We start from the raw sequence: 117,260 nt of genomic DNA on the forward strand, positions 1-117,260 counted from the left end.
ACAGAACCATCTGTTTAATACTTCAAGAGAGCCTAGGCGTCAACATTTGTTTACCTACTATAGGCGATAAGAGGATTGCAATTTGGGAATATGCTATGAGTTATTTGATAGCATAGATACACCTGGAGTGTTATAGTCCTCAAGGGGAACAGTTAGCTTCAGTATGTTTTATCAAGGGTGAACACTTGGTTGTGTTTAGCCAGGGCGAAGCTATTTTGTTCTGTGCTCAGATGAGGGAAATGCCAGGAGCTCAACAGAACTGTGGCTCTCTTGATCCAGCTCCTTCCATAGGGAAGCCAGGCTACACATATATGTCAGTTGCTGGCTGTGGTAACTATCTGAGATTTTGGCTGCCAGCCCATGAGAATTCCTGGTTTAAAAGAATCCCTGCCATTCAGAGCAGTGTCCTATCGGAGTTTGATGCTAAGCAAGTAACAATCATGAAAGAAAACAAAAGCTGCAAGTTTCCAAATTTCCAAACCTCCAGAATGGATTCTAATCCAGCTAACAGGGTGTATCAGTGGAGGATTCAGTACAAAAGGCAATGTACAGCCAAAACTCCTGATGTAGGCAGAAATTTTGCCCTTGACAGTACTGTGAGGCAGGCCCACAAAACTACGTCTTACCTTCCTGATGCACACAAGCCATACTGCCTCATCCCTGTTATGGCTGGGTTAGCAAAGAGCACTCACACAAACTCTACAGTCTCCTGCCTCTGGAACAATACAAAAGCAAAACATCACAGGGGGTGAAAAGAGGTTGCAGAAACATCTAGCTGTCAGTCTAGGGCAGTCTGCAACTGCTTGTTTTTGACGTGGCTCTGTTCAGAGAGAGTGCTGTGATGATTCCTTTCTGGGTCAAGCGCAGGTCCTCATTATGGAAAAAACAAGTGTTTCTAAGCAGAAAACTCTCAGCTGAGTGTGTTCAGGGATTGTTGCATTCTGGCAAGGGCATCATTTCTCAGTGTTTACAAAATCTCATGAAAATGGCGTCTGTTGGAAGGGTATGGCTAACATCACGGTAGTGGTGCTACCCTATTTATGTAATGTTCTCAGAGAAAATTGTGTATTTACCAGAGTGGTGCTGGTTCCTAACCCTACATTCAGATGTTTTCCTAACAATCTTATGTTCTCTAACATTAATAAAAATAATATGGTGTAATTGGCCATTACTGCTTAAACCCCCCAATATTATGAGCTGCTCTACCGTATTTTAATGTTTGACTCATGGCCAGCTTCTGCCATGCATACTCATTGGTTAGCACTTCAGGGATGCACTAACACCTTGCTGATTAGTGACCAGATGGTTTAGCCTTCAAGGAATTCTGTGTCTGCGTACACCTCATTTACTTTCAGAGGTCAGCAGACTGCAGGGGTGTGCCCCCAGTTTACGAGAAAAAGACTGAAATGACAAACTTGCTTGTACTAAGCCACAGTCTCCACGATAAAGAAATGCAGAAATGTAATAAAGGGTAAATGTAAACATTACAACGGAATAAAGCACAACCTGGCTTATTGCATTTATTCACAGGAACTTCTACAGGGTTTTTATTCTGTATGGGGCTTGCACTGAGGGTTACAAAGCCCAAGGTGAGACATTCTCTAACTAGCATGGAAATGTGAGGCAGCACTGCAGTTTTCTGCCTGGGTACTCATAGCAGCAGGCATGCCCACAGAATTATCTGTTTTTTCCCTGCTGTGTATTTTCCCTGAGTCAGGGTTCGAGGAAAGTAACCAGACAGACTTGCACAGGCTGTGAGGGAAAAGGAGAAGCAGAAGGGCTAGCAGGTCAAGGGACTGAAAATGGGAAGAGGGAATATTATCTCAGCCTGTAAGCAGGACTCACACAAGCTGAACATCTGCTCTGTTCACAGTGAGTGCGATTATCTAACATCATTATAGCAGCCTAGGCTGTACAGTTTAGGTTGCTAATTGCATGTTGTAGATGATGATCACAAAACTATTTCCATACAGCTCCTATAGCCCACAGTTATATACTTACAGACATTATAGAATGTACTGTAGTTCAGGCTGCCATTCATTTTCCATTATAGCATATAGCATTCTGCCACTCATACTATTTCCAAGCTGTTCCTTTCTGGGCCAGAAGTCTCCATTTCGAACATCAGACCCAGGATGAATTGTTTAGGAATGCTTCAGTCACAAACTCCAAGAACAAAATCAGTTTAAAGTGACACAGGCTGCTGGTTTTAAATAAATTCTTTCAACTGCTTTAATAAAAACAAGCATTTTCAGGTTTCATGCAAAGGTGACATTTAGCTGGTCTCTGAATGGAAGAAAATATCACTGTGAAAATGTGTGTCTTTGCCCTATGGAAACTGATTTCTCACAGAACACCCAGTACCAGTGGGCTGTGCTGAGTTCAAAAGGTTTAACTTCATAGTGGGAAGTACCTTTTGTGTGAGCCTAGTACTCACACAACATGCTGAGAAAGTGGAAGACTTTAGTATGAGGCCTTTGCCAGCATGAAGAGGTTTAGAAAAAAGAAGTATCAGGCTAACGTACAGGGTCAAAAAGGACAAATATTCTCAATCCTGCCCTATCTCTGCTACTGAAACCTGGCTCCCAAAGTAGCTTCTCTGCATGTTGCCCTGCATACCACATAAAAGACATGAATTTATCCAGCTTGCATACTGAATTTTTTAAATGCATAGTCCTTTAATGTACTTAAAACATAATTATACCTCCAATGACAATTTCTCATGGCTAATATGGGCTGTCCAGATGTGCAACTCTAAGTGATCCTCTTGGGCTTTGTAGCTCCAACACACATACCAGAGGAATTGAAACAACATTTTAAATTTCACTCCCTCTAATGCAATAGCCAGGAATTTAACAGGTTTATTTATTACATGAAATGGTACTTGGTGTGGCCCAACACACCTGGTTATGTTTCTGCAAGAGTATCCCTTTGACAGCTTTCCAGAGCAGAGGGTGCAGGCTCAGGTCCTGTAGCACTGCTCCCATTCCCAAAACATGACACCCCATTTCCTGCCCTGGCTTGGTTGGCAGCAGCATCTGCTCCCAGCAGAAGCCCTGGAAAACTTTCCTTCTGTCCTTCCTTCCTCAGCCATCACCTTCACCAGGTACAGCAGTCTCCAGCATGGTAGCGGCTAATGCAGCCAGGGGCTGAATGCCAGGCTGGCTGGAGGCACCCAGGCTCGGTGGTTAACAGCAGCCACCTTTCTTTGCTGGTGAATGAAGAAAGAGGGAAATGGAAGGGATAAGAGACACCAACCCACAAACTGCTAGGGGGGATGAAGGAGGCACAACTCCCTGCACATTCACACAACACCGTCCCTCACACTGTCTCTTGCTGATAAACCCAGGCGGCAATAGTGACGGTGGGCGGGCAGGACTGGTCCCGTCCGGGTGCCTTACATAAGGGCTGAAGAGGGGCGAGCACCTCTGTGGCGGCACCGACACCACATCCTGGTACCGCCACCACGTCCCGGTACCGCAACGCCCTGTGGTTCGTGACGGGGGTGCGGGAGTGCACGAGGCACAGACGGCGGCTCCCCCGGGCTCAGGCGTTTCTGTGCGTCCGTCCGCGGGCTTTTAACCGCTTCCAGGTGGCTTGGTGTTTTAAGTGCTCTTAATCAAAGCGTGCCGAGCCCTACCAGAGTGGAGTGATCTCAGCGCTTTACCTGTGGGAGCCCACAGCCCTCGTGAGCGTCAACCTTTGGGCTGTGGCTTGTGGCAGGCAAACACCTTCAGTTGTTACTGCACTGCTCCTTAGTGTCCCTGGCACTATACGCGATCTGTCCCATGGGTATGGAGGGTAGTAAGGAGAGGGGAGGTGTTTCACATATGCTGAGATGTGAGGGGAGGTGCTTTTCAATTCTCTGGGTTTCTTTGGAAGTACTCTTGTTTCTCACAGGTAACTCTGATATATTCAGGACCAGCTATGAGTCTGCTTCCAAGCACTTCAGTCCAGCTGATGTGGAGGCGATCTGGCTGCAAGGTCCTTTCTGGTGCAAAGAGTGGCACTGGTAGGGCCACAGTCAAAGAGACAGCGAGGGCAGGTGAGCCAGGCTGTAATGAGGGGCCTGAGGGGCCATAATGGAGAAGGTGGAAGGAAGTAGGTTTGGTTTTTCAGTGAAAACGCAAAGACACAGTTCCCTGGGATGAGGGGTCAGGTGTGTTATTTTACAGGGCTGTTAGCATGGGTTAGAGGTTTAAGCATAAGCAGTGCAATGAAAACTAGAATAATGAAACCAAGTTAGTGGAAAGTGTTTCTCAAGTGCATGTTCACTGAAAATGTGTTATAGTGGCATCTAAGGATGCTGGTGATGGATCAAGCCCACTTAGGACTGATTTGGTACAAGCAGCAGCTTGGATGAATTTGGACTGTTTTGAAGAATTTACAAATGTATCTTATGATGAAAGAAAACAATTGCCTGTGCTAAGATGAGCTTGGAGAGTTTGAAAGAAACAACATAGTTGTGCTCGATCGTGATGATAATCTGCAGTTTGTGCACTTTAACTGATTATATGCAACCATTTTTTGTTGCTCACTGTAACTAAGGAGATGGTATGAACTGGAACTAGCTACTGTTGAAGGATAAAACTAATCTCTTTCAGAGTTGACAAAATAATTCCTGTTGTGAAAGAGTGATAGGAGTTTTGGCATGTAGAATAAAAAGGAGGAGCTTGTGGTTTTTTGCTCTCTTTGCATGCTTAGGCTTCATAACTATATTATGAAGGAAAGTGGTGACTCAGTTAAATGAAACTAATTCAAAATTATTAGCACCAAAGAGCCTTTGGGCTGAAGATCCCCATCAGTGTCAGGATGTGATTGATTTTCAGGTTCCCAATACTGTTATTACATGTAATAGACTTACGTAATTATTGCTTTGTCTGATGACTGGATGTGCCTGCCATGTTTTGCAAGCTGTCAGGTTGACTGGATCTGCATAGGTTTTGGTCACCATGTCTAATGGCAGGAGCTCAAAGAACATCTATGGGCACAGATTGGTTGTCTGATACCTTTTGTGGGTATTGCTGTACATATGAAGCTAAAATGACTTAACAATATGTTCCTGATCCCGTCCTTGAAGATGTGGCTCTGAAACTCAGCATCAGTTTTTGGGTCTCTATCTTCTCATTGAATCTCTTCAAGTACATCATGACAAGAATACAAGGAATTCTGATTCAGCAGAAGAATGACCAAGCTATGCTGGCTTTACCTTCAAGCACTGTAAATCTCTGTAATATGTCGTCTCATCTCTGTAAATAATGACGTCTTGATGACAATTTTTTTAGTTCAGCTTTTCTCTGAATTGGTGTCTCATGGTATTGCAGATTTGGGCTCTCTTGTTTGTCTGTGAACTGCACTTCCTGTTTGATGCAGTCTTCTCCCAACCACTCTGACAATTCCCGTGTATTAAGTTCAAATAATTTCAATATTTACCATGGAAAATAAATGTAAATCAATTTCTTAGCCTGTAGGTCACACCAAAACTGTCTTCTCTCTGCTCTCCTTAGCAGCAAGAAAAGAGTTCATACTCAAAGCTCTTAAAACCCACCTCTTCTCACAGAATGTTTTCTGCTGTAGACTATACATAACAGACTATCAACAGCCTTCCAGTATCTGAAGGGGGCTTATAAGGATGCTGGGGAGGGTCTCTTCATTAAGGACTGTAGTGATAGGACAAGGGGCAGTGGGTTTAAACTTGAACAGGGGAATTTTAGGTTAGGTATAAGGAGGAAGTTCTTTACTGTGAGGGTGGTGAGGCACTGGAATGGGTTGCCCAAAGAAGTGGTAAATGCTCCATCCCTGACGGTGTTCAAGGTCAGGTTGGACAGAGCCTTGGGTGACATGGTCTAGGGTAGGTGTCCCTGCCCATGGCAGGGGGGTTGGAACTAGATGATCTTAAGGTCCTTTCCAACCCTAACTATTCTATGATTCTATGAGAATGTTTCTGATCAGCTTGAAGGCCAGATTCCAGGTGTTTGATTTGTACCTGCATGCATAACTTGTGCTGTGCCCTGTTATTTGGGAGGTATTTCTAAAACACCTGTAAACACACATCCTGAACTGCTGTAAGGTCTGTAATTAAAGCCCTCCTTTGCAATGAAGCTTGCAGTCACTGTGAGAACGTTCAAAGAAGTGAGCATTGGACACTGCCCCTTCTGGTTGCCTGTCTTTTCTCCCACTCATGAAATCTGTTTTCCCTTGGATAAAGACCGTCTTTCATTCTGATCTGTATATATTCAGTGCTTGTCTGTGCATGGTCCCTTCCATGTATGGTGCATGTGTAACACAAACATTTGTTAGGGTTATCTGTATGGTTATCCCAGATCTGGGAGTTTCCCACCACTGCCTGCAGTTGTGCACTTAAGTAACCCAGGTAACTCTGTCAGTGCAGGGAGAACTGGAGAGTTTCAGAAGAACCTTGAGGTTTGTTGCTTGTATCAGCAGCATGCCCAGTTGTGGTGGGTTAATCATGGCTAGGTGCTCACAAAAGCCACTCTATCATTGCCCTCTTCCACTGACAGGGCATTAGAAAGTACAATGAAAGGGTCATGGGCTGAAATAAGGACAAGGAGAGATCACTCAGCAATTACCGTCATCAGCAAAACAGACTTGACTTGGGGAAATGGGTTTAATTTATTATCAATCAAATCGGAGTAGGATAATGAGAAATAAAACCAAATATTAAAAGCACACCCACCCAGACCCACCCCCATTCCCAGTTTTAACTCTGTTTCTGAACTCTACCTCTTCCCCCAGCTGCACAGGGGGATGGGGAATGGTGGTTATGGTCAGTTCATCATACATTGTCTCTGCTGCTTCTTTCTTCCTCACACCCTTCCATGCTCCAGTCCCTCCCACAGGATACAGTCCTCCACAAACTCCAACATGAGTCCTTCCCACAGGCTACAGTTCTTCATAAACTGCTCCAGTGTGGGTCCCCAGCAGGGCCACAAGTCCTGCAGCAAACCTGCTCCAATGCGGGCTCCTCTCTCCATGAGACCACAGGTCCTGCCAAAGAAAAAGTATTCCCCACCCAAAAATCAAAATATCATCATAACATTGGACAGAAGTGGGCAACATACACAGGCAATCCACCTCTCGTTCCTTCACCACAATTACAACAGAAATTCCTCAGATGATCTTAAGCTCCTTTTCAACCCTAACTATTCTATGATTCTATATTTTGACTGTTATCTCTCCCAGTCACTATCCCAATCTGAAAATCCTCAAGCTCCACACTGGGCACCAAAAAGTACTGTGGTGGGTTGACCTTGGCTGGACATCTGGTGCCCACCGAGTAGCTCTATCACTCCCCTCCCCAACACTACAAGATGGGGAGAAAATAAAAGCACAGCCCTGTTGAGGGCTGCTATGGGGAGAAATAATTCCATCTCAGCAGAAAGCAGAAATCTCACAGCTTTCCTATTATATCCACACCTGGTGTCCTAAACTGTCCATGTGAAGTCTCTGGACAGACCTCATTGGTCTTTTTGATGTGTCTTCTCTGGCTGATGGTACAGCTGGAACAGTGCTTTTTAGGGGGAGTTTGTTCCCGAGAGCAGCCCAAGGCTGGTGGACCCGGGACTGCTATGGGTTGCTATGGCCCTAACCAGCTCCCTGCTTCCAGTTCGTCAGCAGGAGACATGGGAGCCCTGAGAAATCCGCAGACCTAACTTCAGCAGCATTGATGAAAAGCCACTGCTCACCTCTTGGCAGCAGGGGAATGGGACTGTTAGGTGTGCAGAGCTCAGTAATGTTCTGCTGCTGGGAAGCTCCCATGGCATTGCAGTGATCACCTGACCAGTACTGCTACTGCTGCTAGCAGGCTGCACGCTTCCCGCAATCTGGAATTCAATCATGAAAGGCTTTTTGTTTTATTTGGTTTGTGTCAAAAACTAACCCCAAAGAAGGGCTGCAAATTGCACATCGCTGCCTGGCCCTCCCTCTTTGCTGATGAGAGCAGTTGGTAATGAATGATGAGCTGTGTTTCTGGAATCCACCAGGTGGCACGGTTCAGCTGGTTTGCAGAAGTAAGGAATGAGCTGAGGTCTTTCGAGGAGAAATAGTGATGGAAATGATCAACTAGGTGACCTGTTTGTCAGTCTGTTGTTTACTCTTAGAAAGATTGTTAATATTAAAGACTTCTGAGGCCTTGAGGTGTTCTGTTTCATCATTTTGCTGTTTTGTTTATAATGGTATTTTCTTATGGACATGGAAATATCTAGTAGTTTAACATCTGTGTGGTTTGAAGTGATTTAATTTCACTGGATGATGTTTTCTGTCATTAATAACATCACCATCAGCATGCTGTTTTGTTTAATTTTTGCTGTCAATAGCTGTCTTACTATTCTTAAGTGTGTGGCTGAGGCTTTCAAAAGTTAATGCATTGCAACACTCTTACAATGTTTATGAGTCTACAGCATTGGAGTTAAAGGTTTTATGTGCCTGAATAACATGCTCTTGATTTGCTAAGTTTGGCTGCTCTGTGAAGTCCTGTGTGTGATCCTAGTTCCATGTTCTACGTACTTTTCCACCTCCTTTTCTTATATATCACTTCCTTACCTCCTCCCTTCTTTTAGATATTTTTGCTTTCATGTATATCACTGTACATTATACCCCTATACCTGTCATTGCTGCTTTTGCTAAGTATTCAGGAGGGTGTGCTTATGGAGAAGTGCAGTTGCTGTCTTTCTATCTTGATGCACTGGTTTTGGTTGGAACAGAATTAATTTTCTTCATAACAGCTCCTATGGTGCTGTGGTTTGGACTTGTGACCAAAGCAACGCTGAGAACCTGTGTGTCCTGGGTTCAGCAGTAGCAGTCATTTTTCTCCTTCTTAGTAGCTGGTGCAGCGCTGTGATTTTGACTTTCAGCCTGGGAACAATGCTGATAACACCAATGTTTTTAGTTGTTGCTCAGTAATGTTTAGTCTGACCAAGGCCTTTCTCAGTCTCATGCTCTGCCAGAGAGGAGGGGAAGCTGGGAGGAAGCAGCTGGGAGGACAGCTGACCCAAACTAGCCAAAGAGGTATTCCATACCACAGCATGTCATGCCCAGTATAGCAACTGGGGGCAGTTACCTGGAAGGGCTAGATCACTGCTCGGGTCAGGCTGGGTATTGGTCGGCAGGTGGTGAGCAGTTGTATTCTTTTCCCTTGTTATTTCCCTTATTATTACTGGTGGTAGCAGCAGTGGTTTGTGTTATACCTTAGTTACTGGACTGTTCTTATCTCAGCCCATGGGAATTACATTCCTTTGATTCTCCTCCCCATCCCTCCGGGAGCAGGGGGAGGAAAGGGTGGGGAGTGAGACAGCAGGCTGCGTGGCTGAGTTGTCCACTGAGCTTAAACCACTACACCATGGTTTAGTTATTTTTGAACAGTGGCTGCACAGCATCAAGAACTTTTCTGCTCCTCACCCCACCCGACCAGCAAGTGGATTAGGGATGGACAAGAAGCTGGGAGGGGACATAGACAGGACAGCTGACCCCAACTGACCAAAGGGCTACTCCAGACCATATGTGCTTAGCAATAGCAGCTGAGGGAAGAAGGAGGAAGGGGGAGCAGTGTTTGGCTTTCCAAATCACTGTTGCATATGATGAAGCTCAGCTTTCCTGGGGATTGCAGAACACCTGCCTGACAACGAAAATTAGTAATTGAATTCCTCATTTTGCATTGTTTGCACACACGCCTCTGCTTCACTTATTAAACTGTCTTTATCTCAACCCACAAGTTTTGTCTGTTTTACCCTTCTGATTCTCTCCACAATCTCACTGGAAGGGGAGAGAGTGAGTGGTTGTATGGGGCTTAACTGCCTACTAAGGTTAACCCACAACAATTGCATGGAGAACTGTCATCATTTTAAGTAGTGACTTGGCTCTTGAACACAGTATTTTGATTCCAGTAATAGTATTTTGAGTGCATCAAAAATTCTGAAGATTTTTTATGGTTAGAGATACCATATTGACTAAATTTCTGCTCATTGGTTTCAGCTCCCTAGTGTGACACGACCATTACACTTCAGTTCTTTAATGAAGGTGAATTAGATCAGTCCTTAAGTAGAAATAAATACTTTCCATCTGTCTATAACTATGTAATCCCATGGCTACAGTAAGACTGGTGATTATCTGTGTTACCTCTTTTTCTAGCTGCAGTCAGACAGCCTGGGAAAAGGGGTGAGTCTGACCTCTGAAGGCTCCTTCATGTTCTGCTTTCTGTCATTTGGTGAAACAAAACTTGATGCCAGTAATTTTCTTCCCTAAAAGCAGCACAATTACCACATTTCCACTTTTCAGCAGGATGCAAACCTCTAGTTTCTCTAGTCATGAAAAAGTATGAGGGCACTGCAGAACTTGTTCGCGACCCTGAGGACAGAGCATTTTTATAGGAAGCATTCAGTTAGACAAGCTGTACAAGGAGTCCACAGGAGCATCCTTCTTTGTAAGTGCTTATTCAGAAGCCATACAGGGTGACAACAAAATGCTTTGTCTGCAGCTTGACAAGCTGTATCCAGACTTAACTTGCTCTCCCTGATCATCTGAACAGTGATCCTGTTGTAGTATACACCAAAGATTTTTTCCGTCTTCCACAGAAAGACACGTTGAAGTTCAGTGCTGTATTGGAGTTATTTGACATGCCCCGGGAACTAGAAAGTTCTCCTAATACGTTAAAGTAGATGTAGTCATTAAGATTAGGTCTCATTTTGAAAAAAGCTTTGCTACCATGACTTTAATAGCGGGCAGGCCTGTGTGTCCTTTTTCTGAACCAATGTGACAGTCTTAGGCAGATAAGTGCTGATTTGCATCCTTTTCACTCTCTGAAATCACTTGTAATATTGACCATTTGCCCAGAAAACTTCAGCTTTTCTGTACCAGTAGATAATGGTGGTAACTTTAAAACTAGAAAGCTCTTGGAGAGGTCTCAAATTAGAAAGATCAGAGCAGCTTTTGGACAGAAATGAACATTAAAAGGAGAAAATTCTGGCCTAACTCAAATAAGGAGCTGAAATCCAGGGGCTTGAGAAAAAAAATCATGTGGTTTTTCTCTTCAGGCAAGCAGAATTATATGCATGGAATAATGCCTTACAATTTTCTCAGCTTCTTCTCTTACCTCATTTGCTTGTATAATGAGTATTTAAAGAAGCAACTTGGAAAGACAGGAGGCCCTTTAATGATTATTTGTTGTTTTGCATGGGAACACATCCTCTGCATAATTATTTTAAAACTGCCTTTTCCTGGGATACGTCATAGGACTATCTGTGGAGAGTCTTTGAGGCTAAGTGCTATCTAAGAGAAGAGTAGGAGTTGACATGCCTTTTGTATGCTGATAAATACCACTGTGCTGCTACTGGGTAGAATACAAATCTGTAAAAAGCAAGAGAATTGCCTTAACAAACAGTAAAAGGTTTTTGATGTTTAGAGAGAGGAAATATTTCTAGCTTTAGTGGTTTAGAAAATTATAACTTTGCTCTGTGTCAAGCTTTTCAATTTCTTTTTTTTATTCTATTGCACCCACATTCCTTTCCAAAGTAGTTAAAATCACTGCAAAGCTGTTGTGGCATGGAGTGGTTAACAAGGACTTGGCAGTTAATGCAGCATGAAAGGGTGTGCAGAAGGCACCCAACACTCTGAGGCAGCTGGAGTGGGCACCTGAAAGGGTGCTTTTCCTGCCATGGTTGGAGCAACTGCCCTGGCAATGTGGAATCCTGGCCCAAGCAGAGCTCCAGAGGAATTATGTGGTAGATGCTGGGCAGCAGGGAGTGACTGGTGCTTCTTCCTGAGCCTGGGGCAGAGCATGGTGATGGCCTCATCTGCTGGGTGCTGCTGCCATCGAAGTGTGAGGCTGCCAGGTGAAGTGGCAGCAGGAGATGAGCAGGCTGCATAGCCATAGGGACCAGAAATAGGAGATTGACAGGATCTTTGCAGAGAGTAGAAGAGCACAAACCCCACATTGCACAGAAGAAGGGACAGATAGAAGCTATGCTCATATAAGTGGAGGATAGAGACTCCCAAGATGAGGAGGAATGGAAGCTTGGGACTGTTGGCAACAGAAGGCAGGTTCATTCTCTGCCTGCAGACGTGCATTTACAAGATAGGTATAGTGCCATGGTAACAGATGAGGAAGAGCAAGTTCTGTCAGGGTAGGTATTGGAGACAGATGAGCTTGAATCACTGGTTGTCAGCACTGGGAGGAAGTGATGGGTGATTAAGGCTGGAGGCTCTCTCCCGTGGGGGATGGAGGCACCCATCTGCAGTCTTGGCTTGATGTCTTGGGCTGCTTATCTCTTTCTGGGCAGTCAGATCTAGGGTACTGTGGAGAGTCTGATGAGGCTTCTCTGGACCTGAGACTAGGACCTCTTCTTGCCCAGCATGGGCATCCATGTCATTGTGAGGGGTGACCTTAAGTTCATCAAGAGTTCTTAGAGAGAGTGAAGGGCATGAGAGCCCAAGTAGTGCTCTCCTAAATCGTTCCAGTGAAAGAGAAAGGCTTGGGTAGGAGCATATGCACCCTGCAGGTTAACGCCTGAGTGTCACTTTGGCCTTTGTCATTTTGTCTTTGGCCTTTATGATATCTTTGACGTTCTTCTTCCTGAGAAGCAGCGACAAAGTGGAGCCAAAAGTATCTTTGGCAATCAGCTTAAGTTTGCCTTTGAGACGGGCTTTAAACTGGTTTCAGTGAAGGATGGTGACCAAACCCACAAGAGTAGTGGAGTCATGGGGAAAGTGAGTATGTTTCTAGCATTTCTAGCACAATGGAGAAGGCTCTCACAGCTTTCCTGTGAAAGTAACATGACTGAAGCCCATCTCAGGTGCCTGTACATGAATACGCATAGCATAGGAAACCCATGCATAGTTGCAGAGCTGTGATCTCACTGCAATTAGAGAGATAGGGTTACCACGGAATGGTTTTATACAGACCCTTTTAGAAATGCAAGCTGGGAACACAAGGAGGAGGAGTTGTGCTCAATGCAAAGGAGTGGCTTGAATGCATGGAGCTTTGCTCTGAAATGTATGAGCCAGTTGAGAGTTTATGGGTAAGGCACAGAGGTCAGATCAATGTGGATGATGTTATGGTGGGTGTCTACTGCAGACTTCCTGGTGAAGTAGATGGAGCCTTTTTTAGAGGTCTAGGGAAACCCTGTGATCACAGGTCCTGGTACTCAAGGAACACTTGAACCACCCCAACACCTGTGGCAAAACAGAAAGGCATAAACAATCCAGGAGATTTCTGGAGAGCATCGAGGACAATGTTTTGTTATGAGTGTTTAACAAGACAGCTACAGATGATCTCTGCTGGGCCTGCTATAAATAGCAGTCTTCAATAGCTGGTGGAAGTGCCCATGAGATTGTGGAATTTAAGATCGAGACAGACAAGAAGGATAAGCAGTAATTTAGTCTTTGGTTTTAGGAAAGCAGATTTTGTCTTTTTTTTTTTTTTTTATGGACCTGGTTGGCAGGATCCCACAGGAGACAGCCATGGAGAGCAAAACGACTTGGGAAAAAGGTGGCTATCTTCCAGGGAAACCTCCTCAAAGCAGGAGGTGCTTCCTGTTACCCAGAAAAAGGGAAACCACTCATCTCCAGAAAAGGCAAGCAGGATTTAGGGAAGTACAGGCTGGTCAGCCTCACCTTGCTCTCCAGGAAAACTATGGAGCAAATCCCCGTGGAACACAGGAACGTGATTGAGAACAAAAGTGTAGATTTATCAAGGGCAAACCTGTCCTGACCATCCTGGTCTCTGCCATTGGTGAGATGACTGACTATGGACAAGAGGAGAGCAGTGCTTGCCACTTCTTCACTTTGCCAAGGCTTTTACATGGTCTGCTGTAGTATCCTTGTAGCCAGTTTGGAGAGATGTGATTTGAACTGGTGGATGACAAGCTGAGTGGAAAACTATGTGGAACATACGGCTCAGAAAGTGGCAATCAGCAGTACAGAGCTGATCTGTTAACAATATTTTAGTGTCATCCCTGATGCGTCAATGCAGGATCAAAAGCTGTTGAATGTCTCTTAACAACTTGGGTGATGGAGTGAAGCACAGTGTTTGCCAGAATGCAGATGATCTTGGATCAGGGTGGAAGCTGGAGAGTCAGGCTGCTGCTCAGAAGGATTTGACAGGTGAGGAACTGGGCTGATGTGAACCTCATGAAGTTCACCAGGAGCAGATGCACAGGCCTGCCCTGGGGTGGAGTAACCCTACAGAGCAGTACAGGCTGGGATGGGCTGGCTGGAGAGCAGCTTTGCAGAGAAGGACCTAGAGTTGTGGCAGGGGAGGCCAACCACACCTCAGGCTCTGTGAAAATGACTGTGGCCAGCAGGCTGAGGGAAGGGCATCTTCCTCTCTGTTAAGCCTTTGTGAGCCCGCAGCAGGAGTCCTGTGCCCAGTCTGGGGTTACCCAGAATGAGGAAGTCATTGATGTCCTGGAGCAAGTCCAACTGCCAGGGTGACTAGGGATATGGATGTGTGATGCGCAAGGAGAGGCTGAGAGGGCTGGTTTTGCTCAGTGTTAAGAGAAGGTTGAGATGTGTCTTGCTATAGTCTACAGGTGTGAGATGGGACAGTGTAGAGAAGGCATTCTCATGCTTCTCTTGGACGTCTGCAGTGAAAGAACAAGAGGCAGCAGGCACATGTTGTAACAGGGAAAAATTCTGGCTAGATAATAGGATTTGTTTGTTTTATCATGAGGATGGTCAAACACTGGAGGCACATGACTGCGTATTTTAAGGACTAGAATTAGAACTCCCAGTTGTCCGTGTTAACCTAAGTTGTTTACTTATGTTCTGGAGATAAAATTTTTTCATACTGTTTGAATACCTTTTTGCCTAGAGAGGTCTTAAGAGTGAAGAGTCCTGAAGGGTCCTTCACTGTCCCTGCTGGCTCTAACATTATTTTTTGCTACTTTAGAATATTTTCTTGCGTATTCTGGATATATCTGACACCAAGAAAATCTGGAAGTTTGCTGAAATATTCAAAATTGAACATAAATGAGATGTGTGGGTAAGTCTGCATTTTTCAATCCTGTGTCTGTCTTCAGAGTGCATAGCCTATGAATTTGTCCAACAGGTAGCTTGCATTTCACAATTTTGCCCACAGTTGTCTGCTTAATTTGCTCTAAATGTGTTTGCGTTGGTCTCCATGTCTGTTTACTCTTGTCCATTCTCAATTCATATACAGAGAAATGCTACAAAAAAAGAGAGAAAGGCAGATTTTTTAGCTGCATATTTTGAAGTTCTTAGCACACATTTTCTGCTAGACTCTCATTACCATTGTTAGGTTTTATACTCAACCTTTTTTCTGTCTTGCCTCCTTAAGTCTTATTTACTTTGGAAACTAACATCTTAGACACGTCTTTTGCTTAGCTGACATGGTACATACAGCTTACTTTTTTCTGCAAGTCTGACTGCATTGAAGTGGCAATTAATTCAAATATAAAGGCACAGATTCATTTGCTTGTGCTAACTTTCTTCTGTTTCTCATTGTCAGAATTTAAAGTGAATTTTATTTTGCCTTCAAATTTCCACTGCCTGCAGAAGTACAAAAACTTCCACTTTGCAAAATGTATTCACCTGAAGTTAGTTTAACCCTCCTGTGGGTCTTTCAGGCAGAAATCCAGCAATGCACAAAGGTGCAGCTCTTCCAGAAGCAGAGTGAAACAAATGTTTTGGTTTAGTTTTAAACACTGAGGAAATTAATTGTTGAGGAACTGTGCTAGTGCACCACTTGAATTAGATTTTATCACACAAGTAGAAGCATCAAGTTCTTCTTTCCCAGCTATGAATCAGCCCCACTAGGGAGATGAAGCTGCACAGAGGAGGCTGAATAATGATTATAGTGAACTAGGGGAATTCCTGTGTTATCTTTTATGAATGCTACATGTAGATCTCCTTTGTTCATTTGTGTATCACTTATTGCATGACTGTATGAGAAGTCAATGAGGTGATCACACATTTGAGCAGATAAGGTGAAACAGGTAAGTTATCTTCTTGTCCAACTTCTGCAGAGTTCAGGCAGGGGCTGGTTGTTCCCTCAGACTGGCTCTCTCTAGGCAGCAATAAGGATTAACTTTGAAGCTTTTAGAATCAAGAGGGACTTGGTTGAGCTGGAACAGGCTGTCTGTGCAAGAGAAAGCATCTGTGCATGCAGGTCAGACACACATGAATGCTCTCAATGGTGCAGGAGTTTTCAAAGTCAGAGATAGGGTAATAAATCGTATCTGCTGGAGATAGTAGGAGAAAGCTGCATGGAGAAAATGCCTCTCAGAGTAGATGCTGTGTTAAGTAATTTTCATAAGAGCTAGGTACCTTTGGGCATGCTTTACTTTGGAGAAGTTATTTCTGTATTGGTAACTATCCATGGTTATAGGTTCCCAGAGAAAAGCTTGGCTAAATTAGATATGGCTGGTATATCAGTTGGCTGTAAACTAGAATGTGGGCTGAGAGAACAAACTAAATTGCTCTCTCTGCCTTTTTCCCCAGAAAAGCTAGAGCCTGAAGGGTGACATGGGCTCAAGATCCTGGTTTGAAAATCTGTAGTTGTCCCCCTCAGCAGCAGTGTGGAAGCAGTAAGTCATGACTGCTTGATTTCTGCAGAAATAAGATGGAATAGTATGTTTATTTTCTTTTTCATATCTTCACATGCAATGTGATCCTTCCACCTTTCTTTCACTGTTGTTTTTTTTCCTATCTGGATCTTAGCTCTGGTCAAGTAAAGGAGTGTGTGGGTTGTAATTGTCTAAGAACTATAACATGCTTTAAATGCAGCGCATAATCTTTGAATTCTGTATCTGATTACTATTCATATAAGCTGTAGAACTGCACATCTGAAATGCTGAGGAGCTTTTAAACCAAATCTATGAATATTTTCCTCTTGGCTGACTCCTTACTCTGTTTTCAAGCATAATGGAAGTTAGAGTTCAGTTCTAATTGGTCATCTGGCTCGTGAAACATACTTTATATCCTGATCTTTTCTTGGATGTATATGAGGTAAGTGAATGCATAATTCCTCAGGTAGATAAGATGAATATGTTCAAAACCAATATTGGTTGGATTAGAAGGTGAACTTCCCTTAATGTGGAGCACCACTGGCTAGCTAATTGAGGGCAGCTCACTGAAATAGAAGGGGCAGAGTCCTCTCTGGTGTTGTCAGAATATGCAAGTGGGTGAAGGTCATGAAAATGCAAAGTGCATGGTGACAGTTCAGGCTCTGTATGGTTTGTCTAATAATCAAGTTCAAACTTCATCGAGCAGGCAGCAGCAGCCGTATCTGTGCTGGTGCCTAGCACACTTAAAACGGGGTTCAGATACAAGCACCACGTGACTTGTTGTGGTTCTGTTATTGCTGTCACATAAAATGTCTTACCTTTTATCCTTGCTAAATCCCCAAGAGCTGTTGCTCTGATTGCTTCAGCTCAGTGAAGGTGTAGAGAGCACAACAGCTGTGCAGCACTTACACTGTAATGTGGGGGCAGTAGCAAGACACGTGTCTGAAATGGCACGTTGCTGGTTGAATCACACCGTCAGTATGAAACTGAGCGACTGTCTTGGGGTAATGTGGGCACACTTCATGGGGAGCTGCCAATCATGATGAGCAGGATTTATATGTGTATCTTTTAGGTAGCATGTTGTTGCCCTTACATTTCCTCCCACAGGCTGGCCTTGTACTCAGAAGCTGGGCAGTGACAATCATTTCTTTTGATGAGACTTGCAGACTTCTGAGCCAGCACTTCCTTTTTTTTTAAGTAAAATTTAATTTTCCTTGTTTTATTAAAACTCCCAACAAAGACTTTCCAAACTGGCAATATTCAGTCATTCTGGAAAAAACCTGTCAGCATTGGTAGGCAAGTTCAGCATGTTCTTATTGAAGCACTAGACATTTAACTGAAACAATCCTTGTTTTATAGCCTGCCTCACTTTACTTTTACTCAACACATCTTATTGCTTGACATGGAAAAATGGCATATATGTTATATTTTTATTGCTACTGACCAGCCAAGGGAATGCTAAAACACGCTCAGACATACATAAGTAATGCTCCCAGTATGCGTCTTTTCTATAGTCTAATGTGCTCTTGTGTTTTAATAATACAGCCATATATATTTGCTCTCTGGGCAAGAAGAGATAGGCCAGAGGAAATAAAATGCTTTTTTACAACAGTAGCAGTACAGGCCATCTACAGCAAATTGCCTAACCTTTATGGATATTTGTCAGTCTGTTCCCTACAAGTAAGCCATATCTAACTGGTGTTTCACAGAAGGCAGAGCAGCGTGGTGGGCTGTGTGTTCCGAGCCACTTGGAAGTCAGGCAGCTTGGATATCAGCTGTCATTCTGCCATAAGGTCACTGCCTGACCTTTGGCAAGACAACCTTACCTGTGAAAAGGAAACTATGATACCAATTTTCTTTCCAAAGAGCTTTGAGACTTATGGATAAGAAGTGCTACATGAAAGGATAACGTTAAATGTAATTGCATATCCACTAGCTGTACTAGGCTTCAGCCGAGGTTCCCAGGACACAGAGGAACCCTTACTGAGCTGAGCTTTGTAATTCAAGGGAGATGTAAACCTTTGTTTTGTTCCTCATGTTCATTAGCTCTTCCTGTACACTCTGTTATTGCCAGTGTGGTAGAATTGGCCCTCAGAGACAGCAAGCTAAAATCTTCATTCCTGATCTTGTACTCAGCAGGCAGATCCAGGGATGTCTCTTGCTTGCAACTGCGTAAACTGCAGGCTTGACAAGATAACCAGGTCAAGGAGGACTGTCAGTGTGTTCTTTTTTTAAAAGCCTTGAACATAAGAAAAGGAAGGCAATTTAAATGATTTTTACCAGATGAATGAGCCATTGAAATCTGTATAATAAAAGAAGAGGGTTTTTTTCTGTTCCCACTTTTTTCACAGTTGAAATAACACTGTTCCTAATAATACTCTAAAACTCAGGCAGATGGGAAACGTCACTGAGTGTAGTGCTGGCTGCCTGACTTATCTGAATGTTAGCAGATTAAAAACCTCACCAACGATTTACTACTAATTGCCAAATAGGACATCAAGCAAAAATTATTCTAGAATCCACCAAGGTACTTGGGTCTGCAATAATTGCATCATCAATTAATTTGATATTATAAACAGGTAGTGGCTTTGCAAAATTGCTTCTGCTGAAACCATAATTTTCTTTACAAATCAATTCTGAAGTACAGGTTTTGGGGTCACTTTAAACCTGTAAAGCAGCAAGGAGTATGTATTCATATACCATCACTATACATGATATCCTGTTCCAAGTCTGAAATATGAATCCTCAGGAGTCTTCCAGGTTTTGTAACTCAGCTTTAGCCTGCTACCACCAGCATTTTGGAACTCTGCTTTCCCAATGTTTATATTTTCTCTTAGGGTTATTCTGTGTTTTGCTTAGTTTTGTGTTCTAGTACAGAATGGTCTGTAGTTCTCTGTGGGACAGACCAGTCTTTAATATACTGTAGACTTCCGTACCTTGCATGGGGATAGCTTTCACTTTGGTTGTACTGTGGTAGAGATGGTGGGATCCGCAGAGAAGTAACTGTTGGAGTAGTGTTCAGAGCTATCCTCCTGCAAAACCCAACCACTGTGTTTTCCATAGAGTCCCCTCAGCTTCTGCTTCAGGTGATGCAAAAGGAGCATACTTTTATTTAGGAGTTTGTGCAGCTGACAAGCTGACTTTTGAAGTGTTTTGTTTTAAACAACTTTGCACACAAATAGAATGTTTATCTCCATAACAGCTCCCCGTTTTCTATGCTTGCGTCATCAAAGTTTCACTATGTGATTGTGAAGGCACTGAATTACTGCTCATATAGGTTGACAAAGGAGTTCACTGTGTGGCGTTAGAAACAAGAGTCGTTAATTGGACCACAATATGACATTTCTCAAAGAAATTGAGAAGATCTCGGAGCAAGCAGAGCAATTACAAAACAGACCACAAGGGAATGTGTGCAATTCCTTTAGCGAGTAAACATGAAACTTAAAGAAACATTCATGTGATCAGCACTTGAGCAGGAGTGTGTATGAACAAAGTGTGTTCTCATTAAGTGCCATGCTCCTTGCTCTTACTGGAATTACCATGTGTAACGTGCAGACTGACAACCCACGGTGTCTAACCTACTGTATGATAGAGCTGATTGAATGAAGTTGCTCTATCCTTATAGGAAGGTTTTGATTATACCGTGTTTATTATATATGATTTCCTATTATGTGAGCTCAGCTTCAAGATGTGCAACTTACAGGAATTTTTCCAAAGAAAAGCAAATGTTGAGAGGATGTTTACCTTTAAAAGAAATTGTGCATCAGTCCCAGGAGCCTCTTTAACTGGAGAAAACACTGCCAGCAAGTTCTGTGTCAAACCTCATAATGTGGAACTGGGCTATAGCTTGTCCAGTAGGTTTCTCTAGTCAACTTCTCACCTAGCAGAGTTCAGCGAGGGCAAGATGAAATCCTGTACGTGGGGGTGATAGACTGGATGGTTACTCAGTCTTTTCTGCCTTCCTGCTACTTCTGAGCAAGCTCCCAGATTCATTTTGCTGGACTCCTTTGTGGAACAGCTTTTAAAGGGATGTTTTATACCATTTCACTGCAAAATTATTTTTTCCCCTCTACTACACCAGTGGGAGTCAAGCTTTCAGGCCATGTAGACAATATATCTTCCAATGGCTGCAAAAAAAAAAAATGATGTACAAGCATCTAGCCTCTGTCACACAGTCACAGATGCAGGTAGTATAGCTGTATGTCCAGCACTGCCATGTAGGTGTACTCATAGCTCCCTGCCTGCTGGGTCTGAGATGTGTGTCAGAGAGAGCCTGCTGCTCAAGTTCCCACAGTGTGAGTAATTCAAAACAGCCTGCTCTTTCCTGCAGGCACTCAGACCTGTGCAAAAAATGGGCTATAGTCCAGGAGAACTGTTCAGACAGAAGCATCCTGCTCCCAGGTGCCACATGTCTGCTGTAGATACAGCTGCTGCGAAACAGACGCTGGGAAATGTGGTGGCCTCAAGGCTGAGCATCTCCATCCACAGAGTATCTGCTTGAGACAAGGACACGCGTTCCTCAGAAACCCTCAGGAGTAGTGGCAGTTTTTGTTTTCTGGTAAAAAACAAAAGGTCTTCCTTTGTTTCTGACAGAATTCCTGAAGTCCTCTCAGAAGAGGGGCAGGATCACCAAGATATCCCAGTGCTTAATGTTTTCGGTGCAAGGCACATCACTGTTGGTCGTCACCTTTCCCTTCATGTGCACCTTTGTGTTCTCTCTTGGTCTTTTAAACAAAAAAAAACAAAACCAAACCAAACCTGTACAGTTTGAACACAGAGATAATTAAGCATTAATCACACTTGATATGCTTTACCATCTTTAATTCGGCTCTGCAGGAGGAGGTTTCTCCTTTGACAGACATAAGTGATTTTTGTGTCAAGGAAATGTACTTGAATGCTGAAGTGTTCATTTTGGAAAGGCAGATGTCCAGTGTGTTGATATTAATTTTGAGTTATTAGCAAAAGGATAAATAATTTGTATGATACCTTAATTTCCTTAAGTGGGGGGAGAAGGAAATGAAGTTTCTTCTACCAAATCAGTCTTGGTTTTCCTTGCAAAATTGTTTTTTTTACCAAAAATAAGGAATTTTTCCTTTTTCATTTTTTTATACTGTAAATGCAATTCCTGCTTTTATAAGCAGGACTGTGTCAGGCAATGCATACATCTGTAGCTTCCCATTTCACTTAGAAGTTAATTTCTGTATTACTACATGCTCCAGTACAGCTGTGTTTGGCAAAGCACATGACATGAGGTATGTGGCAGTGCCAGGCCTCTGCACTGGCTATGCTTAGCATTCTTCCTATTGGTTTGAATGTAACTGCCATACTATGTGCCAGCTTTTGCATGAATAAAGATGTGGAGGTTTCAATTGATGATGTATCCCAATTGACTATATAACTCTTCTTAATAAGGTACATCTATTCTACTAATATCGTACTAAACTTCTCGTCCAAGCTGTTTTACCTGACAAACCAGCCCAATCAAACAAGAACATGCAATATCCAAGTGTAGTGGTTAAAGTACTAAGGAGTTTGTGTTCAAACAATTAAAACAAGGACAATATTTGGTGAAATATTTTGTACTGGGTGAAATTAAATGCTTCAGACTTAATGCCTGCCTAATGATGTGTCCCAGCTGTGTCCTATGAGATACTAGCACTTACCATAGGAAGCCAGGTTGGACGAAGCCTTGGGTGAGATGGTTTAGTGTGAGGTGTCCCTGCCCATGGCAGGGGGTTTGGAACTAGATGATCTTAAGGTCCTTTCCAACCCTAACTATTCTATGATTCTATGATTCTATGAAGCTGAGATCAAAACTGGTCTTTTTGCCCTCTGTCTCAAAGCAAATTAGCATGTGGTTTTGTGGGGCAAAATGATGAAGTGCTCTGACTCTGTGGTATTTATTGAATTGTTAATAAGCTTAAGGAAGAGAGGAGATGCTAGTTTTGCAGTTGTTTTGTGGTTTTAAATAAGCACATGAACTTCTGACAAGCTGTAGTTGCTATAAGCGGGATTTTTGGCGTTGAACATTTGTCTCATCCAGCTGGAAAACAAAACAGAACTCAGTTGTAAATGAGGCAATGTTAGTGCATTCATCTTTGCATCCCTTCAGAATTAACAAATCAACACAAAGCCCCTTAAAAGTGTAGATTAATCTGTGGGACAGTAAAAGCAAGCGTCGTCATAGCTGGCGCATTGCAGCTCTGCCAGTAGGAGATGTAGCTTATTTAACCAAGACATGATGTTACTTCGCACTTGAAGAATCTGTAGCAAATTGGAATTTAATCCATGCTTTCAGCTTGTACTGAAGGAATTGGTGTATTTGGGGTTTTCACATGGAGCCAGTCTCCTGTAACAGTCAGCAGTAGCTCTTGTCCTCATGATGTCACCCTTCAGTCCCCCACCACTACCAGGGGAGACGTATGGGCTCTCATTATTCACCAGCAACTGCTTTTGCTTGCATTTTCTGCTGAAGACAGGCTGCATTCACTCATCTGCTGCACATTCGCTTTGCTTCATTTGCCAGGGGCTTAATATATTGTGTGTATATGGATGTCCCTCTGATTACACAGAGGAAATGAAGATCACTGTGACTGACGGGGAAACTGAACAGTTTGTGCACTAAGCATATAACGCATTTGATTTTGGTAGCATATTTATAAACAGGCTGCATTTTAACTGGGTGATCTCACTGCCTCTGCAGAAAAGAGGTTATAAAGACACATGCTGAAGTCTTCATGTCTAGTGGAAAACATGGCCTTGGTAGCTCATGGAAAATAGTATGTTTATCACTGACATAAATTGTTGAACTGGAGCCATTTGTGAAGAGAAGAGAGGGATTATTGTACTTGAAGCAGAAACAATAGATTAAATAGGGCAAATTCATTTGGAATTAAACAGTTTTTAAAATACAGTTTTTAAAATACAGTTTAAAGGGAAGAAAGCAAAAAATATCCCTGAAGAGAGAAAAGAAAAATCCCTGTGTTACACTTCAGCGGGTGAAACATCACTAGGTGTGTCTGACTCACGTACACTCGTGTTGAACAATGTTTTGAATAACAAACTTTGCTGGTCATGGTAACAACTGTAATGGGATATATTTGTGTGGTACGTATAAACCTAAGCTGAATGAACGCTATAATGGGGATGGACCCAATAAGTTTCCCCAGGTAATCATAGCTCAGCCTTGGGCACACAACATTATTATTCCGCCCTCCAACCGCTGCCAAGGACTCCTTTACCTTCTCTAATTGTCATGCTGGGGATTTAAGAGACATTTTTTGTGTGCAGCACAAATCAAAAGTGCCAGCGTACTCCAAGTTATTTCACAGTGAGAAGGCAAAAATGGGTGAGTCTTAAGTGAACATGCAAGGCCCTGAGAAACACAAGTGTGAAGCACAATTTGCTTCTCTTGTTTATGACTTGGCATAGACACACGTATGTATGTCACACAGGGAGGAGAAATGCATTCCCTGTTTCTTCACCGCCATCGCCTCCACCCAAGGACATCTGTACCTGAGGCATTTTGCCTTCAAAGTCATGGCTGAATGTAGTGAGCAGTTTGCTCCATAAGTACAGCAAACATAAAAGTCTATAAAATAACTGATGGGCCTTTTGGTAAATGTGCAGCAACGTGGACCCCTGCAAGTTGAGTTGGCATATTGCAAATAAAGCAGCGACAAAAATCATCATCAAATTCAGATCAAGTGTCAGAAATAAAGAGACTTTGGGGCTTAGGTTGTTGCAGAGGGTGAGGAGAGAAGAAAGTTTTTTTAAAACCAAAAGTTAGTGTTGGTGCCTGTCTGTCTTTTAGGTACTTACATTCTGACAACTGCTCTGCTGCCCCTCCTGGAACAAGCAGCTGATTTCAGACTGGTGAGTATTCGATGCTGTTGAAAAGCGGTGGTTTACTGTTCTTACCTTCTGGTTTGTGACAGCATTTCTTTGACTTCACTGGCAATACAGGAATAGTTATAATCTCTAGAATCCTCTTGGATTTTGCTAAAGGCCACCTCCTTCTCCAAGGCAAAAGCTCCTGCCTGCTCCTCTCAACCCTTCATTGGAAATCAGTGAACAGTTCCTTTGGAAACTTCCCCTTTTACTTTCCCTGGGGCAAGTTACCTCCTGCAGTGTAGTGCAAAATACCTGTAACAGGAGCACAGAACCTCAGAGATCTTGGTGTAAAATAGGACAGCAGGTATATGTTTGAAATGAAGTTTCCCAAGTTTCACACAGCCTCCTATTTTCTAATTACCTTCTATAAATGCTAAACTTATCAACTACAAATAGTTCAATTCTACTGTTTTCTTTCTCCCGATTACTTTCGGAAGGGAAGAAGCACAAAGTTGCCTGAAGGAATCAACCCCACTTTGAATGAAAATTGCTTTCTAAAAAAACATTCTGTTTTTTTTCACCTCACCTCCAGGTAAGCCCCACACATGAGTACAAGCAGGGTGCAAAGAGTATGCTGAAGAATCCTGCTCCCTAGGTGCTTCCAAATACGGCCTGAAGACCCCATTGCATGCCTGAGTGCAATTGTGGGGAATTCCTGGTTCTGTTTTTCATTCATTTGCTTTTCATTCCTTTGATTACAGATAACTGTCTCTTCTGGGGCCATGCTTGTTCAACATACCGTGCTAAACATACCTGACTTGTAGTCAGGAAATAGGACATCTGATGGAACTATGATGTATGCACAAACCAAGGTACAGTTCATGCTTTTAAAACAAATCCCAGCACATTTGCTAGATGGCTTATACCATCTGCTTGGCAAAAAAGCCAGGTGTTCACCGCTGCTTGCACATTGCACCCAACCTATACAGAAACACACAAACAATACTGTTCAGGAGTGGGATGGCATGGACTTACAAACATATACCATCTTGCCTGGAGAACATGGCTAGACTTTCATTTGATTTAAGATAACTCTCAAGGGGGAAAACTGTCCCTTGCTGACAAACCCTTTTCTTCCTGCTCAGTTCTTCCCTACAGTCTGCAGCAGCAGACATGGTCAGTAAAAGCACTGTAACCACTTTAAAAATAAGCTTGTGGCCAGGATATGGATTGCAATGACCATGGTGGTCTCTGACAAAATTGTCCCATAGATCCAGTCAGGATGAGCAAGGCTGTATTTCTGCTATGCACAAATGCCCTGGCGTTTACAGCACATTTGATGTAGTTTATCTCCCTGGGAACTAATTTGGTGGACAGGCTGTTGAGCTTGATGCTAGTCTGGCTATTTTTGCTCTGTCCTGGAGATAGCAAGTTGTCTTGACAGAACAATGGGGAAAAGCTCACAGAAATATCCGTTTCTCTGTTATGCACCCCAGCTGGGCAGACACTCCAGATAGTATCTGCTTAAGACTGACTATAATTCTTTCTTTTCAGGATTAGTCTAAAGGCAAAGAGAAATAAAACTTTCTAAGTGGATGTCTCCAACAGATGCAGTGATTTCTTGGCTCCAAATTGGTGCTTAAAGTAGTTTTTTACCCCCTTGGTAGCTCTGCTCTGCACAGCGTCTGCTATTTTTGTATATCCAGAGAATAATGATGGGCAATGAATGTTCCAGCCCTGATCAAATGCACGGCACAGCCACAATGCTTTAAGCTAACCTTTAAGTTACGTTTTTAGAGGGACTGTTAAACACACAGATAGAGCTTCTGCCTCTGTAAGTACCAACCTGCAGACATTGGGAGTTCGTGAGCACATACAGGAAAACGGAGCACGCACTGTTGTGCAAGCTCTGTTCCTCTCCCCTTCCTCTAAACGTTTACTGCCGTTGGGAAGCAGCATGTTTGGCCAGGGAGCCCTTTGTCTGAGCTGCAGCTGTTCCTCAGTGACCATGGCTTGGCAGGCAGGCATCAGTTATCCAGTATGCATGTTGCATTCCACAATACCTTACCAGCCCCTAACACCCAAGCTTGGGATGCAGACTAGCAATCCAGTCTCTAGGTCTTTTCTAGGGATACAATTTCCCACATTTGCTTCTGATGCCAGAAGCATTTACCCCATCTACTTTACACTTGAAAGCTGCCCTTTCCAGCTAAATGTATTTGTCTTTAAAATACATTTATTGTTGCATAGACTTTATGCATTTCAAGCCTAATGAAGTTATCCCGCCTTAAAGTTCAAGGACTCTGCAACCCCCAAAAATAAACAGCCATGAGGGATGGGCCTTCAGTCATCACCTGTTTGACAAAATAAAGGGAAACCAGAGTTTAAACATGAATTATGTAATTGGTTTAGGCACTGATGACTGCACAGTTTTAAAATACAGTTCTGCAACTGATTTCATAAAAATGGTGAGAAAATAAGAGCTAAAAATCCTGTTAGGATACCTGAGTTTGGGTATTTCTGTTTCTCCCACATCTGACATCTTTGCACAGTCCAACTATTTCTATTAGAATATGAAGAATATCCTGTGCACAGAGGCCCAGGGAGCTGTTGTGTGGATGGCAGTATCATCTGAAGCAATGAGTTTACTGAGAGGATTGTTCTTCCAAGGTAAGGCAGCAGTGTCTTACTTTGCATAGCAGTGGAGATCCCTAAGTTGCCTGAACTGTAGGATCCCCCTCTGGTTTGGCAGGGGATGAAGGCCAGACCAGGCAAGTGTTGTTCAAAAGTATTTCTCAAGATCGTTCCAAGCTTAAAAGTTCAAGTGAGCATTGTGCAACCAGAGAACAACTGTGTTAAATCCCTGGCTTTTTTTTCCCTCTAAAGTAGCTGATAAAGACTTAAAAGCTTTTCTTTAGGGAGGGCTGGGCATTTTTTAATGAAAATAGCTGTAAGCAGGACTGTGCCAAGAGAAGGTGAATCACAGCTGTCAAATACCGTCTTTTAGGATGCTGAGAAATTAGCATCCTTCTCACAGAGCACTGGGAATTGGCTTTGCTTTGATAGGCTTTTCTTGCCATTCCATGATAGTTAAAACTGCCAGTTGCCCTTTCTCTAACACTGGGATATTGTGCACAGTGGCATTTTTGGCACTATAAGCATAGCGAATTGAAAAATAGGACAGAGCCTTTCTTTTCTCCCAGACAAATGACGGGCATCTTAGTAGGAGCAGCTGGAAGCATAGATGTCTTAATGGCGATGAGGGTCAGTGCAGAAGGAGAAGGGTAAAGCTCAGGGTAATTGCTTACACAAGCCCAGTACTTTTGTTGGATGTGGCCTCCAAATACTGATACGTCGATTTTCTAGGTGGAACATGGCGGAAGTTCAAACTTTTCTGGATTTGGGTTGACTTTGTCCCTTCTGTCCCCTCCCAGACAGTCACACAGGGTTGGTTGACAGGTATTTGACCAGACTTCTTTTATGTTATCATCTAGGATATGCAGAAACCCCACATCCGAGCTCGTCAGTCTTCTTTGTAGGACCAGACTTTGCATTTTTTGTACTCCTGTCACCTTCTGGTCCTAATGCTTCTGCTCAGTTGTTCTTTCTCTAAGACCATAATTCCACCAGGCTCTTCCCTTTAGCCTTTGTCTACCCCCAGCTTTAGTAAACAGGGGACACACCTTGGCTCTTTAGCTATAGCTAAGACTTTTGAGAGCTTTGGTCTTGGCATAACTACTCTTAAGGCTGCAAGAGAAATCCTGTGTCTGTGTCCTGTGCTTATCACACAGTTTCACAGTATGCTAGAGATTGGAAGGGACCTCGAAAGATCATCTAGTCCAATCCCCCTGCCGGAGCAGGAACACCTAGATAATGTTACACACGAATGTGTCCAGGCGGGTTTTGAATGTCTCCAGGGAAGGAGACTCCACAACCTCCCTGGGCAGCCTGTTCCAGTGTTCCGTCACCCTCACTGAGAAGAAGTTTCTTCTCAAGTTTAAGTGGAACCTCTTGTGTTCCAGTTTGTACCCATTACCCCTTGTCCTATCATTGTTTGCCACTGAGTAGAGCCTGGCTCCATCCTTGTGACACTCCCCCTTTAGATATTTATATACACTAATAAGGTCACCCCTCAGTCTCCTCTTCTCCAAGCTATAGAGACCCAGCTCCCTCAGTCTTTCCTCATAAGGGAGATGCTCCACTCCCTTAATCATCTTAGTTGCCCTGCGCTGGACTCTCTCCAGCAGCTTCCTGTCCTTCTTGAACTGAGGGGCCCAGAACTGGACACACTATTCCAGATGTGGTCTCACCAGGGCAGAGTAGAGGGGAAGGAGGACCTCTCTCGACCTACTAACCACCCCCCTTCTAATACACCCCAGGATGCCATTGGCCTTCTTAGCCACAAGGCCACAGTGTTGGCTCATGGTCATCCTCTCATCCACTAGGACCCCCAGGTCCCTCTCCCCTACACTGCTCTCTAACAGGTCGTTTCCCAACCTATACTGGAACCTGGGGTTGTTCCTGCCCAGATGCAGGACTCTACACTTTCCCTTGTTATATTTCATCCAGTTATTCCCTGCCCAACTCTCCAGCCTGTCCAGGTCTCGCTGGATGGCAGCACAGCCTTCTGGCGTGTCAGCCACTCCTCCCAGCTTAGTGTCATCAGCAAACTTGCTGATAGTACACTCAATTCCCTCATCTAAATCATTGATGAATATATTAAATAATACCGGTCCCAGTACTGACCCTTGAGGCACTCCACTAGTTACAGGCCTCCAACTAGACTCAGCCCCATAGACTACAACTCTCTGGCTTCTCTCCTTCAGCCAGTTCGCAGTCCACCTCACTACCTGATCATCCAGACCACACTTCCTCAATTTAGCTGTGAGGATGCTGTGGGAGACTGTGTCAAATGCTTTGCTGAAGTCAAGGTAGACCACATCCACCGCTCTGCCATCATCCATCCACCCTGTTATTTCCTCATAAAAGGCTAAGAGATTGGTCAAACATGATTTCCCCCTGGTGAAGCCATGTTGACTGCCCCTCATAACCCTCTTATCCTTGATATGCCTTAAGATGGCACCAAGAATAAGGTGTTCCATCACTTTCCCAGGGATGGAGGTGAGGCTGACCGGTCTATAGTTACCCGGGTCCTCCTTCTTGCCCTTTTTGAAGACTGGAGTGACATTTGCTTTCCTCCAGTCCTCAGGCACCTCTCCTGTTTCCCAAGACTTGGTAAAGATGATGGAGAGTGGTCTAGCAATGACTTCCGCCAGTTCCCTCAGCACCCGCGGGTGCATCCCATCTGGACCCATGGATTTATGGATGTCCAGATTGCTCAACTGGTCTCTAACCCATTCCTCATCGACTAAGGCAAACCGCTCCGTCGACCTGACTTCATCTGAGGTATCAGAGGTACAGGGCTCTTCAGGACTGCCTGCAGCAGAGTAGACAGAGACAAAGAAGGCATTCAGTAACTCTGCCATCTCTGTATCTTCTGTCACCAGTGCACCCATCCCGTTCATCAGTGGGCCTGCATTGCCTCTGGTGTTAGTTTTGTCTGCCATGTATTTGAAAAAGCTCTTATCAAATAGTGATGAAGTCAGTTATTTCTCTCTCTCCTACTTCCCTTTGGAAACCACAGCTTAGTATGAAGCCTCTTCAGGCCCTTTCAGTAAAGGGCTTTTTGTGCAGGAGCACTTGCCGCAGACCCTCATCTAGTCCCTTTGCTCATCTGGCCCTAGACAGACTTTTGCTGAACCAGTCACACCTTCCCTCCATTTCCTTTTGTTCCCTTCGAGTGCACAACAAAGTCAACTTTTTTATTTTAAAATAAAATTTAAAATAAATTAAAAAAAAACTTAATTTAATTAAAAATTAAAATATTTTTAAATAAATGAAATGAAGTGAGACTTCTACAACCAGGATTCACTGCATTTGTCAACATAAATAGGAAGTGTTTGACACAATCCAGCTTTGCAAACATGAGAAGCATCTTCTCCATGATGATGAACTTGGCTTTCACACATAATTCCCAAACTTTAGCACAGGCTACTGGAAGCACTATGGCTAGGAAGGAAGCAGTTCGGGTTCAGTGATGGAAAAGGAATTGTTCCTTTTCGTATTTCTCTCTCTCCTCAGTTTTCCATGAGCAGAGATTATGTGGTGTGTGCAGCCAGTTACAACATTTGCTCTTAAGAGAGCAAACATCTCTGCTCCCCTGGGAAGTCTGATAGGTTTTCAGAGAAATCTGCTGCCCAGTATTGCAACAGCTCGTTCTTCTGGTCTCAGCCTCTTACTGCAGAAGTTGGATTTACTAAACCGACTAACAGTGCTGCTCTGACTGTAGTTGCACAGACATCTGAGAGCATTGTCACAAAGTTCCCAGGCTCTAGATTCCATGTCCTTAGAGAAAAATCCCTTGTAATGGATGGTGATATAGCTATATTTCCAGAGTGAGTGAAGAGTATGAGATTTGGAAAACCAAACAAAGCGTCAAATTGAGAAAATATGGTCAGACATCTTTATGTTGAATACATGTTACTTCTGGTGATTGCGCAATTAGCTGAAGTTCTTTAGCATTTAGAATTTAGCCATTACTTTTAAGCATGAAAATAAGCATTATAAGACTGAAAATAATCCAAACTAAAAGGTCCCAGTTGGGGAATTTTTGTAACACTAGAAACATTATTCAGGAAGCAAGGAAAAATCCTGTCTCATGCTGCAAAAGCAACCTCTGCCTGTAGCAATAATTTCAAGTTACTGGTCTGCAGGAGTTGCACTAGTGACACAGAGCAGGAGGCATAAATTCGTAGTAAGGCCTTCCTTTATCTGTACTGCCCCGAGCTACAACTGAGCTCTTGCTCCCCAGTCTAAGTCACACCGTGCTAAAGGACAAGAACTCTATTCCCAGAATACAATTTAAATTAACTTGATTTCTGTTTCAGAAGATATGTTTAACTAACAGTGTTTTCAGATCCCTAGAGTGTACGTTTCCTAGCTTTAACACTGTGAGGTATATTTGGGTGGTATAGTGTCTTGAGGAATACACCTCCTTTGTGATAGAAGAGGTAGTTAAATGTATCCATAAAGGCTTTTATTTTTTGTCTTCCAGCCAGGCAACCAGTCCCTACGCACTTACCCCTGGCAAGCACCCACAGTCCACTCGAGGACAAGGAGAAGCTAATGGAGATGCTGGAACAGCTCTCCCAGGAAGTTTAAATCCACTCGTGCAAGAACTTAGTGTCATTGCCAACACAGTGTAACTGCAAAGCTGCTAACTGCACAGTACTGCAGTGTGCTTGCTGTTGAGGGGAAGAAGGATGCCATCAGAATGTTAAAAAGAAATTGGGTTCAGGTGTTCTCATCATGGGGGAGACTGGTGCAGAGTCTTTCCCATTGTGACTATGCACCTGCTGTCTCAAGACACAGTAAACTTGTGTTCTTTGAGTTGGAAGAAAAATGAGGAGGCATTAAAGTAAAATCAAGGCTTGGGGAAGTTACCCCAAAACATTTAAAACATTCAGAGAAATACGAAGGAGCATTCCCTCAGTGGCCCTCAGGAAAGAAGTAGTAAATGTTTTAAACTATGTTTGACTACTGTACTTGACAGGCTGGTGGCTTCTTTCACTGTGTGAGGGTGACTGGGATCAAACCTGCAACTGGGAGCAGAAACTCACCCTTGCATCACCTGCTTACTTTAAAGGGAAGGATTCCTCATGGCATTCAGTTTCTATAAATCAATGCTGGTATGCAGAAGTGACCTGCTTCCTCATGTTTAAACAGCAAGAATTTAGGAACGCTGCCAAATGCCTTCCACATTACTTTATGGAGTCAGGGGTGAATATCATCCTGTTTGTGTCAAGACACCACGAAGTAGGAGGTTTCAACACATACCACAACCAGACATGGCAGGATCCAGCGGGGAAATGGCTGCATGGCAGTAGGCATGACAAGAAATAACATGCTAAGCCATCCGTGCTTGCTATTTCTGTGAGAGTTCAAAGGGAATTCCTTGATCATTACGAATGGATTAAGAGGGGGAACACTGGGGGCACAGATTTTAGAGAAGTCCACCTCCTGATGAGAGGGCTGTATTTCCAGACACAGAGGATGGGATTTGCCTTACCTGGGCTGTGAACATTTGAATTACTCATTGGGATTCTCAGTGTAAATCAGTTGAGAGAAAACAGGCTTTTTCAGAGCAATATACTTGATCTAGTCTAAGAAAAACACCTGTATTCCTACATCTTTCTACCGGTGGTGAAGACAATCAGCTCAGACTAAGACATTCAGTGGGATTAATTTTGCCTTACATATTTCAAATTCACTACAAAGCCAAGACTATTAATGACAATAGCGGTAACACGTTTTCTCCTGAAATTAGTGTGTTTGATAGCAAACTGCATACAGCACCCAACCAAGCTGCACACCTAGCTGCAGACCAGTGTGCTGGGTCAAAAGTCCTAGGCATAACACAGGCATTCCTGGGCTCTCTGCAGCGAATAGTAGCTAAAGGCCATGCTGATGGGCAGAGGAGAGCGCATGATGTCTGCCTTACATAATTTAGGAAAATCTTTGGGATTTTTTGGGAAACCGAAAGATTTTCTGCTGGCTGCTGGCATTTACTCATTATTAAAAGACATTCTATGAAGTGTCAGTTCGTTAGAAAAAACCCTGCTTTTCAGCCTATTGTCATTCTCCTTGGAAATAAAGGCTTTGCTGTCAGAGAGGCCCTGAAATAAGTTTTCCCATGATAAGCATTGCTGAGGCAAGTCAGGCTGTGACAACTCTACTAAAGAGGCTGGATCAGGATTCAAATTGTTGCTTCATTTTAGAAACTTAACTCCTTCTTGCACTACAGTGAAAAAAAAAAACAACAGCAAGGCTTATACAGACATTTATTTCCTATAAGTCTGGTATTAACATTTTATATGGTTCAAACTTCTAAATATAGTTACTGAAAACAAGAGCATAGCTGGAAGATTGTACAGTAACTACAGTTCACAACCCAGTAGCTGCAAGACTAATAAAAACACTTGTGTTATTGAGTATTTAAGTCAAGTAGCTACTCAGCTCTGCAGTATAAAAGTTTAATGACTGGTATTTAAATAGTTCATAAAAATGACCCCAAAGTGCACAATATATATATAGCACATACATTTTAGTCCACAGTCTCTACTGCTGCAATTCAATAGCCTGTAGTTGTCTTTTTAGTCACAGTTTGAAAATGAAGCCAAAGGTATCAAAACTGCTTTAATCAAAGTTTGGTCACAGTGTAAAATAGCCAGATACTATGGTTTGAGAGCACTTGTGACTTAAAAAGAATTAAAACACAGGGCAGAAATTAGAAACAAAATCCAGAGTCTCCCACACTTTGATATTATGGTCTCAAAGTCACTTTATTTCAGCCCTTTTCCAGAAAAGTAAATGTGGCATAGGGCTGAAAAGACAGCGAGATGCTTTGTGTTAATGCCATTCAGAACAACTCGTACCTCCACACAAGCAAATACTTTTAGAGCCACCTATAAAATTTTAGGGGACACAGAAAAATGGCATCCGGTGACAGATGAGCAGGAATAGAAGATGGTGCAAATTCTTGCTAAGCAGTGCACATTGTGGGCTTGAATACACAACTGGTTTATAGGAGCACGAGAAATCTAGAGAGGGACTTTTTGTTAGGGCTTTAGGGATAGGATGAGGAGGAATGATTTTAAACTGAAAGAGGTGAGATTCAGATTAGGTATTAGGAAGGAATTCTTCCCTGTGAGGCTGGTGAGACACAGGCACAGGCTGCCCAGAGAAGCTGTGACTGCCTCAGCCCTGGCAGTGTTCAAGGCCAGGTTGAACAGGGCTTGGATCAACCTGCTCTAGCGGAAAGTGTCCCTGCCCACGGCAGGGGGTTGGAACTAAATTGTCTTTATGGCCCATTCCAACCCAAACCATTCTATGACTATGAAAAGGCAGGGCTCAGCCCAGCAGCAGTGCAGTGGGGCTGGCTGCAGTAGTGCAAGGGCCACTGAGTTTTAGGAGGTCAGTATAACAGAGAGTGGACAATTTTGTAAACTGCATTTCCTCTTCTCCCAACTTTCCTTTCTGGACCGTGTTTATTCTTTGTAGAAAACCTCACCATTTAATCAACCTGTAGGTGAGTAAGCACATAATTTATTAGTTGATTAAAACACATAAACAGTTGTTTGTCATCTGCTTTTGAATAAGAGGACATCCCCATACATATGTCGCTATTCTGGAGTAAACTGCAAATACCAATTGTATGCATTTGCACTGACACACCCACCAGCTTCTGTGCTACCCCAGCTCTCCACACTTACACTGTTCCCCTCAGTGGGAACAGAATGGAAGCAGGGATACCCTTTCCTCTTAAACAAGACTCGGGTGGGATGTTGAACATATGCTGCCTGGGCTCAGAGAGGGGAGTTTTGCAGTAGACTTCAACGTAGACAGACTTAAGTCAGTGCTGGAAAACTCAGTGTAAGCAATTTATTTGCTGGGACCAAGCCCTGGGCCAGACATTTCAATTCTCAATTCAATCTCTATTTTTGGAAAGACAGAGCATATTTTTAAAACTGGAGCAGCAGGAGCAGTGCTAGTTTTCATTAACCAATATTTAACTCGGAGGGTGGAGAGCAAACATGGAGTTACTCTTTCAGAGAATAACCCTGTGGTTATTGACTCTAGTGGAGAAGGGCAGCTATAAACTAGTCTAATCCCTAAATTCCTTTCACCTGTGCCCTTCTTCCATTCCCGCTGCGTGTTGCTCTCACATGCTGCCTGCAAAATTAAACCCCACTTCTCCTGACACCAGATCCTAGTTATCTAAAATTAGTGATGGTCAACATCCACCCACTGCCTTTTTAAACAAGCTGTTACCACTCTGACTGACAGCAGGAAGCTTCACATCCCCCCTGGATCAGCTCAGTGTGTTTTCCCCTTTGTCTATCAGGCTTACATCGCTTGTTTGGTTGTGAGAGGCAGTCCTGGGTGTGCTTAGCCAGACTCAGTGACTGATTACAGGAGATAATTTTGTAATGCAAATAAGACAACTTGAAAACTCTGTATTGTCATCCTAGGATCAGACAGTGAGAGAAAGACAGCGTTCAAAAGGCAAGGAGCCTGTTGAGGGAGCAAGCGTAACAAAAAAGAACCACTTTTGGGAATAAAAGTGACCAAATCCAAGAGCTTCAATTTGTGAAGTAGGTCAGTATTTACCTTCCTCTCTCTAGAGGAAGCCTTCAGATAAATGCTAGGAAAAATGATGTGTTCTTGTGAAGGAAACTTGTTATCTCTCACAGCAAAAGCTCACGCACAAGCCTTACAAAGATACACAGTGCCATCTGGGCCACAGGTCTTCAGCAGGTTTTCATCCTGCCGTCACAAGGAACAACTCAAATCTTTGCTATGACAGCAGTACCAGTGGTATTTCACAGCTAAGAGCACTGCCAGAACAAAGAGAGAGTGATAAAACCTGCTGCAGTGCTGCAAACTTCAGAGAGGGAGCTCCCAGGAAGCGGTGTTTTCCTTGACGGTCAAAAACCATCTTCTTGAGCATCTTGCCTTTACTTTCCAGTTGAGAATCTGCAATCCACAGGGAGCCTTAGAGCAATACAGAAAATCCTGGAATTCCTTCGCTGGCCAAACATGCTGCTTCCCTCAGCTGCTCACCTGCTGCTGGGTGGTTGAAGTTAGAATTCATCATGGCAAAGGAATGACACCATTTGCTCGTACAACAGTGGTCAGTTTTATGACAACTCACAAAACACGGAGGTGATTGGGTCCAGGCAAAAATCAGTAACCCCAACTCCTCATTACAAATCAACACACACAGAGAAGGAAAGTAATAGCCAGCAGCTGAAAGAAATTAATTTGGTGGGATTAAAATATCACAATTTATTTATTTACTTTGGAGACACTTATTTACACACTGGAACAGAACTGGAAAGCATTACAATACAGTTAGAAGAAAAGATGGTCAAATTGCAGAGCTGTATTCCTAGAAAACACTGACATGAACAAAAGCCAGCAAGATTTTTTCCATGTAAATACCCTCTATTCTGAAAGACAACAAACCCCTCGTTACTGGTCGGTATGGTGCACATAACTTGCCAAGTAGAGTGAGAAACAATGCTCAGCCCTTAGAAAACTAAACCACTCCTGAAATTAGTGAAAAAGGTGAATCATGTACCCATTTTTATCTGAAACTTTCTTGATTACTTGGTGGTGACAACTTCACAGAATTTTCTTGGGACAGGACAAAGTAGAAGAGTTAATGATGGGTCTTTCACGTCTGAAGGAAGCCCTGGCCCATGTGTCCTGGGTTCAGCAGTAGCAGTCATTTTTCTCCTTCTTGGTAGCTGGTGCAGTGCAGTGTTTTGACTTTCAGCTCGGGAACAGAGCTGATAACAATGATGTTTTGGTTTGGCCAAGGACTTTGTGAGCCTCATGCTCTGCCAGGGAGGAGGGGAAGCTGGGAGGAAGCAGAGACAGGACACCTGACCCAAACTGACCAAAGAGGTATTCCATACCACAGCACGTCATGCCCAGGATGTAACTGGGAGTTAGCCGGAAGGGCTGGGAGACTGCAGGGTTGGAGGAGGTATCGGGCAGAGCTTGGTCAGGCTTGGGGGGAGAGTTATCAGTCGGCTGGTGGTGAGGTGTTGTATTCTCTTCCCTTGTTATTTCCTTTATCATTATTATTACTGGTGGTAGCAGTAGTGATTTGTGTTATACCTTAGTTACTAAACTGTTCTTATCTCAGCCAGTGGGAGTTGCATTCTTTTCCATTCTCCTCTCCGTCCCTCCGGGAGTAGGGGGAGGGAAAGAAGGGGGGAGTGAGTGAACGAGCTGCATGGCTGGGTTTAAACAACACCCATGGTAAAATGTTTATATTTCATTAGCATCTCCAAAAATGCTGAATTCAGTGAACAGAGATGAAAAGAAATGTGTAAGGTAACCTGGAAAGTACAAAAGTGATAAACCCTTCAATAAATTCAGATATTTAATGTCTAGGGAGCCAGTAACTGGAGAGAGGCAAAACCTCAGTCATCACAGGGTCTGACATCTCTTCTGCACCATCTCAGTACCTACTTGTCTCTTCCCCATTCTTTCAACGTCAAAGTGTTTATGCATTTAATGCATTTCTTACAGCACCACTTGAGATAGATACATACTATCAGGCAATTAAACCAGAGGACAAGAAACTGAAGTCAGATCTTCATAGACTCAATCTACCACCCCAACCCCAGAACAATTCTACACTCCTCATGGCTCCTGGTTCCTGAATAGGCTGCTGGTCAGCTCATGGTCTTAGATGAACTTAGACTGACAACACAAGGGTGGTTTTTTCTTGGCCCGGTGGGCCCATGACACTTCAGGCCATGAGGGCAGAGATGCAATATACAGATGGGCTCATGACTTAACAATGGACACTATTGCCCAGGTTATTCATGACTGTGAAACGTGCTGCAATTAAACAAGCTAAACAGTTAAAGCCTCTTTGGTACGGAGGACGATGGCTGAAGTACAAATATGGGGAGGCCTGGCAAATTGATTATACCACACTTCCACCAACCCGCAAATTCAAGCGCCATGTGCTTACCATGGTGGAAGCAACCACCGGATGGCTGGAACACACACAGTACCCCACATCACTGCCCGGAACACTATCCTGGGCCTTGAGAAACAGATTTTGTGGCGACACGGCACCCCAGAGAGAATGGAGTCAGACAATGGGACTCATTTCCGGAATAACCTTATAGATAGTTGGACCAAAGAGCATGGCATTGAGTGGGTATATCACATCCCCTACCATGCACCAGCCTCTGGGAAAATCGAACGGTACAATGGGCTATTAAAAACTACACTGAGAGCAATGAGGTGGGGGACTTTCAAATACTGAGATCCACACTTAGCAAAGGCCACCTGGTTGGTCAACCCCAGAGGATCTGCCAACAGGGCTGGCCCAGCCCAGTCAGAACTTTTACATATTGTAGAGGGGGACAAAATTCCTGTGGTGCACATAAGGAATTTGCTGGGGAAGACAGTCTGGGTAATTCCTGCTTCAGGTAAAGGCAAACCCACTCGTGAGATTGCTTTTGCTCAGGGACCCAGATATACTTGCTGGGTAATGTAGGAAGATGGGGAAGTCCGATGTGTACCTCAAGGGGATTTGATTTTAGGGGAAAACAGCCAATGAACTTAGTTGGATGCCATTGCCTGCTATGTAGCACTTTTATAGCCCACCAAGTAGATGTCTTTAGCTCACCAGCGCCTGGCCCTGACTTCCCTCCGACCATCATCCCAACAAAAAATAAACTTTGACAAAACCAGATGAGCTCAGCAGTGACCAGACGAGTTCCGTGGTGTCATCAGCAGGCAACAATCCAACACTGCACATTGTCTCTCGTGCTCTGAAAGACTGTTACAAGAGATGGAGCCTGACATCATTGACCGAATGAATTCAGCAGCTTTACAGGGATTGGTGCATTCACTAAGGAATGATATCTCTCTCTCTTTGTGTGTGGGGGTGTATAAGTATATATATTTGAGACAAGAGTGACGGTATATTGAAAAACATGTTCCAGTACCTCCATCATTTTAGGGGCCCTTTGCTGGACTCTCTCCAGTAGCTTCACCTCCCTCTTGTATTGGGAAGCCCAGAACTGGACACAGTTGGAAAAAAAAGTGGCATATTCTTCTCTAACAGCAATTTCCTCAACTGGCATAAAACAAACTTCTCACTTCTACGCTTTTTTAGGATCATGCACAATCCTTCTTGTGTGTCCAGACATCCACCTCCTTACTATCAGCCAACCCCTCTCAGGCAAAGCAGTTATAACTTCTGGTGCAATAAGAGTCAATGTGCTGACATTCAGGTGATGGCCTCAAGTTCAAGAGGACCAGGTAGGGAGGTCACTTGGACTGCAGTGTAAAGAGTGCTAACAGCTGAGCACAATAATGTCACCATTCAGGATTATTCTCTGTTACACTGTCTGGCTTTTAGCCCTATACAGTACCTTGTTTCAGCCCTGTCTAACCACGATGTTAGTCTCCTGCAGATGGAAGGATCATCAGTGCTGTCATTCCAAGCAGTTGCCCACATACTTTTCCTTTTACTAAGTATTTTCAGCTTAAAAAGACTGAAGTTTGGCTCAGGTTGATCTTCCTTCAGCCACCTGGAACACAAGTGGCTCAAGTCAGCTGCTCAGGCACTGTGTATGTGATCAGTGCCTGTTCCATCACCTGCCTAAGTGCTACAGGTACTGCTCATTTTAAAACCAGGAATGGCTGAAGAATACTGTTTTTCCCCAAGCAAACACCAGCTAAGAGAGAAGAGAAAGTATTTTTTTCTGAAGTGAAGAGCATACAAAGGCCAACCTTCTTTGCACACCCCTTGGCACAGCTGGAGATATCACTGAAAGCCTGCTCCTGCACTTCAGCAACCCCAGGGAATGGGGACTTTGCTTCACTTGAGTGTGGGTGGGTGTCTGTATGGGTTGCTGCATAGTTTACATCTGTACCAAAAGAATCTCCCCTCCCGGCCCCAATAATGCAATTCATAAAAATAGCTGAGATTTGTTATTCAGCAACTGAAATGAAAAGGACCAGACAACAGGGATCCATTTTTGTGTGGCTCTAGAAGACAAAAGAAACAGATTGTTATCCTAACACGGCAGAACAGGAAGGAAAGTGGTTTAACTCTTCCAGAGTCAAATGCTTCTTGTTTCACTTGGGAAGTAAAGAGACACCTATTTTCTCTTCATATCTCTACATTATAGCTGTTAAAGTCATAGCAAAGGGACAAATTTCCCTTTTCATCTCAGCCGCACTTTCAGTTTATATAGTTTTCTAAGTTAAGAACAGTTTGATCCAAGACTGCGAGATAAGGGGGTGCTCAGCTTAAACTCAGATAACCCTGTAGGTAGCTTAGTCAGAAGGAACAGCAAGGGGAATTTTGCAAAATGGATATTTATACCCAACATCCACCCATAAGTAATACAGATACCATGACACCTTGGAAGAGAACGGGGGGGAGGTGGCCAAGAGTTTACTGCAGAGCTGTCCAAACATACCTCACTCCCCAATTCAGTCTCCTTTGGAGTCAGCTCCTCAGCTTTGTTCAAGTGTTACATGTTCAGAAAGACTAGGTGTTGACCCAGGGGCAGATCCCTCAGCTTGCTGAGTCCATGCTCCATCAGTGTAAGTACAATTCATGCTGGAGTTCCAAGTGTGTTGCAGCTGCTGTGTCTCTTCAGGAACAGAGTGCTGAATAGTGATTTCAATTCACTTCAGTGCTCCCATGTTTCTACCACCATGAGAGATGCTGTCTGCACAGCATAGTCCAGTAATGTGTCATACATATTCTCCAGCTGGAATGAAATACTGGTAGGCAACTTGCTCATCTTGCATAGCTTCGTCAGCCAACCACACTTCAGACATCAGAAAACATGCATAAGGTGTAACGAAAAGGCTTCCAAGGGGAAACAAGCACCTAGCTTCCAGGAAAGGAAGTGGGAGGACTTAGAAAACAATTAACATTCAAGCTGGAAAAATAATCTTTTTAGTGCTGTGTGAATTACAGTTGAAAATATTCTTTTAAATATTCTGCCTAGAGGGATACCAACAAGCTGTATGACTACAAAAGCCAAGGTGACAGCATTTCAGAGAATATGACTGAAAAATGCTTAAGCACAGTTTATAGGATGTTTAAGAAGAGAATTTCCCCTTAAAATACGTAGCAGCCCTGTGGCACGCACAAGAAAGTTCACTCACCCTTCACTGCAGCAGCTCACTGGTCTACAATTAATGCCATGGATTGTGTTAACATTTTTGTCTCCTCAAAAGTGAATTACTGCTGGGCAAACAAAGGAGAAGCTTTATTTTCTTTCACCTTCAACCAAGGGAAAATACCAGTCATCTCTAGGTAGCAATGTGCTCCGTAGTGATAAACATCATGGCCTCACCACTTCATAGGGAGGAAGTAAAGCCCAAAATGGGGCAAGACTGAGCACTACTGATGTGCTGTGTCTCAGCATCTACAGACCATGAGTCCTGCTTACATAGGACATACAGGAAAGTCCTGGGTCTAGTCTCCAGTTGTATACTCTACACCAGTTTCTTCAGGCGTGTCAGCAACAGCATGCTGAAAAGTGAAATGGGTTAAAGGAAGAGAAAGTTGATTCTTCAGAGAAGATCCCTTTGTAAAAAAGAGCTTTTTTGTTTATTCATCTTGACAACATCCTTCTAAAAAAAGGTAATTTTGGTCAATCCAGGTTTTAAAATACTTTTTATTTTTAAAAGAAACTGTAAAATATGACAATAGGACAAAGGGCATCATTCATCAATATCAGTTTCTGCTCTATAGAGGAAATTAATAAAAAACATCAGCATTTTAAAAAATAAATATGACTAACTGTATGGAAAACAGAAGAATCAAATTCATCTTCAATAACACAGACAGGTATAAATGCCGAAAGTTTGCTGTGCAAGGTAGAGGTAGAGGTAAACCAGACTTTTCAGACCTAGGCCAGTTTTAAACCTGCCCCCCTCCATGCACACACTCCCAAAAGTTCATGTTGCTAATAATTTGAATCAGCCTGTCAGCCTCATCAGACTCAAGCAGGCCTGTGTGCTCCCTGTAATGCTCTGAGCCAGAGAAGTATTTCAGTTTTTGTAGAAATTAGTTGCTAAGCAACCTGCCCCTTGGTTTTGCAACTTGTGCAGCAAGGGACGAGGCAGAAAGATGGACTTTAGCTACTAGAAACCAATGAAACACTCTCTGGATGATGCCCACTAGGACAAGTAGATGGTAGAGCCCTTTTAGGAATTGCAATAGTCCATCAGCTCCTTGGTGATGCACCCAGAGAACATGCAATGCTGCACCTCGAAGTTCTCCACTGCAGAGAGCATGGTCAGCAGGAACATCCCAAATCAACAGGTACTTGCTGTGGGGAGAGCTGGATGCCTTATACAGTAAGTTGCTAGCAATCCCTCACATGGTAAGACACACCCTAAGAACCCTCTGTACAAAGCAGCAAGTATCTCGACATAGTAAAATATAAAACACTAAAAATTGCACTGCACACAGATTTCCCAAACAAACTCAAGACAACGGAAATAAGATCGTACAAACCATTAGTTAAAAAAATACTTTCTTGTATATTTTGAGAGTAAGTGGAAAGAGTCTTCGTGCAAATGTTCAGCCTTGATCAAGCAGAGGACATAAAATTCTTGTAAACACATTAGTTGCCTTCTCATCTGCTGTGTATGCCCAGCGTTATCTATCTTCTGCAGGATGATTAGGGTTAGGATATCTGTTTCTTCTGTAAATATCACCTCTCAAGTTCCACCGATGTACCATCAAGACACTACTGGTGTCATATCCCACAACTGTTAATACAGTAAAATATAACAACATAGTGAATAATGGTAAAACATTGTAAGATACAGTATAAATGTAATCCTTTTTGTGTTGGTTTGATTGATAGAGGTTCTATAACTAGAGGTGGATGCAGCAAGTCTGAAGAAGTTTGTTTTCCAGCACTCTGTCAGACTGGTGGAGGTTGACCAAATCACATTTTATACGTCACTATGCTTTACCCTTATGAGCCGGATTCATAGCTGGCCTTAAGAGAAACCAAAACCCCCACACTATATTGCTAACTTGAATGATTAGTGTAGACATAACACAATGCAATTGTTAGGGGTTTTTAATTATTCAAGCTTTGTTATAAACTTATGCATTATTTTAGCTCTTTCTTTATCCAGCCACCCAAACTGAGGTTCACCATGTTGAAATACAGTTTGTCTTCCCAGAGGAAAAGTTACAATGAACACCTGTCCCAGCTCCTTCAGACAATAACTTCATAGACCAAGACTTCGTTAGTCCTTATTGGGCAGAAGTCCATTAGCAAGAAGTGTCTGGATAGAAGAAAGTGGGTAGAACATACCTGCAGCCACACAGGAGAGGAAGGAGAAATGAAATACAGGAGCTAGAGCCACCTGCTTGCTCTTACCTTAATAACCTTGTCTGTACCCGAAGTCAACAACCATCCCCTGGTTGCATCAAAGTGTACGTGAACGATGTTGTGCTTACTGTCATGGAAAGTAGCTGTGGGCGCCCGCCTGAAGAAAGGAATCAAAGAATCAGAAAAGACTGTGACTGCAGGATTTTCCCCCAAAATGTTCTCTATCGAGGAAATAAATATTTGAATGCTGCTTTAAGTCATTAATTCAGCAATCTCTCCTTAAGTGCCATTTTAAGACCTTTCTGGCATGAGAGCTCTCTATCCCTCCCAGCTTGGTGGTCACCAGGGACTGCTCTGCCTCACTGCTCCCTCTCAGACCACATCTGCCTGGGCCCTCCTGGAGGCAGGAGTTTTGGCTTACTTCAGTGCAAGCCAGCCCAGTGTCCACACTTACTCTTCATCCGTTATGGACTCATGACAGCTATCACAGACTCTCACTTCAAACTCAAACCCCATCAGCGGGATGGAGGAGCGCTTGGAGCTGCATTTGCCACACACAGCTTTGCCACACTTCCGGCAGTGATGCTGTAAGAGACAACACACAGAAAGCCATCTTCAGCCACAAATCCGTATTACTCCTCAGGTCCTGCTGGCTCTATCATCTTGCTCCATCAATACCCAGCTAAGGCTGTAGCAAACAGGAAAGTGACTTCCAGGGAAGATGAAGGAAAACAGGCTCCTCCTGTTCGGCACACAGCAGCTGATCACTAGCATGGACACAGGGAAGTGGCAGATAAAGCACTACCCAAGCTATGTGGACTCTACCTCTCTCCCAAGCTCCAGGCTGATACCATACACCACCTAGTAAATCAACCCTGCCTCCACCACTTGGCATGTGTGGATGTAGCTGGGCTCCTACATCGAGTGTGACCAATGTTACAGGGGGGCTTTCAACAGGGTAGAATGCAGAAGAAGGAAGTCCAAGCTGTCCTCCTTTGGTAAGCACAACTAGAGACAAGGAGGACAGGGCAAAGAGCCCTGCTATGCACCCAGATGTGTCCCAGCCAGCTGGGCACCTGCCACAGGACTGGGAGCTGTAATTACCCTGACACCAAAAGTGCCACTTTGGGGGATTATGGGGGTGACAACACCACTCAGCAGCATGTGACACATTAAAACATCTCCAGGTTGAGGCAGGACAGGGATATACCAGCACAGTGTCATTCTGGAGTCTCATCCCAGTCTCTAAGTACCAACATCTACCATCTAATCACCTTGGTCAACTCCTTTGGCCATTTTCAGCCCCAGAAGCACTTGTGTTTCTGTATTTTGATGCTACCCACCTCACGTTTTCTCATGCACTGGCTGTGTAGGATGACAAGGCTGCCTCATCAGCCAAAGGATAGACAGGCTCTGCTGTGATGAGCATTACATAAAGAGAAGATGCAGCTCACTTGTGCCCCAGGCACTTGACTTCTCCAAGCTTCATGAGAACATCCCTTGCAGCATTTTTACACCCCTCTACCAAAAGCCTGCAATCCGCAGCCATCTCCTACTGGGCAGGAAAACGCAGCAGCATGTTCCAAGCAGACCAATAAGCCTTTTCTAACACAGCCTGAGCAGTTACAGATGTTTACCCAGCCTCACTGAAAACAGCTTTTGTTCCAGCACAGTCTCCAAAAATCAGCTGCAAATTTCTTTCTACAACCCATTCAACTAACAATAAGCGAAATCCCACATGGCTAAAGCCATGGAAGGGCCAAAACCAATTTACACAGCTCAAGGCCTATTACATGTGATTATTATAGGGACTGGATAAGAAAAAGAAAGAAGAAAAAAAGGAGAAAAAAGAAGTGTCATAAATCAAGCCTCAACAGCAGAAGAATAAGGTGCAAGTTCTCAAGGCTGTAGGGGAAAAAGGTTACCACGATCTATTATGACAAAGCAACCTAACTGCACTACGTTAACACACAAAAGAATGCATACAAACCTGCCTGAGGCCTATTTTCTTACTGTCCCACATTTGCTTGAAGTTCCAGAAGAAAGGCTGATCACATTTTTGACAAGAGTCACTATCCAGCCACTCCGGGGTCTGCAACACACACACATAAAGACAAAATGGGATTGATCAACAAACAAAAAATCTTCCTATGGATCCTAGAAACAGGACAAAAATTATATGTTGGGGTGCAGTGACTTGGCCAACAAAACTTGATTAAAAATCCCCATTCTCACAAGATGCCATCTTAATTGTTCCCTGGGATGTCTTTTTTGGCTCAGCTCTGACCTGTGAAGGATGCAGGAAGAACACTTCTCACCCGAATCATGAAGCAGGGTTTGATTATAAGACCATAAAAATAACCCAGCAACAGACAAGCTTCCCTCACCTCTCCAAATCTGGAATTAAGCATATAAAAATATTCTGTCCTGTCTGGACAGCATTTACCATCTGCTATTGCCTCTGGTAGGATCTGAGGACAATTAGTATTTCCAATAGCTCATCTGGAGGGAAGTGGAAGGTATATGAAATGCTGATTTGGTTTGGGTTTTTTATTTAGTATTTCTTTCTTTAATACTGTAAGAGGCATTCTTGCTGTCAGAGGTATCTATGATACAAATCACACATAAGGGTAAGAAAGACGAGATTCACCTGAACAAGTCTAAACCCTAAACCAGCTCTTTTCCCCACTTTTACACAAAGATGAAGAAGAGAGGTTTTCCATTTTCTAACACAGTGTGTAGTTTTGCACTCACATTGTGAATTAAGAGGGTATGAAGATTTAAAGAACGAAAATATTAAAGGCACTTCTTTCTCCTGCGGCCAGGCTTTGCTGTGCAGAGTCGTATAGACCAGACACCCTTCAGGGAAGCAAGTCTTACCAGATCCTGAAAGAGCTCAGGAGATGCCTGAAGTGGCAGGGGAGTACATAGAAGGGACAGTCGATCTCCTCCCCTACATTTGGGTCCCCCAACACTTGTCTTGCACTGAGCTGCTTGGGGAACATGGTGTGTCTCCCCACAGTGTTTAGGAAACCCTCTGGGAGATGCGAGACTTGGGAAGATTCTTGGTTCTTGACCCCTCTGCAGCTGGTGGGCTGTCAGTCTGTGTCCTAACCTGACCTAGCAAGAGTCATACTCCTTCCCTGCAGATGACTTCTGCTCCTTTCTCTGCTCTGCCACGACATGAGCTCATCCCAAAGCCAGTGCTGGCAAGTGGGTCCATCTTGTCCCCTCAGTGGGGCAGCCCCAGCCAGACCATGACAGCCCTGCCAGCACTGTCTCAGCACCACTGCAACACACTCCCACCAGTCCCACCAACCCCAGGAGATTAAATGAACACTAAATAATGTTTAAAACTTTGTGAGGAAGTCTTATAAGCAAACTGCAGTTGTCTTACCAGAGCCACTGGCTCCCCATGTGCTACAATTTAAAATGGCAAGAAACATAGCTGAGATTAAGAATTGAAAATAATACAAAAGCCAGACAAAGATAAGGTAAGGCTGGTGTAGACCCTCAGCTCTAAGAACAGCTTTGACCCCTAGCCATAAAGCAACCATCTGCATCATCTTCTTCTGCCATTTACTCTAAAGGCAGTTCATTCTGCTGGCAAATAATTGTCTTTTCTACCCACAGCAGTCTTTCCATTTAATGCCTACAGACTTACATTGTGTGTTACAGTTTTCATCTCTTACACATAACATTATAGATGAAGACATTTTGCTTGTGACAAGTAACCACTTTGTAGTCAAATAGAAACACAGCTTCTAGCATCCTTCAGATGTTGTCTTCTTACAGCTTTTTAAAAACAGAGAAGGAAATAAAGAATCAAGGGCTAAAATGGTTTCACTCACTCTAATGCAGTCTCAGAGATATGAGAAAATCTGATAACATCAAAGTGAGTACTGGGCATGCATCACATGGAGAAAACCCTTAAACAAGGGCAAAAATATCAAAGCCAAATTCCAGAACAAAATGCTCTGGGACCCCAAGCCAAGGTCGGTATTAAAATCTCAAAGGTTCATGTTTTGGGGATGGTTCAGCACCATGAGCACCCTATTGTGCTACTGATAAAATGAACAAGCCTACACAGCCACAGTCAGAGAAAGCAGCGCACCCATTAGCACTTGCTGCTAAGCCCCCATTTAGCTAATGGTATGTTTCCTCCACTTTTTAAACCAGCCTTCTCACAGCATTGTTGCCTGGTTTGTGACAAGCCAGTCCTTTAACCTTACCGTAGCCTTTCAAAGGCAGCAAATAAATAAAAAGTTTGTATTTCTGGATGTTTGAGTTGCAGCAAAAAGGAAACATCTGTTGGGAAAGAGGAAGCCACACTGCTTTCGTTTCACTTTGGGAGCTGATGACATAATTGGCCATTAGATTAGCATTGAAGACAGCCAACTGGAATGCTAATTCACATTAAAAAGGGAGCTCAGTTCCTCCCTATGCCTATTTCAGCAGGTTTCTTTAAAATCCAATTTTCCACTTAGCTTTTCTTCCTGCTCAAGGGAGTCACACATGACTCAGGGAGGACAAGCCTCTTGAGAACCAGCAAAGCTGGTGTAACCCATGAGGCCAAAAGCCTTGCTCAAACCCACCTGCTGCAGGTACTCAGGGTGCCTCCCTACCCCCTGCAGGAACACGGCAGAGGTTTGCTGTGAGTCATGTCACCAGGATTTGCCACACTGACGCCTGACTTACTCAGCACAGTGTTCCTTCTCTCCCCCTTCCTGAGTCAGGTCTCTGAAATCACCAAACGGAGGCTGCTCCAGCAGTGCTGAAGACCTGGAGTGCACATTTGCCCCCACTTACATTCACTGACTGCACAGCACAAAAGGAATTAGGAAGGTGTGGGTGAAATCCTACTGTCTGGATCAGCAAAGTTGCTTACCCTACTTCTACATGGTTACACCAGAGGGAAGTAAGATCAAGCAGTGGGTGAGATTGAAGTCCTAGTTAAATATCTTTTTAGCAAGTATAGGAAAAAGCCTGAGTTGCAGAGATGACAAAGAATTTTCTTGTTATGTTTTCTTAAACCCCCCTAATAATTATCAATCCATTCATTTACTGCTGAACTGATAATATTTCTCATGATGTGCTGAAAAACAAAGCAGAACATCTCACAATACCCTCCCCTTAGAGGTTGTCTTTCAGAGCAGCCTACTTCACACACATTTTCTGCCAGACAATTTCCCCTGTACCATATTATCAAAGGCACAGCGTAATTGCTGTAATAACAACTGTAGCATGTCCAAAAAACATTTTTAAAGCCTGGAATAATCTTCTTCAGATTGAAAGTTGCACATTTTAGAAAGGCCCCTTCTTCCCAAGATTGTTTCACACTAAATTGACAAGAACCAAGCACCTACCTCCTGCCTCTCAACATCCATGTTCCAGACAACAATTCCCCCATCTGCACCACAGGAGATGAGCTGCCGAGTGTGGTGAGCATAGGAGAGAGACTGAACTTTATCACTGAAAAAGAAACAAGACAGTTACTGATCAGCCATCTATGCCTAGCACACAAGTAAGTGTATAATATACAATAAACCAGTACAAACCAGTTGTTTGTCCATATGTTCCCCGCTCCCCACTGTACACAGCAGCCATGGGACGCAAACCAGCCATTGCTGTCTAGCTGGGACCAAAACCACAGTGTTGCTCATCTGGGCAGCATCCACAAAAGCAAAAAGATAACTGCCCTGATAAGTGCTTTGGCTGCTCCTGAGATGGAAAGTCCCAGCTGCACTGGGAAGCCTGACCTGCTCTCCGAAGGCACATCTGGATGCATAAACACAGCCCCAGTAAGGCCCCTTCTCTGTCAGACAGTAACAACTTTGTTTTTGTAAATCTCTGCAACACCTAGGAATGAAGCACCGAGAAGCTACTGAAGATTTTCTTTTTGCATTAACAAGCAAAGAGTATTTAAAAAAATAATAAAGGAATGACCAAATTGTTCCTAGGCCTTCTCAAGGCAAGGTAGAAGATTTAGGTGCTTCTGCTTCTTCTTTTAAGGAAAAAGCAACATGGGAGAAATAATTCAGCTTAAACCCCCAAAGCTGGGTTCAGTCCTTCTTAAAAGAAAGAAACCCAGGTCTTTTCTCAAGCTATTTATAACCTAGGAAACAAAGACCATACAACACTATGATAGAAAAAAACAATTACAAAGAGACAGTAACTGAGTGTACAGTGACTGGAAATAACCACAACATTTCGTTTTCTTTGCTACCACCACTGGCATTGTCTACTCAAAGGACTTCAATGCTAGTTCATTTGCTTGTGCATGTGGCTGCTCCTCCAAAGGAGAATGTGTTTATGGAACAGTTTGGTACAGCACAGCCTGCCTTCACAGTGCCCTCCTGCCGATGGCAGCAGCAACATCAGGTGTAATATTTCTTAGTCCCTGTTGTCCTTGCAACCAGGTCTCTGTGCTGTACAATGCCAGCCAACAGCCATGTCACAGACTAAGATCCAGAGACTAGCCTTGTATTAGGAGAACTAATTTCCACAGCAATAAATCTAGCAGCACTGCATTAGCAAGCACCATTGGTAGGGTACAAGGGTGATCAGAAAATTTCAGCAAAGGCTCTGCAGTGCTCTGAAATTCCAGTGGCATGAAATCGCTCAGCAGAGTGAAGTATCTCTCAAAAGAAACGTATGAGTATGCAAGAAACTGTTAGACGAAAACCACAAGATTTTTTTCTCTCCAGACCTAAGCCTGCACACAAGCCCCACATATATGCACTCCCTATACACTGAAACAACCCCGTTGCATTGCTAGTGTTAAAAGGCTAGCAGATCATTGCAACTAGAGCCATTCTGATCTCTACTCAATGCCCAGCACACGCCTATTCTTCAAAGACATCTTGCTATCCTATGCAAGTATGAGCTCTCTAAGTGCAAAGATGAAGCCTCTTTGCATTGAGGAGATAGTGAAGGCTCCTATGGGTAAAGCAGATTACTTAGAAGTCATGCTGTAGGTAAAGTGGCATACAGAAAGTCAGCGTGGAGGAAAAAAGGACTAATTATCCAAGCCTGATGCTCCCTCTAGAGGAAGGAAAGACCTTAGCACCTAAACCCCGAGAATTCTCTGCAGCTGCTCTCCTTTCAGGACCCTCTTTACAACAAAGACGCAGGCTCTGGCATAACACATTCAGAACATTCAGGACTGTAGATATTGTGTTTTACTTCACCACCCTTTGCAGCCTCTCAAACCAGCCTGTGGGCACAGTGCTGGAAAACTTACTATAAGCAACTTATTCCTGTTGCATATGGACCACAGGGAGTCACACATAAAAGCTTGAGGCTTGTGAAGGACTTTGGGCTGTTTGTTTCCAGGTGTTGCTTCTGCCTTTAGCTTTTCTCCCACAAAAGCAGGAGGAAGGTCTTTGAACGTACTTATGTCCCTGAAGTTCGATGGCTGTTCCTTTTCTTCCTCCAATATCCCACATTATAATGGAATGATCAGAACTGCCAGAGAACAAAACTCGCTGTATTGGGTCCCAACAAAGAGCAGTGACACCACCTGAAACAGGAGATGCATACAACGGTCATTTCAGTGGAAGACAGGACTGTAGATATGTATGTATATATACACATATATAAAGATACAACAAAATATATGGAGTGATTAAAATGCAGGTCTCTTTAGCAAAGGCTAAATGCAGCCACTGTGCTTGCCAGTTGAAAACCTGCTGAAGCCCCATTTTGCTCTTCTGTGGGCAGAGGGCTATGCTGCCACTTGCATGGATGAATCCACTGAGCAGCATAGTGTAGCAGAAAGATGGTCACAGTGTGACTTTACAGCTTTTCATCTCCATCATTTTCAGATTACAAAAGAGAAGCAAGTGTGCAATACTATGGACAACTTCACGTTATCCTAGGACACGGATTGAACTACTTTGTGCTACTTCATGATTGAGCTATTAGCTTTCAATCAGAGAGAGATATGGAGAGAAAATACTGAGGAATGACTACCTTTTCTTCTGTTAGATGGCAGGATCACATCCCAGGGTTGCTGTTTTTAAAGTGGGATTGTCATCAGTCGCAGCAGTGAAACAAGCAACATCCAAGATGTGTATATTCCACTTGGGCAAGTGTCTATCAAAACTGTTTTTCTTTGAGAAGCACCTTCCCCCCCACTCCCCCCTCCATTAACATAACTAATTCTAGTCTCACCCTGCTTTAACTAACAGCTACTGATTCTGATGTTTTCTGCCTTAGAAGTTTTCTGATCAGAGGTATGATCACTCCGTTTTTGAACAATAAACCTCCCTGAGCTGTAGTGACAATTTAAGGTCTATCTTCCTTCAATGCTATGCACTAACAAAAGCCATCCTAGTGTTTCCTAGGAGTGTCAAACCACCATGATGCTAATAAGCACAGATGAAGAACCAAACTGGGTCTCCTCCTGAGGCCTTACCTGTGTGTCCCTTAAATGTTGTAACAAGGCTGCAGGACTCTTGCTCTAGTTTGAGTATGGTCACTTGCCCAGAATGATCACCTACAAACACGTGCCGGGTTTCCACATCAAATCTGGTGGACAAATGTTGAGGCAAAAATATTGCTTATACAAGCTTTGCATTCCTTTCATGACTCATTAATTCTTTTAACACAAGTATACTGCAACTTTGTGAACAGTCCTTCAGTCTCAAGGAGGTATTCAGAGCGTACTTTTAGGCATCCAGCTCATACCTCTTTATATTAATAATGTAGTCTCTCTTAGTAAAGCAAAGAGTGAGGAAAATGAGACTATTTCAAAGGACACAATTTGTGGTTTGTTATGAAACACCTTTGAAGTAGCCCTTCCCCATTAACAGAGGAGTTATAGCACTGACTTTATGCACATGAGACACTGGGGGAAAATCCCACATTCCTGGCTCTGCCAAACTTTTTGTAATATTTGTCAATGATTCTCTCCTCACCTGCCCTCCACCAGCATCATCTCATGACCCAAATTAAAGTGTCCTCCAAAAATTTGAATCACTTGGAATGGTGCATGTTCTGAAGAGATTAAAGAAATATATGACAAATTCCTTTATCACACTCTCAAAAGTATTTAACATTCAATTAAAAATTAAGTTCAGTCTTCATGCCATTTAGACTGGCCAAATGACCAGATTATATAAAGTAAGCCCATGTTCAGACAGTAATTATGATTCAGCCTCACTTCCCATGAGCTTGCAAAGCACACATCATCCATATCTACTTTTTTCCCCTGCCCAAGGCAGGGGATTGGAACTACATGATCTTAAGGTCCTTTCCAGCCCTAGCTATTCTATACCACGTACATTGTGGGGCACTAAAAAGTCTGTTTATTCTAACCCCTGGTTTCAGCCTGAGAACTCCCACTTTTCCACTTCCCTTTCATTTTCAATAAAGCCGAATTAATATTTCTTTTATTGTCAGGCAGCTGGGGCAGCTGTAGATGCAAAAGCCACTTGAGTGCCATTTCTGGAGCCATTTAGTCTTTAGTTAAGCCAAATTCCCAATACATAGTGGGCTGTTCCAAAGTGAAGGACAAGTACTCATTATTTTATATTAAAGTAATTTAATTTTTACCATGCACACACAGGCACACTGACCTGATCAGTGACCTACTTTGGTACCATCAATTCTTAGAAGAAAGCATGTTTAAATGAAGCCCTGTCCATATTTATTACAATAGCAGACCACAAAAGGCTGCAGACTGCCCATTGTTTTGCTCAAAAATGCTTAGACCTAAATATGCCACCACAAATTAAAGAGACAGAGCAAGGAGAACAGTTATTAAAATTGGCTTTAAATAACAGTTTCTCTCACAAAGTACAGAACCTATACAGGGCACAGAATTTGGAGCACAACTAGAAAATGATTGTTTGAGTGCCAAAGAGCAGAAATAAAGCTGAAAGCTCAGCAAAGGATACTGCAGGCCACAGGCGCCTGCGCTGGTGCGGTACCCTCCCAGGCGCTGGCCGCTCTCTGAACAGTGCCATGTGAAGTGTTTGTCTTGTCCGGTGCTTAACACCCACTCCATCTCCAGGACAAACAGAATCATCATGACCCTGCTTTGATGAGCTGGAAATTAAGCAGACAGACGTACAATTGCATTGTGGACAAGAACATGGGGGCAGAAGACCACAGCAAACACCAGATGCACCCAACTCCTCAAATCCGTAATCACCCACTCACACTTCCCTATAGAAGAAGTTGGTGTTTGACAATCCCATTGACATGAGCTACCATGCAAGCTTGTAAGGTCCCTGCTCTGCATGTTCAGTGTTTGCATGAAAAAGAGCAGAGGGAAGACTTAACTCCTTCTATGCCTATTGCAGCCATGTGTCTTCTACAGTAGCACAAGTATTCCTTCCATCATTGTATCATCATCAACAAAGCTGCCATTGTGCAAAAGACTCTGGGCTCTACATAAACCTCTTTTGAGGTCTGGTGGATCTGGGCTGCAGATTGCGGTACCACAGCAGAATGATGAGTTACAGCACAGGCACAACCCTGCACCAAAGGCAAGTTTCATGTAAACCAGCTAAAAAGGAAATTGGAATAAGATAAAGTAAAAAAAAAAAAAAACAAACCAGAAATCCCTAAAAACATCACAGCTGGGTAAGATGAACAATACAGCTGAAGGAATAAATCCTTACTGCTACCTAAATAAAGCCAGCAAAAGCTTTTCATTAAAACAAGGGAACCCAGGCTTATACAGATGGGTTTTTTAATGAATGACCAGTGGGCTTGGTTGTGAAGTGCTGACTGAGATGACTTTTTAATAAAAAAAGTGCCTGGAAAGACATGCAAAGTTATTCTCAGGTGTAATTTAGCAGCAAATGCCACACTCTTCAATCTGCAGCCCTAGTGGTTTATTAGTGTTCTGAGACCCAGCAACGTGTCATGCAAAGCAGGGTGCTTGTATTTGTTCCTGTAAAAGCTGACACACTGGAAAGATTAAATATCTTTGGAAGCTTAAAACCCAGCCTGAAACCTCCATTTGAAATGCAGAGAAATTCTTCAGAATGGAATGAGAAGATGGTATGAGCTGCCTGCACTATACAAATATACAGCACAGATGAGAGCTGTGCTCAAACGCTATGAAGGGGAGCAAGTTGCAGCAAAGAACAGAAGGCTTGCACAAGCCAACATCTGCTCCTGATCCACGCTGCTTTTTAGACCCAGATTCCCTGAGGAGAAAAGTCAATAGATGCATTTATACAAGTTGCCATAACTGTGACTGGCAGCTAGACCAGTTTACAGCGTTACACATGAACGGTGCCCTGATGCTTTCACCCTTGCCCAGAGAAGAGCTCAGATTTTGGCTCTTGTTTCCACACACTTTTAAACTCCAAGTTTGTAATCAAGGCAGACAGATGGGACCACCCAGGAGCCACTTGAGCTCTTCAACAGATCCTCTCTCCTCTCCACCCTCCAGGTATCTCTAGGAAGAAATTCAGTGACCCCACAGGTGACTAATGCTTGTCTCTACCTATCCGTTGGTCTCTTCACCTGCACTAGCTGGTGGAGTGGTGCACTGCAGAAAGGGCCATAATGGGACGCATGCTTTTGCAATCATCTGATGGGCTCATATACAGGCCCCAGTGGCTTGTGTACACCAGGAGTGCTACACACGGACCTAGGCACTTCTGCAGGACTTGCAAACCTGGCTGAGATCAGACCGTTCAAGGCCTGTCCAGGAACGTTTTCTCAACACGTGGCAAATGCTACTGCTAGTGTTGGCTCCTCGTGGTTTGAACTGGCTGTAGGGATACCTGCCACCACCTAAGTCTCCTCAATCTCCTCCCGAAACTTCTTCTAAAAGGCAGAGCTTGTACCTTTTACTAGAAGTGGTGCCCATGGATGGTGAGACAGTGCTCTCTGGCAGGTATGGAATAGACATTAATGAAATAAGTACATTCCAAGAGGTCGGAGAGATGTACATGATAAGGCTTTGCTTACCCTCTCTCCCCCAAAAGAGCTTTCAGCTGAGGCCGCTGAAGGGAGGAAAGGGTTTCTTCAACCCCCATAGCCTCACAGGTATGTGAGAGACACACGCACACACATCAGTTTGGGGATCCCAGCAGCCTGGAATCACCACACTCTTTCCACTCCCAAAACCAGTTTCTGCATCTTACAGTTTCCATCAGCTTGAACAAGGAAATTACCAAACATCAAACTCTGGGAGCAAGGGAGTAAAATGGGACAGGGCTCCATGTCCCTGAGGGACACATCATCAGTGAGCATCACGCACACTGGATTAAAGAGCCCAAAGGCAGACACTGTTTACTGTCAGCAGTCACTGTGGTTTGGGCTACAACTGAAATGGTATTCAATTTCTATTCTGGGCACAGTATTGCTCACTTCCCCCAAAATAAGTTAACAACTTTCAGATAACACATCATCTGAGAATCCTGACACAAAATGACCAGAAATTAAAAACTTTTCCATGCTGAGATGGGCAATCTAGGAAGGAGGCCACTGCAGTTGGGACTGTGGTCACACTGTGATCTCTTCTGATCTCCTTCTCCTTCACCTCTCTTCTAATCCCCTGTTGTCCAGCGTTTGGGGGATGCCATGTGAACGCATAGAGCTCTTCCACAGGACAACCCATGGAGGTTCTCCATGGCATCTTCCTATGCAAAGGATTCTGCAGCAGCAGCACATCTGGCACACTGCAACAAAAGGCCAGAAGAGCCTTCATTTTCCTTTATCTTTTCTTTTAATTTTATGAGGGGTTCTCCCCAGGTCTTGGGTGGGTGGCCACAGTCAAATGGCCATTCTGCCATCCTGCCAAGATATATGCTGTATGTTCCCCCCATCAAAATTTTCAGCCTTTTCCCTCAAGAGCTTGGCAAGAAAACTGGTCTCATACATATGTTGTTCTGCATATACAGCAGATTTCAGCTCACTCTTCCTCAGATGTGATTAGCCTGCAAGATTGAATCCAAGCAGGCAAACATATGACCTAATAACAAAGGGGGTGACAGAACAGTCATAGGACTTTTCAGTGCAACAACCCTTAAATATAAAATCTAAGTGTGTGAAACTTTGGTGATTGTGGGGCAATCACAAAATTGGATACTAAAGACTTGTACCGTCAGACTGAAGCAATCATATTTAAGATTCACATATATATTTTATCATCACTGGATGTTCTACTTCAGGTTTTACAAGCTAAGAAAAAAATAAAGGCATTCTATCTCAATTTTACAGTACAGCAGACATTCATTAAACAGCTGAAGTAAAACTCAAAGGCCAGTGCACGTTAGCTGTGCTCTGCAAAAATCAAGATTCTCTTCAGGCCTTAAAATCTAAATGTTACAAAGTGATCTCCAGAGACTCCATTTAGAGATTTGAATTATCCTCTCAACCTTTCAAGGTGTAAGACTCAAATACATGAGTACATATATATTTTAAAATGTATGTGAGAAATCTCAAGCCAACATATCAGATGCCTCTATACGGAAACATAATGCTTAGGATATGTGATATGATACCAGATAATACCATGTCACCTCCTAGTCTAACAGCAGATGAGAGATAAAAAGAAATTCTTACATGTTTTAGTTAATTTTGTAAGAATACCTGTCCCAAGAAGAGTGTCCTTTAGAGGTTTGACAAGCATAACTAACTAGGTTTCTTAAAACATCACATTAGTGAATACCAGAATATAGTTAAAAAAGGCATGGATTAGCATTTCTTGACCTTTTACTATGGCAGGTACTCACTGATAATCCTGAGATTACTGAAGCCAACAGTTACTGGAATATAACTAGACTAATCCCAAAAGCTACAGTCCTGAATGCCTCAGCCCTAAAAGATGGGTTAGTTTCCTACAGTGTTTCATTAGATACACTGGATCACTAAAGATTAAAAATTAATACTCCTCTTCCCCAAATGCAGCCTGGATTTTGGCCAGTTTGTTGTCTAGAATGATATTTCAAAGGAACATTTAAAGGGAAAAACAGAACACGAAACAGCTCTTTGAAAGTCTTGTAACCTCAGAACAAAGCACATTATAAATCTGTTGATAAAACCAGCATTTACATTAGTCAAAAAAATAAAATCAATCACGGCAATTCACCTCTCCATTCCCACTCTTTACAAGAACAATTAACAAAAATTAATGATAACACAAACCAATTAACGTGGATCATGGTTCTTACCCTGGTAACTTTTCACTAGTGTCATCTTGTTGTAATCTTCTGATAAAATGAATTCCTGAGGGAGGGAAAAGAAAAACCTAGTGAAACAGTGTTTGGAAATTGAAAGGTTTGAGAGTGGTTTAATTTGATTTCGTTACCAAGGTAAACTCTCCCTTCTTTGCAACCACAGTGCTGTCTACACTTTTGCTAATTTTGAGTACCTCCCTCTGAAAAACTGAACTTTGTAAAGCTGCCTGCGAAACAACATCATGAGTGCTTTCTGAACAGAATGGTGGAGATAAAAGATGAACTACTGAAAAAAGGAGTCAAAAAAGCTGACAGTAATTCCTGGCTATGAGCCAAGGTACTAGGAAATGAGAGACCTGAGGTCTGGCTTTTAGCAAATACCTATTACTCAGGACTGCCTGGGCAGAAACCTGCATGTGCATATACACATGTACCCATGGGTATGCATACATTACACCCCCACCTGAACACTCAGGAAACTCAGTCTAAGCATGTAAGAGTCCCTTGAAATCACACAGTCCAAACTATGTACCAATAATCATGGAATGTTTTTTGTTGGAAGGTCCTTTAAAGGTAATCTAGTTCCAACCCCCCGTCCATGGGTAGGGACACCATCCACTAGACCAGGTTGCTCAAGCCCCATCCAGCCTGGTCTTAAACACTTCCAGGGATGGGGCATCCGCAGCTTCCCTAAGCAACCTGCACAAGGGTCTCACCACCCTCATAGTGAAGAATTTCTTCCTAATACCTAACCAAAATCTGTCTATAATGCATACTGGGAAAACATTTTAGGTTTCTGCTCAAAAGTCTCTCAGTGCTTCAGATAAATAGAAACTCAGACTTTCTCTCCCCTTGGTTTTATTCAACTATTGGTTAGTATTTATACTGGTGCCTCAGAACCAAACTCTCTTACTTTGCTACTGGTTCACTGTGGCTAACAAACAGATGTGCATGGGATGAAGGGTGGCTTTCCATACAATGTAGCTACCCAGGGAGAGACGGGAGGTGTGACCTAGCTGGGCTCATTCCTGTGGCCAGGAAAGAACACATCTATGGGGACTAGCTCTGAGCCTGCTGCCTTTGTGCTGCTGTTTAACCACCAATATGGCTTTGCACAAGGAGATGATGAAAACAGCAGCTAAGAGTCTGCATGGCAGCCTTGGCTCTGAGAAAAACCCCATGTGGTTAAACTGACTGAGCACCTGGGTGTCCCTGACACTTGTTTTGAAGAGGAGAGTTGCTCAAAGCTGGGGAAAAAAAAGTGGCCACAACAAAACTCCTGCAACATCTCTCTGGAGGAAACACAGAAGCAAACGGTAGGCTCTGTGGCACCACCACATGAATTAGCTTTCAAACTGCTGTCAGGTATCTACAATCTGTACACAACATACTCAGAGAAACACCAAGAAAAAACGAGGTATGTAAAAACACATCACATTAATAATTTATAGCTACCTACACAAAAGCTCCCTGAGCTAATCTACCAAGGGGACTGAAGAAGTGAAACCTAATTCAATCTGAAACAGGGTAAAAAAAGAAAGAAACATTATAAACACAAAATAAGCTAATTTTTAAGGATACAGTTGTGAAATGTTTGGCTGTAAGCACTGCCAAAAACACTGTGCAACAGTAGAGAAGACGGGATTTCACGAGCCTACAGACTCTATGGCAAACCGAACATTTAAGGCAAAAGAGCATGAGAAAACATTCCAACCTCCAAAAAGCCAGCATTTACCCACAGTTTCCAAACAGGACTTAAAAATAAAGTCACTCAGCATTTTCTGTGGGGTCACTGTAGGGTAATCTGCATGGCTTTCAAGCACTAGGACTACCCTAACACATCACAGCTACTGCTTGGCACCAAGGTGCAGAGGCCACAGTACTAATCTGCAGAACATCTATAGGTCCCAGCTTCCAGGAGAACAACTGTGAGTGATATGAGGCAGCTATGCATTCTGCCATTTCCAGGTTTCTGTTTATAAAGTAGTTATAACTGTGTTCTCTTGCTCTACTTCATCTTCTTTTCCTTAATCTGTTCTGCCTCCCATTAGCTTTCCCCCTGGCAGCTGAGGACTACAACAGGGAGTGTTATTTAAACAGCAGTAACAAATCAATTAAGTCAGCTGAATTTCTATACCAGGGTCACCTTAACTCTATAAACCACCAAATGTTAAAAATCTGCTATACCTCCTTAGGTACTTACAGGAGAAGTGCCTTTCACTAACCACTCCCTAAAGAACGCTAAACCACCATATGAAATGCTTTACTGCAAAGCCTACTTCAAGCAAGAACATTTGCTATCAATGTCGATTTTCTACTATTGTTACTTAAAAAGAAATGGCTTCAACTACTGTAACACATGGTGGGATAATATGTCTACCTTTCCTACCAACTTGGCTGTCCTCAGCTTTGACTGTGGTGGCACACAGATGCTGGTGGGATGAAGAATGTGGTCTGCATTCTCATTTTTCTTTGCATTTTTCCCCTCGATAAATCTGATGTGGACTGTTTGTTCCATGATCGGAGCAGTCCCATAGTTCAATTGGAATACTGAAAAGGCTTTTGAGTCTCCATTATAATACAGTGAATCAAACACAGCTGCAGTTTGTAAGGTTTACCCAAGTACTGATTAGCTCTGTATGCTTTAATACAAACCACAGCTATACACTATTAATACACAGCTCCATCCAAAGTGATAAATGAATACAGTACAAACCAAATACAGTTCCAATTAACCTGAACACCGGATAGAATTTTTTCCTTCTTCCCCCCTCCCAGACTTCTTGCTTCTCATTTTCTTCTTTGAAAGCATATCATAATTTGCAATGCATTTTCTTATTTTGCATTTTCTAATCTTTCTCCAGGTCTTTTACTCCCTGCTCCCCATTACACTATTATCATGTGTTCTTCGATTGCACTCATTTCCCTCTCCCTTTCAAGGCTGAACATATTAATTGCATCAATAGACAGGTATTTTACCACAGGGCACCTTGCTCAAGAAATTCATGCCCTATTGCACATACATTGTGTCATATGCACTACAAAAACACCAACTACATCTCTTTAACATTTTAGCAGCAGAAACTGGTTTTCAATCCTTCCGTACATAGATGTTTTGCTCCTCACAGAGCTGCTGACACTCAATTCTCATTAGGCAGCTTTTTGGCTCTTCTTAATCAGCTAGAAAGGCTGGGGTGACCCACACAGCTTAGTCAGTGCTTGTTAACAGAAGGAAGAAAGATTTCCTAGTCATGTGTGAGTCCTTTTGCGCAGGAGGGGTTGAGATCTATCAGAGTGCACAGGATGGTAAAACCAAAACCCCTCCTTGTAGGGCTTAAAAACATTTTTTTTTTTTTCTGGGAAGATCACTCTTTGCTCTTCAGAGGGTTTTTTTTGAGCTACTTTACTATCTTTTTTTACTGTACTGAAACCGTTAGTGATCAGTTTTGGCTGTTTCAGGTAAGCTTATTATTGCAATAATAAGACTTGGTACCATGAAAGCCTTCACAAAGCAGAAGGAAGTCTTAAGCATCTGCAAAGACTGTCCAATGTAGTGCCCACTGTTGTGTAGTCTCAACTATACCTTCATGGAGCACACCTTCCTCACAGTGAAACATATACATCCACCACAAACTTCTCTTGAGCCTAAGACCTCTGTAAATCCTCATCCTGGAAATATCAGTATCCTATTTCAAATTACTCTTGTTAAGGCAAACAAAACACATGCTCAAGTCTGTGCCATTTCAGGGTCATGGGGCTGCTAGACATGGCACGGGGTCTAAGGAAGAGCCACACCTTCCCAGAGCTGCAGGTGGATGACAACTGATGTATCCCCAAATAGCACTAGAGACCTCTGCTTAGACAACTGAACACATTTCTGAAAGTTAATAATCTTAATAAATTAGTTGTGTTACACATTCACAGCCTAGTTCCCAACTCAGGGAATTTAAACTCTGATAGGTGATGCCATTTTGACAGCACACTATGGATCTCCTTAAAGGCTTGACCACATCCCATTAACACAAGTGACTGATAGCACTGCCATGTCTCCCAGAGAACAAGAAGCTTGCTTCAGAAATGGAAGAGAATGAAGACTCTTAAATCTACTGTCAGACACTGTATCTACTGCAAAGAAAGCTCTATAAAATTATTACTTTTTTTTTCACTTTTGAAAGTACAAAAACAGAGAGGACAATAACTATCACGTAGTTTTCCGGAAGGAAAACTTCCCACAGTGGTGGAGGGTAAGGGTGCACATTGACAGGTAGGTCCTGACTCAGTCTCAGATATTCAAAATGCTGTTTATGGCCAAACCTGTAGATATCTGCAAGATCAGATTATGTGGAAGATGACTTACCCGAATAAGTACCATCCCTAAGGAAGAATTTTGAAGGGGTTATTCTGGTGCCCTTTGGTCCTTGTGACCCTGCTCAAAGTGTCTTAACACCTTCATCTAGACACGAGCATGGCCAGCTAAAAGGATCAATTTAATCAGCTACCTGAAAACCATAACCCTCTTTAAATCTAACCAGAAATGGGGAGATTTATGCTATTTTAAAACAGTTTCTAGGATAAGCAACATGGTTGTCTCCAAAGCTAATTCACCTCTTCTTTACTGGCTGCAGAACCTAATGATTAACTATATCTAGGAAGCTAACTTTCAGATGAATAAAATTAGGTGAGGAACCTCATCTTGGCTGTGGGAGTTTCCTGCCTATTGCAAGTAACAGACCTTTCCTCTGTTGCTTCTTGTTGTGGTATTCTTGAGAGATTTGCACCTTTAAAACATGTTTTTCTCCACATCTGAGCAAGGAATTTATGACCATGACAAAGTCTTTTGGCTTCCAAAAGGGACTTCAGGCACTCCCTAATACACATAGCAACAGAAACAACATTCCTCTCAAAAAAAAACCCAAACCCCCAAAACAAAATAAACAAAACAACAACAACAAAAAAAAAACACTTTTTTTTTCTCTTTAAGTACCACTGCTTTTCAAGTAAGATGTTAGACAACCCTTCACTAAGAGAATGGTGAAACATGTGTGCAGCCTTCATATTCAGAAGTTACAAAGGGTCGAAAACAATCTTTTCATCTCTGTAGAAACAAAAATTGTCAACCTGTTTCACAAGGAAAGGTTGCCATACAAGCTCACCTCATGGTGGCTTTGCTGGAAGATCTATCTGTCTGTGACTATAGCATTGCTGCCCATCCTTCTTAAAATGCACCATACACATTCCTGATGTAACTAAATTCCACACAGTTTACAAAAATTTCATGCAAAAGAAAAAAGGCAGCTCCGCTTCCTTATCTCCATTTACACCTGAAAGTAAAAGCAGTACTTCTGGGCACTACCAAAAGGTTAGTTTGAGATTATGTGGCCCACTCAAGAGTATTGTATCAGCTTACAGCCCTTGCCAGCAGTCCTTTCCTTCTACACAAAGTGAAGATGTAGAATGATTTTCAGCAATTTTTTTGGGCCCTGCACTCAGCATACCAAAAGATGTTGCGCATTTGCAGAAGTACTAATATGGAATAGCTGACTAATTCCCAAATATTTCAAGTTACTCAAGTAAATTCCATGTACTTTCCCTTCAAGGGCCACACAATCAACAATAAGTACCCTGAGGTCACCTTGTTGAAGTAAATTCTCTTATTTTGTGGTCACTGTGCCCTGCTTGTATACTCCTGTGCTAAACTAATCATCATAGCTGTGCCCAGGGAGGAAAATTTATTCTTCCTTCAGAGGGTAGTTGTAACCCACTTCAAGTACCTGGGGATTTTTTTCTAACACCCCAATACTGCTGGGACTTGAATAGGGGGTTACCTGTGCCATTCTTCCATTCCTACTTCCACTACTTCTTGTAGCACATGACAGTTGAGGCTTCTCTTACAAGCCTTAGGTTTGATATGGATGGTAACATTTCATCATTTGTGAAAGTTTGTGGAGTGCATCTTCTGCACAATCCTTTACCACACAACTGCCTGCAGCTACAAGGGACTAAATCAAGCAACACAGACAATCCCTTCCCCCCTCTTTACCTTCTTTAGCTTCAGAATAGGAAAATATTTGACTCCATTCAGACTCAAGCACCCTCTGACTCTTCAATGCAAAATGTTCCCAGACAAAGGACACATCTCTTCCATCATGCCAAAGAATTTAAATACCTAATTTACAGTGCCTTCACATTCCTCAAAGGCCTAATGAAAACGAAAGTGCCTAGTAGGACTGGCAAATTACAGCTATTTGAAAAAGTGGGAAGGAAGGAATTGCAGAGGTGCAGGGAATTCTCTTGCAGCTGTCCCATTTCCTAGGTACAAAAGAAGAAATCTTCTACAGGCACAAAAAAAAAAAAAAAGACAAATCTCTGCTACAAGCCATTAATAGCTTTATAGGTCAAAACCTTCACATCTTTGATACGGCTTACAGGCAACAGCTAATAGGGTCACACACCCTTTCCCAAACACCATCTTTGTCTTTAGTGTAGACAGCTGCCCTTACATCAACCTGCAATGCTCATTCAGTTATAAAGTACGTAAGGCAGAGAGAACAGCAGTAAAAATCTGAAATGATGGTAAAATGATCTTAAACAGTAAGAGAAGTCTATTGATAAGGCATAGGCAAAAAATACCTCTCTGATTCATGACCCTTCTACAAAGTGATATAGCTCTTTACTCATCACCCCACAAGAAAAATACAATGAATAAGGTCAACTGCTACCCTCTGCCCCAGATCTACAAACCACTCTTGCTTTAATCCCATTTCCTTTCCACACACACATCTCAGATGTTAACAAACCAAATCTCTCAGAAGCAGCACTGCATTAGGAGCAACTCCTCTGAAGGAAGTGAGAGGAAAACAAAGTCTGAACTCTGAAATTTGAAAAAGCAGCTAGATATGGAGCAGAAACCCGCTTTCTGCCTTTCAGAAGATGATTTTTTTCCCCTCATAATTGCTGCTTTCAGAACACTGGTACGGAATAATTAACAAGGCACTCAAATTTAATAAAGCAACAGCTGCTTTTCTGCATTGTTAATTTTAAAAGGAATATGCAAATTAAGACAGTCTGTTGAGTTGCCTAATAAGTATTGTAAACCCCACTCAGTCTCTCTGTGGAAGTTGGAATTACATTTGTAATAATCTGCCATTTTCTACACTACAGGTTCAGTTCCACTAGCAGTTAAGTTTCTCTCCCAAACACTAGCAAAAATATCCTCACCACAACATCACACAAATACTTCTCAAAAGGGAAGCATTTCAACCAGAAATCTTTGGATGTACTTACTGAGATTGTACCATTGTCTAGACCTATGGACAGCCTTCTGGTTTCCGGGTTAAAAGACATGCATGAACATGGAGCTGAAAAAAATGAACATGTTGATGAAGTTAACAAAACTGATTCTCAGTTTCTTGAAGCTCTGGAAAGCCTAAAACTAGCAAACATGCTTTATGATGCTGTTCAGCATTTTGCTTCTGATAGACAAGCAAAGTGTTCTTGCAATTCATTTAACCGTATCTTATTAGGACATGGAACAACAGCTATTTCTTGCTCCAGCTCCTTCATTTTTTTCTTACTAGTTATCTGAGAACAGGCATGTCATTCAAGAGCAGTGGTGGCGTTTTGATATAAGAAGCACCTGACATGTCAGTATAAATCTGAGAGATTACTTAGCTGAATAATTTAGTTTTTTACATTTGCCTGAAGCTCACTGACAATAGAACACTGTATTATGTCACTGTATTATTGCAGCCTATACCTGCAGTATGAAAGTTAACCTGTCAGTGTTAACCCAACATATCAGCCAAATTAAGGACTCTGAGACCAACTGTCCCCTACTCCATTTCACCACAGACAATGCTATGATGGTATCACATATTCTGGCCAAAGTAAAAGATTGTGACAAAAACTAGCCATTGTTTTATTATATCACTATTACTGTAATAAACACCATGCTATGCTCTTCAATCGCACACAGATCAGTTGTACTAAGCTTCCTAGAGGATCTGGCAGGGTTCGCATCAAGGATAGAACCAGAATTTTCTTGCAAGAATTCAAGAGCTATGCTTGGTTTCACTGAGAAATTGTGAAGTTGCATTCTGAAGGCAGGGATTGTTTTTACTACCCAACACAGCAGCATGCAGGTGCAAGTCCTCCTGTCCCAACAGAAACCTTCAGGAATTATTTTTCAGCAGCAATTGCCAACTGCAGCCAGGGGCAGGCATTCTTGCTCCTTTGTTAGTGACAAGAGACCTTTTAAAATCATATTCTTGTGATAAATAGAGAGTATAGTCACATGTGCTTTTAGTTCTGCTTTCCCCCGCCATCCGCCTTGGTTTCTACTCTCCACTGCGATTACACAGTGGTTTTGTTACTAACAAGCCTGGAGTCCTCTTTTTTTGCAATACTTTGTATCTGGTATATTCACAATTTGTGTAATGTCTCACCTAGGATTAAACAGTCCACAGCTCAGCAAATCTTCCTCAATAGTTTAGTTGGCAACAAAGCTATATGAAGAAGAAGAAAGTCTATGTTGACTGGTTAACAAAACTTTTTCTACCTTCAGTATTATCTCTCCCTTAAAATATTTCCCAAATTACAACCAACTGCAAGCACAAAGCCTGCCAGATCCACACACAGTCAAGCATCTCAATTTATTTCTTTCCTGCAAGGGCTGACAGAATTAAATCAAAGAAAAGGCTTCAGTTCAAGGAAACTGCCCGAAAGGAAACACCTAAGTTAGGGCTACCAAAATTGCTCCTTCCCGTAACTCTCCCTCAGAAAAGGCAAACTCGAATTCTCCCTTCATATCATAGTGCATTACTATTATATTGAGACTTCTTCACTGTAGCTGAATGAGACAGTTGTAGGAAAAACAGACAGATAAAAAAAAAAATCTAAGCAGAGTAAAAATCAAATCCTTTTAAAGGCACTTAATGACAGAACAGCCATATTCCACACATCACCTCTCAAATTCTAGACACTGTGCATACACTGAAAGAGTTACTAGAAACTCTGCAGGCAATAAACAGCTCACAGAGAAGTTCTCAGGTGAACTGGCTATCTGAAGTATGCTTTTCCAAAATAGATTGAAACACTTCAGACACAAAAGGTACAAGCAGCTGCCTTGACACAGTCTACCAAAAAAACAGTCACTTTTAAATTCCAGACCTGTGTGTACACAGTCATAGCAGTGTAAAGATATTTATTTTGCTATAGACATCTTCCTAAGGGAATTCTTCAGTAACACATGCTCTTAGAAGAATCATTATGTCAGCACTAAAATTACATCCAGACTAGCTACACTAATGTGATTAAACCAATGCCAGTTGTAACAAGACTGCAGCAACTTACACTTCAGTGAAAATCAGATACTTAAGCACTTAGGTTCATTAAGAAGAAGGGGGAAAAAAGGAAAAAGTACCCCTGAAATAACCCCAAGAACCCCAACTCTAAGCTTCTGAGATGTTTAAGATTCTTTTAAAATAACAGCCCGGAAAAATAACAGCCCTCTACTTCAGCACCTAGCTATAATTTGGATTTCACACTGGAACAAGATTAATCTGAACTACTGCAGAGGACAGGCAGGATATTCCTGATGCAGAAGTCTGGCTGCAGTCTTTGTCTTAAATATAGAGCAAATAAACACTGATTTTAGCCTTTGGACAATGAATTACTGAGGAAAAGCCCAATTACATACTTCATGTTCTCAGCAGTGTTTTACCTCTATTAGAGGCTGACAGAAGCAGAAGAGAAATACAAACTTTGTACTGACAGTTTCAGCCTCCCCCTGCCCCTCTGAAGTGCCTAAGTGGCATAGGTTAAGACCAAAGAAGCATGCTTTGTGCTGCAGGCTTTTTATCCCCCTTCTCAAAACAAAGTATTAGCTATGAAAGCCATTATAAGACTGTGTATTATCTGCCTTAAAGACTGGATACTCCAGTACTGTTCCTCCCTACAATAAATCCTTTACTCTGTTCACATCTGTGAGAGGTTTTGGGTGACTGGGTCTTTTTGGTTTGGTTTGGTTTGGTTTTTTTTTGGCTTACTTCTTTTGACTACAAATCCTTTCTGTGTCTCCTGTCACATATCCAACCATGGTTACCCATCTATTACCTGTTACGCCTGCGTAACCAAGGGTCCACACCTAACCATGAGGAGGGTTTACATGCTCATCAGAGATCTGTTGTTAATACACTGTTAAGATAATGCTGGCACAAAGACAATGTGTTAGCCAGGTTACCAGTTTACCTAGTTTGCCTTACTGACAATGTAACATTGCATACAGCACCCATTTCTTTTTCATGCTAGAGATAATAGAAAATGTAGCCATCCTGTCCAAAATTTTCCAACCACAGAAACACCCATAGGTAAGGCATAAAACTTTGCAATTGGGAAAATCCCAGCTCTAAACAACAGTCCCTCCTCAAAAGTGATCTACAATCCTGATGTTTTTTCTGTGTATTTAATGGGTTTCACATTCAGAATGCACTGATGGCCTCATCCAAGTGCAGAGCTTGACCAAAGCACATGGCTGTCCCAGCCCAACTCCTCATCCTCATCCTCCTCACCTCCCAAAATAGCCAGGGTGCAAACTCAGTTATTAAGGCTACCTGATATTAAACCATAAAACAGTGTAGGTTATGTACCACCAGTAACCACTGACCAGTCATGGACTAGCATGACCACCACAAGTCATGATCTAGTCATAGTCATGGACTAGCATAACCACCACAAGTCATGGTCTAGTCATGGTCATGGACTAGCATGACCACCACGAGTCACGCTAACAGGGTACCTATAGGTGGGACTGCCACTCACAGCTTGCTAAGCAGCACAAAGGCACCATCATGCCTACTACATTTTTACACAGAGAACCTCTGTGCTGTTGTCATTCTCTAAACAATAAAACCAGTATGAACCTAAAGCACAGGACAATCAAATATGTGATCCACACAGAAACAGACAAAACGATCATTTCCAGTCAAGTGCAGACTTGTGCAGAGGCTGACTCAGATCCCTTCCTATAATTTCCAACAGCTGAAAGCCATGGCTGATAACAACTTAACTGGCATTGCTCCAGTCATTAATTATACCTGAGCATTCTTGAAACTGGTGAATAACACAACATAATTTTATTATGGCTTAAAAGCTTATCAGACTTCCAAATGAAGGAGCAGTGTCAGGTGTTCAAATTTACGAAGGAGCTTTAAAATAGTTCCCTTTGAGTGGACCTGGATCTATTCCACCATTTCAAGTGAAGCTGTTGTTACTGGCAATAAAGCAGCCTTGCTAAGACCAGAGAAGAACCTAAGATTTTAAAATGAAAATGTATGCAAAAGCACCACATGGAGAAAGAGAAGTATCCATGCCAAACTGCTAGAATATTGACTTCATAACAGTTTAACTGGAAGCACACCTCTTAAGACAGGTCAAGAGAACTCAGGCCATTGCTAGTGATTGTGACTAAGCTCCACAGACTGCCACATCACTAGCCGGTTTCCAATACCTTTCTGTGCACAGTCCTAAGCACAAAGTACCTTTGAGGCTTGATATACTCTTATGAGCTAGTTCATCACCACAGGAAGAAGAGAGTTTCTCCTCTCTACTAAGGAATGCTTTTTTAGAGCAGGCAAACACTGTGGCCATTCTAGGGTCCCAAGCTGATGTTGTTGTGCTACTAAAACTCTTCAAATATTTTATGCATTGTGAAGATAGAGGTCTCTTCCAAATCTAGCTATCTTAGCTTAAAATAATTCTTTCTCCAGACAGTAAGAATACTTCAGTGGGACTTGATAAATGCTACCCAGTCTGTGGATTTAAAGTCAGCTTCATAAGCTTTCCAAAGACAGGTTAAACAAGCACATCTAAAGCTGATTGAGGAGCATCAGCATAACCCTGCTTCTGGTGACCTGCAGAATTATACTCCTGCACTCAACACAGCTAGGGTTGTGATTTCCTCAACTGCCTCTTGGAAAACTGGACATCAATCTGCCATTTGCTTTGAAGAATGAAGACTCTCTGGTAGGAAGACATACAGCAGATCATACGGGAGGGATCCATCAAGGAGATTTGGTTTTCCACATTTGGGTAATGGGTTAAAAGTTAAAACAGGGGAAGTTCAGGTTAGATATAAGGAAGTTCTCTGCTGTGAGGGAGGTGAAGCACTGGAACAGGTTGCCCAAAGAAGTGGTAAATGCTCCATCCCTGGCAATGTTCAAGGCCAGGCTGGACAGGGCCTTGGATGGTACGGCCTAGTTTGAGGTGTCCCTGCCCATGGCAGTGGGGTTGGAACCAGATGATCTTAAGGTCCTTTTCAACCCAAACAATTCTGTGATTCTATGATTCTATCATTTAATTGCAGGGATAAAATGATTCTTCTTCACTGGAAGAGCTACCTTCCCTATCTAGTATCCTCTCTATCATATTAGCTGCCACAGGATATGAAGTTCTTACCAAATAAAACCATTTACCATTGCACTCTAATGGACTAAGCACGTGCAGTAGGAAGGGCAGGCTGATTTATAGTGCAGACTTACAAAGCTTTATGGACTCCATTAGTGGCAGAATGCAAGCCTACATTTTGAGCTCCCATGTTTTTTATTCCATGTTTGCATTAAATGCTGATCCCTTGCTCGCATATCTGTATCCTTTTGCTGCTGTAATCCCTGATGCCTCTCAGAAGCATTACCGTGCAACTTCGTAAAGCTTCACAGAAACCAAGAGGATTGTTCCTGAATAAATTTAATATGGACTAGTAAATTTGCAAATGGTCATAAACATGAAACTTCATCAAAACCAGAAAAGCCATTTGGCAAATACAGAGTAAATAGCAAACATCACCTTATACTTACATGGCATTGCATGGTATATGCTGGGCCAGTACTGCCCACTGTCTCTCTTCAGCCAGACACGAACTGTTCTACAAAAGAAAAAACATAACACATGCATAAAGAAGAATAAAAAAGTAACCATAAATGAAAACATGGGATGATGAATGCACAAGACCTTCTTCAAAATTAAATTACGTTGCTGAGAGGGAAAATAAACATGTAAATTCCTACAGCAAACTTCTACACCAGTCTCAGATTAATCTCTGTAAGGTGATGAGGTGATCAGCCCATCCAGTCCCCCGCAGAAGCTGTCTCCCTACCCTCTGGGTAGCCCTTGGTTCATCTGCTGCCTGTTGTTTCACTGTTCTGCTTTAGGAACATCTCTAAGCAAATGAATATGGTTCTGAGATTTTCAGCTTCCATTTACTAAGATTATGTTCATTTGTGCATGAAATTAGCTTTTTAGATTCAGGACCTTCCCCCTCTTCTCAGTGTACTCAGACTGCTGCCAAATGCCCACTTGGCATCAGGCTCAAGAATCCAAACTCTTACCCTTCTCTGAAAAGGATGATTAAGATGACAGGCAGCCTAGCAGTCCTCCTCTGCCTCATCTGTTTGGAGTTGCCATCCTTCAATAGAGGCACCTAGGATCATGCAGTGCTCCACAACTCCCCACAAACACCATCAGTGGTTTCCTCTCTGCTAGAAGATGTACCTCAGGATTACTTTTGCTTTCTCATAATGATATCATACTGGTAGCTCTTTGTCACTCAATCCATGTCCTTCACACACTTAAGACTCGTTGCTTGTTTCATGAGCAGAGAATCTGGACTGATGTACCACCTGGGTCATTAAACGTTTTTTATTTCAGTCCTCATTGTCATTTACTTGTTTTGGTCCAAACGCTGAGGCCTTTTTCAAATTGAAGCTCTCTCCTAACTTTATCAGCTAACTTCATCAAAACATGCCTTGTAACTGTGTCAACAGTTAAAGCAGCAGGCAACCAGTAATCTCTACCACTTATTCCTGCACAGCCCTCTGTCATCTTAATTAAAGCCAACTATTACCTGCCTTTCTGTTCCTCAGATCCTTATAATCTCCAATTTTAACTAGTCAGCTCGCCATATGATACTGTATTCCACACTTTACCGATTTACACAAAATGTATTAACCTTCTCAAAAAATTACTTATCAAGACAGCAAGCACTGTGTTAGTGTAGCACAATAGGTTGCAACCCATCACTCACTTCTATTTAGTCTTTCCCACCAAAGTTAGTATGCAATAGTACATACAAGAGGGATCTAAAAAGCTATTGTTTCTACAACTTGCATTTGATAGTATCAAGGAAAAAAAAACAAGAAAGAATGGCCCCTTCCAATTCATGAAACCTGCGGAAGTATAGCATATGGACAAAACCACATGGCCATTTCTACACAGAATTTAGTAAAGCAGATTTGAACCCTCCTTAGCCAGTAAAAGTTTAGAGCAATACATTAATATATACTGATCTAAGATACTACATCACACCAAGATACACAAATTGAGTCTGAACAGAGATGCTATGCAACATTATAAAGCAATTCAAGATCTAGTTATCTATCTTACAAACTTCAAGCTAAGGCCTGCTTAACCACTGTGTTCTGGGATTGCATATACCTAAAATCAGGTTTCTGCTCACCCTGCCCTACATCCAAACTAATTTTTCAGCAAATAATTCAGACACCTGCATATCTGGGCAACTATAAAAGCTGCATACACATGCATACACTTACGTTGCATTCCTGGTATTATGACACAGTATGTTGCGCTAAGAAATAAATTTTACTGGGTTAACAAGTCCCATGGTTACAAAGTTCTCACAAATTACTCAAAACATACAAAATCCAGTAAAATTACCTCCTAAGCCATAGAATCATAGAATGATTTGGTTGGAAGGGACCTCAGGGACACAGCTGTTAGAGTGCGCTCTGCCTCCAGACCTCAGCATACAGGTCCGGGAAGACGTCTACAGCCGTGGGGCTGTACACCAGGTTTGGGGCACGGTCCAGAACCTTTAGGTTTACCCAAAGGGGTCCACCTTTGGTAAGAAGGTGGTCACTGTAATTCTGGAGGCAGATCAGCTGCTCTGTTTCTCAAGCAGATGAGCTCTTACTAACATGTTTATCTTCTACAGGTGAAGTTATCATGGGAATGAATGACAGTGCAGAAAAAAAAAATAATGATATGAATCACAGGGAAATGAAGTAACTCAATACAAAACAGCCCTGAGGAGGCGTGCCAACATCCTGTGAGAGACTCGTCCTTGCTGATCATCCCAATCTATATATTCAGTGACACTGGGTTCAAAACTCCCAGGCTTGAACAAGGTGCCTCTCCTCTCCACTTCAAGGCTCTGGTAAATAAGAAATCCAGTACAATATCTTACAGATAATTCAGCTTGTTAAAAAAGGACTATGTACAAGAGATCTTTCAAAAGCTGGAGTAAATGAAAGTCAATTTTATTTGCAAAAAATGGCATTAATTTGGATGCTTTGGGTTGTTTCTGTTGTTGTTTTTTAAATTGTACCCACTGCAGATTTACTAATTAATATGATATTTATGTCAAACCTAAAGGCAGTTGAATGATACTGAACCAAGAAAAAATTTTCTGCTTAAGCTTAGAAATAAACCAAAAAACTCCCAAACAAAACGACAAAAATCTCTGGTGGAGGTTTAGTTAAGAGTGAGGCCCTCACTAGTGTAGGCCTCTTCTGTTAAGTACACAGTGTGTTAATTTCTTTACACAGTCAAATACGTTTCAATTCAATGACTAATCCATGCAAAATGAGAAACAAAGCATTCTAAGAATAAAAGGGCTATGAAAAGATGTTATCTACCTCAAAGGTGTGTGAAAGGGAACATAACCAGCAAGTCAGTTCATGTAACTCATTACAGAAATACTTATCTCCCCAGTAAATCATTCTGAAGGAAGGAAAACAGAAGATCTTGTAAACAATTTATTTTAAAATTAAGGACAATTACTATGCATATCTTTAAAACAAGCATTTAAAAGTTAAGCATTATAATGGTATTTCCAATATCTATTGGATAGAATTGGATATGTGCTGATGTAAAAGCAGAAAAATTCTTCCTCATGTCAGAAAACAATGACTCATTATTTTCTTCACTTAACATCACTGGATTAGATCACGCATTTTTTTTTTGAAAGAAGAAAAACGGATCTCAATTCATCAGACTCTTCTGTGTAACATTTTTCTCAAAGTAGATTCAGGCTAAAAAACAGACTGCGCCAGCAACTGAACTTTGGAGAAGCTAAATGTTCTTGGAAGGGAGCATCTTTTTTTCAGCTGCAGTTCTGCACAGTTTTGTATACCTCTCAACACAGTACTACCCACTAGTTGTGAAACCCAGAGCTTTTGAAGCTTCTAAAGAATGCAAAGAAGAAAAACATCAGAAAAACAAGCATGAATGACAACGAGATTTTTAATGGTTATATAGCACAAGGAGTACTTGCTGGTTGCATGGTTACTGGACTTAAACACAGCACCCACCCATGTTAGGATCCATTCTTCAACTGCTCCAGAGTGATTCAGTTAGTATCACCATGGAAATAAGTTGTCCCTTCATTTTCTTGCCAGTGAATTGGCTTGGAAAGATTTTTAGAATCTGTCAGTTCAATGGATACTCTTATAGTCTTTTCATAACGGAGATGATTTATTTAAAAATCAGACAGGCTATACAAAAATAATTCTGCCATGCGAAAGACAGGCTACATCTTCATATATTAAGAAGATGCAAAAGTGTGTATTTTAAAAGAAAATGCTTCTCTCTGTTATACTTAAAAGCACGTGCCTCAGGTACGGGTGGTTGTGGTGGTATCAGCAGGTCTGAAGCACACTGTTAGGCTCTGTCTCTGTGCAGGAGGTAGGATTCATCTCCACCCCTCACACAGGTGCCCATGTCAACAGCAGCATGTTCACCTCAGCACGGCAGCTCTATGCTCCACCATCTACAGAAATTTATTCATTTAGTGGTACATGCCATGGTATCTTCTTTCTGATAAAGATGTTCTGCTCATACAAATCCCAGTTTGTGCACTAAGAATCATAGAATGGTTTGGGTTCTTAATGACTTCTTTGCCTCGGTCTTCACTGGCAAAGGCTCTGACCACACCACCCAAGTCTTGGAAGGCAGACATAGGGACTGTGAGAATGAAGACCTTGGGCCCACTGTAGGAGAGGTTCTGGCTCGAGACCATCTTAGGAACCTGAATGTGCAGAGGTCCATGGGTCCTGATGAAATCCATCCACGGGTCCTGAAGGAGCTGGCAAATGAAGTTGCGAAGCCACTGTCCATCATATTTGAGAAATCATGGCAGTCAGGTGAAGTTCCCGATGACTGGAAAAAGGGAAATATAACCCCCATTTTCAAGAAGGGGAAAATGGATGACCCAGGGAATTACAGACCAGTCAGTCTCACCTCTGTGCCTGGCAAAATCTTGGAGCAGATTCTCCTGGAAGGCGTGCTAAGGCACATGAAAAGCAACAAGGTGCTTGCTGACAGCCAGCATGGCTTCACTAAGGGGAAATCCTGCCTGACCAATGTGGTGGTCTTCTATGATGGGGCTACAGAACTGATGGACAGGGGTAGAGCAGTTGATGTCATCTACCTGGACTTGTGCAAAGCATTCTACACTGTTCTGCATGACATCCTTGTCTATAAATTGAAGAGACATCAATTTGATGGATGGACCACTCGGTGGATAAAGAACTGGCTGGATGGCTGCACACAAACAGTTGTGGTCAATGGCTCAATGTCCAGCTGGAGACCAGTAACGAGTGGTGTCCCTCAGGGATCGGTGTTGGGACCAGTCTTGTTTAACATCTTTGTTGCTGACATGGACAGTGGAATTGAGTGTGCCCTCAGCAAGTTTGCCGATGACACCAAGCTGTGTGGTTCGGTTGATACGCTGGAGGGAAGGAATGCCATCCAGAGGGACCTTGATACACTTGTGAGGTGGGCTGATGCCAACCTCATGAGGTTTAACCCTGACAAGTGCAAGGTCCTACATCTGGGTCGGAGCAATCCCAGGCACAGCTACAGGTTGGGCAGAGAAGAGATTCAGAGCAGCCCTGCGGAGAAAGACTTGTGGGTGCTGGTTGATGAGAAAATGAACATGAGCTGGCAGTGTGCACTTGCAGCCCAGAAAGCCAACCGTACCCTGGGCTGCATCAAAAGGAGCGTGACCAGCAGGTCAAAGGAGGTGATCCTGCCCCTCTACTCTGCTCTTGTGAGACCTCACTTGCAGTACTGTGTGCAGTTCTGGTGTCCTCAACATAAAAAGGACATGGAACTGTTGGAACAAGTCAAGAGAAGGGCCACGAGGATGATCAGGGGACTGGAGCACCTCCCGTATGAAGACAGACTGAGGAATTTGGGGCTGTTCAGCCTGGAGAAGAGAAGGCTGCATGGAGACCTCATAGCAACCTTCCAGTATCTGAAGGGGGGCAATAGGGATGCTGGGGAGGGACTTTTCATTAGGGACTGTAGTGATAGGACAAGGGGTAATGGGTTAAAACTTAAACAGGGGAAGCTTAGATTGGATATAAGGAAGAAGTTCTTTACTGTAAGGGTGGTGAGGAAGTGGAATAGGTTCCCCAGGGAAGTTGTGAATGCTCCATCCCTGGTGGTGTTCAAGGCCAGGTTGGACGAGGCCTTGGGTGAGGTGAGATGGTTTAGTGTGAGGTGTCCCTGCCCACGGCAGGGGTATTGGAACTAGATGATCTTAAGGTCCTTTCCAACCCTAACTATCCAATGATTCCGTGATTCTATGGTTATCAAGGATCTTAAGGACCCTCTAGTTCCAACCCCCTGCCCTAGGCAGGGACGCCTTCCACTAGACCAGGTTGCTCAAAGCCCTACCCAACCTGTCTTGCAGTGTGCTCCATTAAATTCTGCACAATGCTGCTGGGCTACATGCAAGATTCTCTACTTGATCCCTGGCCTAAGCAGTCTTCTCACTGCTGGAAAATACAGTGTCACTTAGAAAGCTGAGTCTCTGTGACTGAACCATAGACAGGGTTCTTTTTCTTTCCTCGTTGGTGTCTTGCATGGAAATTAAGACAGAAGAGAAATAACGGTGGTATACACAGACATACAGACATGTCTAAGCACTGCCCCAAGATGTTTGCATGTTGCAATGGTGTGAACTCTGTTGTAGGGAGATCCAACACAACCACTGCCTTGAGAAACAAGTTACCCCATCCCACTCCTCTAGAATAGCCATAAACTCACAAGTTCCAGTTGTACACTGTGAGTGAAGAAGTCCAATATATTAGTTTCCCACATCAGATCCCTTCTCTCCCGTTTGTGAATGTTTCCTTCCTCACTCCTGCCTTTTTAAACACTTCTGTTTGCTGAGATGCAGCTGTGTAATGTATCACCTTCATGACCCTGGCATACGCCAGCTGTATCACAGAGCACAGGTGATTCCTCAACACATACAGTTTAATACAGCATTTTGTAGGTATTCTTGGGCTTCAGGAAACTGGTTTAAATGGCATTTTAACATACTCCTGTCCTGTTATTACTGTTTATACCTTGGACTTATTGTGGGTCTTCTTGATCTCTATCTTGCCGAGGGACCAAAAGAGGTAAACATCAAACCCAGTACAAGGTGTGAGATGAGTTTTATTCCTATATGTAGTGAGCACCTGGCACAAGAATTTTCATTTGTCACTTCCTAAAGTCATATCACATTCATCCAGAGATCAGCCCCTACCCTGTGTGTATTACTTGCTCCTTGGGAAAGGGAGGTAGGTCATCACTGCAAATGACATTACGTGGTTAAAAAGAAAGACATCCCCTGCTGTCAGCTGTTCTAACCACAGAACTGATTTAACACAGTTAAAGAACAGCTTCCAAACAGGAAAAGAAAAACACTAAACTATTCTGGAAAATTCTTCAAAATGTTCATCTAGATATGTGGCCAATGAGCCGGCTTCATTTGGAGCTCGGCTCGGATGCCTCTATACAAATGCCCGTAGCATGGGGAACAAACAAGAGGAATTAGAGATGTGTGCATGTCTACAGGGGTATGATATAATAGGCATCACAGAAACATGGTGGGATGGCTCCTATGACTGGAGTGTTGGAATGGAAGGTTACAGGCTCTTTAGGAAAGACAGGCCTGGCAGGCAGGGAGGGGGAGTTGCCCTTTATGTTAGGGATAGGCTGGAGAGTATGGAACTCTGTCTGGGGACAGGTGAGCAGTTAACAGAGAGTTTGTGGGTCAGGGTTAAAGGGAATATAGCTATGGGAGACATTACTGTGGGGATCTGTTACAGACTGCCTGATCAAGGAGAACCTGCGGATGAAGCACTCCATAGACAGATAGGAAAAGCCTCACGCTCGCAGGCCCTCGTTCTCATGGGTGACTTCAAACACCCTGACATCTGTTGGAAGGACGGTACGGCCCGGCACAAGCAATCCAGGAGGTTCCTCGATTGTGTAGAAGACAACTTCCTTCTGCAAGTAATAGAGGAGCTGACAAGGAGAGGTGCCATGCTTGACCTCGTGCTCACCAACAGGGAAGGGCTGGTTGGAAATGTGACGCTCCAGGGCAGCCTTGGATGCAGCGATCACGAGATGCTCGAATTTGAGATCCTCAGGACAGTGAGAAGAGCGTGTAGCAAGCTCACTGTCCTGGACTTCAACAGAGCAGACTTTGGCCTCTTCAGGAACCTGCTTAGTAAGGTTCCACGGGACATAGCCCTAGAGGGCAGGGGGGCCCAAGACTCTTGGTTGATATTCAAGGATCACCTGCTACAAGCTCAGGAGTGCTGCATCCCAACTAGAAGGAAGTGCAGCAGGAGGGTAAGGAGACCTCCTTGGATGGATAAGGAGCTCCTGAGGAAAATTCGAAGGAAAAAAGAGGCTTATAAAAGGTGGAAGCAAGGACAGGTGGCCTGGGAAGAGTACACGGATGTTGTCCGGGAAGCTAGGGACCAGGTTAGGAAAGCTAAGGCCCAGTTAAAATTAAACTTGGCTAGGGGTATTAAGGATAACTGGAAGGGATTCTACAGTTACATAGCAAATAAAGAAAGAGACTAGGGAGAAAGTAGGCCCCCTCAGGAAGCTCTTGGGAGAACAGGTTACACAGGATTTGGAGAAGGCTGAGGTTCTGAATGACTTCTTTGCCTCGGTCTTCACTGGCAGAGGCTCTGACCACACCACCTAAGTCTTGGGAGGCAGACGCAGGGACTGTGAGAATGAAGACCTTGGGCCCACTGTAGGAGAGGATCTGGTTCGAGACCATCTGAAGAGAGACTGGAGCACCTCCTGTATGAAGACAGGCTGAGAAAGTTGGGGCTGTTCAGCCTGGAGAAGAGAAGGCTGCGTGGAGACCTCAGAGCAGCCTTCCAGTATCTGAAGGGGGCCTATAGGGATGCTGGGGAGGGACTCTTCATTAGGGACTGTAGTGATAGGACAAGGGGTAATGGGTTAAAACTTAAACAGGGGAAGCTCAGATTGGATATAAGGAGGAAATTCTTTCCTGTTAGGGTGGTGAGGCACTGGAACGGGTTGCCCAGGGAGGTTGTGAATGCTCCATCCCTGGCAGTGTTCAAGACCAGGGTGGACAAGGCCTTGGGTGAGATGAGATGGTTTAGTGTGAGGTGTCCCTGCCCACGGCAGGGGTATTGGAACTAGATGATCTTAAGGTCCTTTCCAACCCTAACTATTCTATGATTCTATGATTCAATGGACAGAAGAAAGGAAAAGAGATTATGGTTAGTAGAATCTGTGAGGCTTCAGGCATATATGACGGAGAACTAACACATGTAACCCACTATACTGAAGTCTTCTTTACTGTTGAAACAAAGACTTTTAAAATGTTCCTAAATATTCAATAATAGATAATTCAGAAGTATTCAAATGCCATGTCTCTCTGGAATGTAAATATCTACAGTAGAAACAGCAAAAGCTTTATCTGCTGTCATTAAATAACACAACACTAGTAGTATTTGAAGTCCAAGTATAGCACTGACAGTTTTACTGCCTTCAACAGAGAGAGATTCTAATTAGAAGTGGGATAAGGAAAACTATTTAACAACTGCATTAAGGGTGCTACTGTACTATAAACCTCCCAACTTTTCCAGGGACTTCTGTGAGCAGGAGATGTGAAGAGAGTCTGGCTCCCACCAATTAACGACAGCTGCTACTGAGATTTGCTGAAAGAATAAAAGATCTTCCATATTTACTGGCAGCTCACAAACCACTGCCACTCTATTGGAACCAGCAACTATGAGTTTTGATTTGCAAATATATGAAATCAAAAGTCAAAATCAGAACTCATTTCAGAGCCACCCTGTATTTCAGGGAAAACAAAAAGAAATTTAACAGCAGACGGCCCAAACCTCAGGCACCAAGAGGACTTTAGATAACAAGTCCTAAACCTATGTTCTCCTGAAAAAACAAAACTAAAACCAAACCAACCCAAAACCCCAACACTTTCACACCACTACCCCACAAATCCAACCCCAAACAGAGCTGTTTTAGAGAAGTTCTCTCTTTGAAGTGATTACATAAAGGCATTTCTAGAAAACACAGTATCTTCATTGTAACCTCCACCTGTGATAAAGAAGCCCTCCATGATATAGGAAGCTCTCCTATAAAACGAAAGCCTTTTGAACAATAATTGCATTCTTTACTCTGTACGCCTCAAGCCTTGTAACAAAGCCACAGGAGTGGTAAGTCTGGTTTCAAGAGGAAGCTGGGCCACCTCCCAACACCTTTGACATCCTGCTTTTGTATCCAAAACTCTGCTGCCATTGCTGCCAGACCAGCAAACCTCCTGCACAAAGCTCAGAAGCACCATAGGAACATGACTGCTGCAAGGGAGATGAACCAAATAATGGCTGCACACAGTCCTAGATGTCAATTGCACAGGAAGCATGCTGAAAACCACGTGCAAGCAGCTGGATCTGGCAGCAGTAGCTCAGGCACCAACTCTGTGGGGGAAAGGAATCTGATGAGTTGAACATTCAAGTGCACTGTCAGTCCCATCCAGTGATATAAAATGCCACCGCTTTGATTTTATACATGCCCAGGCTACCAGGGAACATTTTAGGTGAGGTTCATCACTACAGCAATCCCATGATTATGATCTACACATCACTTGTCAGATGTGGGTCAGTAAAAGTCCAGACTTTTAATTTCTCCTTCTGCCACATAATGACACCAGATGCAGAATTTACAATTCAGGCACCCACCTGAATTGAGCATGGGTGCTCTGTTGAGCACCCATGCTCAACAGAGAACTCAGGAGCAACTCAACAATCTGGTGGAAAGAGGGTAGGGGAGAAATGCACAAGGGGGTTCACTCATGGACTTTTTAACCATCAGCTGGAGGCTACCTTTAATGATTCTACTTAATAAATCTAAATAGTATTATTTGTTCTTTCATAATTGGCCCCTGCGAATGTCTCCCACCTCATCCGTTTTCAGTCGTTAGTATAGTTTGTTGCCATGAACCAAATTAAGACCCTGGACCCAAGAAAAATCAAAGTATATTTATGTTATATAAAACTTATGATCACAGACTCATAGAATAGAAGGAAATTGTCTTCCACAGATTCATGAAGAATCTGATTTTGAGCCAACATCTTCAGAAGAGACACAGCTACTCAAGTGTTGCGCAAACTAAGCTCAGAGGTTAATGATCTCATAGAACACCTTACTAGTTCCTTTCTGCTTAGGAGGAATATGGTGGGAAAGTCATGGAATGAAGCTCAGTGCAAAGGTACACCAGGGAAGAAACTGCAAACTAAGTATTGCTCATTTACCACCTATCTTCAGAAAAAAAATACTGCATAAAACAGTACATCAAGCAAGCAGGCAGACAGACTGACTGAAAGACAGGAATTTTTACACAAAGCTTACACAGCATCCTAACTCAAACTACCTTTTATATTTCCCCATTTAATTCATGCTGTATAAATGAAATGCAAATGCATAGTACATAATAAGGAAAATGTCAAAGTTTTGCTAAGTTATATGCAGCTATTCAATTGCATGGGTTTGCCAGGAAAAAACTGTTACAATCATGAGTGGTACTTCGACCCAAGAGAAAGAAACATCACTTTATTTAACACAGTTTTGGTTTACATAGAAGGTTTTCTTGGTATTTTGTGGGAAGTGGCTAGAAAACAAAGATTCTTGGGAAACAATCTCAGGAGAAATGGATTTTCATGACTAAAAAAAAAAAAAAAGATAGCAACATGACAGTTTTACTATTCAGCTGTGAAACAGTTTCCACCCATTTTTCAGTTTTCTGGACAATGAGCAATGCAGTTGAGAGATGTTTTCAGTTACACAAGCACATATGCCTGGGAGCAGTGCATGCTCTGCTGTTCAGGTACCGGACCAAAATCAGATTCTGACCAATTTCTACTGCAGAAGCATCAGGCAAGTAAAGAGAGACCTCCAAAACGAACCAGAAGTTACAACCACTGAAAAATATTGTGTTACCTTGAGGCTACTAGCACAAGGTTCAGAGAGCTGAGTTACCTCAGGTCTTCAACAGCTCTACAAAACCACTGCTCAATCATGCATCATGTGAAGCAGTGCAGTGACTATACCACATTCCAACATAAATGCTGCAGGGAAGTTAATTTTATCTGCAAGTGCAGGTAAATGCAGGGCTGGAGTTGTCAGCGAGCTACAGATTTGGAAATTATTAAATGAGTGTTCTATCACACCAGGATTTTTTTTCCAAGCAAATTTTCAAAATTAACTCCTTCACTAAGACTTACGCATCAGTCTTCCTTACAGAGCTTTGGGGTAACAAAATGATCTTCATCCCTCCCTCTTACCCACAGACCTCCTCCATCTGCACCCCACCAAATGATTTCACTCCTGGAACAGATGCTTCTTGTACTGAGCAATTCCCATTTGCATTCGGGGAAGCATAAACACACAACCTTTTGAAGGTAATCGCATTGGATGATTTAATTATTGCAATCCAATTACTTTCACCTCCTTCCCACATTCAAATGTTTCAGTAATGGAAGTTATTAGAAAGATCCTGATTTGATTAAAATAAAGGCCTGCTATGCAGTAAGTGACTCAGTGGAACCATGCTAAAAATACCTATTAGGTACACGAATTGCAAGAAAGCAACCCTTCAGCTACCCTTTAAGTTTGTCCACAATAGCAAAAGTGAAGAACGAGAACCTACCAGGTAATCAGCCTGCTTCCAGCTGCCTGGTAGGAACATCTGGCAGCAAAACACAATGCTTTTCTTTTTCTTTTCAAAGCTGCTATGGGCTATCAGCTAAGTTAGTGATAATTTTTAAGTTATGCATGCTTCACTCTGCCTAAAAACGAATTAATTACTCAACAGATAAAAAAGCTTATGCTTTTGAATCTATGAAGTGAAACCTGGAAATATCCATTTTCAATATACATACCATCAGCATAGCATTTCTAAGAAATTATATTCATATATAGGCTAATTTAGGGGAAAAGACTGATGTTTTATCCCAGAGACACTAAATTAAGTCTCTAGCCAGAATGTACACTGAGCATAAATGCTAGTATGTGGAGTAGAAAAAAAAAATTTCCTCAGTTTTATTCTTCTTTCCCATTCTGTTCTGAAATGATGCTATGGCATCAGTAAGATAACAGCACAGCATCTGGGACGAGAGAAGAATGAAGAAGGAAAAATTTGCAAGTAAGAAAGGGATATGGAGGAAGAGGAGAGATCCAGGCCAAATAGCCATATCCTTAGGCCTCAATTTGCTTTTGTAGAAATGTTTTCCTTGTTTAAATATACAGTGCAGTGTCTAGTAAATTATGCTTTTACTGCAGGGGAAGGAATCCACATTTCTACATCCATAGGATGACGTCCTCTCTCAGCATTTGAATTTCTGGATGCAAGTCATCTGCATCATCCACTGCAAAAGACTAAATTAAATCATTAACGACTTCACTGCTTCTTGATGGATATTTGATGTATTAAATGGCATATAACTACTAAGTGCTGATATTTCAGAATCCTAGCTTAAGGAAAATGAGGTTCTAGCTGCAAAAAGACAACAGCACACACAACCTGTAAAAATCTTATTTTCCCCTGACAGTAAACTTATCACATTCAGACAGAAAGCGCCCAACACTTAATTCATACAACACAAAGTTGTAGGGCAAAACCTGTGTTTTTTTGAATTTTGAGACGATCATCAACTATATTCCTATGCAAAGGAACTCCTTTCCAAGTAAGCAGCTGTTAAGTCCTAACATCCACGCAGTTCCCATAAAACCATTACTTCTCAAATTGCATATCTATTTCTGTCACTATATGAACCTTAATTAATTGTTTCTCTGTGTTTGTTCTAAAAATCCCCAAAAGAACTGTGCTGGTTTTGACTGGGATAGAGTTAATGTTCTTCATAGTAGCTGGTATGGGGCAATGTTTTGGATTTGCGCTGAAAACAGTGTTGATAATACAATGATATTTTAGTCGGTGCTAAGCAGTGCTTACACAGAGTCAAGGCCTTTCCTGACTCTCACCTCACCCCCCAGTGAGTGGGCTGAGGGTGCACAAGAAGTTTGGAGGGGGGCAGAGAGGATAGCTGACCCCAACTAACCAGAGGGATATCCCAGGTCATATGATGTAATGCTCGGCATACAAAGCAGGAGGAAGAAGAAAGGGGAGACATCCGGAGCTATAGCACTTGCCTTCCCAAGTCACTGCTATGTGTGATGAAGCCCTGCTTTCCTGGAGATGGCTGAACACCTGCCTCCCTATGGGAAGTAGTGAATGAATTTCTTCTTTTGCTTTGCCTGTGCACATGGTTTTGTTTTACCTGTTAAACTGTTTTTATCTGAACCCGTGAGTTTTCTCACTCCTATTCTTCCAATTCACTCCCCTATCCCACTGTGGGGGGAACAAGCGAATGACTGTGTGTCCTGGGTTCAGCAGTAGCAGTCATTTTTCTCCTTCTTGGTAGCTGGTGCAGTGCAGTGTTTTGACTTTCAGCTCGGGAACAGAGCTCATAGCAATGTTTTGGTTTGGCCAAGGACTTTGTGAGCCTCATGCTCTGCCAGGGAGGAGGGGAAGCCGGGAGGAAGCAGAGACAGGACACCTGACCCAAACTGACCAAAGAGGTATTCCATACCACAGCACATCATGCCCAGGATGTAACTGGGAGTTAGCCGGAAGGGCTGGGAGACTGCAGGGTTGGAGGAGGTATCGGGCAGAGCTTGGTCGGGCTGGGGGGGCGAGTTATCGGTCGGCTGGTGGTGAGATGATGTATTCTCTTCCCTTGTTATTTCCTTTATCATTATTATCATTGGTGGTAGCAGTAGTGATTTGTGTTATACCTTAGTTACTAAACTGTTCTTATCTCAACCTGTGGGAGTTGCATTCTTTTCCATTCTCCTCTCCGTCCCTCCGGGAGTAGGGGGAGGGAAAGAAGGGGGGGAGTGAGTGAACGAGTTACCTGACTGGGTTTAAACCACGACAGTTCTTTTTGGCGCCCAACGTGGGGCACGAAGGGTTGAGATAACGACAGATCTGACCGGATTAATAGTCATTCGTCACAATGCTGATTTATTGGCTCTCAGAGTTGTTCTTGTTGATCTCGCAGCTTCAGAATGTTGTAACTTACTTAGAGCCGGTATTCGCTGTATTAGTGTTTATCAAGTGTGGGGCTTGGGCTAAGGTTCTTGTCTCACTGTGCTTTATGGCAATGGCTTGTAATACGGGCGGGCTCCAGCAGCAGGGCGGGACGGACGTGGCCGTGGACTTGTACCTGGCCGTCCGGCTGCTCTTCACCGTCCTGGCCCTCACCCTACTCTCCATCTTCGTGAGGCTGCGGGGAGCTGAGGGGGAGCGGCCCCGGGAGCCGGCGGCAGCCGAAGCGGCCCGGGAGAGCGGCCCCGGGGACCAAGCGGCGGCGGGAGCGGGGCCGGAGGCCGCGAGGGGACGGCTGCCGGTGGAGGAGGTCGGGGCGGTCGAGGAGAGCAAGGAGGCGGCTGCCGAGCAGCGGGAAAAGGCGGCGGAGGAGCCGAGCCCCGCGGAGGAGCCGAGCCCCGCGACGGCCGATGGCATTTCCCGGAAGCCGCCTGCCGAGCCCCAGGAGGATGCAGGAGACCACGCAGCATTTCCCAGCAAGGCAGAGGAGGAAGAGCTGGACGCAGGAAAAGAGAAGCTGGCGGTGGGAGAGCCGGCAAGCACAGCAGCTACACCAGCCCCAGTGACAAGTACAGCAGCATCGTTTGAGAGTTCTGAAGGTTTTGAATGGCCTTTGGGTACTCTTGGGACCTGCCTGCTGATTGTGATGGGGATCAGCATGTTGGCACACACACAGGCTGTGTTCTACCCACAACCATTTTGTCTGATCTCAAAAGTTAAGCAGAGTCAGGTTTGGGTCTTGTCTGGGGTTAGACAACGATATGGGGGGACCAAGAGATTTTCCCCAAAGCTGGACAGTCATGAGTGGCAGGGTGTGTGTGACAGTATGGGCAAGTATCTAGTCCACTGGGCCCCTCCAGTGCTTTGGAAGCATCGGAGATGGAAGGCAGCTGTGTGGAGTCCCCAGCAACAAGCTGCAGAAACTGCTTAAGGGGACAGTGAATTATTTTGAGGCTGGTGGGCCCATGGCACTTCAGGCCATCAGAGCAGAGATGCAACAGAGAGATGGACTCATGATCGAGGGGTGGACTTAGCAATGGACACTATTGCCCAGGTTATTCACAAGTGTGAACACTGCACACAGTCTCTCCTGCTCTGGAAGACTGTTACAAGAGATGGAGCCTGACATCATGGACCAGATGGACTCAGCAGCTTTATAGGGACTGGTCCATGCACTAAGATAAGAGTGCACTGAGATAAGAGTGATGGTATATTGAAAATGTGGGATCTGAGCATGACGTGAATGGTATGGAATAAGAGGTGGATAATGTCCTGGGTTCAGCAGTAGCAGTCATTTTTCTCCTTCTTGGTAGCTGGTGTAGTGCAGTGTTTTGACTTTCAGCTCGGGAACAGAGCTCATAGCAATGTTTTGGTTTGGCCAAGGACTTTGTGAGCCTCATGCTCTGCCAGGGAGGAGGGGAAGCCGGGAGGAAGCAGAGACAGGACACCTGACCCAAACTGACCAAAGAGGTATTCCATACCACAGCACGTCATGCCCAGGATGTAACTGGGAGTTAGCCCCAAGGGCTGGGAGACTGCAGGGTTGGAGGAGGTATCGGGCAGAGCTTGGTCGGGCTGGGGGGGTGAGTTATCGGTCGGCTGGTGGTGAGATGATGTATTCTCTTCCCTTGTTATTTCCTTTATCATTATTATCATTGGTGGTAGCAGTAGTGATTTGTGTTATACCTTAGTTACTAAACTGTTCTTATCTCAACCTGTGGGAGTTGCATTCTTTTCCATTCTCCTCTCCGTCCCTCCGGGAGTAGGGGGAGGGAAAGAAGGGGGGGAGTGAGTGAACGAGTTACCTGACTGGGTTTAAACCACGACACTGTGTGGTGCTTAGGCATCAGCTGGGGCTAAACAACAACGAAAAAACAACCCAAAACCCAACCCTTGTACATGTATGGTACAGGTAAGTTTCTTAGCCAGCAAACAGGGCAATCAGCTGGTCATATGCTGCTGCAGACACTGAAGGCATTTTCAAACCTCCTCTCTAAGAACAGATAGGCTTTTGTTTATCAAATATTAATAAACAATTCTAGCACTGTTTTTTCAGCAAACACGTCTACTTGGAATGTTTTTGCATGCTCTGTGCCACAAGATGCCTCTGGAAGTGCTCTCCCTGAGACATCAAGGACTTTCTGTAGAGGAATCCCATTTCCAGTTCCTCCAGTCTACCACTGAACTTGAACAATGATTCATGGCTGACAAAATGTTCCCTCAGCTTTTCTGCTCATTGCTATTTTCCTCTCAGGGCCACCTGACTCAGAGATATCTTCACTGTCCTTACACAAACCCAACTCCTACCTGCTTTGTTCCTCTAGAGGAGGCATGAAGCCATTCTGTTGCTCTGACCTAGCAGGACAACTTGGGGGAGTCACAGTACTCTGGAAAACAGCAAGCTCAGCAGCTTTAGTGCCAGCAAAAAGGGACAGAGAAAGCAGGGCAAAGCAATGCAAACACAACCTTGTCCTGAAAGGTTTGTTCTTCAGAGGCAAAGGAATTGCAGCCCTGAAGTTCACTGACAGGGGTTCTCAGATTTCTTCTTATCACACATACCATGAAGTGCCTTGTGAGGTGCCAGCAAAGCCCAAATATCTGACTGTATTTTAAATGTGATCTGGCATTTCAAAGGCTTAGAAGGTAGTCAGTTTGTCACCTTTGCATTCTCATGGGGGCTGTTCAGGGAGATGGAAATCAACACAAGTAAATAGTAGCTGTCTTCAAACCTGTATTGCAAGACTGAACATCACATTTGAAACTGTAGGGTTTATTATTAAACACCCCACCATCTCAAACATGCAATGCCTCTTCACATTCAGCCGCTTCTTTCATATAGCCCCACTGCAGCTTTCCCATTCTTCAGCATTCAACTTGATACAATGCTAATTTTATTATATCATCTTTCATATACTTAACTGTGAATTTCAATGAACGCTCTCTCACTCTTGTGTTACAAGAAGTTCTGTTGTCTCTACTTTCTCTACTGGTTAGTTGCTGTGCATGCTCCTAAAATGCCTTATGTTTCATTTTCAAGGTAATTGATATTTCCAGTCTCTTGGGAAAGTTGTTCCCGTGTCCTGTTTTCCTTACCTGTCTTCCAGTCCCTCTAATGAGCCAATATTCTGTCTGAACTGGCTGCTTCTGTACTAAACACAGCAATCCAGACACCTGCTAAATTTTAAGAGCATTATCATTCTTTTCTTTATCTATCTTCTCCCCATACATACCCTAGCAGCTTTTGCTTGTTTGGCAGCAGCTGTATGCGGTTTTTATTCCCACTGTCATGATTTAGAAACCTACAAACTATGGATGAGGGAAAAATGTGCATTTATCAATATTAGATTCTCTCTGTCATACAGCTATCCACTTGCTGAGTTCTCCTGCAGCTCTTCACATCTCTGCAGACCCAATCAGGTTATCTGCTAATTTGGGGTAGACAACTGGCTGAGACTGCACTGGTAGGGGAGGGAACAAAGGACTCATCAGCTACAGCTCCTTGGGCAACCACAGAACCACAGGTTACTGGCAAGAGAGGTGGAAAGAAAATTATGAAGGAGATCAACGGGTGGAGGCAATCACATGCCAGGAAAAACCTTGACAGTATACATCACACTTTTTCCTTTTGAAAATAGGACAGGAAAGCAATGTCTACATAAGCATACGCAGGACACAGGACCAACTCTCTCCACAGGTATGGAAAGATACATTATTTAAATATACAAAATGGTGCAATATGTTACAGTGCAGTTGGTAAAGACATCTGGTAGAACTGTGTACTGACAGGAGGCCACTGCTTAGGTGACTGCTACCCATCCACCAAACCAATAAAGCCTGTAGCAGCTTCACTTCATTTATCTAGTTGTTGTCTCAAGGCAACTTCTACTTTGCTGTAAGGGATAGGTTCTACTTCAAGACAAAAGCATCAAACGTTATTAAAACCTCCCTGCTGGCACCCTGTTACCAGCTTACTTTACTGACTTATTTTTCTGTAGAGAGTTACAAGAATTTACAAGAGTTTGCAATTCCTGTGCAGATGCTCTCTCAGCCTGCATTCTCCAGATCTTTACTGCTGCCATTCATAGGGGAAGTATCAGTATTACCTTGTAAGAAACAGATTTGAGGTTGTGAGATAAAATCAGCTCTAAAGATCTGCTTCTGTTTTGCAGTATCTCACATTTAGATTTTATTCAAAGCTAATACAAAAAGCAACACCCTGAAGTTCCAAATTAGTACGTTCTTACTAGGTTATGCTATTGAATGTGGTGATCACATAAAGGTGTCAATGTTTACATAATCACAGGAAACAGGGATTCCAAACAGAGTACTTTCAAAGAAAGGATTTTCAATGTCATTGCTGATTTAACTACTGAGCAACTGTACACGATCACTGGGAAAAGCTGATTAGCTTTCCCTATCCTGAATAAAGATGAGGTTTCTTACTAGGAGCTTCTTTTCAGTAAGCTCCTGCACCAGCCTGTCCAAATTCAGACAGTTAAGGATTCCTGAACTCATGTAAAAGAATACGAACAGCTGACAGGTACAGAGATTACAACAGATGCAAAATATCTTTTAATATTTACCACAGAACTGGCCTACAACAACAGCACAGTGCAGGTTAAAAATCATCCACTGTGCTACATCATCAGAGACAGTGCATGCTCTAAGTGCTGTACCACCCATCCCTATCATGGTCAGGATTGTGCCATGACTATTAGTACTGTTAATAAATCAAGCAATCCTCTTTGAAGAGTAGTAAGGACTTGGACAGTAAAGATGTAGACAGACTAAGCTAGTAAGAAGTGGATGACTAGAACTAGATGATGGGGGTTGGAACTAGATGATCTTAAGGTCCTTTCCAACCCTAACTATTCTATGATTCTATTACTTTTATGTTTCTTTTTAGGAAAGGGTAACTTGGTGTAAATCAAGACAATTATGCATTACAGATCCTTGACTTAAGTAATATTTTCACAGTGGCCTGAGTTACCTTCAGAGGAGCTGCACACACATGAACACAGCTTGTTTTACACCACTTCATTCAGAGATGTTGCCTTCCAGCAGAAGGCCATTAGTTACCACAGGCATGGACAGTGTGAAGAAAGGTGTCTGAAGTAATGACCGTGGGCTATTTGGGGGCTGTTGGAAGAAAAGGGTGGCAGCAGATTGAAGCAGACTAGATCTGTCACTGACCTTGGCAGAGGACGCCAGATTTTAAATGGTAACACAAGGTAGAAGACAGCTAGAGATCACCCACTGGGCAAGTAAATCCTTGTGCTACTAGTTAAAGCATAAAATCAGCTCACCACATCTGCCAAGGAAAACTATGAGCTGAGATGGAGTAAAAGCAGTAAATAAGGTAAAGGTCCTTGTTGATCCTGCTGCCATGCAGGGTCAACATTGCCTGAAAAATTAAAACAGGTTTGCAATTGTGGCTCAGCTATCCACAGGTCAGACAGGATTGCTTCTTACACAGAGGGCAGGGAGGTGAAGAACAGCTTTCTTTGCAGACAGTTACTATGCAAAAAGGCTGAGGTGCTACATCCAGTTACCTCAAGCCAGGAGATACGCTTCCCACAAACTAAACCTGACTCTTTTGATTTCAAAACCCATGTGTGTTCTGCTGTGTCAAGCAGTTCCTCCTCCTACTCTCCTGTTCTGGTATCAGAGGCATGCTGAAAACACCCAGGTGGAATGACCTGAGAGTCCAGTCAGTCTCTTTCACGTGTCATATCTAATACAAGTGAATTGTGTCTTCTCAAACACATGCAGTGAGCTTTGGAGGGTTCTACCCAATTTGTGAGCAGTTACCAAGAAATGTAAGTCACTAACAAGCTGCAGCAGATTAAACAGTTTACTTGATTCAGAGATGTCCCAGCTATTGAGCGTCCAGAGGGAAGCCACCCACATGGAGGGCAGTATTTTAATAATTTACCCAGAGGCCAATGGCAGGGAACAATTTGTATAATTTTCATTCCAGTTGGAGGGGAGCAGGGAGATTAGAGCAGTGCTGTGGACAGGATCTGGCCCCTAAAACAGATCAGCTGGACAGCTTGCTCTAAGTGATACCAGCATACAACAGCAAGTTCACAATACCCAAGAACAGTTATGACCTTGAACACTGCACTGACCAAACGGGCTGTTCTGGGAATAGACAGATTTCCATCATCTGTACTGCACAACAGAAATAAATGCAAGCTAATAAAGGCTCTTAGAAATGCAACAACCTAATAATTTCACAAACGCATCTTTACCCTCCTGGCACTGCACCTTTAAAATACTTGCTTCACTCATGTAAGTCTGAAAGATCAAGGGTTGTCTTTGTTTTTCCCACTCACTTGTGGGATTTTTTTTCTTGGCCAAAGCATGAAATGGTTTTGTTTCATCAATTTCTGAAAGGAACATATTTCTGCAGAGGGGAACAGCAGCTCATGGTACGGCAGCTACATGCTAATTAGAAGCCACTGAATGCTGAGGGTCTACGAACTAGCTTTCCCTGTGGTCAACCAGTAACCCCTGCTCAAGACACAGGAACCAAAGAAGACAGTCCAGTAGCCTACTTCCAAATCATGAACTTAGAAGCTCAGACATTTTTCTGTACTCCCATCAGTTCTCCAAGTCATCCCACACTGTCTGCTCCTCTGGCACCCTTCTTTTTTATACACATTTCAACCATGCTACTCCTCTCCCCAGAGTTCTGGCTCCATCACCTTGGTTCAGCAAAAGCTTACAGTGATTTACAACTCCTGCTAGACTTGGCTTTTCAAAAACACTCATGCTATTGGCAAGAACATACGTTTCAGATGTGTGTGTGTGTGTGTGTGTGTGTGTGTGTGTGTGTGTGTGTGTGAAAGGTGCAGATATTCCCTACGTATCCCAGTCTTCCTGTTTTCAGAAACAACTCTTAACTAGCAGGGTACCAGAATACAAAGGTCAGCATTTCACACTTTCAAGCAACTGCAGAGATACCCTAAACACCTGCTCAAGTAGCTGCTGTCCCCTTCCACACCAAGTCCATCATGGCTTTAAAGTGCTGAGGCAAATACTGCCATTCCCTCCACCTCAATGCAAAGGAAAGAATCTCTTCCCATTTGATTTCCATTTCTCTACTGCTTGTGGCATCCCAGCCCACTCCCCATTTCCTTAAAGGCATCATGTATTCACTATCCCTCAATTATTCATAACAATTGAATGCATTTTAATAATATTTAAACAAGTTAAAAAATATCCAATAATAAACTGGGAATTACTATGGACTATTGCAAGAGCATAGAAGGATACAGTGGGTACTTCAGCTTTTCAGTTGGCAAAACCAGCTAAACACACCAAAGGCCTTCCACATCACCAACACACAGGTGATTTTTACCAGATTCTTGGCACAAGTGTTTTTCCTGATCCAAGCTGCCCCATTTCACTTTCATATCAGATATTGGTATTTAACAGCATTCAGCATTAGCAAGGATGAGCTGCTGCTCTGAGTTAATACAGGAAGGAGATAGCCTGCCTTTTTTGAATTCTAAGCTGATAAGATGGGGTCACTGGAAGAATTAATAAACAGGAAGGTGAGGAAAGGAGAGTGAGCTGAGAGGAGCTGTACTAAAAGATAAAACATGAATGGGAGGAATGAGCTGTAACAAAGTACAAAAAATAAAAAGCCTACAGTAAGGACTGGCATCAAGCATCTGGTTCAGCAACCCCAGACAAGAAAATTGAAAAAGCACAGTGTTTTGGTAATAACAGATCTATCCAAATGGAGGCAACATGCTCAAGACAAACCCTTCAGACCCCAAGACACTCTCTGCACTCCTATTACTGTGGTATTAAGGCGGCTTTGTGCATGAGGTCACCAGAAGGAAGAAGTCCAGCTCCAAACTTTGCATTTACGAAGCAGCCTGGTGGTGACAGACATGGTAATGAAAACCCTGCCAGCTACACTCAACAACTGAGCACTTCCTTGCATGTAACCTCCAAATATGTAACATGGAAAGTATGTCCTACATTAAGGCTTCTCTAGATAGTGCACTTGCACTTACCTCAGTACATCACAGATATGAAGTTCTCGCTCTGCTACTTGGGTGACTAAATCCATTAAGCTGTGTCAGTTTTGTCTTAACAGACAGGATTCTTTTTGCTTAGCTTTGTTTGTTTCATTTTGGTTGTCTTAAATGCAAAAACCTCCACAAACAAACAAAGGTTTATTATCTCTCACTGCAAAATAAGCATAGAGGAAAACAAACAATAGTTTGAAAAAGGAAGTCATGACAAAAACAGACTATCCGGATTAAATTTCAAGAGATCTTTTCCCACCTCTTAATGCAAAATTTGTACTTGAAAGAAAATGTTTTCACTGTACATTTTTTCAGGGAGAGAAAAGCTCCACTTCAGTTGGCTTCCTCTGCAGCGACCATGGTAAGTTTCAAGTCTTAGAACCGGCTCTTCACAAGTTCCTCCTCTTGTATCTTCCCCAACTTGAATCAAGTTACTACTGGGTCTTGGGAATAAAATATTTTTCTGTTCAAAGCAGTTTAGCTTTTGAATAAACACATACATGGAATTAAACTTGGTCCTGTTTGGGAAATATTTACAAAATATGAATATTAGTAAAAAATTAAAACCATGTGCTTGACATGTTTCTAAATCGATCCGGGACAGTTAAAGACAGCAGCACCATGACCCAGCTCCAGAGGAAAACATGAGGCCAGTGAAATCAAACACCAGCAGGTCTATGGTAAGTGCACACGTCTGGGAGTCCTGCTCTCACTAAAGAGGTAAGTACTGAAAAATGGGCCTCTCATTAAGCATGGCAGTTCAAGACAACCACCACAAAATGCCAAAAAGATGTGTGAAATCCCACATCCTCCTCAGCCCTGGACTTCTATCTTGTACTGCGTAAGCACCTGGATCTCAAACTCTTGCCTTATGACACCCATTTTTAGCAGTAAAAAGATTCAGCCCGGAAGACAAAGCAGACCATAAGATGTCCTGAGGAAGCAGGGACTGACTGACACCACCATCCCCAGAACCTCATCTTGAGCATGACTCTTGGGGAAAATAAATTGTTAAATAAACAGTTGATGCTATATCCCCTGGTAGGATGAACATTAACCTGGCCATTTGCTCCCCAGGAGACTCAGAAGTCAGCTGCACTTATGAAGTTCTTACAACCACAACTCATCACTGTACAAACTTATTAAAAATGAAGCAGTTACGTTTTTACATAGCATCAAGACCGGATATGTACCAATTGAACAAGAATTAAACTCCTCTGCTAGGAAGGATGGATAATCATACATTCTCTTCATACTCTCCCCCTACAAACAAACTTTCTGTTTCAACTTGTATCTTCAGCAACTGATTTTTCCCCAATTCCCTATTTATTTTTTTTCCAGATAATACATAACCACAGCATACTGCCAAATGGCAACACCAGTGTCACTCTGATCTGTGGTTTCAGGAAACAATATCAATGTAGTTACATAGGAGGAAGGGGAGCCAAGTTAAACAACTTGTTTCTATGCCACCTGGCATAGAAACAAGTTAAACATCTTGTTCAGTTTATTTTTATGTTATTTCTGCATAATTGATAGCTATTCAGAATTTAAGTTTATTTGACTCCAAATCTGCTCCTCTCTCTTAGTATCTGGGTTAAAATTGCTGTTTCCACAAGGTCTGACAAAATTATACAATGGAGGCCAAGCAGAATTTCTATTTGTGTCCATAGTAAGAAAGTGCAATTTTATGGTATAGCTAAAGCAGCAGACTTTGTAGAAAAATACTGTCCTGTAGAACAAAGAATGCTTTACAACAAAGAATGCTGTAAAACCCTTATGTCCTGGGTATTCAAGATATATGGTTCTAAGGCAAATTTTTTTGCTTTCTTTATCCTCTGATCTTGGACCTTAAAAAGGCAGTCATAATAACATAACATCATAGGGCTGGGCTAAAGAAATGTGACACAATTTTCTCAGTATTAGAGGACCTGTATCAGATGATCATTTCAGACGAAGCATTCTGAGAACAGTTGAAACGATATTAAAAACTAAACAAGAAACTTTTCATAGAAAATGAGTAGACAGAAACACAAACTAGAATATATAAATTCCCGCACAATCCAGAAGGGAACAAAAAAGTACCATGAGGGGTGAGGAAATCCTGACACCCTTCGCCACTGGAAAACCTGGCTCCAAGACACAAAACCCAGCTTAGCAACTTGGTCCAAGCTCAGGAGCAGGAGAACGCAACTGTCATGGGGCAGCAACATGCCAAAGAAAATACATGCCCATGTATTTTGACTCCACCATTTCCCTACCCCAATTACCACGGCAGTGACAGCTAAGGGAAGCGTATCATCCTTCTGTCCACTCCAGCATCTCTTGCAGTAATGCAAGTTATCAGCTGCTCATCTGATCCTGCTCACAATGAAGTCAGCTGCAAGACTCTCAGATGACACTGGAGGAGGATGAAACCAACCATTATAATTTTAGTGTTTCTGTATTGAAGCAAAAGCAAAGACCACTTCTTCCTAGCGGGAGACACATCAGTGTCCCCACATCAGTGAGTAAATTATAAAATAGTCTGAGATAAATATCATGTGAATCCTCAATCAGATACCCAAATGGAAACAGTCTGTACAAAATAAGTTATGTATGACTACAGAAGGGAGACCTTCTCTTCTCTTCAAGCCTTTGCCCCAGTGACGTGTAACTTCTGTTACATTTATCAGTGACAGGTAAACTGGACAAGGCAGAAAGACCTACACAATAGTTACAGAACAAGCATATCAAGCTGTACAGTGTTTTCTATTGCAAATGTGCTTTGAAGATCAAATTAATTATTGTACCTTAAGTTTCCTATGGCAGAAAAGATCACAAGCTATTGAAGTAGCACACTTCCTCTTCTGGGCTCCTTTGTGGCATCACCAGTTTTACTAGGAAATGAAAGTTTCTTATCTTCTGTCCACCTTGAAGTTTTAATAAGCTGCACATCCTATTACAGTTTTCTACAGTCATTTGGCAGCAACACTGAAGATCCTATTGAAGCCTTGGTTGCATGAAAAGATGTATGGGTGGAAAACAATGCTTGGAGTAAGGCCTGTGGTGACAGTATGCCCGAATTATTTCAAGTATTTTAGTGATTGAAAGGAACAGAAATGTCATTTTTATGACTGAAGGTCTTTTCAAAGATTAAAAGCTGAGGTAAAGCTGAGGTAAATCCTCTGGACTTGCTTAATCTTCTCCAAGCTGTGCTCTACATTTGGATCACCCTGATGAAGCAAGTAAGACCCAACTGTACTTGTGTTTGACAGAGGGAGATGATTAGTGGCTTGTGTTTCAAACAGCTTAGCACTGTTCTATGACTTCAAAAATACAAGACTAGATGTTTCACTTGTCTTGAAACAGTGGAAGGGCTGTCACACTTCTCAGAACTGAAGCCTGGGCTCTTCTACTAACAGCCCGTGAAGCAGCCCCAGTGCAGCTGCAATGACACCACGCCTACTGGAAGGATGCCACCCCCAGGCAGTGTAAGCAGGGAATGAGTTGGCATGTAAAGAAGAATTCATGTCCCGTCTCCCAGTCCTATAGGACATGATGAAGCAATGCTCTTCTCAAACCAAAGATACGTCTCTGGATGTCAGAAGCAAAGGCTCATGGAGACAAATTATCTTGTGGCTGTTGAGGAACGCGAGATATGCTCACACAGGTTACATGCCCAAAGCTTGGGCCTCTGGTGGTGCAGCAAGTGAATACAGGGGTCTGACTGACTCAGTGTTCCATCTGGCTTCCAGCCCTGGCTGCAGCCCCATGGGTCACTGGCTGATGTTGTACACAGGAATTTGGCAGCATGTGCACTTGGCGCTCAGCGTTGCAGCCTCAGGAGACCTGCCCTCCCCCAGACTGAAGTTAGTCTTATGAATCTCAAAATATTTTTGGTCTCAAATTCAGGCTTTTAAAACTTATTGTTACATATCTCAAACCAGCAGAAATGTTTACAGAATGTGTCTTGTTAAGGGCTGTGTCTTGTTCAAACCAGGGACTGGCTTGTTTTGTTTTAAATCATAAAACAAATTTCCCATAGGCAATCTGACACTACACCAGCAGGGACAGGCACATGATCTATGTGCCCCAGAGATGTCAAACACACCTAGATTAATAAATGACCCAAGCCTGCAATCCGACTCTGGCACGAGGCCACCTGGCATAGAAACCAGCAGCTGCATCCAAGCTGTGTACTGGGAACCATCCCTGGTCCAGGCTGATTCCCAAAGCCTGACTGAGGGCTGATGCTGTGTGAACTGGCTCATTGCAAGAACAGTGCTTGGTATCAACCATAAGGTACAGCCATCCAAATCCTTGTGCTTGAAAACATATCCTCGTGCTATTTAATTTATTAAATAGTCATAGCAACCAGCTCTGGGTTCAGCTGCCTGTTTCTCCCAGCTGGTTCATGCAGTCATTGAAAAGAGGAAACAATATTGATTCTGGTGAAGTCTACCCTACATACACCACCATGTGCAATTCTGGGCTTGTTTAGAAGAATTGGGAAGTCGGAACAAGGGGTGAGCAGAGACATGAAACCAGTGCCCTGCTTTCTTGTCACCCTGTACACTACAATAACATCTCAAGGTGTTCCATCTTTTCCCACTTTCCTTCCTTTGTTTTTATTAGCATGAGGTCAGTGTAAGAGCATTGTCCAGCAACTGAATAAACAGCAGTTTCTGTCTTAGGGTCATCATACACAGCAATAAAGGGAAAATCAAACTCAAAACAAAAAGACGACCATTACCAGGATAATGCTTCAGAGTATCACAATGGCTGGCTTGCAAATTTGGAGCCTGCTTGTAAGCACAGGCAATACCATTTATTTCTGGAAAAATGCCATTGAGTCTGGGGTGTCAATACATGCACACACACTGCTTTTTAAAACAGTTTGCACTTTTTAATCTACATGCAGAACACTTCAAAACAGGTCACTAAGCAATCACCCATATAATTTGCTTTTCCCACATCCAGAATATTTTTCAAAATGGTTATTTATCACTTTGCATATGAAACACATGCCTACACAGGTAATAGTCCAGGTTTTGTAATTAGGAGCTGAATAACAATTACACTTGTTTCTAAAATAAACTGTGTCTTTAAACCATGTAAAAATGTTCATGTCAAAAAGTCCACATGAAAACAAGCTGTTTTAGAGCTAACAACACTGGAGACCAGTGGCATTTATTAGGCAGACCAGGCCATTTATTAGGTTTATCCAAGCTTCCTGCTGGTGACCTCAACATTTGCAGACCTTGAGCCATTCATTTAGATGTGTTCACACCTCATAAAAAGCAGACAACAACGTTCAAGGATGAATACAAGCTGTGACCAAAAGGATCCCGTGGATGAAACTAGTTGGGAATGGTGACTTCTTGGCCTGGCTTCTTGTTAATGAAAATGTAAGGAAAATCTCACCAAGCTTACCTCTCATCTACAAAAGAGCTTATGGGGGAGGAGGGAAAGGAGGAGTAAAAGCATCCTAGATCACAAAAGAGCTTTCAGAATTCAGATAAAGTTCATGCATTTCCAGGCACTACACCATGTAGATTTCTCTTAAACAATCAGTACGTTCATGACTCCCTTTCCCTACTGTTTTCTCTGCTATCTAACACATTAGCCATGGTATTTGAGGAAAAATTAACTGCTGGAAACCTAAGGACCATGACCACCAGCATTTACAGCATTTCTTGTTTAACAAAAACCCCTGCCTTTGCTTTTAATCTTCAACTCCAAACCCAACACTTTGGAATTGAATTAGCAGTACAAGCTACAGTAGGATTTCCTATCTTCCTGCTGGTCATGTTTTCCCCATCCATTCTAGCAACCATGAAGAGTTTGTACAAAGGGGAAGAAGAGATGCTGAACAAGAGATCCCAAATGTCCCCCACAGCCACATCCACAGCTGTGCAGCCTCCAGAAACCCTGCCTGAAGCAGGGCTGAGAGCATGTCTCTGCAACAGCCCATCACACTCAGGAGGGCTCCTCATCTGCTGGTGCAGCTCTGGCTGTCATGGGACTCCAAGGACAGCATCAAGCTCTCCAGAATTTTATGTTCTTTTACTTTTTGGCTAACAAATAAACAGCATATGAACCTGAAAGTTCAGTGTTTGTATGGGTCTGAGCTGATGTCCCTACTGGAAGTCCAGCAGGATCATTTATCAGTTGATATTTTGAAGACATGATGATGGATTCATCTGTTCCCACTCGTTTACTGGCAGTGCAGAAGTTAGCAAGAAGAGATTTGTTCACAAAGTCTGATTCATTGCCTGAAGGGAAGAGACTGTGCTCTTCTTCGGAAATGGATTAGCACCTATACATTGTGTAACCAACTCCTGTTTCATAACACACCGTGCAAAGCACACCCATTGCAGTTGATCCTCTGATGCTAGCTGCTTTACCTGTTTTCTCCTGCCTGAAGAAATCTAGCATATGTCCACTCTTAGCTAGCAATGGCAGATAATGCAGTCTCAAAAACTCCCATTACTCCTGATTTCAGACGCAACACAACCTAGAAAACATGAGGTAATATCAGACAGGATTTTGCTCTTCAGACAGCACTAAAAGGCTCAGCTGCTAAGACAGCACACAGAGCAGCCCATGCAATGCTCTGGTAGATCTGACACACACTTTTGGAGCTTAATTAGAATTATTCTGACTGAATGGGACATATAATAGGGTTCAGTGGTACAGAATAAAATGCATCATTTCACTGCAGCAAAAAAAGTATCAACCTCTTAATTCTAGTCTTTAAATAACTTTATTCCAGGCCTATGGTACAATAAAGCCAAAGGTATAGATTTTGACTTGACAAAGAACAGTTGATTTTGAGCCAGCTGTAGTCCTCCCTTCCCCATGTTAGTACTACTGCATTCCCATACTTCACACTCTAGTTTTTACCAGTATCTGCTGCTGCCTGTGCTAAAGTAAGCTGTTACCATGGCATGGTATATCAAAAACATTAGAGATCATTAAACTCCAGAAGCCAAATGCAACGCTTTTCAGAAAAGGCCTTTTCACCTCCCCTCAAACTCCTGGACATCAGAAAACAGGCTACATTCAGGCTGCTGCCGACCAAAGCCTCCTGTGCCACAGAACTTTAAAGCAATGGGACAAACAGGACAAGAGCAGGTACAAGGGCTGTATGCCTGATGTTGGAGGAAAGCACAAGCATAAGTGGGCATGAGCTTTCTTACTGGACTTGAAATAATTGCAGAAGTGCAGTCAGCCTTTAACAGCTTATTTCTAGCAGAGCTGCTGAAACAACCAGTGAAGCAAAGGCGTGATTGGTTAAGTCCAGTCAAGACACCATGTAGAGGATCTCCTGGGCCACCAGAATGCTGCAATTGTCTTTAGTCAACCCTGCATGCAGCAGAAGCCAGGATGGACCACAGTCTATGTCCGCACCATCAAAGCGCAAAACATCCCCTCAAAAATTTTTCTTTCATTCTAACCCATGCACATGGTGCTGCAGAACATGAGGCCTTTGCAACCTCAACTTGGACCACTCATTGGATGACTCCATAGCCCACATTTGCTCAAGCAAAACACAGAGCTGAAAGGAGGAACAGAATTTCTCTGTATCAAACAGGAAATCAGAGATGGAGTAGGGGAATGAGAAGATACAGCTTAGTAACACTAAGGATCAAGAATAAAGTATGTAAAGTAAGGATAATTCAGCACATAAGCAAAATGAGTGCAAACTAGTTACAAATGAAATTTAAGCCCTCATTTCCAGTTTCACAACACAGATTCCTAAAGTTTCCAACATACATAAAGGGAGCAAAATACTTAATGAGGACCTGTCTCTTAAAAGGGATTACATCACATGGTTTTCCAAGATAAAGGGCAATTGTATTAAATTAAAAGGCAATCCCTTCTGGATTCCCCTTCTCGGAGGGGCATCCAAATCATGAAGCATCTATGAGATAAACTTTGCTGTACTACTTCAGAAAGGCTAAACAGCAACAAGAAAGAAAACATCAGAACAGATAATTTTCAGTGCTCTCCTGTTTCATCTTTCTTGGAACACAGTAAACCTACTGGATTTCCTGTTCTATATGCCTACATGTTTTTTGTTCCAAGCCACAGATAAGCTAACTAGCATGGCAGTCAGAGACTACCTATATATCTAAATTTTGAAACCACTATACCAGGAGAATATATACCACTACTCTGAACTAATAGCAAAACTCTCTCATTTCCCATCTTCTAGCATGTGTTAGCTGGCATGAATGCAATTATGCTTTTGCTATACCTTATTACCTTTTAAGCTGAAGTGAAAGCTTTAGCATCAACTTATATCTTAGTAGAGCTTTTCTTTTTTAAATAAAAAAATTAAAAGATCTATTTACTTTAAAACCCTAAAGTACTCCACAAGGCAGATTCACCACCTACTTAAAAAATACAATGCAGCCTTTATTTGCTATTGTAAGTGAATTCGAAGCCAAAGGTATTCTGAACACAGGCAAGAATCTTCTCTCTATATCCCTTCAGAAAAGGGCACTATATTTGTTCCATCATTTGAATCCAGATAATTCTAATCCAGATAATTCAACCTGGTGGCAAAATAGGCCAATTCACATTAGGACAGCAGTTTCTCAGGTTTCTCTCCATGGGACTTAACTCCTAAGGAAACCAAGATTACAGATTTGTAAAGGTCAAAAGCATTGCCTTCTGGGTCTGATCGATCACTACAGTTATTTCAAAAACCTGATAAAAAAAAAAAATTGACCTTTTACTCTCTTTTAAAGTAAGAGGGAATAGTATAGGTCGTGGAGAAGAAAAGACAATGTTAGATCAAACGTCTCTGTAAACTTGGCAGCACAACAGCAGTACTCTTCTACCCAGAACTGTGCTTTGGCAGTGCCTTTGATTCAGTGCTCAAAACCTTAAGAGTTCCCTGAAAAACTCAGTTTAGTGGTGAATACACATGGTATGACAAGCAAAGCCCATATGTTCAATGTCTGGCCAAGGTTAGTTACACAACGCTATTTCCTGCAGCCTAAGAGACAAATTAAAACACCACTTTTTTTTTAACCCAGCCTCTACAACTGCTCTCCCTCTCCTCCCATTAGGATGACAGCTGTATTTCATCCATCTAAAATTTCAGCACAGCCTAACTTGCAAAATTTATTACCTGCTTTCTGAAAGCCAGATATCCATTCTGACCATTATTTTTGCAGTTTCAAGCCATCAGGCATGGAGTCTGTGACACATGAAGAACACTGAGAGATACATATGGTTTCATGATTATGTAAAGCTTCCTCCTTAAAGGGCTGCCTGGCAAACTTGTCTTGCTTCTCCTTTCATGAAACTGTCCTTTTCCTTCCCCAGACTTGCTCCAGCCACTCAGCCAACTTGCTTACTGGGGTACTTGCCATTTCTGTGTGGATGCTTGTTTTATAGTTTTCCCATTTACTGCATTTCATACTTCACCTCACAAAGTACAAAAAAGGAAGTTTTATGTTCTTTCCTAAAAAGACCCATGAAGGTTAAGACTCTGCTGAACATGTTGCATCCTGCTGCATGTAGCTATTCTCAGCATTCCACCACTTCTGTCCCCTTCCATGGTGCCCATTCCAGCCTGCTGCATCCTGCAGTGCCACGCCTGCATCCGTCACTCCCTCACATCATATGCAGAAGGGAAACCACTGTAGTTTTCCTTGCTGCTGTCTTTGCAACAGAGCACACTAGGGAGTACTGCAATATTCATCAAATCCCTGGGCAAATACATGCAAATACTGGCAGAGTTTTATATAAACCCGCTTGTATTTCACAGGCATTTGACAGAAGCACCTTGGGCAAGGCAATAAAACATGGCTTCTGGGGTTGTTTTTATGTGAATAGCCTTCCAATGCATGAGAGGTTACAGGGCACAAAAAACAATGACGCACAGAAGACACCTGTGCAAATGCCAGTTGCTTTCCTTAGAGCATTATGCATCATTTACAAAGCTTTTAGAGCTCTTTAACACAGAAGCACATTCATGTCTGCATTACACCTTCCCATCCTCTCCTTCCCATTTGTTCTCTGATCCACTAAGTATTTTCTAACTTCTCTTAAGACTGTGTCCTGGGTTCAGCAGTAGCAGTCATTTTTCTCCTTCTTGGTAGCTGGTGTAGTGCAGTGTTTTGACTTTCAGCTCGGGAACAGAGCTGATAACAAGGATGTTTTGGTTTGGCCAAGGACTTTGTGAGCCTCATGCTCTGCCAGGGAGGAGGGGAGGCCAGGAGGAAGCAGAGACAGGACACCTGACCCAAACTGACCAAAGAGGTATTCCATACCACAGCACGTCATGCCCAGGAGGTAACTGGGAGTTAGCCGGAAGGGCTGGGAGTCTGCAGGGTTGGAGGAGGTATCGGTCAGAGCTTGGTTGGGCTGGGGGGGGGCGAGTTATCGGTTGGCTGGTGGTGAGATGATGTATTCTCTTCCCTTGTTATTTCCTTTATCATTATTATCATTGGTGGTAGCAGTAGTGATTTGTGTTATACCTTAGTTACAAACAGTATTTCACAAAATGTGTGCCACTTTTTGAGCAGCTGTCTTGCATGTATTATCACATAGCTGAAAGTTGTTGCTGGGAAACCCATGCACAGATCACTGTTAGCAGATACCATGCAGGAACAAGTGCAGCTGGAGGGAAGAAAAATAGAGTCTGCCTCAGTAACCAAAATCCTACAAGGTAGGTCAAACAAGCTACTGACATATTTCTATTGTGCTACAACGTCACATGCTATTTGAGACCTTCAGTCTGCTTAAGTGACCCACAATGAAAGGCCAGACTTACTGAACTAGTTTGACAGCTTCAAAACAGTTGCAATTCTTTTATTTTAAGGTATTGCAGTTGTTTAGTGCTGCAGCATCCTCCATCTTTAGCTTGAGGAGAAAAAATTACTAGTTTCCTGCAACACCTTTGTTTTTAGTTACATGCCAGCTCTGTACTGCACGTAGTCCATAACTGCCATTAGTTTTTCTTCCAGGGGCTGCAGAGCACACACAGTGGTGGCATTGTGCAGTCTCCTCTTGGCAAGGAGCATTGTTCAGCTGTAGAACTGGAGAGACTGCAGGGGAAGGTCACCAAGCCTGACAGACATGAGACATGCTGATGAGAGATGCAGTTTCTGTGCAAGCAGATACCAATGCATTTAAAATGGAGTCAGGGAAGACAAGAAATAAAACAAGAACTAGGTAATGTGGGAGATGGATTCAGCATCTCAAAACTTACTGCAATTCAAGCATTGTTCAGCAACTGGCAGAAAAAGAAGCTACCATAAGGCAAATAGAAGGCATATTAAGTAGGTTTTCTTACTCCAAATAAAGCTTGTAAGATAAGATACATGCATCTAGACCTTTATAGAAATGAATAATCCCTAAACCAGAGAAGTAAGTAAAAACCACTGCATCTCCGACTCTAAATACTCAAGCACCTTATGTTCAACTTTACTTTGATGCCTAACTGTGCAGCTGAAAGTGAATCTGTACAAGCTGTAGTCCAAGCCATGTTCTACCACATTTTCACAGTTAAGACGTGAACTTAATACAACTACAGGAGTTACACCAATTTGTGCACTGACCTGCATGATCTAGCATAGATCATGGATGGCTCAAATCAGGAAGACAAGACTAAGGGTTGTGCTTTAAATCTTTAAATGATACTAAGCACTCAGGGGAGAGCATCACAATGCAAAAGTTACACAAGCTCTGGTATCTCCTGGTGGGTCAAAGTGCCACAGAGGGTTAAAAAAATACATGACAAGTCTCCCACAAGTGATTAAGTAGAGCTTATGATCCTCAACAAGTACTCAGCAAACCATTTTATGTGCTAGTCCAGGATTTTGGCATCTCAACAGGATACATGTTAGTCAAACCAGGAACAGTTACGTTTCAACATCTGCAACAATTTCTGATTCCAACAGCTTTTGGACCTCTTGTTTTCTCTCAAACCTCTGGCCAGCATCCACTTCTCTCACTCAAGCAGCCAACACTAACCTCCACCCTGAGCTTTATTACTAACACAGTCATCAAGTTGCAACACATCCAATTAATTTTAAAAAATCCAGAGCAAAACAAGTTGCATTTACAGCAATAAGTCTCTTACAAGCCTTTGCACTGTTAATGTAGAGCTCCTTCATTTCCTTTCAACAATCTTGTTGGTGACTGATGTTTTTATCAAAATTTAAAGAACCTCCAGGCAGTGACAAGTCTTTTCACACCTGTGAAGAGCATGCACACCTTCATGGTGCCAATAACCTGGGTGTGAAACCTACAGGCTTAGACTGGTAAACATGCACAGACAGCAACAAAATCAGTTCTGCAGCCACACACAAAGCAGAGTGGCCATCGGTAACATAACCCTGTGCTCAGATGAGAATTACAGACCTATACTGCAACCATACTGCTGGGCAAAGGAGTCACTTTCTACCACTCCACCACAGGAGAAAGAAAACCCAGAAATTCCCAAGGGTCTGCCGTTCCTTGCATCCTACCTGGATGCAGCACTGAGTGAAGAATTCCATCTTTCCATTAGAGATATTTCACAGGCATGAATTATGTTCCTATACACTTTACGTACTGGATGTGGACAAGAAAACGACAAAGAGCAAAAGACTGCTTTTGATATGTTTAAGGGTGGAAAGATCACACTTGTCCACACTAGAAGGTATGCCAGCAGGACACCAAAGACAGCCCTTACGTTTCTCATCACATATGCACATTCCCATTCCTAGTTCACCATTAGTTTAGAAGAGTTGAGATTTCACCTACACAAGATGGTCATTCGGTTTTTGCACCCCCTAAAAATCCTGCTAGTTAGCATACCCCGCAGACAATCCCTGGACAACAGCTTAATCAACATTTAAAAACCACACCTGCATTTGAAGCCCTCAAACTGTAAACCAAACCTAGCAACAAGCTCTGCACAGTTTTCTTTATGTTAGATGAAGACACTAATATGAATGTCAACGACAAACATTCTGGGCTTACTGTTTATACAGCTATCGATACAAAGAAGCAGAGACATCTCAGTTCAAAAGGAACTTAATATGTGGTACAAGGTACTGGAGAAGACAAAGGTCTCTCTTCCATTATTAATATATATATATAAAATAATTTCTATGGCATAAATATTTTCTCCTGCATTTTGTCACCTTTCAGGAGAGAAGAATGCTTGGTTTTCAAAAAAGAAAGGACTTGGACAACTTCCAGTTGCTTACAAAAGCTTTTACCTTCTGTGGATACTTTAAGAACAGTTCTTGACTTCAACACCTATATTTCCAAGGTCTGCAGCATTTAAGTGAGCACAGAACCCATCCATAAGAGTGCACAGACCAGAGTTCATAACTGCCAGGAAAGTTGCCTACACAAGCGTATGTCTAAGTTTTCCTCACCTACAACATAGTTAGTGGAAAAAAAGATGGCTAGTGTCAAAATACACGACACCTACCTCCCTCCTGCCAGTCTTGCACAGTGACACATGATCAGCACATCAAGACACCCAGCTGAATTGGCCCTCACATCACTGGCAGGCTCTTGAGAAATATAGAAGTGTGGCAACACCACGCAGAACTGCTTGCACTGAAAGCTGGGTGAGTCAGTGCTCTTCTTCCACTGCATCCCCATGTTCAGGTGAGATTAGTGATACTAAATCTTCTCTGGAGCATGGAGTTAGACATGTCTGAACTTGACATGCCAGTGACCTAGTTTTCAGATATGCCCAACACCCACATCTCCCTCTGAAGGCAACACAAGACAAGGATGCTCAGTGACTTTGAAATGCTTTTTAATGCACAGGAAGCTGATGACAGCTTAGGGCCACCTGCACATGCAAGGAAAATCGCACTTGAGCTTCACATATAGCACCCAGGCCATGAAATGCTATGGATCACTCAAGATGCTACATGTTTGGGTATATGTGCCTGTTAATTCCGATGTTTGCTGGCAGGTGAAAGACCATGGATGAAAGCTAGTAATTTCTTTCTTACACCCCTCCTGCATCAGATTTATACATTATTGGATAACTTAACTCTCACCTGCCTAGACAGGTGCACCCCTTTTTCTTAGAAGAATAAGTATGTAAAACATACGGGTGATGCACACTGAAAAGAAACTCCAACCCTGCAGGTTATGTAAAGGTTAGAAAAATCTAGCTAAATATGTAAATCCCACTCCCAGAGATTCATCCCCCCCCCCCAGCCATTAGAGGAATGGCCACACACTCTATTATTACTCAGTTTTCATTTTATTTCTCAAAATACGTGCATGTATGTGCTACAAATACAATTATTCAGGGCTATATAATGCATGACTATCTCTGCAAGCTATAGCTGAAACCACTTCTGTGTCTTTTAAAACCACTTGTACCACACAAAATAGAGAACAGAGACAGCCTCTGCTTTGGAGGGCTTATAGGTATACAGCCACATTGTGCACTAAAGAAAATCTTTACAGTGGTACAGTTGTTGTGACTATTAAGACTACTAGCAACTTTGACAATGATATATGTTCAGCCATTAGCCAGCAAACCAATGGAGAACTCGTTCCTCTTCATCTCCTGAAGACCCATGTTCCCCAGCCTGAAGAGCAAGCACTGGAGATGGCAAGTTTTTCCTGTTGAAGTTCTCTGCAGAAATTTCAGAACATTTCTCTCATATGAACAGTACATGTCACAGGCTGGGAAGCAGGACCAAAACTCACTCGGTTAACAAGTAAAGAGGCAGACAGCATCTCCATAACTGTCTTTTACAGTTTTCGGGAATCTCTAAAAGCCCTCCACATTCCAAGGCTATTAAACAACTACATCAACACTAACATTAGAAGGCAGGTCCAAGCAGGAAAAGGCACCATAAGGATCTGCACAAACCTAATCATAAGCCACAAATATTGAAAGTCTGGTAAATTATGCTTCCACCACGGGTATCCTGAAACCTCCAAGTCTGACTTCCAACCTGCTATTCTTTCCAAATAAGATACATACTCTCAACCTTTTAATTACAATTAAAATGCTAATGTAGGTAGAAAATTAAAAAAAAAAGCTATCAATTAACATCTTCATACCTAAAGAAATAAAAGGCATGACTATAGCTTGTAGCATCTTGAAAACACTGCAAACCAGCCCCACAAGCAGGCAAATTACCTGGTTAGCACCTTCAAACAGAAAACAGCCTGGGAACCTCCAGATTTACTACAGTATTTTAACATCTGCAGAGCTATTCTGCATCATCATCAAAACTTTAGATATCTAGCAGCACATCTAGAAACAGATTTATTTACCCAGCTTCATCAGCAAGCAGGACCTAACTGACATGCACCCAGGGTTTGCTCTGGGACAGGAAAGGAAAGGGTGATGCTCATGAACTGGTGAGCATCACCAGTTTTCACACTAAGTGTTAAAACACCGTTTTCTGCTTTACCACTTGTTACTTGAACCTGACATGACAGTTACTAGTGAAACAAAGACCTCTGATCAATCCCTTTCTGTACGTATAATTATAAACTTGGAGCATCAACCTGTTTTCAGCAACTCATACGTTCTAAAACAGCAGAAGCTATGTATTTTGTCTATGGTGGGGGAGAGACAGACTGAGAGAATCTATATGAGAGCAAATTAATTTCAGGAATACTTTCTTACAGATAAACAGAATTGACTGAATAAGCGCAACAGCTACAGTAAGCCAAAACAAACTCAAGTTTTATTTAGCTTTCACAACAAACACATAAAAAACGTAAAGACAATAAAATCATGAGCACATAGTAATGTAAAACTGCTTTTTGACAGTGTACTTGTTTGAAGCAGCTCAGTTCCTCTTTCTATAAGGCATGAAAGTTCACTTGGAGTCCACAGCTTAGATGAACTGAAATGATCTTAAACTTGCACATTTTTGACCACTAGCTGAAAACTAACTCACAGTGAGGGCAAAGACAAGATGAAAGAAATACTGACAGTTTTCCAGAAAGCCAGTGGAGACATAAAAGCAGCTGCTCAGCAGGATAACAGGCATCCAAAAGAAACAGACCAGAATAAAACCCCAGCCTTAAGAATCAAAACATATTCACACAGTGGACAACGTTTGTCTTTCAAGCTGGGACACAGGTTACACCTGAGTTGCAAAGAAACTGCTTAGAATAACTATTTATGGTCCCTGGAAGGAAAAAAAAACGCTCTTACTTTAAAAGAAAACACCTTCAGGGCAGAGTTTTGAAGCTCCAGCTGCAGGGCTACATTGAGTTTGAGCTCTTTCAGAAGAGACAGGGCTGCCGCTGGGCAGCCTCAGACCTCGCACAGCCCAGTTAAACGGCCTGAAGACATTCTCCTCTTTGGCAGCTTTACAACAAGAGATTTAACTCCAAGATCTTATCACTGATACATGGTATTTTTAAACAATTACCAAGAAATGTCTGGAGAGGGGAATCAGGAACCAAAACTACTGTTCTAACTGAAGCCACAATCTTTAGGCAAGGTCAAAGACCTCCACAGCCTCCACAGAAATCTTTGTAATGCAGGTGATCTCAAATCCCATTTTAACCTGGTTAAGAAAAGTCACTCGAGTCCTGCAAGTTTCAGCAGCGCTCCAGCCCACTCACTGCCCTGACCCATGCTGCAGTGGAGGAGAAGACAGACACCAAGGTGAGACCCCCGAGCTCCTCCTCCTGCAGGACTCGATGTGACTGTCTTAAGCCATGTCCCTATGCTGGACCACCATGACCCTGGCTCTTGCCTGGAGTCTGTTGATGGAGTCAAAGCCACATCAGCAACAGTGGTGCTCTGTCACCACCATCATCACTGGTCATTCACCATCACCGCAGGACCTGCCACATCCCACCATCACTCCTCGGTGTTGGTGGTGGCCCATCACTGCCACCATCACAGACAAGTGATGGTGGGAGACGACAGCCACCACCACAGCCCCACAGGACCTGCAGACCCCCCATCCCCGGTACCTGTCCTCGGAGACGCTGATGACCCCATCCTCCTTGGGCACTATCGCTGCCATGTTCACCACCTCCTGCGAGCCCTCCACTTTGTGGAGCAGGAGGGGCTTGCGAGTCAGCGCCTTGGGCTGAGGCTCCGCCGCCATGGGCCTCGTGGGGCCAGCGGGCAAACGCCGCTGAACGGCCGGAGGAGGCTGCTGCCGGGGAAGGCGGCCCGCACTAGCTGAGCCCGACAGCAGATGAGACCTGGCCGAGGCGGGCGCCGCCGCGGGCTCCCTCGGAAGCAGGAACCAAAGCAGCGGCGGCGGCACCGCCCCCGAGCCGGTCTGGGCTGGGGCGGGCGGGGCGGGGCGGGGCGGGGTGGCCTGAGGGGCGGGAAAATGGCGGCCGCCCGCCGCCATCTCGTTGTGTTGGGTTGTGGTGTCCCAGCTGAGGAAACCCTCCGATCTGAACGGGGCTTAAACACACACCTCCTTCAATGACCGCCCTCCCAGCGGCTGTCCGGGCTGGGCGCGGGCACGCCTCAGGGGGCAGCCAGGTAAACGTGTCCCGCTTATGGCGACTGCCTAATGCTCCTCGATTGGCACGGTGAGGGTGTGTGGTGTCCGTCCCGTAGTCAAGTCGCTGCGCACCCTTTTGCGAAAGAAAGGGGTGTTTACGCTGCTTTTTCCAACCTGAGCTTATCTTGGGGACTGAAGGTCGGCATGTGAGGTAGAGGTGGGATTTCTGATGCTGCATTAGACCATAGGATCTCCCTGTACTGAACTTTGTGTAGCGTTTTCTGCATCAAACAACGTTTACACAGTTGCACAATTTCTATGTAAATTTCAGTATTCAGTGTTGAAAATGGGCGCATAAGACACAGGGCCAGTTTGGACAGAGGTGGCGGTCAGTGCAAGCCTTGTGGCCGGCAAGGGCTGTTGGTAGGTTTGCAGTGTGGCAGGGCTGCTTGAGCGACGGCAGTAGTCATTTATTGTCCAACAGCTCATTCCTAAGGGAAATGCAACAGATTTCCAGCAGCTCATTTTCCAGAAGGTGCTACTTTACGCTCACTTTTCCTGATGGATTCATTGAGGTCCGAGAAGGTCAGATAACATACCCAAATCTGTGCTAAAGCTAGTGAAAAAGAACTCCTCCTGAAGTATACACCAAACTTTCATAATCTGTCTCAGTCTGGAAAATCATGCTCAGTGTCTGAACTGTTGTCTTGCGTTGCAGAAGTAATAAGCAGATTGGAAAGCAATATGTGAGTTGTAATGTTACATGTGCTCACAATAAGATAATGAGCAACATTTCTCTGCAGGGAAGAAAAAAAAAAAAAAAGGTATAAAAACCCCAGAGATCAGGGGTTTACTTTTTCCCTGGGAGTGACACAGCAGCGTCAGCAACAGAACAAATCCTGGCTGCCCACTTGGCACTTATGTTGCTTACGTAGTAGATACAGGCAATAGAGGAAAGCTACAGTATTTTTTTATTTTTTATTTTTTTTTATTTTTTGTGGCAGAAACTATATTTTCACAATGTATAGTAATCTCTGTTACGTTAAACAAACAAGCAGTATCTGCAGGACCACAGCAAGACATTTACTCGACTTAACTATTAGAGGTACAGAAGTCTACTGTGGAGGGAAATGTCCAGTCAACAACATAATGGCTGTATAATAGCATATAGGAAATGAATCTGCATTCTCAAACAATTTCCCACAGGAAGTGTGATTGTACAAGATAACATCTCTTTCTTATAATTCTTAGAAGGAAATTGTTGCTAAAGAGGCAGAGACCAATCCTCTTACTGCTATGGATGATCCTGTGGTCCTAGGTTAGACCTACAGATAGAAATGTTTGCCTTGCTGCTTGATGAGATGAGATATGGGAGGTAGTCTCTGAAGACATCAATATACTTTATAGCTTTCAGAACGATAAAACTGAAGTCTGTCAAGGTCTGCTGGCCTTGTTGTTTTTGTTCAAGATTAGGCACTGTGCATTGCTGACAGATAAACTGAGAGTATGTTGGACACAAGTGACTGCAGGCTCTTGGGAGACCCAGAAGACTTTTTGCTAAATGTGCCTTTAAGGAAGCAAGTAATGGAGAAAATGAGTGGCTTTGATAGGCAAAAGTGTGGTTCACAGGACTGGAAATAGGTCCTGCATATTCCCCAAATTATCTGGATTTTCTTCAGTTGCCTGTTCAGACATATTACATTTCCCCATTAACCTTGTCTTTCCTGTATCTTTAAACAGGTTCAGGTCCAAGACTAATCCTTCAAGGTTTAAGACATTGAGGGAAAACACTGGAAGGTAGGCATGTATTCTGGACCAAAGCCAAATAACAATATGCTGAAAGGAAATATATGCTTTATATAAAGGTTTGATCTTTGTAAATAAGTTACCCTTTGGGGGGAGGAGGTGGAAGACAACACAATACAAGACTCCAGCAGTGGCCAGTCAAGATAAGAATCATAAGGGTGTGTTTTAGAGCTTATCTGTACTGCTGACTTCCTCTGCAAGACCAGGAAGGCACTTGAATAACAGATATGTGTCCTGAGGTTTAGTACATCACTTTACCAGGTGTGCAAACCTGAGGTCTTCCCTTATAAGAGGGGGAAATATGATTGGGAAATTATTGCGCACCAAAACAGTTTTGCTATGGCTGAGGGAAGAAAAAATACTGCACAGAAACCTGGGGAGAGGAGGAGGGGAAGCAGAGAAGAAATAGGTTTCAAAGTGAGACAGAAACCTGAAGCTTCCTCCTGCATTCCACCCAACAGGCTAAAAGAATAATGTCATAATGGTGGAAAAGGCATTGAAATTACCACCAAGATCTATCATTGTCACACACATTTAAACAAAAAACTTTTAAACAACAGTTTTCCCATATTGACAAAACTGATGGACAAAAGGATTTAAAGTTAGAATTGCTGTAGACATCAAGTTTTATGAACATATTCTGATGCAAAATTAGGGTTAGTTTAGAAAAGTGCTTTCCCTTATAACCAAAAAAAAAGAAAAAAAGAAAAGTCAAGAAAATAAATCTTACAAATACTTCCTAGCAGGTTTTTGTTTGTTTGTTGTTTTTTTTTTCTGTCACCACTTTCAGATCAAATCACATGGATTAAAACTATTGTTAGGACTGAAAGCAAGATGACTTAGTAACTGAATTTGAAGCCAAGAAAACCAAGCCTATCCAGTTCTTTTTCTGCATTTAAAATACCTGTAGGGTTAAGAATTAAATTATGTACCTCTGGTATGTGCTTTTTGAAGGAAATAACAATGACAGCATTTAAAGGTTCTTTTTCTTGTTAATATAAATTCCAAACTGGTGTGTGTGGTCACTAGGATGTTATGCTTGGTTTATTTGAGCTTTCTTGGAAGAGTATACCCATAATAGAGTGAAAAACAAGCTGAAAAATTCAGCTTACTTTATATCAATATTACCTTATCTTGTTTCTTAGTGTCATTTCTCTTACTTTGCTTTTTGGCGTATTGCCATGGTAAATGAAACATCCTTCCCTATGTTAGTTTTGTCCTTTATTTTCTTGATGTGGATTGACTTTTACTCCTTCGATTTGGATACAGCTGAATCGGGCTGCCTGCCTATGAGCCGTAACAGTGGCTCATGGGTTCACATACAGGATGACAACAGACCTCTGGGAAGAAGCAGTTTAAACTGATGCATTCACACAATGGAGCCACTTTCCATATCCTCGAACTGCACCCCAGAGTCTTGGAAGGCTTTCTCCAATTCCTTATTTGCAGTCTTGTTTGAAGCTTTAAGATTTGGAGCAAACTGAATTCCCCATCTTCTCCGGCAATTTGCTTTAAAAGCTACTCTCTGGCTCCATCTTCTGTTTTGTTCGTTGGTTGGTTTGTGGATTTTATTTATTTGCTTATTTATTTATTTAGGCATATCAGGGTAAGATTCTTGAGTTTTGCAAACTAAAATGTAGGTAATCACGTCTTGCGCGGCAATTGAGACAAGCAGGAGAGAACCCCGACCTGCAGGTGAAAAGGTTGGCCCAGAGAGGAGGGAGCTGAATGATAACGAGCTATGCTATCAGCCCTGTGTTTACGTATTCCTGTCTGCAAAGTTACTTCTGTTACAAGAGGAGGAGAAATGCTTTGGCCAGGAAGCGCAGAAATATGTTCTGTTTTGGCGTAATTGTAACTTCTCTGCAAAATGATGATCATTACATGATCTGGCAACACAGTGACATCTCTCATACCTTTCAGCTTAAACTGGCAAGCACAGGGGCCACTGAGTAAGAGAATTTAATAAATAGATTAGCCTCTTTATGGATACTAAGAAATACAGTCTTTTTATAAAGTGCTCAACAATAATAAAAGTAATATTAACAATCCAAAGAACAAGTCTTTAATAAAGAAAACTATTTTATGGTGATTAAATTTTAGGCCCAGACTATTCAACATATGCCCCTTTGAGCCATTAAGTAATCTGATTCCAGTTGCTCTTACTCTGCAAGAGGGGAACTCGTGTTGAAGCAAAACTGCACTTTGACTGATTCAGTGCTTAAACTTAAAACTGCTCTGTTACCAGTAAGCCAGATTTTGGCTTCAGAGGCCTCTTCCTCAGTCACCCTTGCAAACCCGAAGAATTTATATACACAAAAGGTAATCACATAAGAAAGGTAAAACCACTTGGCAACAAGTAGAGCTGCCTCTCAACAGCCATTGAATGTGGAATACGTTATTCTCTCCCTTGCTTTTCTTCCCTGCCTGTTCATAAACAAAATGTTTTCCAGCTTTGCAGTATATGGGATTTACAATTCCTTCAAACCTTGTACTACTGTGCACTTCTCTCCTTCTTCAGTTTTGTCTGCAATGATAGCCTTCATAAGATAGCTACTGAAAAATATTTTTAATTTCAGATGCTACATCATTCTTGGAAGCATGTGGGAAACAAATATAGATGAGCTCTTTATATAGAAAAGCAAACTTCACAGAGCACCAAAATGTTCTGTGGAAAATTCACTTGTCCATCTTGCTTAAAAATACAAAACTTGTTATAAAAATGCACCCTCAAATTTAGACATTGCTCATTATTTTGCTCTAGGTATTTACAGGCCACACAATGAATGGTACATCCTATCATGTTTCTATTAATAAGTCCTATACACTCATTCTAACAGTTTTATATTTCATTAATTTTGTTTTATGTAGGCACTCAGAAAATGAGGACATATCAGAAACATCTTGAATTCGCTGTAGGACAAAGTTGTGAAGAAAAAGATTAGCTTTAAGAAATATACATGTCAGTATCACTGTGCACCACCTTATTGAAGGGGAATACACTCATTTTTAGCTTCCATGCAAGTGCTGTTGGCTTTGTAACTGACTGTGAATATGTGAGAACAAAAAAAGTGATGCTGTGTCAGTGTGTGGGCTGCAAATGAGAACTCCTAGCTCATACATTTTGCCCCATAAGCAGTTCTAGCATTGTATGCAGTCTTATTGCTGTTTTCTTTGTCCTCATTGATCCTGCTATTACTCACATTTTGGGCTCCTAATTTGCAGTAAAAATCCCTCTGTAATTTAATTCGCTGTTTTCTTGGTGGAACTTTCTGACCACTAATTCTTGTAAGCTCGTTATTCCTCTATTTCTCTAGGCCTCAGGACTTCAGCACTTCGGTTTTGTTTTTTGTTTGTTTCTTTTTTCCTAAACCTTCCTTCCCTGTATGATATTGAAGAATCATGGAGTATCATGAATAAATACATTTTTGACTTGAAAACACACTTGAAAGGTTTCCTTTTCATTCATCTGAAGTATACAATTAAGAACAGGGAATATCATGGAACATTTTCTTTCAACAACTTTTCTCTTTCTGATACCTTTTTTGTCTCACCTTTACTATACATGGGGCGACAGTGAATGTTGTTAGGTGAACAAAATACTTTTTACCTTCTGAAACCTCATGAAGTTCAACAAGGCCAACTGCAAGGTCCTGCACCCAGGTTGGAGCAACCCCAATATCCATACAGACTGGGGGATGAATGAATTGAGAACAACCCTGTGGAGAAGGTCTTGGTGATAATCTAGATGTCATCTACCTGGACTTGTGCAAAGCATTCTACACTGTTCTGCATGACATCCTTGTCTATAAATTGAAGAGACATCAATTTGATGGATGGACCACTCGGTGGATAAAGAACTGGCTGGATGGCTGCACACAAAGAGTTGTGGTCAATGGCTCAATGTCCAGCTGGAGACCAGTAACGAGTGGTGTCCCTCAGGGATCGGTGTTGGGACCGGTCTTGTTTAACATGTTCGTTGCTGACATGGACAGTGGGATTGAGTGTGCCCTCAGCAAGTTTGCCGATGACACCGAGCTGTGTGGTTCGGTTGATACGCTGGAGGGAAGGAATGCCATCCAGAGGGACCTTGACATGCTTGTGAGGTGACCTGATGCCAACCTCATGAAGTTTAACCATGCCAAGTGCAAGGTCCTACACCTGGGTGGGAGCAATCCCAGGCACAGCTACAGGTTGGGCAGAGAAGAGATTCAGAGCAGCCCTGCGGAGAAAGACTTGTGGGTGCTGGTTGATGAGAAAATGAACATGAGCCGCCTTCAGTGTGCGCTCACAGCCCAGAAAGCCAACCGTATCCTGGGCTGCATCAAAAGGAGCATGACCAGCAGGTCAAAGGAGGTGATCCTGCCCCTCTACTCTGCTCTTGTGAGACCTCACCTGGAGTATTGTGTGCAGTTCTGGTGTCCTCAACATAAAAAGGACATGGAACTGTTGGAACAAGTCCAGAGGAGGGCCACGAGGATGATCAGGGGACTGGAGCACCTCCTGTATGAAGACAGGCTGAGGAAGTTGGGGCTGTTCAGCCTGGAGAAGAGAAGGCTGCGTGGAGACCTCAACAGCCTTCCAGTATCTGAAGGGGGGCTATAGGGATGCTGGGGAGGGACTCTTCATTAGAGACTGTAGTGATAGGACAAGGGGTAACAGGTTAAAATTTAAACAGGGGAAGTTTAGAATGGATATAAGGAGGAAGTTCTTTACTGTAAGGGTGGTGAGGAAGTGGAATGGGTTGCCCAGGGAAGTTGTGAATGCTCCATCCCTGGTGGTGTTCAAGGCCAGGTTGGACGAGGCCTTGGGTGAGATGGTTTAGTTGAGGTGTCCCTGCCCATGGCAGGGGGATTGGAACTAGATGATCTTAAGGTCCTTTCCAACCCTAACTATTCTATAATAGTGGACAAAAAATTGGACTTAAGCTGGCAGTGTGCACTTGCAGTCCAGAAAGCC

The 117,260-nt window shown here is 42.8% G+C and overlaps 2 protein-coding genes and 2 long non-coding RNA genes across 5 annotated transcripts; 2 read left to right on the forward strand and 2 right to left on the reverse strand.

The window, feature by feature from the left end:
• Positions 1–985: 985 nt before the first annotated feature.
• Positions 986–31,690, forward strand: DHRS12 (dehydrogenase/reductase 12). The gene is given in 14 exon segments (XM_062618909.1): positions 986–1,003; positions 2,860–2,983; positions 2,986–3,106; positions 3,415–3,522; positions 3,920–3,970; positions 3,972–4,045; positions 8,004–8,086; positions 14,903–14,995; positions 24,315–24,413; positions 25,133–25,248; positions 25,796–25,930; positions 26,665–26,839; positions 26,942–27,041; positions 31,486–31,690. Coding segments are annotated over 14 exon segments (1,404 nt in total). The 3' UTR covers positions 31,593–31,690.
• Positions 31,691–33,257: 1,567 nt separating this feature from the next.
• On the reverse strand, positions 33,258–37,758 carry LOC134163781 (uncharacterized). Its single transcript, XR_009964844.1, has 2 exons — positions 37,253–37,758; positions 33,258–36,687 (listed from the first exon to the last, which is right to left on the reverse strand). It is a non-coding gene; the product is annotated as an uncharacterized LOC134163781 (long non-coding RNA).
• Positions 37,759–41,656: 3,898 nt separating this feature from the next.
• Positions 41,657–110,210, reverse strand: WDFY2 (WD repeat and FYVE domain containing 2). 2 transcript variants are annotated; one of them, XM_062618950.1, is made up of 12 exons: positions 110,005–110,210; positions 70,356–70,423; positions 64,789–64,862; positions 57,499–57,553; positions 53,257–53,407; positions 51,774–51,886; positions 50,750–50,876; positions 48,721–48,826; positions 45,345–45,446; positions 43,809–43,939; positions 43,403–43,511; positions 41,657–42,776 (listed from the first exon to the last, which is right to left on the reverse strand). In XM_062618950.1, exons 1-12 carry the CDS (start codon positions 110,139–110,141, stop codon positions 42,747–42,749), a joined length of 1,203 nt encoding a protein of 400 aa, XP_062474934.1. In that variant the 5' UTR covers positions 110,142–110,210; the 3' UTR covers positions 41,657–42,746. The 2 variants fall into 2 exon arrangements, with proteins under 2 accessions (XP_062474934.1, XP_062474935.1); XM_062618951.1 differs by lacking the exon at positions 110,005–110,210 and adding an exon at positions 99,468–99,525.
• Positions 110,211–111,919: 1,709 nt separating this feature from the next.
• Positions 111,920–115,745, forward strand: LOC134163782 (uncharacterized). The gene is made up of 2 exons (XR_009964845.1): positions 111,920–112,360; positions 113,571–115,745. It is a non-coding gene; the product is annotated as an uncharacterized LOC134163782 (long non-coding RNA).
• Positions 115,746–117,260: the final 1,515 nt, after the last annotated feature.

Source organism: Pezoporus occidentalis, unplaced genomic scaffold (genome assembly GCF_034315485.1).
Source record: "Pezoporus occidentalis ecotype Australia unplaced genomic scaffold, CSIRO_AGI_Poc_V1 ctg207, whole genome shotgun sequence".
In the NCBI taxonomy this organism is placed as follows: Eukaryota; Metazoa; Chordata; class Aves; order Psittaciformes; family Psittacidae; genus Pezoporus; species Pezoporus occidentalis.

What these genes read in the sequence shown, in the direction of transcription:
- WDFY2 (XM_062618950.1), bottom strand. Translation starts at nt 110,141, where the DNA reads ATGGCGGCGGAGCCTCAGCCCAAGGCGCTGACTCGCAAGCCCCTCCTG. An exon ending in TAGACAATGGTACAATCTCA is followed by an intron (nt 57,554 to 64,788) that starts GTAAGTACATCC and finishes TCCCTCCCTCAG; the next exon opens with GAATTCATTTTATCAGAAGA. An exon ending in GAGTCCATAACGGATGAAGA is followed by an intron (nt 43,512 to 43,808) that starts GTAAGTGTGGAC and finishes TCCTTTCTTCAG; the next exon opens with GCGGGCGCCCACAGCTACTT.